This window comes from Enhydra lutris, unplaced genomic scaffold (genome assembly GCF_002288905.1).
Source record: "Enhydra lutris kenyoni isolate GAN:26980312 unplaced genomic scaffold, ASM228890v2 scaffoldscaffold23, whole genome shotgun sequence".
In the NCBI taxonomy this organism is placed as follows: domain Eukaryota; kingdom Metazoa; phylum Chordata; class Mammalia; order Carnivora; family Mustelidae; genus Enhydra; species Enhydra lutris.
This window is the reverse complement of record NW_019154107.1, coordinates 28,539,839-28,674,923: the sequence shown is the minus strand read 5'-3', so window position 1 is coordinate 28,674,923 and position 135,085 is coordinate 28,539,839. Positions and strand designations below refer to the sequence as shown.

The 135,085-nt window shown below is 52.4% G+C and overlaps 11 protein-coding genes and 1 pseudogene across 29 annotated transcripts in view; 8 read left to right on the top strand and 4 right to left on the bottom strand.

Annotated features, from left to right (window-relative positions):
- The window catches only part of LOC111150448 (GRIP1 associated protein 1), a 23,776-nt gene extending 22,711 nt beyond the window's left edge, over positions 1 to 1,065 (top strand). For both annotated transcript variants that reach the window (XM_022507916.1, XM_022507915.1), the window contains one exon: positions 500 to 1,065. In XM_022507916.1, the coding sequence (XP_022363624.1) occupies positions 500 to 592 (93 nt within the window). In that variant the 3' untranslated portion in view covers positions 593 to 1,065. The remainder of the gene's footprint in view (positions 1 to 499) is intronic.
- Positions 1,066 to 3,482: 2,417 nt separating this feature from the next.
- Positions 3,483 to 10,757, top strand: LOC111150488 (potassium voltage-gated channel subfamily D member 1). Its single transcript, XM_022507959.1, has 6 exons — positions 3,483 to 5,434; positions 7,112 to 7,274; positions 7,377 to 7,460; positions 7,554 to 7,652; positions 7,932 to 8,182; positions 9,327 to 10,757. The coding sequence occupies exons 1-6, from the start codon at positions 4,314 to 4,316 to the stop codon at positions 9,550 to 9,552; spliced, it is 1,944 nt and encodes a 647-aa protein (XP_022363667.1). The 5' UTR covers positions 3,483 to 4,313; the 3' UTR covers positions 9,553 to 10,757.
- Positions 10,758 to 13,685: 2,928 nt separating this feature from the next.
- LOC111150454 (OTU deubiquitinase 5) lies at positions 13,686 to 42,330 on the top strand. Of its 4 annotated transcripts, none has more exons than XM_022507925.1 (9): positions 13,686 to 14,984; positions 24,917 to 25,007; positions 33,715 to 33,779; positions 33,866 to 34,022; positions 34,121 to 34,269; positions 38,873 to 39,076; positions 40,548 to 40,749; positions 40,841 to 40,954; positions 41,255 to 42,330. In XM_022507925.1, exons 1-9 carry the CDS (start codon positions 14,391 to 14,393, stop codon positions 41,377 to 41,379), a joined length of 1,701 nt encoding a protein of 566 aa, XP_022363633.1. In that variant the 5' UTR covers positions 13,686 to 14,390; the 3' UTR covers positions 41,380 to 42,330. The 4 variants fall into 4 exon arrangements, with proteins under 4 accessions (XP_022363633.1, XP_022363634.1, XP_022363630.1 ...); XM_022507926.1 differs by having other exon boundaries at positions 24,914 to 25,007; positions 33,866 to 34,037; positions 41,258 to 42,330; XM_022507922.1 differs by having other exon boundaries at positions 13,687 to 14,984; positions 24,914 to 25,007.
- Positions 42,331 to 45,386: 3,056 nt separating this feature from the next.
- On the top strand, positions 45,387 to 50,349 carry LOC111150449 (Pim-2 proto-oncogene, serine/threonine kinase). The gene is made up of 6 exons (XM_022507918.1): positions 45,387 to 45,541; positions 45,675 to 45,784; positions 46,533 to 46,583; positions 48,506 to 48,878; positions 49,350 to 49,526; positions 49,622 to 50,349. The coding sequence occupies exons 1-6, from the start codon at positions 45,481 to 45,483 to the stop codon at positions 49,783 to 49,785; spliced, it is 936 nt and encodes a 311-aa protein (XP_022363626.1). The 5' UTR covers positions 45,387 to 45,480; the 3' UTR covers positions 49,786 to 50,349.
- Positions 50,350 to 51,848: 1,499 nt separating this feature from the next.
- Positions 51,849 to 60,965, top strand: LOC111150428 (solute carrier family 35 member A2). 5 transcript variants are annotated; one of them, XM_022507883.1, is made up of 5 exons: positions 52,093 to 52,183; positions 53,744 to 53,926; positions 57,528 to 57,679; positions 58,595 to 59,325; positions 60,657 to 60,965. In XM_022507883.1, exons 1-5 carry the CDS (start codon positions 52,093 to 52,095, stop codon positions 60,682 to 60,684), a joined length of 1,185 nt encoding a protein of 394 aa, XP_022363591.1. In that variant the 3' UTR covers positions 60,685 to 60,965. The 5 variants fall into 5 exon arrangements, with proteins under 5 accessions (XP_022363595.1, XP_022363591.1, XP_022363592.1 ...); XM_022507884.1 differs by lacking the exon at positions 60,657 to 60,965 and adding an exon at positions 53,675 to 53,680 and having other exon boundaries at positions 52,093 to 52,210; positions 58,595 to 60,446; XM_022507887.1 differs by lacking the exons at positions 52,093 to 52,183; positions 60,657 to 60,965 and adding an exon at positions 51,849 to 51,867 and having other exon boundaries at positions 59,185 to 60,446.
- A 68-nt stretch (positions 60,966 to 61,033) lies between these two features.
- On the bottom strand, positions 61,034 to 65,347 carry LOC111150420 (polyglutamine binding protein 1). Of its 7 annotated transcripts, none has more exons than XM_022507855.1 (7): positions 65,206 to 65,347; positions 64,644 to 64,728; positions 62,770 to 62,881; positions 62,190 to 62,302; positions 61,729 to 61,992; positions 61,436 to 61,499; positions 61,034 to 61,254 (listed from the first exon to the last, which is right to left on the bottom strand). In XM_022507855.1, the coding sequence occupies exons 2-7, from the start codon at positions 64,708 to 64,710 to the stop codon at positions 61,098 to 61,100; spliced, it is 777 nt and encodes a 258-aa protein (XP_022363563.1). In that variant the 5' UTR covers positions 64,711 to 64,728; positions 65,206 to 65,347; the 3' UTR covers positions 61,034 to 61,097. The 7 variants fall into 7 exon arrangements, with proteins under 7 accessions (XP_022363563.1, XP_022363561.1, XP_022363562.1 ...); XM_022507853.1 differs by having other exon boundaries at positions 65,226 to 65,339; XM_022507854.1 differs by lacking the exon at positions 65,206 to 65,347 and adding an exon at positions 64,901 to 65,193.
- A 148-nt stretch (positions 65,348 to 65,495) lies between these two features.
- Positions 65,496 to 69,113, top strand: LOC111150435 (translocase of inner mitochondrial membrane 17B). 3 transcript variants are annotated; one of them, XM_022507896.1, is made up of 6 exons: positions 65,496 to 65,563; positions 66,433 to 66,532; positions 67,545 to 67,608; positions 68,331 to 68,459; positions 68,548 to 68,658; positions 68,739 to 69,113. In XM_022507896.1, exons 1-6 carry the CDS (start codon positions 65,538 to 65,540, stop codon positions 68,825 to 68,827), a joined length of 519 nt encoding a protein of 172 aa, XP_022363604.1. In that variant the 5' UTR covers positions 65,496 to 65,537; the 3' UTR covers positions 68,828 to 69,113. The 3 variants fall into 3 exon arrangements, with proteins under 3 accessions (XP_022363604.1, XP_022363602.1, XP_022363603.1); XM_022507894.1 differs by having other exon boundaries at positions 65,506 to 65,563; positions 68,331 to 68,658; positions 68,739 to 68,830; XM_022507895.1 differs by lacking the exon at positions 65,496 to 65,563 and adding an exon at positions 65,779 to 65,961 and having other exon boundaries at positions 68,331 to 68,658; positions 68,739 to 68,830.
- A 17,559-nt stretch (positions 69,114 to 86,672) lies between these two features.
- Positions 86,673 to 92,737, top strand: LOC111150523 (proprotein convertase subtilisin/kexin type 1 inhibitor). The gene is made up of 3 exons (XM_022508015.1): positions 86,673 to 86,845; positions 91,581 to 92,053; positions 92,374 to 92,737. Exons 1-3 carry the CDS (start codon positions 86,732 to 86,734, stop codon positions 92,567 to 92,569), a joined length of 783 nt encoding a protein of 260 aa, XP_022363723.1. The 5' UTR covers positions 86,673 to 86,731; the 3' UTR covers positions 92,570 to 92,737.
- Positions 92,738 to 93,667: 930 nt separating this feature from the next.
- Positions 93,668 to 94,404, bottom strand: LOC111150599 (ES cell expressed Ras). The gene has a single exon (XM_022508106.1). The coding sequence runs from the start codon at positions 94,402 to 94,404 to the stop codon at positions 93,703 to 93,705; it is 702 nt and encodes a 233-aa protein (XP_022363814.1). The 3' UTR covers positions 93,668 to 93,702.
- A 4,047-nt stretch (positions 94,405 to 98,451) lies between these two features.
- LOC111150520 (histone deacetylase 6) lies at positions 98,452 to 118,625 on the bottom strand. Of its 3 annotated transcripts, none has more exons than XM_022508011.1 (29): positions 118,518 to 118,625; positions 117,293 to 117,415; positions 117,072 to 117,200; positions 116,843 to 116,931; positions 114,802 to 114,886; positions 114,661 to 114,701; positions 113,872 to 113,968; positions 113,628 to 113,725; positions 112,350 to 112,454; positions 112,142 to 112,210; positions 106,732 to 106,858; positions 106,571 to 106,636; positions 106,419 to 106,478; positions 106,244 to 106,333; positions 105,801 to 105,907; positions 105,650 to 105,717; positions 105,241 to 105,406; positions 105,012 to 105,140; positions 104,724 to 104,892; positions 104,322 to 104,455; positions 103,680 to 103,748; positions 103,383 to 103,575; positions 102,075 to 102,224; positions 100,371 to 100,545; positions 99,750 to 100,258; positions 99,546 to 99,665; positions 99,265 to 99,411; positions 99,040 to 99,168; positions 98,452 to 98,859 (listed from the first exon to the last, which is right to left on the bottom strand). In XM_022508011.1, the coding sequence occupies exons 2-29, from the start codon at positions 117,383 to 117,385 to the stop codon at positions 98,791 to 98,793; spliced, it is 3,483 nt and encodes a 1,160-aa protein (XP_022363719.1). In that variant the 5' UTR covers positions 117,386 to 117,415; positions 118,518 to 118,625; the 3' UTR covers positions 98,452 to 98,790. The 3 variants fall into 3 exon arrangements, with proteins under 3 accessions (XP_022363719.1, XP_022363721.1, XP_022363720.1); XM_022508013.1 differs by having other exon boundaries at positions 117,072 to 117,197; positions 118,518 to 118,546; XM_022508012.1 differs by lacking the exon at positions 118,518 to 118,625 and adding an exon at positions 117,849 to 117,886.
- Positions 118,626 to 125,413: 6,788 nt separating this feature from the next.
- On the bottom strand, positions 125,414 to 128,292 carry LOC111150553 (GATA binding protein 1). Its single transcript, XM_022508043.1, has 5 exons — positions 128,073 to 128,292; positions 127,255 to 127,632; positions 127,007 to 127,152; positions 126,308 to 126,433; positions 125,414 to 125,927 (listed from the first exon to the last, which is right to left on the bottom strand). The coding sequence occupies exons 1-5, from the start codon at positions 128,290 to 128,292 to the stop codon at positions 125,553 to 125,555; spliced, it is 1,245 nt and encodes a 414-aa protein (XP_022363751.1). The 3' UTR covers positions 125,414 to 125,552.
- Positions 128,293 to 132,675: 4,383 nt separating this feature from the next.
- LOC111150478 overlaps positions 132,676 to 135,085 on the top strand; it is an 8,442-nt pseudogene continuing 6,032 nt past the window's right edge.

Below are 135,085 nucleotides of genomic sequence, written 5' to 3'. Positions count from 1 at the left end.
GTTGTCCTCCATCCATCCTCTGAACTGTCCCTTAGCCCACCCGTTTGCCTACCATGGATCACCCCATACATCTTCTTGCCCATCCTGCCCTCCCCAAATATTTCCCCCATTTCTGAGGGAGTCAGAAAGGATGTAGACCCAGCCCCTGCCTCTGAGAAGGGAGCTCACCGTTTAGTAGAGAAGCCAGTGGCAAGGGAAAGGTGGTTTCCTCCGGCTGTACCACACCAGTGGGCGATCTGTGATTTGCTCCCATATCTGTATCCCTGGGTCCCCCTCCCCGGGGAGGCTCCCTACCCCCGTCCACCACCACCCCTGACACACACATCTTTTCCAAGCCCAGCCCACCGCTGGGGCTCTGAGCCTCTCCAAATACCTTCCCGTGCCAGGCTAGACATAGAAGGGCTTTGATTAATGAGGTGGGAAGGAGGACATCCCAGGTTTGCTGAGGGAGCTTCCCTGGCTCTTTGCCCGGGCCCCTGACGGCTCATTTGTTTCTTAGGACATCGAAGTTCTCTCCCAGGAGATTGTGCGGCTCAGCAAGGAGTGCGTGGGGTCACCTGACCCAGACCTAGAACCAGGAGAAGCCAGCTAAAGACCTGCAGGCTGCAGCTGCTCCCTCCCCTCCCCCCTCCCAGGACAACTTGCCCTTGGGCTCTGGTGGGAAAATGGGGCCAAAATCAAATAGGTTGGGAGACTGCACATTAAAGGGGCTGGAGGCCTGATGGTTGGTGTTAGTGACCCTGTTTTAGGGCAAAAGCCCTCGGGGAGTGGGGATCCTGAGGGGAGGGGCAGGGATTTCTCATCTTTCTTGGCCCTGGCTCCCAGAGGCCTTTGCCTTCACCTCTGCATGAGCTCTCCCTCCCCAGAGACCAACTCTTTTTTATTTTATTTTATTTTTTAATTTATGTCTGGAAGCCTGGCTACTCTGCATTTGGGATCGGGGATGTTTGGGTGGGGAGCGGTCCTTGTTAGCGTTCTAGCAACGTGTGTGTGTGTGTGTGCGCGCGCGCGCGTGTGTGTAAAGGCTGCAGCCAAAATACCATCTGGCCAGACGGGCCCACCCACTGACTGTCTACTCTCATTCTTTCCAACCCGGAGGGATGTGCCGGGGATGGGGAGGTCACACCATTGGAATGGGGAGGGAAGTCTGTGGCTTCAGTCCTACTCTCCTTCCCCACCCTTCCCCAACTGTTGCCCAGTTACCGTGGGCCTGCCCCTCCACCAGAGTGACCCAGAAATATCTACCAGATATGTATGTGGGTGGGTGTGAGGGGGGCATGGGTGTGGGTGAGAGTGGGCTGATGAGAGGATAGGTAAGTGGTTAGATGGACCGGTGGATAAGTAAGTGGAAGGTTGCATGGATCAATGACAGGGGAGGTTGGGAAATACACGGGCAGAGGGATGAATAGGTGATCAGATGAATAAATGGGTAGATGGATAGATCGGGGATGTAAGTGGACAGATGGATGGCCAGGGGAATGGATGGATGGGTAAGGAAGGGTGAAGAGTAGGTAAGTAAGTGATGGGCAGGGCTATGGATGGACAGGTGGATGGGTGCCGGAGGTACTTAAGCATAGGGTGGCAAATAGGTGGATGGGGTGAATATGCAAATGGGTGAGCGAGCAAGTGGATGGAGGGATGGGTAGAGCACTGGGTTGTGTGGGTGGGAGAACGGATGGGGAGCTGCATGGTGGACGGGTGGAGGGATGGAGAAACGGACAAATCAGGAGCATGATTAGTGAGCGAACTGAGGCTTACATGGGTGGGTAGATTGGTTGAAAGGGGAAAGTTGGTCCCCCCTTAGTGCTCGCACCACACCTTTATTAAAAATGAGGCTTCCCCTGTACACAGTGCCCAGTGCTGTCCCTTCTCACATCACTCCATTTAATGCTCCCCATGACACTATCAAGTTGGGGTAACTCCATCAGACAACCGAGGATACAACCCAAGGCACTTGCTAAAGGACACAGCAAGTCAGTAGCAAAGCTGGGGTTCGAACTCATCTGTGGGCCGAGGCACTCGGTACCCAGTGCTCTGTGCCACCAGGGAGCAGAGTCCTCTAGAGGAGGAGGTGTGAACTAAGGCTGCTGAATGCAGAAGGATGAGGCAGGCTGCCCCTCAGAGTGGGGACCCCCAGGGAGACAACGTGGTATGCCTGTCCCCAACCTGGGTTGCCCCCATCCACACCCCCCTTACCCCCTATTTCACGTCTGAAACCAGGATGGTGCTCCAGTCCCACAACAGTCTTGATCGGACCTGGGCTCTAAACCATGCACCCACCCCCCAGAACATTTTTGGGGGCCTGGCCATCTAGAGAAATGCCCCCCCAACCCGTCCCTCCATCCACCCTCTTCAGCCCTTCTCCAGCATGGGGGCAGGGAGGGGACACAGCGCTGCATCATTCCACATGGCACTGGGCTCTGGGGCCATTAACGGACGACTCCCCATCGATCGGATCTGCTAAGTGCTGCTGATTCAGACGGGTGGGGGTGGGGGCCCCTGGGGGCAGAGGGGGTAGGAGCTGGGCAGGAAGAGGGGGGAGTCCAGGAAGGAGGTGGGGAGAACTGGCAGAGCTCCCTGCCACCCCCATTTTCCAGATGACGCGACTGAGGCCCAACCAGCTTTGTAGGAGGCGGAGTCTCCCCAGGGTCCCTCTCAGGCTGTCCTAGGGGAGGGGGCTCTGGGAGCTACGAGGCCCCTCCCTGCCTCTCTCTGTAGCTCCCGGCAAGCTCAGAGGGGCGGGGAGAGAGAGCCAGAGGAGGAGGAGAACTCAGGCAGCTCTGCAGAGGGGGGCAGGAGCTCCGGTGTTTGGTACCCCCAGCCCCAACGCTGTGGCCGCTGCTGCAGCGGGGACACAGGTGAGGACGGCCATTTGGGGAGGAGGAGGGGGCCACCCACAGCGCTGTCCTTGTCCTTCCCTGGTCCAGCCCCCACTCCCTAGCCCATCCTGGGATAGTCCCCAGGGCTTCTGCTGGACCTCGTCCTTCCAGGGACCCAGCCCCCTCCCCCTGCCTGTCTGCACTGCCTTCTCTCCCGGGCCTGGCTGTGGCTGCTTCTCCTCTTCTGCCGCCGCTGCTTCCACTGCCCAGCACACACCGCCAGCCCCTCGGGGTGTGGTTTCCCCAGACCAGCCCCTAACGGTGGGACACAGTTTCGCCCCGGCCTCCCCTGTCTGCACACCCGCCCCTCCGCAAGGCCCGCCAACCTCCCCCTCCCCTGAGACACACCCAGCTCCCTTTAACATCCCACCCCGCCCTCCGGCCCATTTTGGAGGGACCCCCTCCTCTTATCTTAGTCTTTATCCAGCCTCTGGGTGCTCTGGGGCTGTGCCCAACTTCCAGTTGAGTCCCAAGGGGCTTCCTCAGGCCCCTTTCCTCCCCCCAGGAACTCCTGAGAGGGTGGACCAGACTTTCTTAGCAGCACCCCATACCCCTCGCTCCCAGACACCTCTCAGGCTCTGAAAAATAACCTAGCCCCATATCTAACCCTTCAGATGCCCTACTCCCTTCTCCAGTCCCTCTAGGGGGCCCCACCTGGCCTGCCTTCCCCAGAACTCCTGTAGAGTGTAGACACCCCCCCTCAGGCTATTCTTGGCTGCTCTAGGCACTCCCAAGACACCTCGCAGCCTCTTTACAACCTTCTGGTTCTATAGCCACCTCTTCCGTGCACGAACCCATTTCCTGGATCCATGAGGGAGCTCCAGTCCCCTAATCTTTTCCCCAGAAGTCTTGAAGGTGCAGACGACCCACCTCAGTTTTCTCGGCCCCTCTAGAACACCCCCCCCCGCACCCGGACACTCTTAGCCTCTTTTAAACACCTCTGGTCCCATTTCCACTTCTCTGGATGCCCCAGCCCCTTCTCCACACCCACTAAGGGGTCCCAGCCCCATCTTCCCTCAGAACTCTTGAGAGTGTGGGCAACTCTCCAATGTTTCTTGCCCCCTAGACACCCCATACATCTCCCAGGCCATGCTGACCCCTCCAGAGCCCTATCAGTTGCTCTAAACACTCCCTAGGCTCCTTCTTGGCCCCTCCAGGCGCCCTTTTTCTGCTCCTTTCCATGTCCCCTGGCTCCTCCTTGGTTGGTCCCTCAAGACATCCCCCAAGTCCCCCCTGGATCCTCTAAATGCCCTCCAAGGCCCTACCCGTCTCTCTAGTTCCTCCTGGTTCCTCTCGGCCTCTGTAGACACCCCCAGTTTGCTTGTGCGAGTGGCCCAGGGCCTCTCCAAGCCCCCAGCATCCTGGAGACAGCCACACTCTCCTAAAGGCCACCCTCCCCCGCCCCGAGTCTCCGTGGGCCTGGGGCGTGGCAGGATGGCGGCCGGCGTGGCCACGTGGCTGCCCTTCGCGAGGGCCGCTGCGGTGGGCTGGTTGCCCCTGGCCCAGCAGCCCCTGCCTCCTGCGCCCGGGGTGAAGGCGTCTCGAGGGGATGAGGTTCTGGTGGTGAACGTGAGTGGCCGGCGCTTCGAGACCTGGAAGAACACTCTGGACCGCTACCCAGACACCCTGCTAGGCAGTTCGGAGAAGGAATTCTTCTATGACGCGGACTCGGGCGAGTACTTCTTCGATCGCGACCCCGACATGTTCCGGCACGTGCTGAACTTCTACCGCACGGGCCGCCTGCACTGCCCGCGGCAGGAGTGCATCCAGGCCTTCGACGAAGAGCTGGCTTTCTACGGTCTGGTGCCGGAGCTCGTGGGCGACTGCTGCCTCGAAGAGTACCGGGACCGCAAGAAGGAGAACGCCGAGCGCCTGGCGGAGGACGAGGAGGCGGAGCAGGCGGGCGATGGCCCTGCCCTGCCTGCCGGCAGCTCCTTGCGGCAGCGGCTCTGGCGGGCCTTCGAGAACCCGCACACGAGCACGGCGGCCCTCGTCTTCTACTACGTGACAGGCTTCTTCATCGCCGTGTCGGTCATCGCCAACGTGGTGGAGACCATCCCGTGCCGCGGCCCCGCGCGGCGGCCCCCGAGGGAGCAGCCCTGCGGCGACCGCTTCCCCCTAGCCTTTTTCTGCATGGACACGGCCTGCGTGCTCATATTCACGGGCGAGTACCTCCTGCGGCTCTTCGCCGCCCCCAGCCGGTGCCGCTTCCTGCGGAGTGTGATGAGCCTTATCGACGTGGTGGCCATCCTGCCCTACTACATCGGGCTTTTCGTGCCCAAGAACGAGGATGTCTCGGGCGCCTTTGTCACCCTGCGTGTATTCCGGGTGTTCCGCATCTTCAAGTTCTCCAGGCACTCGCAGGGCTTGCGGATTCTGGGCTACACACTCAAGAGCTGTGCCTCTGAGCTGGGCTTTCTCCTCTTTTCCCTTACCATGGCCATCATCATCTTCGCCACGGTCATGTTTTATGCTGAGAAGGGCACAAACAAGACCAACTTCACTAGCATCCCTGCGGCCTTCTGGTATACCATTGTCACCATGACCACCCTCGGGTGAGTGCAGACCCGGTGTTGGGAGCTGCCCGATCAGTTACACTCACCTTTCTCTGTAAGAGTAAGATCTCTTTTTTCTCGATTTGCGCTTCTGCCTGCTCTTCTCTGAAAACAAAGGGAGTTGGACTAATCTCCAAATCCCTTGCAGGTCTGACAATGCCTTCACTGTCCAGGTCAGGAGACTTGGGTTCCAAAGATTGTCTTAGCTGCACTCTTTCTGTTGACCTTGTTCTCTTTGGGCCTGTTTACCCCCTGTGGCAAATGAGAAATGTTGATCCCTTCGTCATCTAGAGGGGATTCTGTGACCTCACGGTTGTGAAAGTTCTCTGAAAGTTTCTGGTGTAGGATACCTAGGTACTGGCGTTCTACCACCTCCTTTTTCCCACCTTGAGGACCCATGTCTCTCAAACCTCCAGAATCATCTGCCGTATGGGGTCCTACCTCTGTGACATTGTGATTCCTTGATGTTCTCCAGGTTGAGATATTTTCAGCATTATTTTTTTAGTGTCAATCCTTGAGAGGGAACAAGTTGGGATAAAGGCATCAGACAGAATCACCAAACTCATGTTGTTCTTAAAGACATTGTTTAGGGCACATACCATGCTCCTTCTCTAAATTTCCATTGCTGGAATTAGGTGTACAGTTGCTTGGGATCTGTTGAATGGGTGAAGTGGGCTCGCTGGGGTTTTAGCAGAGCTACAGAGAAATGGCTTTCGGGTTTCTAAGGAGTAGAAATTAATTCTGGTTGGAGGTTCAGAATTGGATTGACATACAAATACTGAGCCCTGAGAGTGGGTTGGAACTGGGTTCTTGAGTGCCTTTTACCCTAATGAGTCCTCACAGCAACCCTGAGAGGGTGGACAGCTGCCTGTGTCTCATAGTTGAGGACACAGTCTGAGATGACACATCACAGACCAGAAATGGCCAAGTTGGAGAGACTTTTAAATGAGTCAAAGAAATAAGGAACGGCCATCCTTGGGGGGGAGGGGGACAAGGACTGAGAGAAGGCCTAGAGGCTGGGACTGCAGAGGGGAGGGGATCTCACTGGTCCCCTGTTCAGAACAAAAGTATGCTGGGCGATCTCGAGCAAGTCAGCTGTGGAACCTCCCTAAGCTTGGGTCCCCCCCACCCCGACCCCGTGACACAAGTGGGTAAGATTGGCATTGCTCCATCCCCAGGGAAGAGGAGATGGCATGAAGAAAAGGGAGGAGGGAGTTTCAAGGCTCCCCCTATTTTTTCATGGGAGGAGAGTTTCAAGGCTTCTTCTGGGGTAATAAGAAGGGGTCCTACCTAGAGAAGGTAAGACAGATGGAAGCAAAACCAACAGAGCACTGCTCCCAGGACTCAGCTTGGACTTTCTCCCCAGGAGACTATATTTACTGCCTCTGACTTCCTCCTTCTCTCCTCTGTTTGGTATTAATAGATTTCCAGCTGACTCAGATGTGCAACTCAGATGGGGGCAGCAGATGGTAGGGGCCAAGGGCCAATTTCTCCCTTGACCCCCACCAGTGGCCAGAGAGGTCTTTCCCCACATTTTGCAGAGCGGGAAATTGAGGCTCAGAGAGTTTCAGTGCCCGGCCAGGGTCGCAGAGTGTGTTGGGCTGGATGGGATGGTGTGGAAGACTGAGGGGTGTGTGGGCACTCTTCTTAACCTCGGCTTCCCTCCCCTGGCCCCAGCTATGGAGACATGGTGCCCAGCACCATTGCTGGCAAGATTTTCGGATCCATCTGCTCCCTCAGCGGTGTCCTGGTCATTGCGCTGCCTGTGCCGGTCATCGTGTCCAACTTCAGCCGCATCTACCACCAGAACCAGCGTGCTGACAAGCGCCGAGCGCAGCAGGTAACAGCCTCTTCCCTCAGAGTACCTCCTGCTCCCCGTGCCCCAAGCCAGTCTGCTCTTGTGTCTACCCACCTGACCCTTTGTCTCCTCCCTTCTCTGTAGAAGGTGCGCTTGGCAAGGATCCGGTTGGCAAAGAGTGGTACCACCAATGCCTTCCTACAGTACAAGCAGAACGGAGGCCTTGAGGTGGGGAGGGGCCTGCCTTGGGGTTGGGTGGCGGGGGAGAAGTGGCGGGAGGAGGAAGGTTCTGACCTCGTCCCTCTGCTCCGTCCACCCCAGGACAGCAGCAGTGGGGAGGAACAGGCGTTGTGTGTCCGGAACCGTTCTGCTTTCGAGCAACAACATCACCACCTCCTTCACTGTCTAGAGAAGACAACGGTGAGGCCTAAAGGCGGGGTGGGGGGGGGGCGACAGAAGGAGGGGCCTTCCTCCGCAGCCCAGCCAGTTCCCTCCCTGGGATAGGAGGCTCACTACTGATTGTGGAAATCCCACAGGGCTTCCTGGAAGAGGCCCCAGTACAGCTGAGCCTTGAAGGGTGGGCAGAGGAAGGGAAGCAAGAGATACTTCCAGAAAGGAGGGAGTGGCCTCAGCAAAGGCCGAGGGCTGGGGTCAGTTCCTGTGTGCTGCCTCGTGACCGTGCCTCCCTTCTGCCCACAGTGCCATGAGTTCACAGATGAGCTAACCTTCAGTGAGGCTCTGGGCGCTGTCTCGCTGGGGGGCCGCACCAGCCGCAGCACCTCCGTGTCCTCCCAGGCAGTGGGGCCTGGCAGCCTGCTGTCCTCCTGCTGTCCCCGCAGGGCCAAGCGCCGTGCCATTCGCCTTGCCAACTCCACGGCCTCAGTCAGTCGTGGCAGCATGCAGGAGCTGGACACATTGGCAGGGCTGCGGAGAAGCCCTGCCCCTCAGAGGTAAGCACCCCCACCTGCTGGCTACCCCTAGGGGAAGCTCAGAGCTGAGACTGGGTGGTGGGGTGTGCGGGGGATGGCGGTCTGAGATGTCCTGACTTCTGGCCCAGCAAGCCAAGCTCAAGCCCGGACTTCTCTATGTGGGGAACTTGGGCTTCTCTTGCCTGGAAGTTGTTCTTCATTGGTTCTTTCAGCCAACATTTATTGAGCACCTACTATATGCCAGGCACACTTTCAGGCACTTTGGAGTTCACTGTAGGAGTTTACAAGTTGAGTTCATTTCAGACAGCAAAGTAAACAGACAGAGCTCCTTGACATTCTGGAATTTATATTCTAGTGGGATGAGACCGTTAATAAACAAGCACGTACACAATAAGGTGTGTTAAGTACCAAGAAGAAAAATAAACTGGGGATGGGGGACAGGGTGTAGAATGGGGTATGGAGAAGCTTTGCTGAGGTGACACCGGAAGAAGATGAGGGAGGGAGCAAACAGCCTGTGCAAAGGCCCTGAGGCAAGAATGGATCTGCGTGTTAGAGACACAGCCAAGAAGCTCCTGTGAGTAGAGTGGAGTGAGTGAGGGGGAGAGTTGTGGGAAGCCAAATCAGAAAGGAACAGGACCAGGTCATGTAACTCTTACACTGATCGTTATGAGGGTCTGGCATCGTAAGGAGTAACCATGATGGAGAACATTCTGGTATGTATGCTCCTTATGTATGTATGCTCCGGGCACTATGTGGAATACTCTGTAGCACTTTTTATCTCATTTAATCTCCACGGTGACCCTATGAGGTAAGAAATACTGGTATTTCTATGCGTGCTCATTATGTTCTGGGCTGAGCACTTTATAGCACTTCTTATCTCATTTAATCTCCGCAAGGACCCTACGAGGTAGGCAACTCTGTTATTCCCATGCTACAGATGAAAGAGAGAAGAGGGATTTAGAGGGGCCAAGGTAAGACTGGGATTTCAACCCAGGACCACCTGACCCCAGAGCCCTCACTGGGCACCACCATAATGGGGGGATGGAGGCGAAGCATTTAGAACAGAGCCAGAGACCCAACAGGCACTCAATACATGTCACGATTGCTGTAGCAAGTATTAAGAGCACCTTTTAAGAAGCTTCCACCTCCCCACCCTTATGCACAGCCGCTCAAGCCTCAATGCCAAGCCCCACGACAGCCTTGACCTGAACTGCGACAGCCGGGACTTCGTGGCTGCCATCATCAGTATCCCTACCCCTCCTGCCAACACCCCAGATGAGAGCCAACCTTCCTCCCCTGGTGGTGGCGGTGGGGCCAGCAGCACCCTCAGGAACTCCAGCCTGGGCACCCCTTGCCTCCTCCCGGAGACTGTCAAGATCTCTTCCCTGTGAGCGGTGGGTCCGCCTGTCCAGAGGGCCCTCTCAATTCTTGGGGACTCCTTTCCAAAGCCATATTTTTGGGAGGCAGGGAGGGACAGGCCTGGGGACCCCTTCTGCCCCTCCTCCCCCCACTGAGAACTATGCAATGCAGTTTGATGGAACGGCTCACCTGATGGGGAAGCAGCCAGGGAAGGGGAAACTTTCCCCACCCCCGACAGTTTGTCCTGGGGGCTGCTGAAGTGCTGGGCTTCCTCAGGCCCCCCAGCCTCCTTGCCCCAGCACACCGGGGCTGGCCTCTCTCCCCTCGCTGGCCTCCTGCATGCTCCTCCTGTTGGGCCCCTGGGACTCCCACCTGACATCTCAGCTCTGGCCTGAGAAAGAGAGATGAGGTTCCCTCTTCTCTCTGGCTGGGCTGTGGAGGTTTGGGGGTTCAGAGAATAGAACCTTCACCTTGGAGCTGGCCTCTAGGAGTTTTCCCCACCCTCCACTGAGCCCAACAGCTCCCTGATTCTGAAGCTTGGAATGCAACCACAGGCTTCCTGGGCTGTGGCCTCAGCAGTGACCTGCCACCCCCCACCTTGGCTCAGGGGTCAGGCTGCCTCTCCCAATACACACAGAGAGCACAAACACCACTCCCCTTTCCTGGCTGCTGGAAATGGGTCCCTGCAACCCCGTCCTGTGCTGGGCCCCCAGCAAACTCTAGCAATAGCAGCTGCTGCTGTGATGTTATGCAAAGGCTCTGCCCAGGCTGCTGCAGTATTTAGATCTGCCCTAACCAGGGGGGCCACCTCCAACCCCTCCGTCCCCTTCTCCCTGGTTTGCTTCCCTCTTGGGTTGGGCTGGAGTCTGGACTGGCTGAGATAAGAGCCTAGCAGTCAGTGAGAGCTGGGCTGTGTTTGGAGATCATAGATGATTCCAAGTTCTTGGGCAGGAGTCCAGAAGTGTTGGGGATGGGGCCTGGGTTGTTCCTAAACTCTGAGAGTTGTAGGGGGCAGGAGGAACTTCTTGATCTCTTCCTCCTCCTCCCCCGCAAAGCCTTTTCACATATTCCTCTCTCTTTTCCCTCTTGGGTCACCTTCCAGAACTCTGTGTCTGCTCTCAGGCTGAAATCTGGCATCATCTCAGGTTCCCTGTCCCCAGCACTGTCCCCGTGGAGCTGGTGGCTGACAAAGATGTAGTTTCCATCAGTCAATAAAACCTGAGAGGAGAGACGAGGATGAGTACCTCCTGGCTCTGTGAATTTGGAGGCTGGGTCGGGCTGGGGGGGGGGGGGGTGGAATGTACACTGGTTTCAATTCCTTTCAACCGGAGAAGGGCAGGTTGCGGTCTAGGTTCTGGGAGGTCAGTGGTTGGTGACATGTTCTGGAAGATGGGGAATCTAGGAGGAATTAAAGAGGGTGGTTTGAAGAGCTGAATCTACAGCCAGTGAGGCAGGCCAGGAAGCCCTGAGATATGCCCCTAGGACTCATCTGCTCCAGCTCTCTTACTCACAGGTGGGGAAACTGAGACCCAAAGCAGCACACACTTGGTCAGAGGAGACTTAAACCCCAGGCTTCCTGGCAGCCAATGGCTCTGAACTGATTCCTAATTAAAAGCATCTCTCAGGGGCACCTGGCTGGCTCAGTCAGTAGAACATGCAGCTCTTGATCTCGGGTTCCTAAGTTCAAGCCCCACATCGGGCCTAGAGCTTACTTAAAAAAAAAAAAAAAGAATTCAATATTTTAAAAGAAGAAGAAGAAAGAAAGCATCTGTCAAGTTTGGCAGCTCACCCTTCCTTGTGGACATCCCCTGCACTGTCTCTGCTGGGCTACTGGATACACTTGGCTAGTGTGTGACTGAGCTTTGTGGAGCACCAAGAAGACAGACCTTGGATTGGGGTTGACCTGGGTTCCAAGCCCCGGGTGAGAGAGTCACTTCAACCTTCTCTTGCCTCAGGTTGCTAATCTGTAAAATAATAACCATTTATTCACCAAATATTTATTAACTGCATACCATGTGCTAGCCCTAGGGATACAAAGATGGGCAACGTAGACATCGTCTATGATTGACAGAGGTGAGCATGGAGGGCCGACAATTAAGCAATTACAGTCTAGTGTTGTGGAACTAAGATTGATGGGATTGCAGAAGCATGCAGATGGCAGGAGGACCTAATCCAGCCAACACCCAAAGAATGAGGTGGATTTAGCCAGGGAAAAGGATAAAAGTTTCAGGCAGACAGGAGAGCATGTGCTATGACCTGGAGGTTAGGGGGCAAGCTCGGGGCCTTCGGAGAACTGAAATTAGTTTGGTTCAGCTGGGGAGGAGAGTGTGAGGCTATGGTGAGAGTAGGGATGTGGAGATAGGCCAGATCACAAAAAAGCCTTTGAAGCTATGATACAGATTTTGGACTTTATCCTAAGGATAACGGGGACTTCTGAAGGCTTGTAGACAGGAGAGTCATCATGAGGTTTGCATTTCAGAAGGATTGCTCTGCCTGTGGACAGTGGATTCTAGAGAAACAGTCCTGGCGGGAGGAAGGGTGGTGAGGAGGCTCTTGTGGTAGTCCACTTGGTGAGTGATGGTGGCTTGGACCATGTAGTGGTGGTAAGAGTTGGAGAGTTAAGAGGTTTGAGAGGTGGAATTGACAGGACTTGGGATTGACAGGCATGTGGGAGTTGAGGAAGAGGGAGCAGACAAGGTTGACTCCCAGGTTCTGGCTTGGGCAAAGGCTGAGTGGGGGGCACTCACTGTCAAAAGGAACATCAAAGCTGTTAGCACAGAGTGCCAGGCACAGAGAAAGTACTTCGTGAAGATTAGCTACAATGATTATCCTAAATTCAATTTTAGACATGTAATGCTGGACATATCTAGTAGGAAATAGAGGTCAAGTGAGAGGATCATGAGAAGATTCAATATGGTAATATGCCTAGGCATTTGGCATAGTGCCCTGAACACAGTAGGCCCAGGAAACTTGAGTCCTGTCTCATGAAGTCTTCAGAGCAGAAAACACAACATGCCATTTGTAACTGACACCCTTCAAGGAAGAACTTCAACCAAGGTCAGCATCTGAAGGAACAAGGTTAGATGGCACTCAGAAGAGCTTTCTAATCATCTTTCAGTCAACATGTATGACTTGACTCCCAAGACCGGCAGCAAGCCCTCACCTCTCAAAACAACTTCTTGGTTCATAAACCTATCTGAACGCCATAACTATTCCCTGAGGTAGTCTGGGCAGGCATTATCATTCCTATTTTCCACGGGTAACCTCAAATTTAAGACACAGTGACTCGCCCAAGATCATAGAATTGGTAACGGTCCATCAGGGTCTGGAACTGAGGTCTTCCTGACTCCAAACCCTGGGATCCTTTTCCTTGCACTGCCATTCAAACTAACTTATTAAGCACTTACTATGTGCCAGGCACAGCACTATACCCTTTGCAGGCATTAATCACTGATCCTTAAATCATAATTACCATTCTCATGTTACAGAGGATTAGAAATTGTAGATAGGGGCGCCTGGCTGGCTTAGTCCTAAGAGCATGGGACTCGATCTCGGGGGTTGTGAGTTCAAGCTCCACTCTGGCTGGGTACAGCAATTACTAGAAAAATAAATAAATTCTTTTGAAAAATTGCGGATGGGGTGGATGTTAAATGACTTGCCAAAGAGCCCTCAGACAGAAGGGGCAGAGCTACGATTAGCTTGTAGCTCTCCAACTGTTCAGTACCAGGGATTTTACCAACCCCCTTGCAAAGCACTAACTGGTGACAGCGCTGGTTCATAAACTTTTGCTCAATCCAGGTAAACTCAGTTGCTGAGGGGGGGCGGGGGCGTCGGAAAGGCGTGTTGCGCTTGCGCACTAGCCACAGGGGCGGGCAGGTCAACGCGAGGGCGAGAGCACTGCGGAGCCAAAGAAGGCGTGTCTGCTTCCCAAACACCCAAGGTCCCCACGGTGCACTTCTGCCCCAGGGTTGGCCGGCCCAAAGTGAGTGACAACTCCTCTTAACCAGTCACCGCAGAACTCGGCCTGTTACCAGGGTGAAGTGGCGCCCGCCTCCCCACTAGACGTGGATTTGCAGGTGGGTGGGACCGGAACTGACGCTTCAGGGGAGGGCTATGCTCTGGGAGTGTTGATATTTTCCAGTCAGTCCGGCTGACTGCGGCCAAGTTGGAAGTCTGGCGGCGAGGCGCTTTTAAAATTGTCGTGCACGGGGCTGGCTACGCTGTCCTGTACTAGTACTCCGCCCACGAGTCAGAACCTCGGGGAGAGAAGAACGCGACGGGGCGGACGAGAATAAAGGCAAGGAACGAGAACGCCGACTTTGACTGAAATCTGAGACAGAGAGCACGGGAGGGCGATCGCTCGCATCTGATTGGTCCGTGGGCGTCATCGAGGACCCACGCAGCTGCTTCGATTGGTTGGTGCCCGCGATTGTTGTGGCGGCGGCGAAGATTTTGCCCACGTACTTCCGAACGAAAGGCGGGGCCGTGCCCTGGCGCGCTTGCGCAGCGCCCAGGGGCCCCACCCGGTAGTTCAAGAACCTGCGAGGGGGCGGGGCGAAGAGGTGCTTGTTTTGGTTCTGTTTCTTTTGAAGCAGCAGGCCGGAAGGAGCGAGTGTAGCAATAAACTTGTTGGACTTGGAGAGAAGACTACGACAGACCCGCTGCGGTGCCTTCATCTAGGACTTAACATCCGGGTTCTCCTGCCGCGTGACCCGCGCGCCACCGACCGTTCTCGAACCCGTGCTACAATCTCTTTATCCGGGTCCCGCCGATCCCATCGTGCTTCGCGCACCACAGTAGCCCCCTCATCCGGGTTCTCTCCCAGCGTGCCCCGCGCCGGGTTTGCTGGGGGGTACTTGGCGGTGCCGCCATGACTATTCTCCCCAAAAAGAAGCCGCCGCCTCCCGACGCCGACCCCGCCAACGAACCGCCGCCGCCCGGGCCGCTGCCCCCGGCGCCGCGCCGCGGCGGGGGTGTGGGCGTGGGCGGCGGCGGCACGGGTGTGGGGGGTGGCGACCGCGACCGTGACTCGGGCGTCGTGGGGGCCCGTCCTCGGGCCTCGCCACCGCCTCAGGGCCCGCTACCGGGGCCTCCGGGAGCGCTTCACCGCTGGGCGCTGGCCGTGCCGCCTGGCGCCGTGGCGGGTCCGCGGCCACAGCAGGCCTCTCCTCCTCCTTGCGGGGGCCCTGTTGGTCCCGGCGGCGGCCCAGGTGACGCGCTGGGTGCAGCCGCGGCGGGTGTGGGCGCGGCGGGTGTGGTGGTGGGCGTGGGCGGAGCCGTAGGCGTTGGCGGTTGCTGCTCCGGGCCGGGCCATAGCAAGCGGCGGCGTCAAGCCCCCGGGGTCGGAGCGGTTGGAGGGGGCAGTCCAGAGCGTGAGGAGGTCGGCGCAGGTTATAACAGTGAAGACGAGTATGAGGCGGCTGCAGCTCGCATCGAGGCTATGGACCCCGCAACCGTTGAGCAGGTATGGGCTGGGGTAACAGGTGAGTGGGTATGGCGGGTGGGATTCCCCAGCCTGGGTAGGGACTCCAGGAAGGCTGTTTGAGACCGTCTCAAGGGACCTACGTCTTCTCCCGGATTCTGGCATTCTCTGGTGGTGGGGGCCAGAGGCACACTCTTCCCCACCCCCCTCCAAGGACTTGGGGGTTAGAGTCCCCAAATAAGATGGCGGACTTAAGGATTGAGTCTGTGGTCTCTTCTGGGACCGACCCAGAGCCATCATTCGGGCCCTGAGACCTCATCATGTAGGACCATTAGGTGGGATTGCCTCCCGAGAGGGGAGTCTTATGATTCCAAGGGACCTTGGTTTGTGTTCCGTGCCTTGAGATTTCCTTTCCTCTGGGATAAAGGTCTAAGACTCCTCCTCCAGGGAGCACAGGTAAGGTGGAGACCTCAGGGGAATTTTGAGCGTTCCTGAGTTACCCAAATCCTTTTCAGGGGTCTGATACCATCTGTACAGGACAACCACCCCGCCCCCCACCTGGTTCCTTCTCAGAGGGACACAGCCCAGGACCACCCAGCAGTGGAGTCTGAGACTTTCTTAAGGGTGTTAAGCCTGCCTTCAAGGGCCCAAGACTCCCTCTTCTAGAATCAAGAGCCTGATACATAATGTGTGTATATATTTATATATATCCTATTTAGAGAAGGGGATCTTCTGAGTTTTTCTCCAGGGAGATAAGATTTCTTTCAGGGAGAAAAGATTCTCTTCCCTTTGAGGACGAGAGCCAAAACTAACACTCAGGGACCAGAAACTACTAAGGTCCATGAGATTCGTCTCTTTTTTAAGTGACAAGGGTCTGTGCTTCCTTTCAGTGGTCAGAGACCTCGTTGGGGCCAAAGAGTCTGAATTTGAATTTCTCTGTAGGAGCTTAAGCTTCTTCTAAGTGATAGGCCTTTAGGTCTTCTCTCCCCCAACCTCCCCAGCCTGAACCTTTCTTCAAGAAAATAAGCCTAACAGTTTTGGGCACTTGAGCCCAGGGTCCCCTGTTTGTGGACAGGGGCTTACAGAGACAGGATCTGAAGACTCTTCTGGAAAAGGGATACCTCCCACATAGAGGTTCCAGGCAAGATGAGGTCTTTAGAGGTCCTTTCTCATCAGGGATTGGTATCTGAGTGTTCACCTTGGTGGGGTCTCAGACACCTCCCAATACACACAAACACAGGGATATGAGAAGGAGTGAAACACACCTTGGGTACATAACAGGCCCTTTTCTCCCTCCAACAGGGATCCGAGCACCCCCTACCTCAAGATCCTGAGCTTCTACTTTTTTTTTTAAGATTTTATTTATTTATTTGAGAGAGAGAACATGAGCTGGGATGGGGGGTGGCAGAGGAGCAGAGGGTGAGAGAGGTAGATTCTGCTGAGCAGGGAGCCTGATGTGGGCCTCATCTCAGGATTCCAGGAAAACAACCTGAGCCTAAGGCAGATGCTTGACTGAGCCACCCAGGTGCCTTGGGCTTGAGTTTCTTGTCAAGGATGTAAGATCCCTGCTTCGGGAACTGTAGCCTTTTACCACTCTTCAGGGAACGTGGGCAGGATGGAGTCCCAGAGATGGAGCCTGTGCCCTCCCCATGGATCTAAGTCTGCCTTCAGGGCCTGAGACCCATTGCACAGGACACTTGAGCTTGCCCTCAAGGATGAGACCCATACATACCTCAGTGACTGGTGTGTCTTTTAGAAATGAGGTCTGGGCTTCCTTCTCAAGGAATTTAAGGTACTCCTCAGGAACAGAAAGACTTCTTCCACCTTAGGCTCCAAGTCCCTAGGGAATAGGGTCTTGGGTCTCCCCCTAAGAGTTTAAACTTTCTCTTTGGTGTGTGAGACAATTCAGCCCACCTTAGAATCTGAGACCTGAGTCTGGCCTGAGAGTTCTAATTGTCACCTCACTTCAGGTAGCATATATATACCCCAGTCATAGGGACCTTTTAGGGACATAAGATACTTTTCCTTGGGGACTTGAGCCTCAGACCACTCATGAACTAAATCCTGAGAACTACCCACTACCCTTGGGACATGGGTAGGATGGGATTCTGAGGAAGAGTCTGAGCCTCTTAAGCTTCTCAGGGACAAGAGATCATCTTAGGGAGGGGCTTGAGGTCCCCCTTGGGTATGAGACTCTCCACCACCCTGCAACCAGGCAATCCTTTCTCACCAGTGAGGTAGACATGAGGTCTTCTCCAGTGTGTCCTGAGGCCGCCCGCATTGAACAGAAAGACCTGGGTGCTCTTCATAGTCATAAGAACCCCTTACCTGAGCTCCCTGAGGCCAGGACGAGGGTCTCCCTACTTTCTATGAGAAGGTTGCCAGGTACTGGGGATGTGGTAGCTGAGGCCTCCCCAGAAGAACTAGGAGATACTCTGAGTCTCTCCCTGACCCAGCTCTGTTTGCTTCTCATTTCCAGGATCACGGAAATGTTTTGAGCTTCCTGAATTGCTTTCATCAAGCTTTGTTCTCATCAGAGACATCCCCACTCCAGGGAAATTCTCTACCCATATTTTTCTTCCCCTTGGTTCAGATAAATCTTTCTGTACTTTGCAGGGGCTAGGGCCTTTTCTTGAGCACCCTGTCCTTTCTCCCTTTCTACCCTTGAGTACTACAGGTAGAATCAATTTTCTGGACCCACAGGGTCAGGGCCAGGAATTGTTTCTCTTCCTGGTTGGGGGGAGTCTGCCTTTTCTCCACAGAAATGGGAGTGCTACGTCCCTGGTCCCAAGGGCGTAAGGTAAGAAAGCTGTGTGCTTCCATGGTGACTAGAAAGACCTCTCCTTACCCCCCTTTCACATCACCTAGACTCCCTCCTTCATACTTGTTTCCATAAGAACATGGAAGTGAAGGTCTGTGGCTGCATGATGTCTTCCCAATGAAAGAGGAAAGGCTTTACTGTCCTCACACTTCTTGGGACAAAAGGAGAATAAGATGCTTCTCTCTGTCTCACCTCCTCCAACTTGGGACTTTTGGGGGGATGAGAAGAGGGAAGATTCTTCCTGCTGCTCCAGTCTTGGTCCTGAACTGTCACCTGGGGCATTTGTAGCCTTGGAGGCCCATTAGATCTCCTGGGAAAGAATGGAGTTGTTGAGAGGAAGTGCAGATGGTGAATCCGTGTTCTGACTACTCAGACTTCCTGTTCAGTCAGATGCTGTGATTACTATAGGACTTTAGGAGCCCTTTTGGCACCCTGGGGTCCTGGTGCTGGGGAGGTGGTAGTATCAAGGGTTTCTTTCTCCAGGCATGGCTGCCTTACTGAATCAACCCCGTGAAAAGAGTGGCTTGTACGTCTCCTGAGCTTGAGGACCTCACAGAGCGTTTTCAGCGGGGGATGTGCATGCTCCAGTGGTGGGAGAAGCTGGACCTGGCACTGTAGCCAGGGTACCTAGGTTCCCAGGGTTCCCTCTCTGGCTCTGCTGGAGCTTTGCTGGAGCTTTGCTGGATGAACTGGAATAGCTAGGGCTATGTTCTCCGGGTCTCCGTTTCCTCATTGGTCTGGTAAGGAGCCGGTGAAGTGTTGTCTAGCTTTGGGATTTTAGGGAACTCAGGCCAAAGCCCTCTGGACCTGGAGGTGACAGAACAGTGGGTGTCTTCTGAGGAAAATCTGGATTCCTCTCTCTCTCTTTCTCTCCCTTGCCCCTTTCTTCCCTCCCTGCCATCCAAGCTTAGTGGGCAGGACAGGTGTCTGTTGAGTGTGAGGCTCAGGGTTAGCAGACAGTGATTTTTATGTCCAGCTGTGTTATGGTGAATAAGCTTGGGGGTTGCCTGTCAGGGGGCCTACTGGATGGTGTGGAGGTAGTGTGGAAGAAGTTTGGGCTTTGGAGCTGGGCGGGCCTGAGTTCAAACCCCAGGATCTCCTGCTTGGCTGTTTTATGCTTTAGGCAAACATTCAGCTTCTTTTTCTCCAAAAGGCCACCCATGCCCAGGGTTATTGAGTTATGAATACCAGACCTGGCCCACCTCAGAGTGTGGCTGATTCTTTTCTTGCATTTGCCCCAGGATCTTCTGGTTCTTCCTGGAATCCTTTTAGCAGCCGAGCTTTGGCATCTAGGAACCTGCTGATTCGTTTGGCGGGGAGACAGTCTGGCAGGAAGTAGTACCCGGGCTGTCAGGGTTGGAGTCCTATATCTTCAGGCACTTCCCCTATCTGGGCCTCAGTTTCTCCAGTCTTTTTTTTTTAAGATTTTATTCATTTATTTGACAGACAGAAATCACAAGTAGGCAGAGAGGCAGGCAGAGAGAGAGGAAGGGAAGCAGGCTCCCCGCTGAACAGAGAGCCAGACGTGGGGCTCGATCCCAGGACCCCGGGATCATGACCTGGGCCAAAGGCAGAGGCTTAACCCACCAAGCCATCCAGGTGCCCCCAGTTTCTCCAGTCTTAAAATGGGTGATAGGAGGGAGCTTGGACTCCTTTCTCAGAAGCTAGTTGTCATCTCTTCTTAATTCCCTGCTCCACATTCCTCTTACCCATTTTGAAAGTGGTGAGGCCCTTTGGCTTGTTGGGGGTATGCTGCAAAGTTTCAAGCAGTGTTTGGCTTTTTTCTCCCCTGCTAGTGCTATAGGCCCTTGGATTTGTTTAATTTTAACAGCTTTCTTGAGGTATCATTCACACACCATAGAAGTCACCAATTTAAAGTGTACAGTTAAGTAGCTTCTAGTGTATTCACAGAGTTGTGCACCTACCGCCATGATCAATTTTAGAACATTTTTTATCACTTGCCAAGCAACCCTGCACCGTCACTCTCCTCTAGTCCCATCATCCCCTCCCAGCCCCCAGCAACTACTAATCTACTTTTCGTCTTGATTGATTTGTCTATTCTGAGCGGTTCATATTAAATGGAATCGTACAGTCTGCAGTTCTTTGTATCTGGCTTCACTTGGCATATTCTTTAATAGCCTCCCATGTTGTAACATGCGTCAGTACGTCGTTTCTTGTTGTTGCAAAATAATAGAATCTTCGTTTTTTAAAAAACCCACCTCCTCTCCCCTCTCCCCCTCAGTGGCCCGGCAGTAGGCCCGGGGGCCTTGCTCTTCTCCCATTCCTTTGCCCTGGAGAGCTTGTGTTGCTCCTTAGCAGTGCGCCTGTTTTTCATTGGATGGGTTGCCTGTGTTTTGCCCATGGAGCTGAGCCAGTGTTCCTGGGAGTTTTGAGCGGGAGAGGGGGTGGTCTTGGCATCCAGCTTGCTGGGACAGAGCTGTGAAGGCCAGAATATTAAACACCTCTTGGCCCTGGGCTCTGAGAAGACATCTACCCGAGAGCTGCTATTCCTGCTGCCATCTTCCCCTGCCCCCTCCCCTTTCAGTGGCAGCTCATTCATTGATAGGCAGGGTCAGTAGCTTCCCAGACTCAGAGGGGAAATTCCAGGCCCCTGCTGCCTTCATTCTCATCCTCTCCCTGGGGGGATGCTACAGAGGTGGATTCTGTGGGACTGGAACCACGCCATATTGCCTCATGGCTCCCACCAGGGAGGGCTTCAAGGGGGGTTTGTGTTCGTTTCCTGTGGCTGCTGTGACAAATTACCACAAACTGAGTGGTCTAGAACAACAAATTTATTCTCTCTCAGTGCTGGAAGCCAGAAGTCCAAAATCAGTTTCAGTAGGCCAAAGTCAAGGTATTGGCAGGGCTGCACTTGCTGCAGGGGCTCTAGGGAGAATCCAGTACTCTTTCAGCTTCTGTAGGCTGCTGACTTCCCTTGGCTTGTGGCCGCATCACTCCATCCTCTGCCTGTTTTCACACCATCTTCCCTGGTCATGTGTAGTCTCTTCTGTGTCAGGACTTCATCTGCTGTTCTAAGGACGCTTGTGATTGCATTTAGGTCCTCCTCAGATACTCCCGAGATATTCTCCCCATCTCAAGATCCTAATTTAAATCACACAGCTGAAGACCCTTGTTCCTTACTACGTAGCATTTACAGGTTTCAGGAATTAGGGCCTGATATCTTTGGGTGGTCGTCATTAGGCCTCCTACAGGAGTGTTCTTGTTTCCCTCCAAGGGAGAAGAAGAGAACCTATTAAGTACTTTCCTACTGGGCAAAGTCCTGTAACATTTGAGTCTTTCCAGTTACCCTATTACTGGGAAGCTTGTTATCCCATTTCATAGATTGGAAAACTGTGGTTTTCAGAGTGGTTCATCACATGACTGATAATTGGTGGAGCTGCTCTGGAATGTAAGTCAGTTGGGTCCCGCAGTCCGCTTCAACTTCTCTTGGGCTTTCGGACCAGTAGGTTGCAGAGTCTTGCACCTGGGATCCCCTGATGTCAGAGAGCTTTGCCCAGCTCCTTTGTGGAGGCTCAGGAATGTTGAGGGACTCACCCATAGGCCCAGCAGTGGGCTCATAAGATTCACGGTCTGGACTTGACTTTCTCAGGCCAGAGTATTGATGCACCTTAAACTTAACCAATGGAAGGGTTAGCCCCCATCCCTCTCTCCCACCGGTCTTTTCTTCCTGGATCACTTTCCTAAACAACTCCCAAGTCGGCCCCTTTCCCAGAGGCTCCTGTCCAGCCAGGGGAAGGAGGAGTCTAAGCTAGAGGCTTCTGGGACTCTAAGCTCTTCCTGGAGCCCAGGACCATGGCCTCCCTACTTTCTCTCCCCAAAGGGAGAGGCAGGGTTTCAGCCAGACCCAAAGCCCTTAAGGCTGCTGGTGCCAAAGCCAGTGGGAGGATCATGGTTTGGCCTCTAGATCTAGGCCCAGACTGCCCCAGAACCAAAGCCCTACTTGCGTAAAGGGTATACTTGGCCTCCTTCATTTTTAAGGACAAACCACGACTTTCCCAGGATGGGCTGCCAGGTATGTCTCCATGTTGTGGCTCGTGAGGGCCTCCCCTATTGCCTCTATAGTAGGCTCTCCTGGTGCCCAAACCCCAGCTCTTTTTGCCTTTGTCAAATGAGGATAATGCTCACTGCCACCTGGGCTGTGGTAAGAACAATTAAATGAAGTCACCTTTTGCATCAGGCACCTGGCACAGGGCAGGCATTTGGCTAATAGGAGTTCATCTTTCTTCCTGGCCCCACCCTTCTTGCCTGCATAGTCCTACCCAGGACTTTAGTTGTGCCCGACTCACTGCTGAGCCTCGGGCATCCCTGGTGCTTTGTGGTAGAAGTGATTTTTTAAAATTAATTTATTTAGGTAATCTCTACACCCACCATGGGGCTTGAACTCACCACCCCAAGATCGAGAGTCTCATACTTCTCTGAGCCAGCCAGGTGCCCCCAGAAGTGATTTCTTGTTAACTTAGAGTTAACAAGCATTTCTGGAGGTCTTCATGTTTTAATCCTTCTGTCGGGTGGCACCTCTTCTCTGGGGCCTGCCTTCATGATTGGTTAGGACCCTTCCTGGGTGTTTCATAGCACCGTGTTCAGCTCTTTGACTGCCCTGCTCACACTTGTGTATGGTCATTCCCTGTCTCCCCATCCCCCCCGCCAGCAGTTTGTGAGCTTATGGAGGGTAGAAACCAAGTCAGATTCATTTCTCTGTCCTCGTTGCCAGGCTTACTACATTCAGGGTCTGATTTGGCAGCTACTGGTAGACCCTTGTTGGAGGAGTAAGTAGGAACCCCCTCTCCTCCTCTTTGATCCCCTTCCCCCTCAATCTCCTTTTCCCCTGCACTCGAGGGCAGGAGGTTACTATGTGCCCTTCTTTGGAACTTCTCTTTCTGCCCAGTGTGGGCCTGTAGTCATAGTTGCAGCTTCCCTGCTGGTGACCCTTGGCTGGGGCAGGTACCATGGTGTTGGGAGATGGCTGTCCCTGCAGGGCAGGGATGGACTGGGGGAAACTGGCTGAAGTGTGCTAGTCCACAGCCTCTGGGGTGGGAGAGGCACATGCTGGAGAGTTCTGCACAAACAAGAGTCTCCATGCTGTCCATGGAAGCCCATTAAGGGCTTCCAGGTGCCTTTGTCATCTCTGGCAAGCCAGCCACACCTCCCTAATGGTGGGGCTGCTGGGCATTCCTTCATCACCCCCCTCTTCACTCCCTTCTGTCCAGCCACTCCCATGGGACTTGCTGAGAGCCTCTCAGTTGTACGTGGTCTCTGTGCCAGTCTTGCCCCTTCTGTGGCTGAGGACCTGTTATTTACCAAGCCTTTTCAGGCCTTGAAGCTCCTTTGAGCTTCTTGACAGCTCTGTCAGGTAGATAACGTATCTTGTCGTTTGATAGGAAACTGAGGCTTGGAGAGTGCTGGTAGTCTGTCTGAAATCACACAGCAAGTGAATGACAGGGCTGGGTATTGAAAAACACTGTTTTGGTATTGGAATGCAGAGCCTCTGAACCTTGTACTTCCTACTTTGCTGGGATTTTCGCACACCTGAGCTGGGGAAATGTGGCCTGCAGAGAAGTGATCCCCTCTGTCTAGTCAGAGTTAGCCCGGATCTTCTAAATCCCTGGGCAGGTTGTGTCCCAAAGGAGCAGGTTTGGGATTCCTGGTCCTTAGCCTAGATGCTCTTGAAGGCTGGCTTCTTGTGGCCAGCAGAGGGCGTGAAAGGCCTGGGAAAGGTCTGCTGCTTCTGGTTTTGTTTTGAAATGGAAAACATGTTTTCAGTGACAAGTCGACATCATTTCTTTTAATCGACTTAATTTTTTAGAGCAGTTTGAGGCTCACAGCAAAACTGAACAAGAGTTCCCACAAACCCCCTGCACTCACATGTGCATAGTCTCCCCCATTATTAACACCCCCCGACCAGAGTGGTGCATTTGTTGCAGTCAGTGACCATGTAGGACACATCATAATCACCCAGAGCCCACAGTTCACAGTAGGGTTCGCTCTTGGCGTTGTACGTTCTGTGGATTTGGACAAATGTATAATGACACGTAACCATCGTTAAGGTACCATACAGAGTAGTTTCACTGGCCTAAACGTCCTCTTTTCTGCCTATTCGTCTCGCCATTATTTTTTTAAGTCTGAAGATACACACGTACGGGCTCGCTGAACCTGAACCTTTGGGGTCAGATGTGCTTTGGAATTTTAGGGAAATTTCAGAGTTTAGAAAAATCACCTGGTGTGTATACTATGTGTTATGTGACACCTCTGGTGGGGTCAGTGGTAGTACCTCATAACCAAACTGCTGACTGTTTCTGCGTGGAAGTGTTTGAACATTCACCTCCAAGTGGGAGAAATAGGTTCTCGCCGGCTCAGGTCAGGTTAGGATGGCAGATGAGTTAGAGGAAGACTTTGGTTTTCAAAGCTTTTTGAGTTTTGGAGTTTTGGACAAGGGATTGCATGCTTCTCATGAGAAAGGTGAGATAAAAATCACCTGTAATACCAGCTTTTAGGGATATTTTGTTGTATGGTCTTTGCAACTTTCATGTGTTTGTATGCGCATAGACATATATGTGAAATATGTTCAGTTATAAGTGAGATCATACAGTGTGTGCATTTTTCCTTATGCGATATATCTTGACATTCCCTAGCTATATGTAGGGCTTGGGATCTAGGCTGTAGCCAGTTACTCCCTCCTCAACATCTTCCCTACCTTAAGTGGTTAGAGGGTCCCCAGGTGAACTGGTGAAACTCCTTGAGATAGAGCAAGGTCCATCCCCACCTCCCCACCCCACTCCACCTCCCCACCCCACGCCACCTCATACCACCCTGCCTCCGGGTACTTGCCAGGTCTGGGCTGCTCACTTCCTGTAGGTGCCCACTGTTGGAGTCCCAACATGGTCAGCAGGGGCAGTCAGAAAACAGATGAGACCCCTCTGGAATCAAGTCTTCTGCTTACACAATGACTAGTTCCCTAAAAGAAAGGGTCTCCTCCTCCTCCACATGCATGGAGTGTCAATCAGGGCTAGGGACTTGACCCTGCCCAGTGTCCTCTCAACCAGTTAGCTGGGCCCTTCGGGAACTGGAGGGCAGGGCCCTGGGGTGGGGGTACAGGCCTTTCCTGTTGTTGACCCCCACCTTTTCCCTCCAGCAGGAGCACTGGTTTGAAAAGGCCCTGAGAGACAAGAAGGGCTTCATCATCAAGCAGATGAAGGAGGACGGCGCCTGTCTCTTCCGGGCTGTAGGTGAGTCTGTGTCTCAGCCTTCAAGGGCCTAGGGCTGCCCCTGAGCTGTTTCTAGTGTTTAGGAGTAACCCCTGAGACGGGGTTGGGGCTTGAGTGTACTGGTATTTCAGGGACTCCAGACCCCAGCTTCAAGTCAGTATCTGGCCTCTACCCTTTGGTCATGAGGCAGTGCAGTGATGTGAAAGTGATAATAATAACAATAATGGTGATAAAAAATAATGTTACTTAGGGACGGATTGCATTGTCAGACACTAAAGGAAACCCTTTTTTATTCTTTTCCAAGCTAGGTAGGTGTAGGGACTACTGTGGTTTCCATTTGTCAGAAGAGGAAAGCAGCTTAGAGCAGGGAAGTGACTTGCCCAGTGTCAGAGTAGAGTTGGGAGTCCCTGGGTTGGGTTAGTCCATGCCCCCTGTTCTTAAACACAGCACAGTGCTGTCACCCTGAGGTCATAGAATTTTTAAAAACTTACAGAAAGGTAGAATAGTGAATGCTCATGTACCCATCATTCATCTTCAAAGTAGTCATCAACACATGGCCAGCCTTGTTCATCACTACCCTGCCCACTCATTTTCACTCTCCTGAAACAAGTATTTTTAAAGCAAAACCCTAATGTTGGATCATTTCATTTGTAAGTATTCATGTATGTTTCTCTGACAGATAAGGATTTTTTCTTTCCTAACATAATCCAAGCGTCATTATCCTACCTAACAACATTCATAATTCCTTAATAACATCTAGTATCCAGTCTGAGTGACATCTTTGAGGTCGCTCTGCCTCTGAATCTGTGACCCAGCAGGCAGCCCTAAAGCCTTGTGCTAGTGTCCAGGGGAATTTGTGCATGTGATCTGACCCTTCCATAGGGTCTGTACTGTCTACCAGGGAAAAGGGCCCTCTGATAGGAACCTCGAAGTAGGAGTCAGAAGCCCTGTCTTCTAGTTCGGGCTGTGATTCAAAAACTCCCATTTTCCCATCTGTTAAATAGTATTGATTCTGAAGGGCTCCTTGAGTCCTTAGAGGGTCTGCTATTTTCTCACTGTGTAGCTAGCCCCATGTCTACTGGTGGCCTGGACCAACTCCACTTCTGACTGTGCCACTGATTCTTGGTCTGAACTTGGCCAGGCAGCTGTTCTCCTGAGCCTGTTTCTGAGGCCATAACAGAAGGCCAAAGACCCAGAGTTGTAATGGTTACATGAGATCACTTACAGTAAATGCCTTTGGTGCCTGACACTTGGTAGACCTTCAGGGAACAGTAGCATTGGTGAAGCCTGAATGCTGTTTTCAGTGGTGTCTAAGAGCCACAAATGTTTGTTAAATAAGTAGAAAAAGTTTAGGTGGATTGATTGCTTACCTCTCCATTCTACCAAGTGGAAGAAGCTCAGGCAGTGGACTCTGGTGGGCTGGGAAAATCCCGCCCTTTCTAGCCCTGTGGTGCAAGCTTGTGTTCTTCCCGGGATGTTTTCTAGAGAAAGAGCTGGGTGTGGGGCATCTTGGACCAAAGGAAGGCAAAGAAAGAATAGTTCAGGGCCTGTGAGGTGCTGCCCTGTGCTGAAGCCTCAGGCTAGATGTGGGGCAAACGGGGCTACTGGTAGAGTGAGTGTAAGAGAATGCATTTGGGCACCTTGGTCTCAGGCGACCTTTGAGGCAGATGTTGGGGCCGATAAGGACCTGGCTTGTGTAGTAACCCATATTAACAGCAACATTCATGTGTGTCCATCTGGCTGACCTCTCCAGACACCCTCTGACACCTCCCCCCTCAACAAGGGCCTTCCAGTAAAGAGCCTGAGCTTACAGGAAGAGCTGACCGCGGCAGGTTGAAGGCCTTTCCCTATCAGCACTATGGCTACCCATTTCCCCCAGCTGGGCTGCCCTTGGCTTTTCTCTGTAAAACCTCAGAAGCCCCATGGCCACTCCCTGGAAGTACGTGGCCCCTGGGTCTCTAGGCCTAATCTGGAGGTTTCCCTGGGGCAGAGTGCACAGGATATGTACCTGGGAACGGGACTCTGTCCTTGGGCTTTCTGCTGCCCTTCTGCTTCCAGCCTAGCTTGTGTAGTTACCCTGAGCTCTGGTGAGAAGGCCTACAGGTTCTAGTTCCTGCCACGCATGGCATGGTGGAAGGAACACAAACTGAAGGCTGGAGTTGGAGGGGGGATTGCACACATAGAGGCCACAATGTTGTTCCTTGACCCTGACTGTTTGCTGGCATTCAGCTGGGTGCTTCAGATTCATCTGCAAAATTGGAATCGTTATCCTGTAAGACAAGTGAGAAGATTGAAACTCAGGAAAGAGAAATGACATGCTTAGGGTCATTAGTGGCAGAGCTGGCATGGGGTCCCAGAGGTATCCAAAGGACATGTTCTTTCTGTGACCTTGGTAAAGCCCTAGCTTTTCAGCTTAGCTGTGGACTGGCTGGGTGACCTCAGGTATATTCCTTGACCTCTCTGGGCCTTACTTCCTCTAAGAGCCTCTACTGTTGGGAATCCTGAGGCAGGTGGCTTTGGGTGTCCCTCGTGGGAACCACTATTCACTGCTCTCTCTCACAATGGCATGTTGGGGACTTGTGAGCATCAGTGAAGGAGTGGAAGTAGGAGCCTGAGTTTCTAGGTATCCTGTGGCCCACCCTGCCCCTGCTAGGCTCAGATAACCTCTTCCTGGAAACATGAGTCTGCCTCTCTCCTGCCCTCCCCCCATAGGACTTTGACTCAGCAAAAACCTCTGGCCCTGGCTCTGTGGGCAAAGTGGAGGCCACACATGCATCTGCACGGGCCATGAAGAAGCAGCTGGGGCTGTACATGTTAGAATGATGGCCCAGAAACATTAGCCTGGACCATCAGTGTTGGGAGGGATGGATCTTTGATTAATTTTGAATGCTTTATAAGTGGGGAAACTGAGGCCTTACGAGAAAGCCAGGACCCTGTTGTCTAGATCACATGGGCAGTATCAGAGTATAAGTGTCTGAGGTTGAACTAGGCCAGAAGGAGAAGATTCCCATGGACTCCCATGTACACCAGTTTCCGTTGGGCTCTTTCTGCCTTGCTTCCTCAGTTTCCCCATGTTTGCTGTGGAAATCCTTGAGTAGAAGAGCGGGCATCTCAGAGACCAGGCTTTCAAGAGGACAGAGTTCTGTCTCCCCACAGTGAGGGTGTCTCCCCCACTGAGAGTGTCTCCCCCACTGAGGGTATGCCATCTGGGGCCAGGGGCCAGGTGCATACCGCAGCTGCTTGACAGGCAGGGGAGGCCTTTTTCCTGGCTCTTCTCCTCAGTGGGGCCAGGATTCCCACTGGGCCAGGAGGCAAGTGGGGAATAGATCAGGTTCCTGTCTCTCCCTGCTGCTGTGTGTACACACATTTGTGTGGTTTGTTTTTAGATTCCCTGCAGACGCCAGACTTCCTTTTCTGTCCTCAGCAGAACTTGCTGTGGCTCTTCTTGCAGGCAGGCAGGCAGCGACCTGGCAGGGAGGCGGTTCCCAGGTGCCTCTAAAGCAAATGGTAGGGCCCTGTACTTAATTAAGCTCCAGGTAGCCCAGGCTTTCCTGTCTTGCTTCTCCATATAACTCTTTGGCAAATAGTGACTATTTTAGGGCACCTGAGGAGGAAGGATTACAGAGGTTTGAGGGACCTTCCCCCCCAGGCAGTAGGGGAAGGAGGTTGAGGCAAGTCTGTTAGAGCTGTTGACTATTCCTCCCTCCCATTAACCCCTTGCAAAGGGTAGGAAGGAGGTGAGGGTCCTTGGTTTATACAGCTTTGCCTCTCATCCAACCTTTAGTCTTGGTTAACAGTAAGGGCAGCTACTTGTCGAATGCAGTAGGTCTCTTTAGTGGTGAGGGTGGGAGGGGTATTTGGCCTCAGGGAACATCTTTTTTTTTTTAAGATTTTATTTATTTATTTGACAGACAGAGATGACAAGTAGGCAGAGAGAGAGGAGGAAGCAGGCTCCCTGCAGAACAGAGAGCCCGATGCAAGGCTCCGATCCCAGGACCCTGGGATCATGACCCAAGCCGAAGGCAGAGGCTTTAACCCACTGAGCCACCCAGGCACCCACATCTTTTTTTTTTTTTTTAAAGATGTTATTTATTGGATGTGAGGGCGATCTGGCTGAGACATCTGTCACCCCACTGATCGCCAGGGTTGATTCGGCTGATCTGGTTGGCTGATCTGGTGTCCCCTTCCTCCCTTACCCGCTCCATGTGCGTCCATCCCAAAGCTGCGTGCTTGGTTGAAGAGGACAACCCTCCCCGATAGAGAAGAGGACCATTCCTTGGTCAGGGGTATACGAATAGCTGCGCTCCCCTGCTAGAACCTCCAAACAAGCTCTCAGGGTCCATTTGTAGGAGAACGTAGGGTAGTCATGCTTCCAAGACTCCAGACATCCAAATGAGGCACTGCACGTGGCAGTCTGACTTTCTTTAAAAAGAAAAAAAAAAGATGATATTTGTCAGAGAGTGTGTGTGTGCGCACGAGGTGGGGGAGTGGCAGGCGGAGGGAGAAGCCGGCTCCCCACTGAGCAAGGAACCCCATGTGGGACTTGATCCCAGGACCCTGGGATCATGACCTGAACCAAAGGTAGACGCTTAACAGACTGAGCCACCTGGACATCCCTCAAAAGGACAGTTTTTTTCATTTTTAAAGATTTTATTTATTTATTCATTTGTTTGTTAGCGCACATGCGCACACAGAAGCAGGGGTTGCGGCAGGCAAAGGGAGAAGCAAGCTTCCCGCTGAGCAAGGAGCACCATGTGGAACTCAGTCCCAGGACCCTGGGATCATGACCTGGAGCAAAGGCAGCTGCTTAATGGACTAAGCCACCCAGGCATTCCCCTTAGGGAACATCTTTGGCAGGATCTGCTGGCTTTGTGTGTGTGTGTGCACATGTGCGTTTCTCTGCTCGTGTCTCAGTGTTTTCAGAGAAAGGACAGACATAGGGTGTGGGGGGAGGTAAGGTTTATGCTGACTTCTCTGTAATTTCTGCCCACTCCTAGGCCTTTCCAGGGTTCCACCTGATTCCTGCTTATGGAAACTGAGGCAGCTGATTCCTGCTTAGGGAAACTGAGGCAGACAGAATCAGGCCTTGCCCTAGGCAGGCGATAGCTGGATTGGGGGTAGTGGTAACATCATCTGGAGCATCAGTGTTTAAAGTTACAAGGTAGTCCTTGGGAGCCTGGCCTTCACCCTTCCTTGGGCCAGCTCTGCCACATTTCTGTACTTCAGTTATCCCTCCTGTGTAAAGTAGGGCTTTGTGGGGTGAAGATGAAATAAGTTGGAATGTGAAAAGGCCTTGGTGGAACCAGTTGGGGTATTGTTCTGAGGATTTCTGAGCCCTCTTTGGGTTGTGGACAGAGGTCAGGTAGTGGGGGGACCCCTTCAGCTGGACTCTGGGAGGGGAGAGCAGGTGCAGATTGCCCACAAGTGCAGCGTCAGCAAGAAGAGGAGTTTCGGTTTCTATCAAAACAAGTTCTCTGAATTCCCCTACCTCTGCAGGTCCATTGGGCCCTTTCCCCCGCTTTGGCCCCCACAGGGAAGTCCAGCCCAGCCCCTAATCCCATATGCCAACCTTCTAGGAGGAGGAGGGCTTTCTGGAGGACAGAGGTGGGGCTTGCAGAGTCAGACAAGCACTGCCTCAATGAGGAGGACTTCCTGTGTTTAAGCCCTGCCCTGGATTGTTATCCCACCTTAGTATCATTGAAAAGATCCTCTCTCCCCCACTGGGAGAGAGATTATTGCTTATTGAGATTATTATTATTGCTCAGTTCCCTTGGTGTTCAGATAGGCACATTTTCTTCCACATTGATGATCCCAAAACTAGCTTATATCTATAATCAATGAGGTGGGTCATGCTGCCCACCCCCAACAAAGGCTGTGATTTAAATATATGTACAGTACCACCTGCCAGTGCATCTTAGGATCGAGGAGAGAAGGGGGTACTTGAGAGGTAGGTAGGTACATAGAGAACGTCATTTAAGGACCCTGTTTTGTGAAACCTATATTATTGATTTGATGTTAATTTGGTTGCTAAAGATTTGCACTATAGACACAGAAGGTAGGCCTGTGGACCTTTGGATTCAGTAAAGGTAAACAGCCAGCCCTGCCTGGGTGAGGAGGGACAGCCTAGACTCCTTGTTCGGGGCGTTCCTCTGGCTGAGGAAGTGCGACAGAAATGAGGAAAAGCTTAGTAAGTGGTTCCGGTGACATTCTGAGTGACTTGGGGATGATTAGCTATCTGAGAGAGTCATTGTCCACTCATGACAAGCAGGAGCCCCTAGGTTCATTTCTTAAACACCTAGTGCATCGTAGGCATTTAGTAAACCCTACCCCTCGTCTAAACAGCCCCCTGTGAAAGAAAGAGTAGTTACTCTCCCCACTTCACTGAAGTCACTGTGGCCCAGAGAGCTTGAAGGCCTTGTCCAGTGCCACACAGCTAGGAGGCAGCAGAGCCTTTCTGCTAGGCAAGAGCCAATGGCAGGGGAATGAGGGGGCCTTTACGAGCTTCCCTCAGCTCCCTTCCCTGTTCCAGTCTCTGCTTTCCTCCATTTTCTTGCATCTGGCATCCAGCTCAGGTAGATCCATCTCCCAGGAAATGCCTGTTGGTTCTTCCGGAGGAACATCTCAGCCATTTCCTCCAGCTTGGCAGGCCAGCCCCTATTTAACCCCTTTGCCGCCATCTCAGTTCCTGTTTACTGCAGCTGCTGGCCGCACTGCATCCTCAGCACCCCAAGCTTGTTCTACATAAATAGCTCTCTGCAGCCACAGTGGGCTCTGTGGTCCTGGCTTCTAAGAAAGGTGGCAGCAGGGGGCCCCCAGCCTCTGCGCAGGGCACGTGACTTGCTGGAAGTGTTGCTGTGGAGGGGGAGGGGATTGTGGCCGCAGAACCCACATCCTTGTTTACATCGGTGAAGGGGCTACCCCTTCCCGCCTTCACAGCTCCCCTCCCCCTCAGGTCTCTGCACCTCCAAGAGGAGGTGAGACAGGCATGGGGCCCATTTTCTATCTCAGAACTGCCCTTTTCTCCTTATCTCACAGAATCCTCCAGGGAGGGAAGGAGAGGGCAGTGAAGGCATTCTTCTGGCCATTCTTCAGAGGTAGACTGGCTGTCACGGAAGACCTTTGCAGTGTTCCTGCTAGACCTGCCCCTGCCCTGGTGCCCCAGGGAGATCCCATCAGAGCAATAGTCATTTGGGGAGACAAAGGGAAATTCCCTCTTCATCTTAGAATGGGTATCAGACGTCCCTTGTCTTCAAGCCCACTTTAATTTCCCAGGGGAAGACTCTGGCTCCTTTAGCCTGTCCATCCACTCAGCAAGCTGGTCCGGATTTCCTGTACTGTATCAGGCCCTGAGCTGGGGGGACTTGGGTGTGACTTGGTCTTGGCCCTCAGTGGGAGTCAGAGCGGTCAGGCAGGGGAAGTTTGCACACACCTTTGTTAAATCTGGTGATAGAAGTGTTCTGGAGAGTGGGAGGGCTGGGGAACTGTATAAAGAATACTTGGGTGTTTGACAAGTAGGCAGCCAAGGAGGATGGAAAGAATGCCCTGAAGAAAAGAGGAAATGGCATGTGTGAAGATCCTTAAGTAAGGCAGGGGGGAACCTGGTTCTTTTTTTTTTTTTTTAAAGATTTTATTTATTTATGAGAGAGAGAGAGAGCGCGCATGAGTGGAGAAAGGTCAGCGGGAGAAACAGACTCCCCGCTGAGCAGGGAGCCCAGTGTGGGACTCGATCCCGGGACTCCAGGATCATGACCTAAGCCGAAGGCAGTTGCTTAACCAGCTGAGCCACCCAGGTGTCCCAGGAGCCTGGTTCTTATTTTGACTGAAACCCTGTGACACCTAGACCACTTGGGCCACAGGCAGGCTGCCTTTCCCCATTTAAGCTTAAGTTATGTTCATATTTGTGTCTCTTCCTAGATTAGGTGCTTCTTGCAGACGGGGCCGGATTTTACTGACCTCTGTCCCCTTCACAGTACCCCACATTTGAAGCCCCACTCTTGGTAGGGGACTATGATTTACTGAGTCTGTCCCAAGCCTAGTGCTGGTAACCTTAGACCCATGATTTCGTTGATCCTACAAGAGGCCTGCCAGGGAGTTAGTTACCTGCTTGTTCCTGTTTTGCACGTGAAGCCTGTGAGGCTCAGGACACTTGGGTTGCTTACCTCTGGTCATTTAGCTCACTAGTACCTGGCAGAACTGGGCTTGGAGCCCAGTATTTATGGTTTTTTTCTTATTTATTTATTTATTTTTAACCTACGAAGGCCATGCTGGCTCCCGAGAGTCAGGAAAATTGTATTCTAGAGTTGAATCTGTCAGACTGACTTGCTGGGTGACTTGGTGAAGCCACAGACTGTCTCTCAGCCTTAGCTTCCTCACGTGAATAGTGAAGGGGGAGTGTGGAATTGCTGGTGCTCGAGGCCACTTAGGGGACTTAAAATGTTTGTTGACTTATTTGAGTGGCCAGGCAAGCGCTGGACAAACTTGTCTGCCTGAGAGGCCTGTGGTTGCGTTCCTCTCACCCGTACTCTCCTGTTCTTAGAGACTGTCCCTGCCTGCCTCTTTTTTCCATGATCCCATTCCAGCCCACAAAGCCAAGCACACTCCAGGCCACAGCATAGGAAAAGGAACTTTCTGGCCCCCAGCCCTCCACCCCCAAGGATATTCCAGGACTTTGAACTCTTGTCTGGTGACAGCTCTTGACCCCCGCCTCTCCTTTCTTCTGTCTCCACAGCTGACCAGGTGTATGGAGACCAAGACATGCATGAGGTTGTGCGAAAGCATTGCATGGACTATCTGGTGAGACCTCGCGGAGGCCTCGGGGTGGGGGCAGAGTGGGGACATCCCCTCCCCGCACAGACCTGACCCTCCGATCTATTCTGCAGATGAAGAATGCTGACTACTTCTCCAACTATGTCACAGAGGACTTCACCACCTACATCAACAGGAAGCGGAAAAACAACTGCCATGGCAACCACATTGAGATGCAGGCCATGGCAGAGATGTACAACCGGCCCGTGGAGGTGTACCAGTACAGCACAGGTACGTATGTGGTGGGTAGGTGAGCAGCTGACTGCTCCTGGTCTGAGCCCACCCAGCCCAGCCCACTGTGGATGCTCCTTCCTTCTCTTTCCCTGCAGAACCCATCAACACATTCCATGGGATCCATCAAAACGAGGATGAACCCATCCGCGTCAGCTACCATCGGAATATCCACTACAATTCAGTGGTGAATCCCAACAAGGCCACCATTGGTGTGGGGCTAGGCCTGCCATCATTCAAACCCGGGGTAAGTGGGTCCCCGTGCCCAGGATGGCTGCTAGATAGAGAGGCCAGAAACCTCTTTTGAGGTCTCAGTTCTGCCCTAGCCTACAAAAATGACATGCCCCCTGAGTTGCCCCTGAGCTCTCACCTCTGTAAAACTAGGAAGTTAACCAGAGTGATCTCTCAGGGCTCATTTGGTACTCTCCATTTGTGTGTCTGAGCTGGCTTACCCATCTTTCATGCCTGTTGATTTTGGGATATGAAGGCACATCTGGGCACTGTGAACCTGGGCTTGGTCTGGGTATCTCGGCACCTGCATGGAGCAACCGAAATGCAGCAGTTCTAGACAGCAGTGGTCATAGAGACTTGAAGTGCAGGCCTGGCCCGACTACTTACTGGCTGTGGGACCTCGGGCAGATTATACAAGTAACGTGGGCTGGCCACTCAGCCGATACAGAACATGCCTGACCCTGGGCCTCATGCCTAGTAGGTGCTCACAAGGTGGCAGTACCTTTTCCAGCACATGCTGACAGATTCTCATTCTCTCTCATAAACAGTCATCTTCTGGGGATTTTGCTGTCTTCTGTTCAGGTTTCACTTCCTACAAACAAAGTGCCCCTGCCTCATTTTAGGAAATGCACACCCTAACACCAACCCACCCTCCAACATAGTTTTGTTTTTTTTTTTTAATTTTGTTTGTTTTTTTTTTTTAAAGATTTTGTTTATTTATTTGACAGATCACAAGTAGGCAGAGCAGCAGGCGGGTGGGGGGGGGAAGCAGGCTCCCCACTGAGCAGAGAGTCTGATGCAGGGCTCAATCCCAGGACCCTGAGATCATGACCTAAGCCGAAGGCAGAGGCTTAACCCGCTGAGCCACCCAGGTGCCCCTTAATTTTGTTTTATAAGTAAACTTTTATTAATTTATAACAGAACAGTTTTAGATTTACAGCATTATTGAGTTAGATTATTTTCGTATTCCCCACTGTTACGAACATCAGCATAGAACATTTGTCACAATTAGTAAACCAGTATTGATACATTAACTGAAGACCATGACCTCAGTCATTCCCTAGTGATCTTATCTGTTCCAGAATCCCATCCAGGACACCTTACTACATTTAGTTGTCATGTCTCTTGTCGTGGCTCTTCTTCGTTCTGACAGTTTCTCTGAATTTCCTTGTTTTTATCTTTGATCTGTTTATAGATTCTAGTTTTGCCTTTTCTGGAATGTCATGGAATTGGAATCATAACAGTATGTGGGTTTTTTCAGAGTGGCTTCTTTCACATAACAACACATATTTAGATTTGATATTCACCCATGACTTTTTGTGGTCTGATCACTCGATTCCTTTTTTTTTAAGGTTTTAAGACTTTTTTTAAGTTCTATTTTTTATTTTATTTATTTATTTATTTATTTATTTTCAGCATGACAGTATTCCTTGTTTTTGCACAACACCCAGTGCTCCATGCAATCTGTGCCCTCTCTAATACCCACCACCTGGTTCCCCCAACCTCCCACCCCCCGCCCCTTCAAAACCCTCAGATTGTTTTTCAGAGTCCATAGTATCTCATGGTTCACCTCCCCCATGATCCAGTTTCCCTCAACTCCCTTCTCCTCTCCATCTCCCCTTGTCCTCCATGCTATTTGTTATGCTCCACAAATAAGTGAAACCATATATTTTTTATTTTTTAAAGATTTTATTTATTTGAGAGATAGAGTGAGAGATACCATGAGAGGGGAGAGGGTCAGAGGGAGAAGCAGACTCCCTGCTGAGCGGGGAGTCTGATGGGGGACTCGATCCTGGGACTCTAGGATCATGACCCAAGCCGAAGGCAGTTGTTTAACTAATTGAGCCACCCAGGCACCCAAGATTTTTTTTAAGATTTAAGATTTTTTTTTAAGATTTATGTATTTGAGAGCACTATTGGAGGGGTGGAGGGAGAGGGAGTGGGAGCAAGAATCTCAAGCAGACTCCGCGCTGAGCGCACAGCCCAACCTGGGGTTCGATCTCTCAACTCTGAGATCATGACCTGAGCCAAAATCAAGAGTCGGAAGCTTAACCGACTGTGCCACCCAGGTACCCCACTCACTTCTTTCTCTTTTTTTTTAAGATCATATTTATTCATTTGACAGAGAGCAAGCACAAGCAGGGGGAGGGGCAGAGGGAGAGGGCAAAGCAGGCCCCCCACTGAGCAGGGACCCCAGTGTGGGGCTTGATCCCAGGACCCTGGGATCATGGCCTGAGCTGAAAGCAGATGCTTAACTGACTGAGCCACCCCGGCGCCCCAGCCCTACTCATTTTTCTTTTTTTCTTTTTTTTTTTTTTAATTAAAAAACCTGTGAATGCCTTAAGGAGTTTTTATTTGTTTGTTTGTAGACTTAATTATTTAGAACGGTTTTAAATTTACAAAAAAATTGAGAAGGTAGAGTTCCCATGTGTCCTCCTCCCCCTTGCACAGTTTCATTTTTATTAACATTGGATGACTGTGATACATTTGTTACAATATATGAACCAATAATGATACATTATTATTAACTGAAGTCATCCTGTCTCTTTAGGCTCCCTTGTCTGTGATGGTTTCTCACACTTTGATGTTTTTGATGACCTTGACAGTATTGAGGAGTACTGGTCAGGTATATTGTAGGATGTTTCTCTTTTGAAATTTGTCCGAAGTTTTTCTCATGATTAGACTGGGGTTATGGGTTTTAGGGAGGAAGATCACAGTGGTAAAGTACCAGTCTCTTCACATCATATCAGCGATATGTACTGGGACCATGATTTATGACTGTTGATGTTGACCTCGACCCCTGGCAGAAGTAGTGTTTGCCAGATTTTCTCCATTGTAAAATTACTCTCTCCCCCCATTCCTTTTTCCATACTGTTCTGTTTGAAAGAAGTCATTATGCACAGCCCACACTGTAGAAGCAGAGGTTATGCTCCATCTTCTTAAGGGTAGAGTATCTATGTAAATGATGTAGAATTCATCTACAAGGGAGATTTGTCTCTTGTCCCCCATTTATTTATATCACTATGGACTCAAGGGTATTTCTTTTATATTTTGAGTTATAATCCAGTACTATATTTATTTTGATGCTTACATTGTTCCAGTTTTGGCTGTCAGGAGTGCTCTCAGTTGGTTCCTGCCTCACGTTGACATATCCCCATCATGGTAGTGGTGGGTTGTTTTTTTCTTGTTTGGTTTTGTTTTGTTTTGGTTTGTTTATTGTGTTTCATTTTGCAGCACTTTCTTACTTTCTGGCACTATGAGGTGCTACCAGTTAATCTTGTATATTTCTTGCCCCAGTCCTAGAACCAGCCATTTTCCCAAAGACCTCTGGTTCCTTTTATTGGAATATGTTATTAGAAACCAAGATCTGGGTGCTGACTGAGCTCCTTACTACTGGGGTGTCCTTGCTTCTAGGCCCTTTCAGCTGACAGAGCAAGGAGATAGATCTGTGTATACTAACCCGTGTATACATTTATCTAGAAATATTTCTTATGTAACCATCCGTATCTCTGTGAAGCTACAGTTCTTAGCTGATATCTCCAACTGATAAGGTACCTCATCAGTTTTAATTTGCAATTTTCTGATGGCAAATGGTGTTGAGCATCTTCTCATGTGCTTATTTGCCATCTGTATATCTTCTTTGAGGAAATTGTGTGTTTATAGACTTTTTGCCCATTTCTAAATTGGCTTGTTCTAACATAGAGTTTTACATGCTTTCTGGACTATTATACATAGGTAAAAAATTACATTTTCCATCATAACTTAATGCACACATTGGGTGTAGTATATGTATTTACACTAAAATAATATTAGCGTTTCACTGAGCAATACTTAATGCCTAGAATATGCTCTGGTATTTTTTTATCACTTCGTTTTTTAATTTTTTTTTAAGATTTTTATTTATTTATTTATTTGACATACAGAGATCACAAGTAAGCAGAGAGGCAGGCAGAGGAGGAGAGGGAGAGAAGCAGGCTCCCCGCTGAGCAGAGAGCCCGATGTGGGGCTCGATCCCAGGACCCTGTGATCATGACCTGAGCCAAAGGCAGAGGCTTTAACCCACTGAGCCACCCAGGTGCCCCTACTTCATTTTTTTAAATGCTGTTGTGTCTCTCCACCTGACAAAAAGCACTCTCTTACAATGTCCCACAATTCATAACACCCTTTCCCATGATGATACCATCCCCTTGTCGCCTTAAATGTCCAAATACTCCCTTCACCCTGTGCACACTCAGCTAACTTCTCAGGTGATCTTTTCTCCTTGTCCCATCTGGGCATAGGTGAGGAAGGTCTCAACATTATGAAATGAGTCATCGCTGGATGAGGCATCTTTAAATTCCAGCACCCGGCTGCCCCAGACATAGTACTTCACTCAAGGTGTCTTGGGGTTGGGAGCAGGGCTTCTGAGTATAGGAGTTTGGAATGACAAGTCCCAGTACCGAAGCCAGCCTTCCTCCAATTCTTGAGGAAAAGGCGGCCTGCTTGGGGGTCCTTGTAAGAGTACCTGCTTTCCTGTCTCCTCTTTTCTGGGCCTGTAGGCCTACAATCCTGAGCCAGTTCTGGCTCCTGGCCAGAGTTCAGAGTGTCACCCCACATCCCTGTTCCTCCCTGCCTTGCAGTTTGCAGAGCAGTCCCTGATGAAGAATGCCATAAAAACATCAGAGGAGTCATGGATTGAACAGCAAATGCTGGAAGACAAGAAGCGGGCCACAGACTGGGAGGCCACAAATGAGGCCATTGAGGAGCAGGTGGCTCGAGAATCTTACCTGCAGTGGCTGCGGGATCAGGAGAAACAGGCCCGCCAGGTCCGCGGCCCCAGCCAGGTGAGTCCTCGGCTCAGGTGAGGCCTGGCCAGGAACCCCTTACTTCACATGTTCTGCTCCTGTACAGAAAGAAGAAATTAAGCAGTTTTGACATCTGGAAGAGAAGGAAGCTCTCAGCTCATTCTGTACCACATCTTGGCCTTAGTCTTGGCATTGTGCCTTAGAACTCTCAACACCTTTGTAGAACAAACTCTTAAGGAGTGAGGGAGGCCAGCCACTGGTGGTGACGTGTGGGATTGATGGATAGTTCCAGAGAGAGAAGCTTTTGTTGAATTTCTTTATATGTCAGGCTCTGTGCTGAGGATGTAAAATTAGGTCTGGACTATTCCACTCTCCGTGATCCCCTGTCTACTGAGGCAGACAGATATATCAGTGAGGCCCATGACCCTGGCTGGGAGACCACTGGACATGGGGTCTCTGGTCAGTCTTCGCACAGGAAGATTGGATTTTTAGGGCAGGGATGGGGCAGAGCAGCCAGGCATTTGAAGAATCACAAGGAGTTTAGAGTGGTTGTAGATGTTGGCAAGAGTTGAGTAATTTCTACAACAACTATTAATTGCAGGTCTGTGCCAGACACTGTTCTCAGTGTGTGAGGGTACATTGATGAGCTGGGCAAGCCCAGATCCCTGTCCTTGTGGTGCTTACATTTTTGCAGAGTCGAACAAAAGAAACAGTGAACATAATGAATAGATGAGTTGAGAGGTAGGACAGTTGAAACACGTAGAGCAGAGTGAAGGGAATGAGTACGGCTGAGAGGGAGCTGAGAGTTCACAGGATAAGAGAGTATGTTCAGGGTAGGCCTCAGAGCAGTTGAGATGTGAGCAAAAGCTTGCAGGAGGTGAGGCAGTTAGCTAAGTGCATGGGCCAGGCCAGGCGGAAGGCCAGCCAGAGCAAAGCCCTGAGGGAGAGTGCATCCCTGGTGTGATCTGGGAGTGGCCCAGAGGCCAGTGTGTCTGAGCAGAATGCAGTATTCAGAGGGGGGGTGGTGCCGGATCCAGAAGGGGCTTGTGGGCTGTGCTGAGAACTTTGGCTTTTACTGTGGCTGAGGCAGAAGCCTTTGGGAGGGTGGTGAGCAGAGGAGGGCCAGGATCCCTGTTATTGCTGAGTGCAGCATGGAGTCTAGGGCGTTAGGGGGAGAAGCAGGGAACCGGTGAGGTGCAAGCTACTAGAGAAGTCCCAGTGACGGTGGCTGGCAGTGCTGGCTTGGGAGGAATGAGGAAAGGGCATAGAGTCTGAACGTGTTTTGAAGGTGGAGGTACAGGTTTCCTGCCAGATTGGCTGTAATGATGTGAGGGGGGCATTAAGGAGCTGGCCTTCATCCTGCAGTCTGCTGTGTGACTAGGAATGATGGTGGCCTACGTAGAAACTGTATCACAGCCAGCATGCCAGGAGCGAGCCAGCCCTTTGGGATGGGGCAGAGGAAGCTCACGCCTGGCATCGGTCCTTACCTCCTCCTCCTCCTGCACTGCAGCCCCGGAAAGCCAGTGCCACATGCAGTTCTGCCACAGCAGCAGCCTCCAGTGGCCTGGAGGAGTGGACCAGCCGGTCCCCGCGGCAGCGGAGTTCAGCCTCTTCGCCCGAGCACCCTGAGCTGCACGCCGAGCTGGGCATCAAGCCCCCTTCCCCAGGCACTGTCTTAGCTCTTGCCAAACCTCCTTCACCCTGTGCACCAGGTCAGTGACTTGGTGACAGGGAAGCATGCTGGGGTTAGGAGGTGCTGCCTAGGTTGTGGGCACCCTGCCTCTGACTGTCCCTCTGCCCCAGGTACAAGCAGCCAGTTCTCAGCAGGGGCCGACCGGGCTACTTCCCCCCTCGTGTCCCTCTACCCTGCTCTGGAGTGCCGGGCCCTCATTCAGCAGATGTCCCCCTCTGCCTTTGGTAAGCCTCCTCTATCTAGGGGCCAGGGGCCAGCTGGGAGCTGGGGAGAGATGGAAGAAGCAGCAAGTCCTGAGAGGGGGCTTCTAGAGCCTCTGGCCCTCTCCACAGGAAAAGGGAGTTTTTCAAGCCGAAGTGATGTGTCCAGAGGAGATTTGCGTGGGATTTCATAGGCCCAGGGGAGCCCTCTCTGTAGAGAAAGAGGGGCCTGGATGGGATCTCTCTGGAGCCGGGATCAGCAAAGGCTGAGGAGAAGGTGCGCTGGGAGTGCCCCATCATCCTTTTCCTCTTCGTCTTGCCCAGCAGGTCTGAACGACTGGGATGATGATGAGATCCTAGCATCGGTGCTGGCAGTATCCCAACAGGAATACCTAGACAGTATGAAGAAAAACAAAGTGCACAGAGATCCACCCCCAGACAAGAGTTGATGGAGACCCAGAGACTGGAGACCATCTCCCAACCCCCACCACTCCTGCCCTCCGGTGCCGCCCCACCTTCTTTGGCTTTCTTCCCTCTTGCCTTCTTCCCTTTTTCCCCTCCTTCTGCTCCTCCCCACTTCCCTCTGGCTGGCCCACCCCTGCGCCCCCTCTCATCGCTGCCACCACCACCATCACCCGTCTCTTCGCCAGCTGACGTGCCCTGTTGCCCCCTGCACAGCACCATCCCTGCATTCCACAGGGGACTTGGGCAAGGGTGCCGAAGGTAGGCAAGAGGCACACAGACAAACCAACTGGCAGCCAGGCAGCCCCCGAGGAGAGACATTCAGACAGAGGAAAGTATCCTTGCCCCCCATTCCTTCCAAGATCAGAAATACTTGTCACCCCACCTCCACAATGATACTGGGGAGGTGGAAGGAAGAAGTGGGAATTCCCCTTCCCAGTACCCCAAGAATGTCTGAGCCTTCAATGTTGAATTTTTTCTTTATTAAAATGTACTTTTATCTTATAAACTCAACCAATCCAAAATGATGTAGACAATAGCATTGGCTCTGTGAAGGCGGCATCTCTCTGGTTTGGGAGCAGGCAGGCCACGGGGCACAGAGGGGGCACAAAGATGTGGTTGCCATCTCTAGCCTTCAACTCTGTGGAGGTGGGCAGGGTCTAGAGTACAAGCTGGGGCAGGGGCAGGTGTCCCGTGGGCTTTGGACAATGAGACTCTGGCCTCGCAGCATTCCTACTGCTTCCACACCACTGCCACTGCCACCAGTCTCTGGAATCTTGGGGTGGGGGCACCTTTGAGGATCGAGGCTGCTGCCACCCAGGATTTGAGTGTGGGGAGTAGGAACAGCCTCAGCAGATGGGGCACCCGTGCCCTGCAGGTGTTGACAAGATCCACCATCTGTAATGTCCTTGGCACAATAAAACCAAATGTCAGTTTCCCCTGAGCGCCTCTGTTCTGTGTGGGGCATGGGGTGGGTGGGCCTCTGGGCAGAGGCGGTGATGGCATAGGCCTTGGCTTGATCTCTGAGGGCTGCATGCTCTCCAGTAGGGTATGTCTGTGGGCCCAGTTTGTTCATATTTGATTCATTCTTACTAAACCAACTTCTGGACCTGTTCCCACCAAGAAAACTCCATCTTACTTGCACACGTAGCCTGCCCACCCTGTGTCCTGGGGTGTGGTGGGAGCAGAGAACTAGGAGCTTGAGGGCTGGAACTGAACTTGCAGCTTTTCTGCCTGCCTCCTTCCCTATGTATGTTTGCTCTTTCCTTGTGCTCCTTGATGCGGAAATGCTTTGGGAAGGCACACGATGCTTCGTATCAACATAAGCTCAGTGAAATCAACTGGAGGGGCCTCCCTGGTTTAACTAAGGGATGGTTAAACCCTTTCTTTTTCATGTTCCCAGTCCTCTGACACCCATGCCCCTGCCTTTCCTTGGCGTAAAGCCAAGGCAGAGAAGGATGGCTGACCCCCAGGTCTTGTCAAGAGTGTGTTTTGCTGTGCCTCACTAGCGGGGCCCCTGTGGAAGGATGCATGTCCAGCTCTGCCGCCAAAGGCATGGCTGGCTGGGTGGCCATCTTGTGGGGTGCCTGTGGAATCCACATTGGTCAAGCATGCACATGTTGGAGAGTTGCTTGGGAGCCCACCCTGGCTTTTTATAGTTTTGTGATCTTGGTCAAATCACAGGCTGAGTTTCAGGGGTCCCACCATGTGTATGGTAGGAGTGATTAATGTCTACTACCTCACGTTCTCTCTGGTTGTGAGCATTGAGAGAGAATGCACATGGTCAGCATATAATAATGTCTGATGGCATGGTGCCTGGCATATTCTGAGAGCCCAGAGGTTACCAATTAGTATTTATTTACCTCATTTTGAAGTTTTTACACCATTTACCCCCCTGCCTTCTTGCCACCCTGTCTAATTTCACTGGCTTCTGCCTGGAATTTGCCCTTCCCCATCCTGAGCCCCCAACCTTGTCCTTCAAGATAGGTAGAGTGTCACCTTCTGAGAAGCCCTGTGTGACCTCATCCATATTCTCACCTCTATCCACAGATACATCTTTACTCCTTCCCCAATAACTCCGTGATTCACTTCCTGGGCAAGGGCTGTGATGCCTGACTTAATTTGTGTTATCTCTAATATCTGCACCCTTGCTGGGACCTGGTAGGCTTATAGTAGCCCCCTAATAAATACTGGATGAATGAGGGAGAGTACATGTGTGTATCTGCTTTTTGGGTGTGTGTGTGTGCGTGTGTGTGTGTGTGTGTGTGCGCGTGTGCATGCACGCATTTGGTGAGTTCAAGTCTTCACATGCACCTCGCAATGTCTAGTGTGTGTGATGAGGGCTTGTTTCCAGGTGTGTCAGATGGTGACTGAGTGTGGGACTCTATCTCTGACAGTTTATGTCTGTTTCTGAGACAAGTGCATGTCTGCGTGGGTCTGTGACAGCGCATCTGCAGTTTCTTTCTGATGGGGTGGATGTCCGTTTGTATTCCTGTGACAGGGTCTGGGTATCTATTTCTGGACAGTTTCAGTGACAACACTGCATGTTTGCGGGTGTGTGTCCACGTCTGTTTTTGTGACGCTGCCTATCTATGTGGCTCTGTCGAATAAGTATGTCTGCCTTTGGAGAAGTACTTGTGTGTCTGGAGCATCTGTGTGTCTTCCCGTGACAGACTCAAGGTCTCTCATTTCTGGGACAGTACAAGTCTTCCCCTGACGGTGCATGTCTGATGGTGCCAGTATCTTTGTGACAAGTTCTGGTGGTGTGTCTGACTAGACATTTCTGTGTCATTGTCACATGGCAGCGTCGGTCCATGTGAATCTCTGGAGTGCCTGTCTTTCCTTAACACTGTTTCACTGGGTGTCATTCCGGGACATAACTGGCAGCATGCCTGCCTGATGGTGGATGTCAGGCTCTGTGACAGTAGATGTCTGCATGTGTGTCTAGGACAAGTTTACATGAATGCGTCTGACTATGGGTTTTGTGTATATCACATGGTACTTCTGCGTGTCTTGAATGCATCTCTTTCTCCAGCATGAGGATCGACTATTTTTCCCAAATTTTGTTTTTCCCAAATTTGTGACTGAGGGTATTTTACCACCTGTCTGAGTTCTTTCCGTCCCTGTCTCTACCATCATTCTGGCTCGCTAGCACCCCACCCCCACCCGAGCTCCACTTCCCTCTGCCATTCCAGATTCTAGATGTGCTGACTGGGCTCGCGGCCAGACCTAGCCAGGTCTGTCCAGGTTAAGGGCTCCAAAACACCCCGCAGCCCTCCGCCTCAGGGTGTGGGAACGCTGTCTTTGACCAGCGCGTCTCCTGCGGTAGTAGGGGGGTTTACCCATCCCTGGAAGCTGGACAGGTTCTTCCAGGATTCTTGGCTTCAGTTTTGGGGCAGAGGCCTCTAGCCGCTTAGAGGGCTCTGGTCCTGGGTGAGGAGCACTCTTTGGAGACAAGGTCCTGGGTAGCCACAGGCCCAGATTCTTAGAAGCCCGGCGTGGCATTATCTCCGCGCTAATCTCGAAGCAGCGGCTGCAAACCAACTTCCTAGGAAAGGAGGCGGTGCAGTTATTTTTTTAAGTTTATATCTATATATACACATACACACACATATATAAAAACAACCCCGCGCAACAACCAAAACAAATGCGGTTGCTGCAAAGGGATTCCCAGAACCGGTTTCCTCTTTGCGCGCGCCCCCCACATTTGCATGCAGGCCCGGCCCCCGCGGAAGATCCGGGCATGCATTTGCATAAGGGGGTACTTGAAACGTTGAGGGTGGTATGCAAATTAGGACTGGCTCCTATTGGCTGGGGTACAGCAGGTGCCGCGTCCGGATTGATCAAAGCCAAGTGGGCGGGGCTGTCGCCCGGGGCGACTCTCTCGGGAGGCGCGTGCCCCGGCTCAGTAGCGTTGGGGCTGGCGCGCGCGTCGAATCTTAACGTTGCGCTGTTTTGCGGGCGCTTTTGGGCCATCAGCTTCTTTGCCTTCCACCCTGGCGCCCCCAAGTCCTGGCTCCCCAGCCTCGCTACCCCGGGCATCCACGCCCTGCGGGCTCAGCGGGCTCAATCTGCGCAGCACCACCTCCATGTTGACTAAGCCTCTGCAAGGGCTCCCCGTGGCCCCCGTGACCCCCACGCCGCCGCCAGGTGAGCGAGGCTCCCCTACCGCGACTAGGCCGAGCGGGCTGAAGTGGTTGAGGGCGGTGCGGGGGGAGGGGGAAAGGGTCGCGGCAGGGCTCAGCACGCAGCCACCCTGACTTCCTCGCCTCCGCCTGCGTAGGAGGCAAGGATCGCGAAGCGTTCGAGGCCGAGTACCGACTCGGCCCCCTCCTTGGTAAGGGGGGCTTTGGTACCGTCTTCGCAGGACATCGCGTCACAGACCGACTCCAGGTATCAACCACGAGGGTCTTGGGTGGGTCAGGGGTGGTGTGTGTGCGTGCGTGCGTGCATGCGTGCATGTGTGGTGTGTGTGTGGCGGGTGGGAGTCCCGAGGCTGGGATGCTCATTGACCAGATTGACCAGGGGATGAGCCGACAATGTGTGCGTGGTAGGGTCATGAGGACCAGGATCCGGGTTGGTGGGGGTGCCCGAGCGCGCGCACGTGCGCGCGCTTGTTTGTGTGTGTGGCGATCCAGGTGGGTATGTGGGGGAGAGGGGGTTTCAGGGCAGGGATGCTGGAGGTCCAAGGAGTGAGACTGAGGATTGGGGGGTCGTGAGGACTCTAGACCCAGGGATCCAGGGGATGTGTATCTGTGTGGGAAGGTAGAGAGACCCAGAGCTGAGATTTGGGGGATTTCGAGGGCAGATGTCCAGTGTGGAGTCCTTAGGACGAGGAACCCACTAAAAAATTGGAGGGTCTTGGAGCTGGATGCTAAGATTGAGGGCTTGGGGTATTAGGAAATTAAGAGCCCAGGATCTGGAGTGAGGGGTCCTGAAGCCTGAGAAGAGAGAACCCAGGGCCAAGGATGATGGGAGAGATAAACTCAGTTCTGGGGACTTGGAGAGCAGGGGAGAAGCTCCAGCTCATTTTGGGTTGTGGTGTAGCGAGGTTGGTACCCGAAAGACTAGAGTGAGGGTCAAGATTGGGGGGTGTCAAAGGGTCATCTGGTGGCCCCCTCACCTCAGCCCCCCTCTCCAGGTGGCCATCAAAGTGATCCCCCGGAATCGCGTGCTGGGCTGGTCACCCTTGGTGAGTATCTCTGGAGTCGCTGACCTGGCGACGCCATCTCTGAAGATGGGACTCAGCAACCCCTTGCCTTTCTAGGGCTTGTATGATTCCCTGGGCCCTGTAACGGTGAAGAGAATACTCCAACCAGCCTGTGTTTACTCCCCTCTGGTGACATCCACACCTCCATACAGTTCTGATTCACCCCAGCTCGCTTTGGGCCCTGGATTCTCCCCCTCCAACCCTCCTTTCTCCTCCTCCCTCCAAACACAGGCTCAGGGGCTGCCCGCAGGGCATGCTGGTGGGGAAAGAGGGGCATAGGTCACTGGTTGCCATGGTGACGGTGGCTGCTTCTCTTGGGCCGTTAGAACGCTAACGGACAACAGGGCGGGTCTGGGCAAGTTCTAGGGGTGGGAGCGCCCCCTGGCGGACACTGGGGGAGACTGCGCCTGCGCAGATTGTGGGACCTGGAGGGAGAAGGTGCGCCTGCGCAGTAGCGAAAGTTTCATCACCGTGAGAAAACCTGTCTGCGGCTGTGCTAGTCAGCGTACTGGCCGGGAGAGGGCCCCACCTCAGGCAGGAAGGCTGATTCTGGCTGTTGATTCTGGCTGTCCGTATGCCCTCACCGGGCTTCTGGCGTAGGGCGGCTTTTGTGGCCTAGCACTTACGCCTTTTATTGAGCACTGACTATGTGTCTCAGGTTTTGCTTCATCATCAAAGTTTACTGTGTTCCCAGTCCCACTAAGTACTTGCGTTCAACCCAGCTCTAGATGTTCAATGACAGTGACAAAACATCACATGATAGTATTATTGAGTTCTTACTTTGTTCCTTTGCAATTAATCACTTTTACCTACTTAACAAATGTATATTGAGGACCTACTATGTGCCAGGCACAATTTTAGGCATTTGACAAAATATTACATTTACTGAGAGCTTATTTTTTGCAGGGTTCTTTTCTACTAATTGCTTTTACCTATTTAATAAATAAGTATTAAACCCTACCCTGTTCCTTACCAGGCACTGTTATAGTCAGTGAACAAAACAGACAAACCATTATACAATAATAGTATTTTTGTGAGCTAACTCTGTGCCAGACTGTACTATCAAGTGCTTTCAACTATTTAACAAACATCTATTGAGCGCCCACTGTATGTAAGGCACTGTTCTAATCTCTTCTCATATGCCAGTGAACAAAAGATAGACTATTACATAATAGTGTTCATCAGTTGCTTCTTCAGCAGAAAGCCTTTTTATTTTTTTTTTTAAAGATTTTATTTATTTATTTGACAGAGAGAAATCACAAGTAGGCAGAGAGGCAGGCAGAGAGAGAGGAGGAAGCAGGCTTCGTGTCGAGCAGAAAGCCCGATGCGGGGCTCGAACCCAGGACCTGGGATCATGACCTGAGCCGAAGGCAGCGGCTCAACCCACTGAGCCACCCAGGCGCCCCAGAAAGCCTTTTTAAAAAAACATATTTTGTTTGTTCATTTCAGAGACAGCGTGCATGCACGTGCACACCAGAGTGAGGAGAGGGGCAGAGGGAGAGGGAGAGAGCATTTCAAGCAGACTCTCACTGGGCTGAGCATGGAGCCCGACGTGGGACTCGATCCCATGATCCATGAGATCATGACCTGAGCTGAGCTCAACTGACTGAGCCACCCAGATGCCCCAAGAAGGCCTTTTTTAAAAAAATGACTTTCATTTACTGAAATATTTACTCAGTTCCTATAATGTGCCAGATGTGCATGGGCTTTTGGCTCAAACGACCTTTCTAGTGGCTGTATTTGAGCCCTTAACACAGGGAAACTGAGGCTCAGGGAGGGAAGTGGGCTGCTGAAGGACACAGTCTGGAGGCTGAGGGGCTATGATTTAAGTTCAGGCAAGAAGTCAGCCTCAGAGCTACTGGCTTGATGTCTGTGTTCTCTTTTCTCTCCCCTTCCCCCCACAGTCAGACTCAGCCACATGCCCACTGGAAGTGGCATTGCTATGGAAGGTGGGTGCAGGCGGTGGGCACCCTGGCGTGATCCGCCTGCTTGACTGGTTTGAGACACCAGAAGGCTTCATGCTCGTCCTCGAACGGCCGTTGCCTGCCCAGGATCTCTTTGACTACATCACAGAGCAGGGCCCATTAGGTGAGGGCCGAAGCCGCTGCCTGTTTGCCCAGGTAGTGGCAGCTGTTCGCCACTGCCACGCCCGTGGAGTTGTCCATCGTGACATCAAGGATGAGAACATCCTGATGGATCTCCGCCGGGGCTGTGCCAAACTCATTGATTTTGGCTCCGGTGCCCTGCTTCATGATGAACCCTATACTGATTTTGATGGTAAGTCTTCACTAAATCTTAATGGGGGGGGGTTAATCTTTTATCTTTATGGTCCCTTGATCTTTGACCTCTAGTGCTGGGGTACCCCGTGCTCCTTGATCTATATCACACCTTTATAACGTTCTTGAGTTTTAATATTGGGGGCTCTCAAGCCTTGTCCTCTTCTAAAGTCCATCTAATGACAGTGCCCAGACCTGGTGAGGGATTATATTATTATCCTGAGTGCTCCTTTTCTGTCTGGTAAAGGGATCGTACTCTTACTTTTAAGGGCTTCTATTCTGTTGAGGCCATTCTGCTGTTACCTTAATTGTTCTTTTCCTGATGATGAGACTCTGCTGTTATATTTAAAGAACTCTTCCAGTTAGGGGACCGTGCTCCCGTAGTGTGTTCTCTTAATTCTGGTGAGGGGACCATACTTTCGCAGGGGAGGGGCATTATCGGGGAGTGGTCTAATCTCTGGCTTGTGTGCAGGGACAAGGGTGTACAGCCCCCCCGAGTGGATCTCTCGTCACCAGTATCACGCACTCCCAGCCACTGTCTGGTCACTGGGTATCCTCCTCTATGACATGGTATGTGGGGACATTCCCTTCGAGAGAGACCAGGAGATTCTGGAGGCTGAGCTCCACTTCCCTGCCCATGTGTCCCCAGGTGAGGCCTTCACCAGTCCTAGCTCAGTGGACTCCATCCTTCCCAGGGCCTAGTGTCCCCACCTGACCACTAATCTGTGTGCTTCTGATCCACAGACTGCTGTGCCCTAATCCGCCGGTGCCTGGCCCCCAAACCCTCTGCCCGACCCTCACTGGAGGAGATACTGCTGGACCCCTGGATGCAGACACCAGCTGAGGATGCACCCCTCAATGCCCCCAAGGGGGGGCCCACCCCTTTGGCCTGGTCCCTGCTGCCCTAGTCCTAGCCAGGCCCCCGCTAGTTGGAATAGCCGTCCCATGGCATGCCACAGGGATAGATGGACATCTGTTGACCTGGTTATACAGGTCATTAAAAATCCAGTGTTGTTAGGGTCAGAGATTGGGGATCAGGGGTCAGGAGACATAAACCAAGTCTGCCCACTCCCCATCCCAATTCTGCTAAGGAGCCTTCCTCCCAGAACTTATGGTCTCTTATTCTGGAGGGCGGGGGGAACTTCCTTATTTCTCATTTTGCTAAGGGTGTTTATTTGGTTGAGGTTCCTTCCATTCTGAGCCCCAGGACTCTTATTCTGATGAGTTGTAACCCCTACACTGGCACCTCCTGCTGCCACCACACACACTTAGTTCAAATGCTCTCACTTGGGCAAGGGTGCTTTCCTTCCAATGCCCCAGCAGCTCTTATTTTAGCAAAAGGACCCTTTCCCCTAGCCCAGGGTCCTATATTCAGTCAAGCTGCTTGCCTACCTCAGCCCAGGGTTGCTGATTCTGGGGGAGGTAATGCCCTATTGTTATCCCAGGACTTTTTTTTAATTATTTTTATTATTATTACTATTTTATTTTATTTTTTAATTTTTTTTATTTTTTATTTTTTTTATTTTTTTGGTGAGGGGACCCTACTCTGTTATCCCAAGTGCTCTTATTCTGGTGAGGAGAACCCTACTTCCATGATTTGGGAAATGGGAGATGGACACCACCAGAGTCCGCTAGGATGGGGTGGATGGTTTTTTGGGATGGGGTGGGGGAAGTCAAGTCTAGTTGTTTGTTCTCCTGGGCCCCCCCTCCATCTTTTTTGGATTCTTGCTGCCTCCTTCTGAGCCAGGATTGTCCAGTTGCTGAAATGTAAATACTTATGTATTGGTGGGAGGGGAGCTCCAACTATGTCCTCCTCTTCCTTCTCCCCCTGCCTGGATTATTTAAAAAAGCCATGTGTGGAAACCCACTATTTAATAAATGTTATAGAATCAGAAGTGACTGGCCATTTGTAGATGAAGCAAGGAAGCTCACTATTTGATAAATGTTCTAGACTCAGAAGCGACTGGCTATTTGTAGATGCAGTGAGGCAATTATGAAGCATGTAATGTATACTGAGTCAAGGGGGAGGTGGGCTGGATCGCTCCTCTGCTCTTGGGAGGGCTTCGCCCTGTGGTACTGTCCTAAGGCTGTTTTATGGGTTGGTCTAAGCAGGAACACAAAGAAAAACGGATTTCCCACATTCCAGCTCTTAGGTAGTTCCCAGGATGTGCAGAAGGGCTCCGCTGGATCTACTGTAGACCCTGAAGATGTTTGGGATATGTCCCCAGTCAAAGAGGGCTTGCTCGGCCAGAGAAAACTGCCTCCCCCCAACGCCGGGGGAGGAAATAAAGCGCTTCTCCCGTGGGAGAAAAGGCCTTTCAGGTCACCGGTGAGGGAGGGGCCGGGCATTGACAGAAACTTTCCCAGCCCTTCCATGTTTCCTGATAACATCCAGGGTGTAAGTACCCGTTTTGCCCCTACCTTTTTTCACCTCTCCCTTGCTCTCTTGTTCATCCCTCCTCTCTCATTCTTCACCTCGACGTCCCCGCCCTAACCTTAGCTGTACCCTCTCTTGCTCCGCTTTCAAAAGCTAACCTGAAAGCCTCACCTGGTGGCTTACCTGTCCCCTTCGCACTCCCTTTCCTCCTCAACAGGGGCTCGCTTATCCTCCCTACTCTCAGTCACCCCTCTCCAACACCTCGCTTGTGTGGCCTCAAGTGCTCTGCTCGTTTGCCCGCCTGACCCTCACCTGTCCCGCGCCTTCAGTCTAAATTTCCTCCCAGCCGCCTGCGTACTCTCTAGGGGGCGGGACCTCGCCGGGAGGTGGGCTAAAGAGGAACTTCAGTCCAACCAGGAAGGTACCCAGGAGTTTTGGTGCGGAAAGGGCGGGGTCATCTGTAGAAGCTGCCAATGAAGAGCTGAGATAGAAGAGGCTCAGCTGAGCCAATGAGACAAGGACACACGATGGGCGGGTGATCTAGAAAGCGAGATCAATGAAGTCGAGGGCGGGTCTAGTAACGGGAATGAGCCAATGAGGCTCTGTAGAGACAGCTAGAGGCTGAGTCGGCCGGGTATTGGGTCTGCCCATCCCGACGGAATCTGGGAATCCCGAGGCCGCGGTCTTAGGTTACCACTGTTCAGGAGCGGACGAGAAAAACCACAGCTCTGGCCAGCCCCTCACTCGCCCCGCCCCTACCCCCGAGGCCCGGAAGCGGAAGTGACGGATACGGAAGTGCCCTGCTGTTGCCGAGGGGACGGGCCAGGCAGATGCCAACATGGCAGCGGTTGGGTCTGGCGGTTCTACCGCGGCTGCTGCGCCAGGGGCGGTCTCCGCGGGGGCGTTGGAGCCTGGAACCGCGAGTGTGGGTGAGACAGGCCGTGGCCGAGCAGGCGGTGGCCGGGCGAGAGTCGGGATCACTGGGGGGTCAGGAAGGTTCCTCACTCAAGCGAGAGGGAGCATCCCTTATGGACCCACCTATGTGTGTGTGGTGGGGGGGTGGAGGAGGGAGGACGGAACGGTCCACTGTGAGTGTGTTGGAAGGCGGGGAAGAGACCATTCTGAGGGTAATTGGGGGGGTCCCTTCCGCATATGGAGAATGGAGATCTTTCTGAGACTGGGGGGTTATTGCCTTTGGGGGAGGCTAAGACCACTGAGACCATTTTGAGTTTGTGGGGGGGGGGTCCGTCCTTAGAGAAGGGAGAGAGCATTCTGAGGGTGGGAAAGTTCTTCCTTATAGAATAAAGAGGCTGTTCTGTGGGTGGTGGTTTCTTCCTTATAAAGGGATAGGGGTTATTGTGAATTAGGGTGGGGCGGGTCCTTCCATACCCGACTTAGAGGGTCCGTTTTGAAGATTGGGATGTCCGTTATAAGGAGATGAGACTGTTCTGGTGGGTCCCTTCCTAATGCTGGTAGAGTCCATTGTATATTGGAGTGAGAGGGTCCTTTCTTACATGGCAGAGAAAAGACATTCTGAGGGTGTGGGGCCCTTCTTTATAGCGGGGAGAGTTCATTGTGAGTGTGAGTAGAACAAGGAATGATTCCTTGGCTGGAGGTAGGGAGGGTGCAGTGGTTGGAGGATGACTGGGCCATGTGGAGTATAGGGAAATACTTCCTTATGTCCTCGAGGGAATCACACCATTCTTGGTACAGTAACCATTTATTATATGGGGTCCAGTCCTAGGGGCTGTGGAGGAATTATTTCTTAAGTTTGTGAAACCATTCTGTGTCAGAGGGACTCTGGTGGTCATAGAAGGTAGGAGTTGGAAAGACCATTCTCAGTGTGAGGGGATGGAATAATATCTTAGATGGGAGGAAGACCGTTCTTTAGGGGGTGGACATGCCTTATATAGTGGTCTCATTCCCTGTATTGAGGTATCATTCTTTACATAGGACGACCCCTCATTAAATAGAAGCATCATTTCATATAAATCTGTGGTTTGCTCACCCATATAATGGAATCCTTGTAGCTCGCTCAGAGATCAGAACAACATAGGGATCTGCTGAGGTATTCCACATAAATTCTTTATCCCAGCGATAGGTAGACAGTTAGCACTCAATAAATGTTGAGAATGTGGTTGGTAGTCCGTCTTGGGGTGGAGTTGCTTCTCACACAGAGGAGGGAGAGAGGGGGCCCAGTGTGTTCAGCACCTGCTCCAGCCATTTCCTGATACCTCAGCAAGGATTCCAGGTATGGGCTGGATGGGGCGAGGTCCACTTCCTCCTTTGTGGCTCTTCCTGCCTGTTGAGGCAGCAGAAGTAGATGGGAGTCAGACTCTCCTTGGGTCAGGATAGGGAGGCAGAGAGAGGAAGTGGCAGTGGCTAGGAGGATCCTGGTTGAGAAAGGAGTGAGGGGGAAGGTGGTGGTGTGGCTGTGTCCTAGCAGCTTCTGACCCCTTCTTCCTCCTTGCTCATTGAATTTCCCACAGCTCACCGGCGCCTCAAATACATATCCCTAGCTGTGCTGGTGGTCCAGAATGCCTCCCTCATCCTCAGCATCCGCTACGCCCGCACACTGCCTGGGGACCGCTTCTTTGCCACCACTGCTGTGGTCATGGCCGAAGTGCTCAAAGGTCTCACCTGCCTGCTGCTGCTCTTCGCACAGAAGAGGGGTATGAGCCAGCAACGGGGGCGGTGGTGCTGCACTGGGGTCAGTGGGACTTTGTGTGTGTATGTGTGTACACCCATGCCCACATGGAGGGTTTGCTGGGGGAATATCACTGTATCCCTGTGTCTCAAACCGCCTGTGGAGTATGTAAGTGCAGCTAATCTGCCTTGTCCCTCCAGCCCTACTTTTATACCCCTGATGCCCGGGAAGTTGGTCTGCGTGGACTGTAGGAGTGGTCTGTGCCCATAAGGTAGCAGGGGACCCTTACAGGGTGATTCACTTATTTCCGTTTAACTTTGCATTATGGATCATTTTAAACATATACAAACTTGGAGAGAATAATAAAATAAAATGTCCATGTACCCATCACCCAGATTCATCAGTTGTCCACTCATGGCCCCTCTGCCATTAAACAGCATCAGTGATTACCCACTCACTGTCCATCTCCCTGTCTGCCTACCTACCCACTCCCTGCCTTACTTTACTGCAGTGTGTCCTACACGAAGTATGTAGTATTTTGAAGTAAATCCCCACCCCTACCTTACTGTCTTGAATAAATATTTTGGTACATTAAAAATAACTGCAGTATCTAAAAATCATACATCAAAAAAATGAACCATAAAAGAATCAAATACCCAGTCAAGTGTTCACACACTTATAATGGCTTCTCAAATATCATAAAAATTTTTAAGAATTTGTCTCAGTCAGGTTTATATAAGGTCAGTGTCTTGCAATTGGTTGGTGTCTTCTAGGTTTGTTAACCTCAGGGTTCTCCTCCAGCTCTGTGATGGGCAGTTAATTTCTTTTTTTTTTTTTTAAGATTTTTATTTATTTGACAGAGAGACAGAGAGAGATCACAAGTAGGCAGAGAGACAGGCAGAGAGAGAGGGGAAGCAGGCTCCCCGCCAAGCAGACAGCCCGATGTGGGACTCGGACCCAGGACCCTGAGATCATGACCTGAGCTGAAGGCAGAGGCTTAACCCACTGAGCCACCCAGGTGCCCCTGGGCAGTTAATTTCTTGAAGAGAGCAGGTGGTTTGTCTTAGAGACTTTGGACAGTCTGCAGTTTGCTGCCGGCCTCCTAGTGGTATCATTTAACATATTCCTCTACCTTTTCTGTACTTCCTAGAAATTGAATTTCTATACCAATTTAAACATCTCCCTAAAAGCCTGCTTTAAAACGTTGTCAGTTGTTTCTCTACAAAGGCTGTGCCAGGGCGCCTGGGGGGCTCAGTCAGTTAAGCGTCTGACTCTTGATTTCAGCTCAGGTCATGATCGCAGGGTCTTGAGATCGAGCCCCACATTGGGCTCTGCACTTAGCAATGGGGAATCTGCTTGAGATTTTCTCCCTTTCCCTCTGCCTCTCCCCCGGCTTGTGGGCACGCATGCCCTAATAAGTAAATAAATCTTTACAAAAAATAATTAAAGGCCTTGCCTTTGTAAAGGATACAGATGTCTGTTCCAGCTCTGCTGTCAGTATTTACGATGAAGAAAACATTCTTGCCCACTCACTAGCTCCAGGGCCCTGGGAAGCAGCAGTTTGGGAACCCATCTGTTCTGTCCTTTCTTTCCTTTTTTTTTTTTTTTTTAAAGTGGACGTGTAGCTGAGATACACAGTTAACCATTGAACAACACAGGTTTGAGCTGTGCAGGCCCATTTAGACGCAGGTTTTTGTCTAATAAATACAGTACGGAAAATGTATTTTCCTTAGGATTTTCTTTTCTCTGGCTTACTTTAATGTAAGAATACCATATATGATACATATAACACACAAAATGTTCTATGTTCTCCGTAAGGCTTCCAGCCAGCAGTAGACTATTAGGAGTTAAGCTTGGGGGTTGGGGGCATCAACAATTTATGTGGATTTTTAACTGTCTGGGGGGTTGATGCCCCAGCTCCTGTGCTGGTCACTGGTTAACTGTAATGTTTTCTTAGTTTCAGGTGTACAACATACTGATTCAACAATTCTCTACATTACACAGTGCTCACCATGATAAGTGCACTAACCATCTGTCACCAGACTGAGTTATTACCTTATTATTGGCTGTATTCCCTGTGCTGTACTTTTCATCCCTGTGACTTATTTATTTTTATAACTGGAACTTTGTACCTCGTTACCCCCTTCACCTATTTCGCCCATTTCCCGCTCCCCTCCCCGCCCTCAGCAACTGCCAGTTCTCTAAGAGTATGTGATTCTGTGTCTGTTTTTGTGGTTGTTTGTTTTGTTTTGTTTTGTTTTAGATTCTGCGAGGTGGTGAAATCATTTGTCTTTCTTGGTCTGACTTCCTTCACTTAGCATCATGCCCTGGAGGTCCATCATCTGCTCTGTCCCCTCCCCCACCTTCTGTTCTGTTCTCAGTTGATTCCGAGACACTTCCAAGTGCTCTTTGCGGCAGCCCCTGCTCTGACTGTGTCCTGCCCTCAGGGGGGCTGATATTTGGGATGGGGAGAAGCAAAGAGCTGCAGATTTAAAACCACAGGCCTCCACCTCAGATCTACAATTTCAGCCCCTTGCCCCATGTTGTTGTTGTTGTTGTTTTTTCTCTTGAATCAGTTTTGTGGTAAAACCTGGCCTGACCCCACATGGGGCTGTTTGTGTATCTGTGTTTTTAATTTTTCTCATTTGGTGTGAATGTTTACACAAGTCACCACAGAAATACGAACATGTGTGATTATGGCATGCAGCCCCCTGTATGTGAAGGCTGCGTTATGTGTTACGTGCCAGATTGCCCGTGCTACTTGTCTGACGCCTGGAAAATGCCCAACACCCAAACCCCTGGGCCCCAAGAGTTGGGGTTAAGGAGTTTGAGATGGGTAATTACTCCCGGGACGAAGGCCGGGCAGGGCCACGAGCCGTCAGTGCAAGTTCCCTGTGATAGGCCCGTGCACTGGCTTTCCCCTGCGATAGCCCGGTGCAGTAAGTGGGGTTTTCACAGAGGAGCAACATGCAGCTGAGCCTGAAAAGGTAAACTGTAGAGCTTTGCAGAGGCCTGACTCTCCAGGAGGGTCCTCTCTCTCATGCATCGGTGGGAGCAGGCCCCAGCCAGCCTTGCCTGCTTCTTAGTCCCACTGCCGCTGTTGCCTGTGGCCCAGGTGGCCCAGTCCTTGCGTGTTGGGTGGGCAGAGCAGGAGATGGCTCCTGCCCTCAGGCAGCTCGCAGGCCAGTAAGGAGCTAGGATAAGCATCATAGTTGAGTCTCCAACTTCCCCTCTGATTGGCAGTCTGCCTTCCCACTCCTAAGGCTTCTCCTTCACAAGCTAGTTCCTACTGACAATTTCACTGGCTAGACGGGTATTGAGTGCTTGCCCTCAGTGGGCCTCCTGTCCGGGGAGCTAGGCTGTACACTGAGTGAGGACAGCCTGTGAGCCTCAGCTGCACACAGTCGAGGATGGTGGTTTTGTGTCCTATGAAACTGCTGGCCATGAGGCCTGCTGGAGCGGGGGGTGGGGGGTGCTGCGCTGTGGGGAAACTGAGAGCACAGACCTCATTCGAGCCCTCAGGAAGTCAGAGTATGGTAGGGAGACGCAGGGCCCAGCCCAGTCCTGGCCCGCAGAGGATCTGCAGTGCTCAGGAGGACTGTCCTCCCCCTCCCCGTGCACCCCAGGTAACGTGAAGCACCTCGCGCTCTTCCTCCACGAGGCTGTCCTGGTGCGGTATGTGGACACGCTCAAGCTTGCAGTGCCCTCTCTCATCTACACCTTGCAGAATAACCTCCAGTATGTTGCCATCTCCAACCTGCCAGCTGCCACTTTCCAGGTGAGCTGCATGCCCAGTGTGGCCTCGGAGGAGCCGGCTGGGGTCAGGGAGGTAGGAGGCCGACAGGGGAGGGCTGCAGAGAGCTGGGGCCATGTCGCCTTGGCTCTCCCTCAGTCTCAGTTCTTCATCTGTGAGAACCGGGAATGGGGACGGGAATGCCTCCTCACCAGGTTGCTGGGATGGCTAAAAGAAATAATATCTGGGAAGAGCCCTTGGTTGGCAGTAGGCGGGCTTTTGGCTGTTTCCAAGGAGGCCTTGGAAAACGGTTCAAGAGCCTGGATTCTGGGGCCCAAATCCCACCTCGGCTACTACTTCCCAGCTGTGTGATCTTGGGCAAGTCACTTGACGTCTCTGTGCCCTAGTTTTCTCATCTTCCCATCAGACATTACAATAGCGTCCACCTAATCTGGGAGAGCACTGAACGAATGGATTCACATGCAGTGCCCAGAGGCACAGTAGCACACAGCGGCCACTGTGTCAATGTTTGCCGATGTTATCATTGTGGCTTATTGGCTTGCATCAGCACCTAGTTATCAGCCCCCCACCCCCCGCACCCTCATCAGAGAGCCTGTCACTTGTTCACTCACCTGCCACGTGAGCTGGTTCGCAAACAACAGCTGTACTCCACAGATGGTGATGTCAGGGCCGAGACAGGGCAAGTGCCTTGTTCCTCATCACACAGCCAGAAAATGGGGTTGGGGTGCAGACTTGGGTGTGGCCCGGGACTTCCTTGTGGAGCTGTGGACTTTCCGGGAAGCACGGCGCAGGGCTGTTTAGCGCCCTATCAGTCAGCTCCCAAGGACTGGGTGTCTTTCTGGTCGCCTGCCCTGTCCTATCCCTGCACTGGGCACATTGCGGGATGGGGGTGGGGTGGGGAACAGCCCTTAGCACCTCCCGCATGCATGCCGCACACAGGTGACGTACCAGCTGAAGATCCTGACCACGGCGCTGTTCTCTGTGCTCATGCTGAACCGCAGCCTTTCGCGGCTGCAGTGGGCCTCCCTGCTGCTCCTCTTCACGGGCGTTGCCATTGTCCAGGCACAGCAAGCTGGTGGTGGGGGCCCTCGGCCACTGGACCAGAACCCTGGGGCAGGCCTGGTGGCCGTCGTGGCCTCTTGTCTGTCCTCGGGCTTTGCGGGCGTCTACTTCGAGAAGATCCTCAAGGGCAGCTCGGGCTCTGTGTGGCTGCGAAACTTGCAGCTGGGCCTCTTCGGCACGGCGCTAGGCCTGGTGGGGCTCTGGTGGGCCGAGGGCACTGCTGTGGCCCGCCGCGGCTTCTTCTTTGGCTACACGCCGGCCGTGTGGGGCGTGGTGCTCAACCAGGCCTTTGGCGGGCTGCTGGTGGCTGTTGTCGTCAAGTACGCCGACAACATCCTCAAGGGCTTTGCCACCTCCCTATCCATCTTGCTGTCCACGGTTGCCTCCATCCGCCTCTTCGGCTTCCACGTGGACCCGCTGTTCGCCCTGGGCGCCGGGCTGGTCATCGGTGCTGTCTACCTCTACAGTTTGCCCCGAGGTGCAGCCAAAGCCACCGCCTCTGCCTCCGCCTCCGGGCCCTGCACGCACCAGCAGCCTCCGGGGCAGCCGCCACCACCCAAGCTGTCTTCCCACCATGGAGACCTCAGCACGGAGCCCTTTCTGCCGAAGTCAGTGCTGGTGAAGTGAGGGCTGGTGGCGGTGGGGGGTGACAGGGAGGGGGACTGGGTGGAGGGTGTTGGGCATCTGCAGGGACCTGAGCTGCCACTGGGCCTGGCTCCTCTGGGACTGGAAGAGTTTTCTCCCAGGTCATGGAGACTTCTGGAGGGGCATGGGACGGGGTGGGGCGTCACACGAACCCTTCCTCGCAGACTGGAGGGGGCTTTGAGAGCTGCCTCCTCTGCCCCAGCCAACCCCTTTCGGGGACTGGGTTGACAGTGTTGTCATTCAAGGCCTTTCTTTGCCTGCCTGCCCTCAGCTGGAGGTGTCCTGTCTTCCATGCCTGGGAGAGCCCCTCCTAGCAGCCCCTCCACCTTTGTAAGGACAAATCGGACAAAAATGTTACAGCTCTTTTAGTGATGGATGCCTACCTGTGGGGTTCAGCTTCCTGTAGCTTGAGGCCTTCTTGCCTCCCTCACAGCCGCAGTGGATCATGTTAGCAGTTCGGGTCTTTTTTGTACGTGGCCTTGGGGCAGCTTCCCTGACGGGAGACCCTTGATAATGGGCCTGTCGTGGGCACCCCGGAGAGAGGCAGGGGCCAGAGCTGACACGTGTTGCATCGGCCCATTCCTGGGGAGGGTACAGTGCAATGGGGGCCGTTTGTTTTTTTAGTGGTCTGGGAACTTGTGGTGTAATCAGATAATTAATAATCCAGGGTGCGGGGAGGGGGAAAAGGTCCTTGGAGTGGCTGAATCTCACTGAAATCTAAGACACTGTCAGATGCCGGATGCAGGGTTCTTTTCCGAGACATCCCAAAAGGGAAGCTAAAGCTGCTGACCACAGCTCTGGTAACGCACTGGCCGTATGAGGCGCCCTCGCTCTGGGACAGGGTGAGGGGTCTCCAAATCGCTGAGATGTGGAACCTGCCCCCTGCACTCCCTAAAGCTTATTAACCCCTTAACGGTCTCCCAGGATGTGCGTGCGCGCGCACACGTACACGTGCACACACACACACGGGGGAGATGCCTGGGCTATCTTTGCTCTATGTAAATAGGGTCGTTGGATCTTTATTTTTGATTAAGTTGTTCTGATTTTTTTGGCTTGTTTTCTAAGGAACTGTAATGAACAAATGTCAGGAGACCCAATGCCAAATAAAGATGTTGTATTTATTTAGTCCACGTGTAGCTTTCTGACCCAGGGGATTCACTCTGTCTGCATAGGCTCTGTTACTAACCCCCGGACTACCAGCCCCACCACTGCTACCCTCGCTTGCTCAGGGCACTCGCCTGCTAGCCCACACCAGCTGTCTGTGTTTCTCTCTCCCTCCCCATTCCCACCACAGGTTGCTCACCAAGGTGAAGGGTTCGTAGCCGCTGGGATCGAAGACGCTGGCCTGGCCTTCTCCCCTCTTGCCCTGGCCCAGCCAGGACCAAACTCTGATCAGTATTAGGGGTGGGGGGAGGTAGACACTGAACCCCAGCCTGGTCCCCCCACCCCCACCCCCCACTCCCACGCAGGGGGAGGGACACAACTGAACTCTGGTAATGAGGGCATGGACAGGATCCACCTCAGCCTCCAAGCCCCCTGTCGCCCTCATATCCTTGCCACTCCCGCACTATCTTAGGTGAGTTTTTGCAAATAAAATGTGTTTCACTTCTTGCTGGCCTGGGTTGGGAAGCCTCAAGAGCGCATGGGAAGGAAGCACTCAGGCCTCATGGGCACGATCCATCGAAAAGCTTTATTAAAAATACCGGGGAGCAGTGGGGTGGCGAGTCGGGGAGGTTCAGTCTTGTTGCTTGGTTCGGGAGGCCTCGGCGTTGGCCCGGAGCACAGCCCCTGGGGATGGGTAGGGGCGCTGCTGGAAGAGGGGCCCCGCTGCTGTCGTGTCTGCACCCGTCTTGGCCTCATTCCGCTTGGGGAGTCCTGTTGACCATGTGCCCCTGGTGGGGAGGGGGTTAGGAAATAGGGGTCAGGAGTTGGGAATATGGTATGCAGTGGGCACTCCCCACCCCCAGCTCCAACAACTGACAAATCGGGGAAGGAGACAGGAAAAAAGGAATGGTCATCAGTGCAAGGGACTCATGAGGGAAAGAGAAGGGCTTGTGAGGGCTTTTCCTTTACCGGGGTGCATCCGAGTACGAGCTGGGGTCCATGGGGTCTAACTCTTCATCCTTCCGGCTTGCCGCTGAGGAAACAGGTGGCAGAGTGAGGTTTTCAGTAGAGACACAAGGAGCCCCTGATCACCAACCTCCCCCATCCCAGGGAGAAACCGGGTGCATGGCTGCCGTGGCCCACAGCACCCCATCCCAGGCCCCAGGCTCAGGCACTCGCATGAGCAAAGGGAGGGCCTCTCTTCCATGGCTCGTCCGTGGTGCCTAATCTGCCTCGGGCCCCGGCCCTGCTGTTGAGCTTACCCTTCTTGCTCTTGGGGTAGGGCGCCAGCTCCTCCCTGCGATGATGGCGCCGTTCTTTGCTCTCTTCCCGCTCTGATTTGTCATACCCACGATCCCGATCCCGATCCCTGTCCCGCTCTCTCTCTCTGTCCACTTTGTCATAACCACGCTCCCGGTCTCTGTCTGACTTCTCGTGGCCCCGGTCCGACTTCTCGTGGCCCCGGTCCGACTTCTCGTGGCCTCGGTCTGACTTCTCATGGCCCCGATCCACCTTCTCCTCAGCATCTGGGAACACAAAAGCCTTGAAGTGACCTTTCTCCTCCAATCTCTGGCCCCAGCAGCCTCTGCCTTCAGTAACTGCCCCCGCTCTTGCCTGGGGTTTGGTCTGCCTGTCTCACCTGCCCCTCCCCAGTCCACTGTCATTTACCTGACCCCTCCCTGAGAACTGCAGGACCATGGACTGCTTAGGTCCGCCAACTCACCTGCATTACTTGCCCTGAGCTTCTTGGCAGATTTGGTAACGACGGAGTTGGGGTCATGTGGGGAGAGCCAGGACACGAGGTCTGTGTCCACATTCCAGTAGTAAGGGAGCCCGCTGTGGGGCAGTGGGAAGGAAGCAGGGGAGGGAGAGAGGGAGGGGGAGAGAGGAGGGAAGGAGGGAGTGGAGGAGTGTCAGCACAGGGGTCTTTTTTTTAAGATTTTATTTGATTTTTATTTGACAAGAGATCACAAGTAGGCAGAGAGGCAGTTAGAGAGGGGGAAGCAGGCTCCCTGCTGAGCAGAAAGCCCGAGCGGGGCTCGATCCCAGGATCCCGGGATCATGACCCGAGCCGAAAGCAGAGGCTTTAACCCACTGAGCCACCCAGGCACCCCAGCACAGGGGTCTTATAGCCTCAACTCCTACCCATCTCTTGTAACTGCCCCACATCAGGACCCCAGAGGATGGACCCCCAGACCTCTTCTCTGTGTTTCCCATTTACCCCAAGGCCAGGGACAGCACAGGAAAGGTGAAGTCAGATGTCAGTTCCCCCACCCACCCCCACCCCAGTTCCCCAGGCTCACCAGGAAGGGTCAAACACCTTGTACCAGCTCGGTGGCAGGCCCTCCAACCGGGTGGCCTCATAGTCTACCGGGTCATCATCATAGTCCTCGGCAATGATCTCTTCCTCTGGCTCTGGCAGAATAGCGGGGTGGAGGAAAGCAGTAAGGACTAGAGGGATTCTCATCTTACAGCCAGAGCCTGGAGAGACACTCAAATTCACATGGACCGTGTGTGTGTGTGTGTGTGTGTGTGTGTGTGTGCACGCGCACACACCAGGTCTCACCTTCTGTGGCGAATATCACATTCCAAATCCAAGTGTCTGAAGATCAGGGGATTTGCCAAAAAATGTACCTAAATCTCTTCTGTTTCTGGGTTCAGGTAAAATCTGGGATTTGATGCTGTCACCCACACCTATCTGATTTCAGAATTTAGACAAGGATTCATCATACAAATGTATCCTCCAGTTCCCGAGTTCAGGAAGCATGGGACATCATGCTATCCAAATCTATTTGGATAAAATGAGTTTGAACAGTAACGGATTGTTCTGAAAATATGTCCAAATCTGCTCAGCTCCCAAAGCCTGGAAAATAACGGGTTTCTTTTTTTTTTTTTAAGATTTTATTTATTTATTTGACAGAGAGAGAGAGAGAGATCACAAGTAGGCAGAGAGGCAGGCAGAGAGAGGGGGAAGCAGGCTCACCACTGAGCAGAGAGCCCAATGCGGGGCTCGATCCCAGGACCCTGAGATCATGACCTGAGCCGAAGGCAGAGGCTTAACCCACTGAGCCACCCAGGCGCCCCAAATAACGAGTTTCTGATCTTGTATATTGAGCAGCAAGTCTGGATGGCAGGGGATATATCCCAAACACTGCTCTGGGTCCATTCAGTTCCTAGGCTTGACACATAGCAGGCCTACGGCAGCTGTCAGTTACTATTGGCAAAATAAAAGAGGTGAATGTTGTTAGCTTGGTACGTGACCCTCAGTAGGCCTAGCACAGATTTCAGCTATGGCTGGAACTAACAATGAAATGTACATGTCAGCAGCAGCATACTGTCTGTCACACAATAGGCCCAAAGTAGATGTGAGCTATCATCAACAGTATCGTTAGTAAGATGTATATTCCATCAGCACAGGGCGCCGTACTCAACAGGCTTACAATAATGGTCAGTGATCATTATCAGTATTATTAACCACAAGATCTATGTGTGGCACAGTTGCTTGTAACAGATGGCCTTTATCAGTAAGGTGAAAATAAGATGTACTTCCCAGTGCTTAGCACACTGTACCCAAAAAGATGCCAAAAAAAAAACCCTCAAAAACAAAAAAACCACCACACCAGATGCCAGCTTTTACTATTACTGACAATGAGGTGGAAATCTTAGCACAAGCAGCCCAGGAGGCATACATGATAGATCCTATCATTATTTTCTACTGTTAGCCATAATGCATATGCCAAGCACTTGGGCCCAAAATACATGTCAGCTACGGATACGGTGAACAATAAGTTACAGATCACCAGCATAGTGCCTGGTGGCACCGTTGTAGGTCTAAAATAAGGTAATCATTAGGGTAAAGAACAAAGTATCAGCATCCTGCTACGGTCTACTAGGATACTTTGTAATACCTTCCAACGGATTGCTTGTTGGATTGCACGTGGCACACAACAGAACCCCAAAAAGGCCTGCTGTCAATATTAAGCACTAAATATGCATTCCCCACCCCCACCCCCGCCCGCGGTAGGAATGAATGTCAGGAAGCCATATTGTTAACAATGCCCGCCACCCGACTGATTGGTGCGCAATAGGGTCCATGCTAGGTATGAAGTGGCAGTTATGAACAAAGTGCCTGTCAAGCCTGCCACATGGTAGGCCCATCTGCTTTTAGCTCGCTTACCGGGCTCCAGATGTTTGAGGATGCCTCTCTTGGCCAAGCGGGTCTGCAGCGCAACAGGCAGCGGCATAGTGGACAGCAGACAGACCTAGGGACGGACGGACGGACAGGTACGCGCGCGCACACACACACACACACACACACACACACACACACACACACACACACAAACCGCCAGCTCAAATGAGGATTCAAATCCCGATCCTAAAATCAAGCGCCTCCTCCCAGCATATACTCCATCTGGAACCCCACCTACCTACCTGCACGGATAGCTGGCCGGACGGAACCGACGCACTAAGAGGTGGGAAGATAGGTGCACTGCCACCCAAACTCCCACCGACCCCCGCCTCGAGGCTGGGTGTTCCAGGACCCAGTTCCCCTCCCAGGCCCAGGCTCCGCCCACCGCCGAAGGGGCCAAGCTCAGTTCCAACCCCCTGCGTCCCAGGAATGGGCTCACCCAACGTCCCCCACAGACACCTGGGTGGGAGGAACCAAAGCTCCGGGATGGGGAAGCAGAGCGCAGCACCTCCTCCTGCTGCAAAAGAGGCACCCACCCCAACATTACCAATACAATCCCGAGCGTACTGGAAGGCTGTCAGATGGGCCGGCTTTCTCTTGTAGCTGCTAGGATCACCAGAACCACATGAATGCCTTCTCTGAAAACACAGAATGAGGACCGTCCTCCCCAAGGCTTGAAAGAACTGGGCGACGCTCAGGCTGCCGTACAGATGACGCAAACCCGGGTGGCCAATGAGAGCGCGGCCCTGGCCTGACAAGCGCGAAGCGACCCAATCGCTGGGCTGGAATAGGTGGAGCGCTCAGGCGCCTGTGCGCGTGTGCCGTGGGGGCGTGGCCCGCCGGGGTTTAGTCAGGACTGCGCGGCCGGACGCCGGCGCCATGGAGGAGTACGCGCGGGAGCCTTGGTACGGCGGTGGGCACAGGCCCCGGGACTGTTGCTGCGGCGCCACGGCCAGCTGTGGGAGGCGGGCGGGAGAGGCGCCGGCCACACCGCGCCGCGTCCCAGACTCGGGACATTCTTAGACATTTGTGGTCTCCTTCCGCTTCCCTCCGCTTCGTTCCTCCCACTCGGGCACCGTTAAGAGGGGCCGCCGCCGTGTGCCTGGAGAAGGTGCGGTGCAGGACCAACCACTCCCAAGTTTCCCCTGACTCCGTTTGTCTCCCCAGTCCCTCTTAACGGAACGAGCCATGCTGGTCGAATCCATTCCAGCCCGGGGGTGGTGACGGTTGTCGAGCGGAAATCCCCAGAGTTGCCGTGCGTGGCTTTATCCCGGTCGCTTCAGCGAATGGGGGCGGGGCCCGGGTGAGCCTATGGTGGACGAACTGGGTCCTCCCACCCCCCGCACCGTGTGCTCTTGGTTTTTCCCAGTTGGGGCGGGTTAAAGAGGGAAGAGGGCGGGATTTGGTCGGACGTGTTCATTGTTGGAAACGGGGGTGCAACCCCGTCCTGCTTTAATAACGGTATTAGCGAATGAACACTTTCACATCGCTGATCCAAACGTGCCAACCCCGCCTGTGTCAGTTCGTTTACTGTTCGGTAGTAGGGAAGCAGTTGGCTGATTCCTCGGTTGGCCACGAGGGGAGGGGCGGACAGGGCCAAGACTAATGCTTTTCCCCTTGAACACCATTTGCCGAAATGAGGGGGAAAATAATATTATCTGAAGTGCTGCTTCCTATTGGAGTGACTTGGCTTCTCCCAGTGGGAAAGAGTCCATGCAATATGGCAAGGGGAAGAGGGGCTCACTTAATCCCACCCTCCCCTTCCGGCCTGCAGCCCATGGCGAATTGTGGACGATTGCGGTGGAGCCTTCACTATGGGTGTCATCGGCGGTGGAGTCTTCCAGGCCATCAAGGGCTTCCGCAATGCCCCTGTCGTGAGTCGTGGCCTTCCCTGGGTGGGGCGGGGAACCTGCCCTGCCCATCCCACACGGGATACTGCGCGGAAAACCGCTTGGAGCTGCCGTGACTTACTCATTCTGGTTCCTGCTAGCTTACTATGTGCCAGGCCTGGCTTCAGGATCTGTGGTTTGGGGAGAAATGGCAAACATGGCCCTGTGTCCCTCGCCCCCAGCACCCAACTGGGTTTTCTCTGTGGAAATACTGTGCTATCAAAACGATTCTCATCAAATTCTAAATATATGTGTAAGGCCAGAGAGATTTTCCCCAGAGGCAGATTACTTGGATACAGGGAAGTGCCAGGAGTTTAACTGGCAGAAGGACAGCCTTAAAGTTAAGAAAATGCTTTTAATGTAACCTAATCAATGTTCTTTTCTTTCTCTCTCTCTGCCCACCCTCTTCCAAGATCTTATCAAACGTCATGGCTTTAAATGCCATCCATTTGTCAAGGTCTCTGAAATGTATCTGTCTACTCCCATCCCTCCCCTCAACTCCTGGAACTCTTTCCTGGATCTTTGCCCAGCTTTCCTGTTCTCATCCTCAAGGTCTCAGCACAAACACCCCCTCCTTTAGAGTCCTTTCCTGACCCCTCAGCCGTTATCATTTCTCTTGATGCCATTTCCTCTAGGGTCTGTATTGCTGTGTGAAGCTATCTTGTTGGTCTGTACCTCTGCCGGGCATTTGTCTCTCCCACTGTAATGTGAGCTCGGAGAGGGCAGAGGCTAGGTCTGTCTCATTCATTATCCCTCCATTACAGCATGGTGCCTGGCACTTAGGTGCTAGGGATCATTGAATGAATGAGAACTTCTCAACCCACACCTGAGAACGCCCATGTTAGGGTGCTCACCAGCCTCCGAGTTCCTGGTCCCTGCTCCGTGTCTCTACTTCTGATACCCCTGACCCATCACGTTCCCTCTCTTAAAAGCTACAAACCCTGCGTGCCAGGGGTCTCATCCCTGTTCTGACTCCCCGCCTCCTCACTTTTCCCAGGGAATTCGGCACCGAATGAGAGGTAGTGTCAATGCTGTGAGGATCCGAGCCCCCCAGATTGGAGGTGAGAGGCTTGGAGAGACCTAGGAAATGGGATGCAGAGTTGGCAGTGGTCGTTCCTGTGGTTCTAGACTGCAGATTGGGGGTCCACATTTCCAGTCCCAATTCTGCCTGCAACTTCAGGACAGTGATGTTTCCCCATAATTGAATACAGAGGTGTAGAAGTATGGATTCCAGAGTTTAAATCCAGACCCCGGATCTTCCCTGATGGCATGACTTTGGGTTCGTGGATTCACCTCTCCGAACCTCATCGGTAACATGGGGATGGTGACAGCAGTAACCATCTAAATTAAGACTTCAGAAGTCAAATTAACATATCAGTATCTAGAACAGGTCCTGGCGCACAGCAAGGCCTCAATAAACACTTCAACTATCACACCGTTAACCAGCTTTCATAGCCTCTTTTGGGGTCCCTTAAAGCAAGATCGGAAGTCCAGTTTGGTGTGATGCTTAGAAAGATCAGAGTTCCTCTGTGAAAAGCCACACAGAAGAGAAATCTGTTTGTAAACACTTGTCAAACCCCTACAAAGGTGAGGGGAATGCCGGTGGTGATCAGAGATGGCTTGACAAAGGGGCGCACAGGGAGTATCCCCTAGGAGTTTACTCTCCGCCTTTGTGTCTGGGTTTTTCTCCCCATCCATTGCCAGAACCTTCAGGCCTTGGAAGCCCCCAGACCCAGCGCTGTGGATTTTGGGGCATTCTGATTCAGCCTCTGTCTCCCTACAGGTAGCTTCGCGGTGTGGGGGGGCCTGTTCTCCACCATCGACTGTGGCCTGGTGCGCCTGCGGGGCAAAGAAGACCCCTGGAACTCCATCACCAGCGGAGCACTGACCGGGGCTGTGCTGGCAGCCCGTAGTGAGTGCCCCAGCCCCCGGCCCTCCAGCCCCTTCCGCCTTGTTCTGCCTGCCCTCACCTCTCTCTCCCTGTCTCTTCCCTCTCCCAGGTGGCCCACTGGCCATGGTGGGCTCGGCCATGATGGGGGGCATCCTCTTGGCCCTCATAGAGGGTGTTGGTATCCTCCTTACTCGCTACACGGCCCAGCAGTTTCGCAACGGTGAGTACCCAGCAGATACTGGTCAGGGAGAGGTGCGAAATGCATCGCCTCTCACCCTTAAGTGATTCTTTCCTTTGCAGCACCCCCGTTCCTGGAGGACCCTAGCCAGCTGCCCCCTAAGGAGGGTACACCAGCCCCAGGCTATCCCAGCTATCAGCAGTACCACTGAGGAAGTGACCGCCTGTCACCACCATGGGAGCTCCTCCTCCGTTCCCTCCCCGATGATCTACCTCGAAGGGAGGGCTGGCTCCCAGTTGGCCCTGGGACCCTCCAGAGAGGGCGTTTGCTGTGCTCCCTTGTCCCAGGGTGGGGGGTGGGGCACCCCAGCTGCCCTGAAGGATGGGTCCCCTTCTCTATCAGGGCACCCCAACCCCAAATTCACATGTAACAAGTTCTCACCCCAGCCCCCTTTTCCTGGCGCCCTGATGAGTATTTAAAGCCTGTTTTGAAATGCCTGTGTTTGTACTCCTTGAGCCGCGTGTGAGAGCCCCTTGTTATGACAAGGGGCAGGGCCCTCTTCGGGGACGCAGAAGCCCTACATATTGTAGTCTGCAGAGAGTAAGTGTTTGTGGGATGAATGAGCAGGAGGAGGAATGAATCGAGAAGTGAACAGGTGCATGAGTAAGGGGGTGTGGGGACCAAGTGATGAATCATAGGCAGACGGGAACAGGCTTGGGAAAGAAGTGAGTGAACAGAAGAATTACTGGGGTGGGGAAGGGTGTAGTTTGCACCTTGCACCCCGACCCCTCTCTCCCATGCACCCATTGCCAAGGCTGGGAAATCTGACTGCAGTGAAGTCTGGCTTTCTGAATCCCAGTCACCCCATTTATGAGTGTGATCTCCCTCTCTGTGGCCTCGCCATGGACCTGGGGTGGAAGTAGGGGTCAGAAAGATCCAGCTTTCTTGAGGAAGGTGCCCTCTGTCAGTCTCCCCTTCTGTACCCTGGAGCTACTCCTTGATGATGCTCAGCGTTGCAATTTTCTTAAGAGCAACCATAAAATAACCAGAAAGGAGTTTTCATATTGGGGTGCGGACGTTACAGGAAAGAGATTTTTCTGGAGGGACGTTGGCCCCAAACACTGTCTCTTCCACACAAATCCCTACATATGTGGGGCCAACACTGTCACTGGGGTGTATCACAGGGGACCTAAGAACAGTTTCTTTTAGTGCAAGCCATTACAAAGAGGTGGAGATGTCCTTAGACAAAATTGCTTCCTGGGGGTAAAAGTACAGAGGCCCAGACCTCCCAACAGCCTGGATGCCTCTGTAGGAGCCGAAGTGTCACAGGGCCAGCTTGTGTGCCTTGATGCCAGCCTGCCAGCAGCCACCAGACAAGACTCCAGGGAAGCACAGTCAGGGGTGGGGGGCTGCCGGCACTGTGCGCACTGCTCTTGCAGGGCCCCCACCCGGCCTTGAGCTCAGAGCTCTAGGGGTGTCAGTTTTGGCCCAGGGTCTTCCAGGCGGTCATGCCTTCTAGGCTGCTAACGTGGCAAGATCCTTCACCCCCAGGCCCCCTTCTCTGGGCTCCCCCCCCCCCGCCCATATTTCAGACCCCATATCGCTCCTATGGAACCCCACCAGCTCCTCCCAGCCTTTCCCATTGGCTATGTCACTCGGCTGTGGTCCCCACAGACCTGAATCCGCAGGCCCCGGCCCCCTCCTGTCTTTCCTCCCTGTCCTCTAAGGATCCTGCAAGCGCTTACCTCTTCTATGTCTCAGCTCTGGCTCCTCTGTGTGTGTCATGTGCCTACTGCATCTGCCTGGTCCCTTCCAAATGGGTGGGGCTCCTACAGGTCCCTTCCTGCTGCCCCTACCTGGTCCTCCCCAGCCTCTAGCCCGAACCTCTGCCCAGCTCAGGCCCCATGCCCTCTGTTCCTTAAGGTTCCGCCCCTGTAGGTACACCCAAACATACGGCCTCTCTGCCTCTGGGGCCGTTCACTGTCTCCGGTCCCCAGGAGGCTGTGGGATGCGAGGGGGCCTTCGTGCGGTTTATGGCATCCTTCAGGCCCTTCTGCTCTGGCTCCTCAGGCAGCTGGTGAGGGGACGGGGGTGTGTGCGTGCATATGAATACCAGGGTACCAGCTCAGCAACGTAGGCTTGTAGCTTCGGCGGGGGGTGGGGTGCCAAGCGTCCACGGAGTCCCTGGTCTCCTAGTTGGGCCTGGGGCGTCCGGAGTCACCCAGGTCCCCAGAGCTAGAGCCGGGGCAGCGGAGGATCAGTCAGGTCGTGTCTGGGCCTGCACACAACTTCTTTTTGCCAGAGAAGGAAACGTGGGGTCGACCCCAGACAGTTTCCATCTGGAGGGACTATGGAGACTGGGAGAAGGCAGGAGTGAGACAAACACGGAGAGAAACAACCCGAGAAGAGCTGGAGACAGACGTAGGAAGAGCTGGAGGCAGAGACCTACAAGTGATCTATGGAAAGAGAAACAAGAAGCTGTGTGAGAGTCAGAAATGCAGGTGGTCGGGGGCACATGGGGGGCTCAGTCGGTTAAGCCTCTGCCTTCAGCTCAGGTCATGATCTCAGGGTCCTGGGATTGAGCCTCCTGTGGGGCTCTCTGCTCAGCATGGACTGGGCTTCTCCCTCTCCCTCTGCCCTTCCCCCCACCACTAGTGGTGGTTGCTTTCTCCTGCTCTCTCAGATAGATAGATAAATCTTTTTTCTTTTCTTTTTTTTTTTAAAGATTTTATTTATTTATTTGACAGATAGAGATCACAGGTAGGCAGCGAGACAGGCAGAGAGAGAGGAGGAAGCAGGCTCCCTGCTGAGCAGAGAGCCTGACGCGGGGCTCGATCCCAGGACCCTGGGATCATGACCTGAGCCGAAGGCAGAGGCTTTAACCCACTGAGCTACCCAGGCACTCCCAGATAGATAAATCTTTTTAAAAAGGAAAGGATAATGCAGGTGGGGATGTGGGAAGACCCTCAGCGTCAGATGGAGGTAAACGCAGGGAAGAAGGCCAGCCAGCATAGTAGGTGTGAGCTGGGCTGAAGGGCCCCACAGACAGAGGGCTAGCAGGCTGCCCTTCCCTTACCGTCTGGCTGAGGGGCCTCAGAGAAGCCTGAGCTTCTCAGAGAGGAGCCTGACCCTGCCTCCTTTATCCCTCTGGCTCGCTCTCTCACTCTCATTTCTGATTTCATCCCATCTGCTTCCCACAAGGATTTCATGCCTTTCCCTGGGGTTCTTCCTTCCCCTCTTCTTCCTGGCTTCCCCCATCCCCTGAGCGACAAGTTGGCCTCCATCTGTCTTGATCTGTCTCTCAGCCCTCCTTCCCCATTTCTCTACTAAAGTCCCCCTGGCTGGTGGCTTGCACACTCCCCGTGGCCCCTGGCTTTGTTATCTGTTAATGTCATGGGGCAGGTGGCTGGAGGAAGTATCTGGGGGGCAAGGAAGTTTAGTGAGATGGAAAGAATCTGGGAAGTACAACGGGGTCCAGCCCTGACAACAGGGTGGGGAGTCACTGCCTCAGGCAGAGACCCTGAGATGCTGGGGAGAGAGACATGGGGAGATTAAGACACAGAATAGAAAGAATTGGGACAGAGCCCACAAGAGGGACCAAGACAAAGGGAAGCCAAAGTTTAAGGAGATATCAAAGGAGAAGTAGATGCAGAGAAAGCAGTATCAAAGAGAAAAAAATGGTAGGACAAGTGAAAGGACAGGAAAAGAGAAAATGTGAGAAGGGAGATAGACACAAAAGATTAAGAGAGTGAGCCAGCCAGTGGGGGCAAGGGAGAGAAAGGAGCAGAGAGAGTCAGAACAAAACAAAGAAGTGAGAGAGAGACATGAGAGTGGGACACACATACCCTCTTACCCTGCATCTGGGGCTTGCTGGCCTGGGTGTTCTTTCTTTTTTATGTAAGATTTAATTTATTTGTTTGGGGGAGAGAGAGTGAGGGAGCACAAGCAGGGGAGGGGCAAAAAGGGAGAGGAAGAAGCAGACTGCCTGCTGAGCAGGGAGCCTGACGCAGGACTCTATCCCAGGACCCTTGAATCATGACCTGAGCTGAAGGCAGCCGCTTAACAGACTGAGCCACACAGACACCCCTGTCTGAGTGTTCTTATTTCCTTTGTTTTCTTAGTGGCAGCTGGAGAACAGGGCCTGGCTGGGCAGGGCAGCTCTGCCAGCCCCAGCACCTCAGGTCATCAAAGTGGGTGGGAGGAGCGCAGCATCCCCTGATGATATACTTTTTTTTTTTTTTTTTAAGATTCTGTTTATTTATTTGACCGAGAGAGAGAGAGAGAGAGAGAGAGAGAGAGAGAGAGAGAGAGATCACAAGTAGGCAGAGAGGCAGGCGGAAGCAGGCTCCCTGCTGAGCGGAGAATCTGATGTGGGGCTCCATCCCAGGACCCTGAGATCATGACCTGAGCCGAAGGCAGAGGCCTAACTCACTGAGCCACCCAGGCACCCCCGGATACACTTTTGGACAGCAATGCTGTGCTGTTGTCCCGGGTGGTGTCAAAGAGCTCATTTGGGGCCAACCCCTGCAGCTGGCCAATGGGAGTCATCTCCGGGGAAAATGCAGTGTCCTCAGAATGCCCACAGTGTCCTCAGAATGCCCACAGAAGAGGAACAATGCGCCAATGATCCCTTCTGGGGGGACAGAGGAACCTTCTTTTTGTCACCCTCCTAAGGGGAAATGGAAGGCACCAAGAGGTATGGCTGTGCTGCCTGAAAGTGGCAAAGCGGACATTTGTATCCGTATGTATAGTGCTTAGAGTTGGAGATGTGTGTTGCACCATAATGTCCGACACATCATCGATCAGCACCACAGGTGCCCTTTGAAGCTTTTCACAGGCCAGCGGAACAATTTCTGAGCCCCCGTTGTTAAGGTAATAACTAAGGACTCAAGGAATGACTTGACGGAGAGCAGGCTGGCGGCAATCATGGGCCTTCACCCAGGCGTCTTCTGAGAAGGTCCTGCCCGTTCAGTTTCAGAACGTTCATCAGAGCATGTGCTTTTCTGTATGTGCATCTCACTGAAGAGTTAAATATGAGTTAGAGTCGTGTGGATCAACAAGGGTCATTTTCGAGCCTGCAGTATGACACAGAAGAAGGAAAGCCAAAGACTGCTGTGTAGAGTGCGATATTTGCAGTAAACACATGTGAACAGTATATGCAGTTCATGGGTCCCTGATGAGCTAATGAAAGAATAAAAAGGCGCAAGGGAACAATCAATAAGAAACTCAGTGTTGCGTTCACATCAGAGGGCGAAAGCAGGATAGAGTGGACTAGAGGGGTGCCCAGGTGGCTGAGTTGACCATCTGCCTTCAGCTCTGGTTATGATCCCGGGGTCCTGAGATTGAGGCCCTGTGTCGGGCTCCCTGCTCAGCGGGGAGTCCGTATCTCCCTTTCCCTCTGCCCCTCCCCCTGCTAGTGCTCTCATGTGTTCTGCTCTCTCTCAAATAAATTTTAAAATAAGTAAAAAAAAAAAAAAAAAGAACAGAGTAGAGGGAGCTAACCTAGTAGGTTTCAGCTGGAGCTGAAATATTTTTTCTTTTTTTTTTAAGATTTTATTTATTTATGAGAGAGAGAGAGAGCATGCACACACAGTTGGTGGGTAGGGGCAGAGGGAGAAATAGAAGTAGGCTCCCCTCCAAGCAGGGAGCCCAACGTGGGGCTCCATCCCAGGACCCCGGGATCATGACCTAAGCCAAAGGCAGTCACCTAACTGACCGAGCCACCCTGGTGCCCTGGAATACTTTGTTTCCTAAAGGAAAAAAATTGGGAGCAAATGACAAATGTTGAGAGTTCACAGGTGTCCATTATATTACTATCTTCTGCAGATTGTTGTCCATTTGAAGATATTTCATAATTTAGGAGATGAAAAAAGAATCCTACTTGCATTAAATTGAATATATAGATTAATTTGGGGACCCATTTCTCCAGTGTTGATTCTTCATGCCTGGAACACAACGTCTCTTTCCATTTATTTGGGCCCCTTTTTCTTTTCTTCTGTAAATCGGTAGCGCTCATACTTTTCTTGCTCAAGGTATTCACAGGAAGTTGTATTTTCTTACCATGACGAACAATGTCCTTTTCTATTACATTAAAAAAATTTTAAGTGTCTGTAAAGGAAGGACATTCAGTTTCCATTCAGTCTTGTTTCTGGCCACCTTGCTCACCTTTCTTATTAGGTCTAAAAGTGTTTCAGATGATTTTCTTGGATTTTTAAAAAAAGATTTATTTAGGGGCGCCTGGGTGGCTCAGTGGGTTAGGCCTCTGCCTTCGGCTAGGGTCATGGTCTGGGGGTCCTGGGATTGAGCCCTGCATTGGGCTCTCTGCTCGGCGGGAGCCTGTTTCCTCCAGTCTCTCTGACTGCCTCTCTGCCTACTTGTGATCTCTGTCAAATACATAAATAAAATCATTTTAAAAATTAAAAATAAATAAAAATAGAAATAAATTAAAAAGATTTATTTATTAATTTTAGAGACAGAGCACAAGTCAGAAGGACCGAGTGGGGGAGAGAGAGAGAGAGAATCTCAAGCAGACTCCCTGCTGAGCGCCAAGCCCAACTCAGGGTTCGATCTTATGATCCTGAGATCACAAACTGAGCAGAAACCAAGAGTTGGATGTTCAACCAACTGAGCCACCCAGGCACCCTAGTTCTCTTGGGTTTTTTAAGCAAATAATGTCCTCGGACTTCAGCCAAAGACTACCAGGAACACACTAGTGATTCAACAAAGTTGGGTGTATTAGCTCATTACAACAAGGGGGAATACACACTGTGGAAAATCCTCGGGCATCTCAGTTAAGGAAAGACCTTACAAGATTTGGGTTTGTGTCAGATGTGTTTGTGTCGAATCCCCTGACGTGACAAGGGCTGCACCGTGGCTGTTTAAGGTTCTGAGCAGGGTACATACCAGGTAGTTACCAAAAACAAGATGATGATTAGTCTCATAATAAGTTCATAATAAGTCTTCATAAGGGGTGCCTGGGTGGCTCAGTTGGTTAAGCAGCTGCCTTCAGCTCAGGTCATGATCCCAGCATCCTGGGATCGAGTCCCACATTGGGTTCCTTGCTCTGTGGGGAGCCTGCTTCTCCCTCTGCCTCTGTCTGCCACTCTGCCTGCCTGTACTCTCTCTATCTCTCTGACAAATAAATAAGTAAAATCTTTAAAAAAATAAGTCTTCATAATAATTAGTCTTCATAATAAGCCTCGGAGACCAGGGCCTAAATGACCGGGCCACACTCAGGCCATGGAACCATGTCCCAAAGTCTAACCGGTCTCTAGAGAGCCAGGCGGCTTTTTCTTTTAGTCTCATAAGAAAGTGCTCTAATTCACCTGTAGTATTTCTGTAAGTGCCACAAAGAGTGTTCCCTGAGCATCATCTCCCCATTTCCGTTCCCCTTCACTGGCTGAAAAGAAATCCGAGGTTATGAAATGGTTTGTGACAACTCTGGCTAACGAATTTACATTTAAGTTGGTTAGTTGCACTTCTAGAATACAAGTTGTGGCATGTGTGGCATCTGCTAAGGTCAGAGATGAGTTTGGGACCAGTTTTTCCACAACTATTTTCCCTACCATGGAAAACAGCAGCTGCCATGAAGAAGGAACCAGCTATTTAATTTTTTTTTAAAGATTTTATTCATCCACTTGACAGACAGAGATCACCAGTAGGCAGAGAGGCAGGCAGATAGAGGAGGAGGCAGGCTCCCTGCTGAGCAGAGAGCCCGATGCAGAGCTCGATCCCAGGACCCTGAGATCATGACCTGAGCCGAAGGCAGAGGCTTTAACCCACTGAGCCACCCAGGCGCCCCTATTTAATTTTTTTTAAGATTTTATTTATTTATTTGACAGAGAGAGAGAGGGAGGGCAAGTACAAGCAGGGGGAGCTGCAGGCAGAGGGAGAAGCAGAGTCCCTGCAGAGCAAGGAGCCCGATGCAGGACTTGATCCCAGGACCCTAGGATCATGACCTAAGGGTAAGGCAGACGCTTAACCAACTGAGGTACCTGGGCATCCTGAGCCAGCTGTTTCTGTAGCAATTCCAAGGAGTGTATGCTTGCCTCATTGTTGGGTGTTAAGATATACTAATAGTCAGGATTCATAGTGGAATAGGGGCGCCTGGGTAGCTCAATCGGTTAAGCGTCTGCCTTCCACTTGGGTCATGATCTCTGTGACCTGGGATTGAGACCATCAGACTCCCTGCCCGGTGGCAAGTCTGCTCCCTCTCCCTCTGTGATCTCTCGCTCTCACTCTGTCTCAAATAAATAAATAAAAATCTTTTAAAAAATGCATAGTGGGATAAAAAGAAAAAAAGGGTGCTGTAGAATCAGAAAATTAGTCTTGTCATCTTGGGGAGAAGGTCTGAACCTCTGCAGTCATCGGCTTCCAGAGAATTTCTAAGAATCCTGTTTGATGCCTATTAATGTCTTTTTCAAGAAGTTCAAGGGCAATTTTCCCTTAGATCATGCAGTCTTTGGGTGGATATTTTGAAATTTGTTTATTTTTTAAGTAATCACTACACTCAACATGGAGCTCGAATTCAGGAGATTGAGTTGCTCGCTCCTCCTACTGAGCCAGTCCAGCACCCGTAGGTGGATACTTCGTAAATGCAGCTCAAACCTCTTAGGGAGACATCTGGTGGCATCATAGGAGTCTCTGGCAGTATGAAGTCGCATTGACCTGTAATAGGGTAAAATCTTGTATTGAAAGTGAAATTACGAAACACATGGGGTGGTCTGTTAATAACTCAGAAGTAACTAACCAGAGGTGGTCCCCAGAGGGTTTATATCTTGATGTTATCAAGACTAGTGGCAATACTTTAGTCTCTTAAAGTTTGAGGGTTTCTCAGAAGTGTTTCGACTTTTTAAAAAAGAATTTATTTATTTGTTTGTTTGTTTGAGAGGGAGAGAGAGCACAAGTGGGGGGAGGAGCAAAGGGAGAGGGACAGGCAGACTCCCTGCTGAGCACACAGCCAGACCCTGGGCTCCATCGCAGGATCTTGAGATCATGACCTGAGCCGAAGGCAGATCCTTAACCGAACAAGCCATCCAGGCGTCCCAGAAGTGTGTTGATTTTTCTTTTTAAAGATTTTATTTATTTGAGAGAGAGAGATTGAGAGAGATCACGAGCAGGGGGAAGGGGAGAGAGAGAAGCAGGCTCCCTGCTGAGCAGGGGGCAAGATTTGATGTGGGACTCGATCCCAGCACACTGAGATCATGACCTGAGCTGAAGGCAGATGCTTAACCAACTGAACCACCCAGGCGCCCTGAATTTTTTTGTAATTCCAGCTTAGTTGACATACGCTGTCACATTAGTTTCAGGAACACATAATAATTCATAGTGATTCATCATCTCTATATCCGATGCTCTGCTGACCACTAGTATAGCTACACTGTGTCACCATACAACACCATTACAATACCATCGACTGTGTTCCCTATGCTGTGACTTTCCTCCCCGTGACTGGTTCATTCCATAACTGGAAACCTGTACATCCCACTACCCTTCACCCATTTGTGCCCACTCCCCCCTCCCCTTCCCCTCTGGCAACCATCAGTTTGTTTTCTGTTACTTTTACATTTAGAATTCCACTAAGGGGGTACCTGGGTGGCTCAGTGGGTTAAAGCCTCTGCCTTCGACTCAGGTCATGATCCCAGGGTCCTGGCCCCGCATCAGGCTCTCTGCTCAGCGGGAGTCTGCTTCCCTTCCTCTCTCTCTCTGCCTACTTGTGATCTTTGTCTGTCAAATAAAAAAAATCTTTAAAATAAAATTTAAAAAATTAAAAAAAAATAGAATCCCATTAAGTCTCTACTTTCTCTGAAGCTTATGGATGCTAATGACTGTAGGGTTTGTGAGTAAGTTTTTAGACGACGGTTATTTAAATGAGTGCAATGTGCGCCCCTGTTACTGGAGAGACAAGTTGAGATTCAAATACAAAAGGAAGCAACTTCCCCTCCCCTTACAGCAAAGGCTCTCTGCCAATGAAAATCTCAGTTGGCCTAGAAAATAAACCACAGCCAGAACATGCTCATAACCCATTTGGAGGTGTTCAAAGGGACTTCAAGTCTTGGGTTCCTACCCATGTCCTACCTTTACAGTCTTTGCCATGATTATGTCATTGGAGGTATGACATTCAAGGGGACCACCTCAGCAAGAGCCTTTAAGTTACCCCATCAATGTTGGTTCAGTATCAAGGCCAATTTAGCTCTGCTATTGTGGCTAATACCACGAAGCAGTTTTGCTACCTTCCATTCTTCTTATGGCTATCTGAAGTATGGCAAAAGATATAGAATTGCCATCATTTGTTGTCCATTTTAATAAGGGTTCCTGAGGTGCCTTCAGATGAACATGAAATTATCACTGTAAGGGGCGCCTGGGTGGCTCAGTCAGTTGGGTGTCTGCCTTTGGCTCAGGCCATGATCCCTGGTCCTGGGATGGAGCCCCACATTGGGCTCCCTGCTTGGCAGGGAGTCTGATTCTCCCTCTCCCTCTGCCTGCCACTCACCCTGCATATGTGCACTCTTTGTCTCAAATAAATAGATATATAAAATCTTTTTAAAAAAGAGAAATTAGAGGTGCCTGGGTGGCTCAGTGGGTTAAAGCCTCTGCCTTCAGCTCAGGTCATTATCTCAGGGTCCTGGGATTGAGCCCCACATCTGGCTCTCTGCTCAGCAGAGAGCCTGTTTCCTCCTCTCTCTCTGCCTGCTTCTTTGCCTACTTGTGATCTCTGTCTGTCAAATAAATAAATAAAATCTTTAAAAAAGAGAGAGAAATTATCATCGTAAAAAGCTAGTTATATTCCCTCTACAAGGAGAGGGGAGGAATTTTGGCTGCATGAAAATACAATCTGACATAAACACACTCAAAGGAGAGGCTCCTGGGTGGTGGTTAACCATCTGCCTTTGGCTCAGGTCATAATCCCAGGGTCCTGGGATCGAGTCCCACATCGGGCTCCCTGCTCAGCAGGAAGCCTGCTTCCCCCTCTCTCACCGCCCCCTGCTTGTATTCCCTCTCTCTCTGTCAAATCAATAAATAAAATCTTTTAAAAAAAATACTCAAAAGAGAATTATTGCAGGGGCACCTGGGTGGCTCAGTTGGTTAAAGAATCTGATTCTTGATTTTGCTTCAGGTCGTGATCCTATGGGTCTGGGGATGGAGGGGATTCTCTCCCTCTACCCTTCAACCCTCTCTCAAAAGAGCCAATAAAATAATAAAAAATAAAAGAGGACGCCTGGGTGGGTCAGTCAGTTAAGCATCTGTCTTTGGCTCAGGTCATGATCCCAGAGTTCCAGGTGGGATCAAGTCCCACATTGGGCTCTCTGCTCAGCGGGGAGCCTGCTTCTCTCTCTCCCTCTGCCTGCCTTTCTGCCTGCTTGTGTGCTCGCTCTCTCTCTCTCTCTGTGTCAAATAAATAAATAAAGTCTTTTAAAAAAAAGAAAAGAGATGGGGCACCTAGGTGCCTCAATTGGTTAGGTGGAAGGTGCTTGGTTGCCCTTGGGGTCACGGCCTTGGGGTTCTGGGATGTAGCCCTGCATCAGGCTCCATGCACAGTAGGGAGTCTGCTTGAGGATTCCTTCTCTTTCTCCCTCTTCCTCTGCCCCTCCCCCATGTGCACATTCTCTCTCAAATTAATAAATACATCTTTAAAAAATAAAAAAGGGAGTTATTACAGCTGATTTAAACAATATATTAGGCCTTTGACAATTTTATCAAGGCATAGTATTAAAAAGTCAGCACTCTGGGGCTCCTGGGTGGCTCAATCGGTTCAGTGTCTGCCTTCGGCTCAGGGCATGATCCCAGGGTCCTGGGATCGAGTCCCGCATTGGGCTCCTTGCTCAGCGGGGAACCTGCTTCCCTCTCTCCTCCCTACCTGTGTCTCTTTCGCTGTCACTATCTCTCTCTCTCAAATAAATAAATAAAATCTTTTTTTTTTTTTGAAGATTTTATTTATTCCTTTGACAGAGAGACACAGCGATAGAGGGAACACAAGCAGGGGGAGTGGGAGAGGGAGAAGCAGGCTCCCTGCCGAGCAGGGAGCCCGATGCGGGGCTCGATTCCAGGACCCTGGAATCATGACCTCATCCGAAGGCAGATGCTTAACGACTAAGCCACCCAGGCGCCCAAATAAATAAATAAAATCTTAAAAAAAAAATTCGTCACTCCTTGGAGCACCTGGGTGGCTCAGTCAGGTAGCTGACTCTTGATTTCCACTTGGGCCATAGTCTCAGGGTTGTGGGATCAATCCCAAGGAAGGCTCCACGCTCAGAGGGGAGACTGCTTCTCCTCTTCCTCTGCCCCTCCCCCAACTTGACTACATGTGTGCTCGCGCTCTCTCTCTCTAATAAATAAATAAATAAATCTTTTTTTAAAAAGTTGGGTGGGTCAGTCAGTTAAGTGTCCAACTCAGTTTCAGCTAGGGTGGTGACTTCAGGGTCTTGGGATGGAACCTGCCTCCCCTCCCCCCAGGCTCCGTGCTTGGTGAGGGGTCTGCTTGAGATTCTTTCTCCCTCTCTCTCCCTCCCCCTTTGCTCCCCCCAACGCCCCGCGTGAGATCGTGCATGCGCTCTCTCTTAAATAAATAAAAATAAATAAATAAATAAAATCTTAAACGTCAACACTCCTTAATCCCCAAATACAGAAATGAAGAGAAGGGTGTCTCCTTTGTTAAACAAGATGATCTCTCTCTTAGATAAAGGAAACAAGCCATCTCTTTGTGTGGATTTCTGCCATTATTGCTCTTTTTAAAAAATTGTATAAATTTCCTTTTTTAAGTGGGTGACATGCCCAGTGTGGAGCCCCATGAGGGCTTTGAACTGCCAACCCTGAGATCGAGACCCAGATGCTTAACCCATTGAGCCACCACCCAGATGCCCCCAGATGCCCTTTTTGTTCTAAGGCGGCCCTCAAATGAACAATCTTGTTCATGGCAGAAGTTTCCCAAAGTAGTTACTGCAATTTTGACATTTCTCCGGTGAAATTATGCCAGTTGCGGTTAGATAAACATTTATGTTGACATTCTGCTGAAAAAACATGAAGGACACAGGTGCTTGGCCTGAAAGGCACAGTTTTAGACTGGGAAGATCCCATGAGAATCGCAATGCTCCATAAGCGGAGGGGTGTGTTGTGTAACTGGTGTCTCCAGATTCCCGCTAAAGGCGGTCATGGTGGTGGGCCAGGAATAAAAACCCTCCTGACTGAGCGGATGAAATTAAACAAAGCAATTCTCAGGGACACAAAGACAAGACTGAAGAAGAAATTCATGTATGTTTTGTTTGTTTTATTGCGGTGAAATACACATAACATAAAATGTACTATCTTTACCATTTTAAGTGTACATTTCAGTAAGTGTTAAATACGTTCATAATATTGTGCAACCATCACCACCATCCATCTCCATAGCTCTTTTCATCTGTTTTTTGTTTTTTTTTAAAGATTTTAACAGAGAGAGAGATCACAAGTGGGCCGAAAGGCAGGCAGAGAGAGAGGGGGAAGCAGGCTCCCCGCTGAGCAGAAAACCCGATGTGGGGCTCGATCCCAGGACCCTGAGATTATGACCTGAGCTGAAGGCAGAGACTTAACCCATTGAGCCATCCAGACGCCCCAGCTCTTTTCATCTTATAAAACTGAAACTCCAGGGGTGCCTGGGTGGCTCAGTCGGTTAAGCCTCTGCCTTTGGCTCAGGTCGTGATCACAGGGTCTTAGGATCCCGGTGTGTAGGGCTCCCTGCTCAGTGGGGAGTCTGCTTCTTCCTCTTTCCCTCTCTCTCCCTGTGCACTCCCCCCCAACTCGCGCTGGAGCGTGCTCTCTCTCAAATAAATAAAATCTTTTAAAAAAACCCTGAACCCTGTACTCATTAAACACTAACTCCCTCTTCTCCCCTCCCCCCACAGTCCCTGGTAACCAACGATTCTACTTTCTGTCTCTAAGATTTTGACTCTTCTAAGTACGTCGTGTTAGTAGACTCCTTCAGTATTCCTCTTTTGGGGACTGGCTTATCTCACTTAGCATAATGTCCTCAGTGTTCATCCATGTGGTCACATGTATCAGAATTTCCTTCCTTAAAGGCTGAATAATATTCCATTGTAGGTATATATGATATTTCGTTTATCCACTCATCCACCGACGGACACTTGGCTTCCTTCCGTGTTTACCTGTTGTGAATAGCGCTGCTATGAACACATGTGTACAAACTTCTATTTGAGACTGCTTCTGCATCAGATTTTCTAATGGTGATCCAAGGCTTGTTTGTCCAAAGGATGCTGGTCTGAAGAAACAGGGACTTTTTGGGAATAAATGTCAGGGCTATGCTCTTTCTCTTCCTATAGACTTTTTCCTTTTGTTGTCAAGGAATGCTCAACTATGTAACTAAATATAACACTTACATGTTTCACATACACAATTGGACAGACCACAGAAACAAGTGCTAAAAATCTAGAAAACAATTTTACCAAGTAACACTATGTATCTGATCAGATAACCAAAGTTTGGGGTATCCTCATTCCTAGGAAAACAAACAAAACATCCAATACAGAGGACCTCATTGAAATGTCTATATTTGAGGCTCTGTGAACTTACTCCCAAGCCAAGCATGGGCAGGGAGGTGACTCAATTAGCTGGAGACACAAGGGGTTTCGGATACGTGCACTCTTACTGAGTTGAAGGTCTCAGAACAGGGTAGGGTAGTGAGGATTTCTGCCCAATCTCAGCAAAACCTTCTCCATTTGTGTTAATGCCCATTAGTCAAAGACCATCAGGAACACAGCTGCAGTCAAACCAACCAGGGTTTATTAGCTTGCTAACACGAGGGTCACCACATGCCGTGGAGAACCATGGAGTATCTAAAAGAGGGGTGTTAGAAGAAAGTGATTATGGGATTTGGGCTTGTGTTAGATGGTTTTCGTGGTTTCCAGGCTACAGTCTTGCCCTTATTTTGTTAAATTTGTTTCTAAGTGTTTTTATTCTTTTTGATGGTACTACAAATGGAATTGTTTTCTTTCATTTTGGATGGTTCATAGCTCATGTATAGACATACCATTGAGTTTTCTAATATTGATCTTATATCCTGCAACCTCGCTGGTCTCATCTATTAACTCTAATGTTTGTGTTGTAGATTCCTTAAGATTATCCATGTATAAGGTCACATCACTTGCAAATGAAAATTATTTCATTTCTGCCTTTCCACTCTTCTTGCCCAAGTGCTCTGGCTAGAATGTCAAATAAAAGCGAGAGGAAACATCCCTATCTTTTTTTTTTTTTTAAAGTAAGCTCTACACCTAATATGGGGCTTGAAATCACCACCCCAAGATCAAGAGTCACATGCTGTACTGACTGAATCAGCCAAGTGCCCCTGGAACATCCTTGTCTTGATCCTGATCCACTGTTAAGTATGATGTTAGCCGTGGGCTTTTGTCCTTCATCAGGTTGAAGGTGTTCTCTTCTATTCCTAGTTTGTTGATGATATGTTACTTCTCAGCTTAAAATAACACACAACAGGGGCGCCTGGGTGGCTCAGTGGGTTAAAGCCTCTGCCTTCAGCTCGGGTCATGATCCCAGGGTCCTGGCCCCGCATCGGGCTCTCTGCTCAGCGGGGAGTCTGCTTCCTCTCTCTCTGCCTGCCTCTCTGCCTACTTGTGATCTCTGTCTGTCAAATAAATAGATAAAATCTTAAAAAAAACCCACACACACACAACATTAACTCACAGTTTCTGTGAGTCAGAGGTCAGGACGTGGTTTAACTGGGATTTCTGCTTCAGGCTTCATGAAGCTGAAATGAAGGTGCTGACAAGGGCTGCAGTCTCATATGAGGCCTGATTGGAGAAGGATCAAAATTCACTCTGGCTATTGGCAGAATTCAGTTCCTTGGGGCGCCTGGGTGGCTCAGTCACTGGGCATCTGCCTTTGGCTCTGGTCATGACCCTGGGGTCCTGGGATGGAGCCCCGCATTGGGCTCCCTGCTCAGCAGGGAGCCTGCCTGCTTCTCCCTCTCCCACTCCCCCTGCTTGTGTTCCTTCTCTCGCTGTGTCTCTCTGTGCCAAATAAATAAATAAAATCTTTTTTAAAAAAAGAATTCAGTTCCTTGCAGGTAAAGAACTGGGGGCTTTGATTTCTTGCTGGCTGTCCGCTGTGACCACCTTTGGTTCCTAGAGGCTACCTCTCTTTCTCTCCGCCTGAGGCTAGGGTAACCTAGAGTTTCATTATAGTATATTTACATTATATATTACACCCCCAACCTGGCCTGGGGTCCAGCCACCAGTCTGTGCCTAGTTTAAATGCCCCCCCCACTGGGGGAAAAATGGCCATAACACTTCCAACAAGAACCTTGTAGGACCAAAAACTCCCCTCCCAACTGGTAGGAGAAGTCCCTTAGATGATTGAAAACAACCTCAGTCAGAGACCACCCTGCTGTGACCCGTAACCTATACAACCATAAAAAGAAAAGACATCTCTAACCTGGTGCAGTTGCCACCTCGGGGCCTGCCTACTCTCCATTCTTGAGTGTGCATTGTCCTTAACAAACTGCTTCGTGTTTGCTAACTTCCTTCTGGCTGCCTTTGACTGTGGATCCTCATATAAATCTTTCATGGGGAATCCAAGAACCAACACCTCCATTCACCCAACACAGACTCTCCCGCCCATAACAGTTCCAACCTCATTTCTTTTTTTTTTTTTTTAAGATTTTGTTTATTTGACAGAGAGAGAGAGAGCACACAAGCAGGGGGAGCAGGAGGCAGAGGGAAAGGGAGAAGTGGGCTCCCTGAGGAGCAGGGAGCCTGATGCAGGGCTCGACCCCAGGATCCTCGGATGATGACCTGAGCCGAAGGCAGATGCTTAACCATCTGAGCCACCCAGGCGCCCCACCAACCTCATTTCTGATGTAATTATGTACATGTTATCACATATATCTGGTTACCTTTGGTCATGCACACTTTCAAAAGGGAGGGGATTACACAAGATTGTGGACACCAGGAGACAAGCATCATGGGAGCCACCTTAAACATGTGTTTGTCACCCCATCACTGGGAACATCATCTTCAAGACCATAAAGGGATATGTATAATGATTTTCCTTGTAAAGTTGTTTGTAATACAGAAGAGATGGAGACAGAATCAATGGATTAGATATACTCACAGCAGCATCAAGGTGTCTTTCTTCACTTTGAATTTGTGCCATGTTACCATACTTTGTTTTTTATTTTTTAAAGATTTATTTATTTATTTGAGAGAGAGTGAGAGAGGGAGAGAGAGAGTGAGCACAGAGGGAGAGGTAGAAGAAGATTCACTGTTGAGCAGGGAGCCCAATCTGGGGCTCGATCCCAGGACCCTGAGATCATGACCAGAGCTGAAGGCAGATGCTTAACTGAGCCACCCAGGCACCCCCATAGTTTGTTTTGATTCCTAAATGAAAATATCTTTATGTTGATCTGATTTTAATAGTGATGCATATACATTACATTTTTTTTCAGACAACAGAGAGAAGGGTAAAGGAGAGAGTGATAAACCATTATCTATCTCCCCACCCAGAAATAGCCACTAACATTCCCTCCCCAACATTTTTTGCCCAATGTCTACTCAAATTTTACCAAAGTTTTGTTTCCTTGGATGTGTCATTTTAAGTGGCTTGAGACCCTTTTCTGGAACAATGTGTGGGTAAAATCTATTTATCTATGTATCGATCCTCACCCATAGCAGCGAGGAACTGTTTATCCATGAACAAAGTCATATGTCTCTTCCCCAGGGAGGGAGAGGTGGGGGACCAGATCCCCATTCCACTCCACTGAGTCAATTTTGCCTGCCTGTCTGCTAAGGGACAGCAAAGTCTGTTGCCCCGGTAACTGCCCTCCGACTGCCATGGCAACCGCCATCGAAGGTTCCAGTTTACCACCTTGCCCCTTGGGCATCTCCATGGCGACGGGCAGGATGGAGGGGTTGCTGGATCTCCCGGGCTGCGCCTGCGTAGAGTGGCCGGAGACGGAGGAGGGGTGGGGTGAGGGGAGTGGGGGGTTGGGCAGGGGGAGGACCGGGTTCTCCCGCGCGCGCAGCCGCAGAGCACCGCAGCCTTGCCCGCTCGCCCCAGCGCTGCGCATTTGCCAGCCAGTCCGCCCGTCCGGAGCCCGGCTCGCTGGGGCAGCATGGCGTGGTCGCCGCTGCTCGGCGGGCCGCGGGCCGGGGGCGTCGGCCTTTTGGTGCTGCTGCTGTTGGCCTTACTACGGCCGTCCCCCGCGTTCTGCGCGCGGCCGGTAAAGGTGCGACACCAGTCGGGCACCGGGTGGGGGTGGGCGGGAGGAGGCTGTGGGCGAGGGTCTGTGCTCGGCTGCTGGCCCCTCGTCCTCGCGGGCCCCCGCCTGCTCCCGGACGTGCGGGGAGATCGGCCAGGGGGGTCCGGGGGCCTCCGCCCGTCCGCGTCCAGGCCATGCAGGACTCGGCCTCCGGGTGTGCAGGGCTCCGCTGGCAGCCACGCCCTGCCCACCCTTGGCACCTGGCGCGGGCCGGGCCTCGCTCCGCAGGTCGCTTGTGGCGCTGTCCATGGGACGAGCGCGCATGAAGGAAGGGGGTGTCCGCATAGGTCACTGTGTGTGGGATGCGCTGACTGGGGCGTGAGAATGTGCTGTCTCTGTAAGTGCGTATCCTTTGATGTCAGCGCTTCTGAGCGTCCCTGCAGGGGCGCCGTTGTGGGTCTGGGTGTGCAGTGAGGGTGATGCTGGGGGTCTTCCTGCGTTTGACTTGTCTCAGGGACACTGTTTGTAAATCCTGTGGGGATGGCTAACCTATGGGCGTGTCTGTGTGTGTGTGTGTGTGTGTGTGTGTGTGTGTGTGATTTCGTTCTTTATATGGGAGTGGTCTTTGCCGCCCCATGTGCACATCCCATTTTGGTTCTGTTGGACCAAGCGACTAGGATTTTGTATGGCTGTTCAGGAGGCTGTTTCTCCCTGTCCCTTTATGGAGCTGTGTCATTGTGGGGAGAGGAGCCATGATGTCTCCGGGCTGCATTGTGTCTTTAAGGATGATGTGTGTCCTTGCATCTGGGTAGCTTGGCCATTGTGACCACATGGACAGCCGCGTCTGTGAACGTATGCAGTTCCTTGTGTGTGGCTGTGGCAATGTCAGGTTGTGCGTGTGACATCTCAAGGCTTGCTAGCCCATGGGAGTGTGAGCCCATGGGAGGCTGTGATTGCTGGTGAGTGTGTGATTCTCTAGGGGCTGAGGGTTAGTGGGCGCCTAGGGCACTTGGAGCACAATTTCCTTCAACTTGTCAAGGATGGGGGACTTAAAAAATTATTATATATTTTACATCTGCGATAATATGGTTAACATACATGTATGATGTAAGGAATAATGATAAAATAACCCCTGTGTGTACCCACCACTCAGGTTAAGAAATTGAGCATGACCGATAGTTAGAAGCCCTTGGAGGCCCCTGTGCACAACAACCCACTTGGTCCCTAATCGTTATCCTGTATTTTCTGTTCATTGATTCCTTACTTTTGTTTGTAGCTTATCACATATGTGTGTAGGTCTAAACAATATGTTGTTTAGCCTTTCTTCATAGAAATGGAATCATACCAGGCATCAGGCTCCTTTTAGTCACTAGGGGTCACTAGGAAGTCATCGGGGCATCTGGTAGTCTCAGCCTGCTGTGGAATTCGTTAACTTGTTTTTTTGTTTTTGTTTTTTTTTGTTTTTGCTTTTTTTTTCTTTTTGGCTCTGCATCACCTGTGAGATGCATCCACCATGCACATTTGCACATTGAAGTGCATGGCCGTAATTCATTTATTTTCATTGCTGCCTAATATTTCATTTTCTGAGGATATCATCAGTGTCTGAGTATATCATGATTCATATGTGTTCTCAATATGTCTGTAGACATTTGGGCAGCTTCCAGGCTTTTTCCCCCTCTGGTTCTGTCCACTTCAACGTTGTCACAAATAGTGCCCGATATGATTTTTCACAAACCTGGATCCAGTAGTATATGTACAAAAGCTACCCTGGGTTGTAGCACACCCAGGAGTGGGTCATAGGATTTGTGTAGCTTTTTAGATATTGCTGAACTGTTTTTCAAAGTTATTTTGGCAATTGAATTCCCATCAGCAATGTATGAGAGTTTCTGTTTTTCCCACAGCCATGTCAGCATTGGGTATCACTAGGAGGTTTGAGTTCTTTGGGATGTATGATGCTTAGTATCTCACTGGCACTAAAATTTGCATTTTCCTGATTGCTAATGAGGCTCACTGTTTTCCATGCATTTAGTTACTCGTTTTGTTTCCCTTTTTGTGAAATACTTGGACATCAATTTTCCCTATTTTTAAAATCTAGTTTTCATTCTTTATATAAGTAATCTCTACACCCCACGTGGGTGGGGTTCGAACTCACGACCCCGAGATCAAGAGTCGCAAGCTCTTCTGACAGAGCCAGCCAGGCACCCCTCCTTATTTTTATATTAGCTTGTTTTTCTCTTCGCTTTTAAGGCATTTTTTTGGTATATTGGATACTAGTCCTTTATTGACTATTTGTGTTGCAGACCTCTTCTCCCACTCTGGTTTGACTGTTCATTCTTTTATGGTGTCTTGGGATAAAAAGAAATTCTTCATTTTAATGTAGTCAGATTTATTCATCTTCTCTCTCTTTTTTTAAGATTTTTATTTATTTGACACTCAGAGAGAGAAATCACAAGTAGGCAGAGAGGCAGGCAGAGAGAGGAGGAAGCAGGCTCCCTGTTGAGCAGAAAGCCCGATGTGGGACTTGATCCCAGGACCCTGAGATCAGGACCTGAGAGGAAGGCAGAGGATTAACCCACTGAGCCACCCAGACGCCCTCATCTTCTCTCTCTTTTTTTTTAAAGATTTTATTTATCTGTCAGAGAGACAGAGAGCGCAGCAGGGGAAGCATCAGGCGGAGGGAGAAGCAGGCTCCCCCACTGAACTAGGAGCCCGATGATGCAATGTGGGACTCGATCCCAGGACCTGGGATCATGACCTGAGCCAACTGAGCCATCCAGGTGTCCCTGTTCATCTTTTCCTTTTCATTGCTCCCATGTTTGGGTTATTTGTTGTTCCTGCATGTTGGTTTTTTTTTTTAAGATTTTATTTATTTATTTGACAGAGAGAGAGACAGCAAGAGCAGGAACAAGGAACACAAGCATAGGGAGTGGGAGAGGGAAAGCAGGCTTCCCGCCGAGCAGGAAGCCCGATGTGGGGCTTGGTTGACCTGAGCCCAAGGCAGATGGTTAACCATCTGAGCCACCCAGGCGCCCCCCTGCATGGGTTTTTGAAAGAGCCAGTCCTGTCCCCACTGCTCTGAGTATCCCTTCTGCCATGTAGCAATTGTCAATATCTGTGCATCTGTTCTTAAGTTCTGTTCAATCCTATTACTTCCTTTTGCTGGACTGAATCTGCTGTCTAACTGGCCCATTTAATTTTTTTTTTTTTAAGATTTCACTTTTAAGTCCTCTCTACACCCAGCGTAGGGCTCAATCGCACAACCCAGAAATCAAGAGTCACAGGCTCCACCCACTGAGCCAGCCAGGTGCCCCTTGCCTCCTTCTTTTTGAATTTCACTTAAAACATATTTCTAGGGCACCTGGGTGCTTCAGTTGGTTGGGTGACTGCCTTTGGCTCAGGTCATGATTCCGGAGTCCTGGGATCGAGTCCCCCATTGGGCTCCCAGCTCCATGGGGAGTCTGCTTCTCCCTCTGACCTTCTCCCCTCTCACGTTCTCTCTCACTCTCTCTCTCAAATAGATAAATAAAAATAAAAAAAAATTTTCTAGATGTTTCTTTTTCAAATCTTCATCATGATTTTTGTGGGGTTTTTTTGTTCCTTACTCATACTTTTGATACCGGTTTTTATTTCTTTAAGCTTTTTGAAATTCCTTAAAACTGTCTGGATTGAAAATTAATCATTGGGTAACTTATACTACAGAAAGATTTACACACATACCAAATAATATATGAACAAGGTTACTCATCCCAACATTACAAGAATAGCAAAAGATTGATGGCAGGGTGGGGGCGTGGGGGGGTGGAGTGCCTGGCTGGCTCAGTCAGTAGAGCGCCAGGTTCTTGATGGGGTTGTGAGTTCCAGCCCCCCATGGGGTGTAGAGATTGCTTAAAAGACAAAATCTTTTTAAAAAAGTAATAACAGAAGATTGGAAACACCATAAATGTCCATCAGTCGTCCATCAGTCGAAGACTGGTTAAATAAAATGTGTGCATCCATACAAAAGGGATTCAATGCAGAGGAAAGAAATGAAAACAGAGGGATGGGGGTGCCTGGGTGGCTCAGTGGGTTAAGCCTCTGCCTTCGGCTCAGGTCATGATCTCAGGGTCCTGGGATCGAGCCCCACATCGGGCTTTCTGCTCAGCAGGGAGCCCGTTTCCTCCTCTCTTTCTCCGCCTGCCTCTCTGCCTACTTGTGATCTCTCTCTCTCTGATAAATAAAGAAATAAAAATCTTGAAAAAAAAAACAGAGGGATGGAGAGGGAGGGAATGAGATACGGAGGGAGGGAGGAGAAAGAAAAGGGAGAGAGAAAAGATGCACTGAAAGTACTGATCCAGACAGATTCCCAAATGCAAGGTGCAGAACAGTCTGCTACCCTTTGGGCAAAAGCAGTGAACAATAAGAACCTATAAAATGCAAATATGGTTCTTACAGTCCAGACATCAATATAGAAAAATCTATGGCTATCATAAACACCATCACCCCTCCTATAAAGACACCTGTTCTCCAGCAGCCCTGGGGCAAATCCTGAATCATTGGGAAATCATTGAGGGGTTGGGGAACCAGCGGTCTTTGGTGGTCTTCAGTGTGACTGGACATATTTGGGAGTCTCCAGTGGCCTTAGGGGTGTCTGGGTATATGAGGGGCCCCGGTGCCTTGGGCTGCATCTGGGGATGTTTGAGGTCCACAGGGCTCCCCTGGGTGGCGGCGGGGGTCCCTGGCCTGACAGACGCTGACATCTCCCCCCTCCCACGTCTTCTGGCAGGACCCCCGCGGCCTGGGCGCAGCCGCGTCGCCCATGGCTGAGGCTGGCGCTCCCCGCCGCTTCCGGAGAGCAGCGCCCCGGGGCGAGGCGGCAGGGGCCGTGCAGGAGCTGGCGCGGGCGCTGGCGCACCTGCTGGAGGCCGAAAGGCAGGAGCGGGCGCGGGCCGAGGCGCAGGAGGCCGAGGATCAGCAGGCGCGAGTCCTGGCGCAGCTGCTGCGCGCCTGGAGCTCCCCCCGCACCAACGACCCCGCGCTGGGCCTGGAGGACGACCCCGACGCTCCCGCCGCGCAGCTGGCCCGCGCCCTGCTCCGCGCCCGCCTGGACCCTGCCGCCCTCGCAGCCCAGCTCGTCCCGGCCCCTGCCCCTGCCGCTGCGCTCAGACCCCGGCCCCCTGTCTACGACGACGGTCCCACCGGCCCAGAGGCCGAGGACGCCGGCGACGAGACGCCTGACGTGGACCCGGAGCTGCTGAGGTACCCCGGCAAGGGGTGGGGAGGGGGCGGCACCTGCATCGCGGGGGCGGCGGGAGCTGCGGGGGCCTGCCTCACAGCGTGGCGCCGACACTTAGGCCCTGGGATCCTAGGAAGGAGGGAGAACCTCCAGCCAAGGTGTAGGGTCCGAGGTGTCTGGCTGGGGAGAGTGGGGAACGGCACTGTCCGTCCCGGGGAGGGGCGCTCCGATGCCCGGTTTCTGGGCCCGGTCCCCAGGCAGTATGGAGTTGCAGGGCCGTCTGGGTCCTAGGGCAGAGACGTTGATGTACACGCACATCGCCTTCCTCCCGGCTCTTTTGCAGGTACTTGTTGGGGCGGATCCTCGCGGGGAGCCCGGATCCCGAGGCTGTGGCTGCCCCGCGCCGCCTCCGCCGTGCTGCGGACCAGGATCTGGGCCCAGAGGTGCCCCCTGAGGGCGTGCTGGGGGCCCTGCTGCGGGTGAAGCGCCTGGAGACCCCTTCACCCCAGGCGCCGGTGCGCCGCCTTCTGCCCCCCTGAGCACCGCCCGGATCCTGAGTCCCCTCAGGCCCAGGACCACCCCACCCCAACACCCCAACTGCTCCCCGTCGGTACACTGAGAGCGGCTTACCCCGTCGGCCGCAGTTGCTGCCCTCGAACCCCAAGATCCCCACCTTTGGCCCCAAAATAAATGCGATTTGAAGCAGCTATGTGCTTGTCCAGAGTGGCAGTTTCTGGCTAGGGGTGGGGGTGGGGTCCGGTGGGATGAGTGGTGGTGGTCGCGCTCAGACAAAGGCAGAGGGGCCCCTCCCCCACTCTCTGCCTCTTTTCCTGGGGGAGGCATCCATAAAGACAATGGCAGTAACCACCCAGATCCTGGGCCCCACTCCACAAGGCTCTGAGGACACTTTCAGGGCCTGTAGCAAGTAGCATTTTCCTGGGGCCCATCCTTTTGGGGACCAAGGGACAGCCCTGAGGCATGAGTAGTTTGGGCTGTGCTGGCTGGCCGAGGTATCCACAGGCACCCACGAGCCTTCCTGCTCTGGGGGAAAGGCTACCAGGCAAAAGAGAAGGAGTGGACTGCAGGCCAGGGGTCAGTTACCAACCCCCCCACCCCCCAGGGGGACTCTGCCTCTGAGAAATTCAAACCTGGGCCTCCAGGTCATGAAGAAAGAGTATTTGTCAAGGCAGGGAAATAGGACAAATGTCACCCACTCAATAAGGCTTTCCTTGATCTCCCTGTCATTCTTTATTCCCACACTCGCTTTTACACAGTCTTAAGTTCTATGTACGAGGGCAGGGATTTCTAAGTGCCTTGCTGGCCTCTTTATCCTTTGCACCCAAAGCAGGGCCTGGCACACAGTGGGCTCCCCCCAGCATTTCTTGAATGAAGGAATTCTCACCATTCAAGGAACAGTCTCCCCAGTTTCACTCGCACCCACGTAACACTTGGCACAGAGGCAGCTTTGAAACCTGAGAACACCATTTATTTAATTTGGCTCACAATCTCCGCTCGCCAGTAACCAATATGATACTGCACGTTACCAAATGCCCATCACCAAATGAAAACCTTCCGAACAGAGGGACTCATCTATCCACAGTACACCAACAGTGTCCCACACAGCTAGGTGCTGGGGGTGGGGGAGGGGGAGCACTCTTCACGACCGAGATCTTCAGGCCACAGAACAGCCGCAGCGGCACATGGCCTTCTGGTGCCGGGCCTTATCCCCACTGGGCCCTGCCATGGCCTCCTTTGCCATGGCCTCCCGGACCTTTTGGATCTCCTGGATGAGCAGGGTAAAGGCCTCCTCTACGCCTTGCCGTGTCTTGGCTGAGGTCTCCACGAAGGGGGCCCCCCAGCTCTTCGCAAGGGCTGCCGCAGCGGCCCGAGCATCTCCAGGGCTGCTCACAAGGTCACACTTGTTGCCCACAAGGACGAGGGGCTGGGTGCGGTGAGGGCCCCAGGTGGCTCGCATCTGCTGCAGCTGGGCTAGAGACGAGGGGTCATCCAGGGCGAAGACCCCCAGCACACCATCCCCAATGGCCACGCACTGGTCACGCAGGGCCCTATGAGTGGCCTGCCCCGCTGTGTCCAGCACGTTCAGAATGCAGCCTCCGTGGCCCAGGGCCACCTCCTTCCAGTAGGAATCCTGGATCGTGGGGTCGTGGTCTTCCACAAAGCACTGGTGGTTCAACTGGATGGTGAGCGCGCTCTTGCCCACGCCGCTCGCGCCCACCACAACCGCCTTGTATTCGGGCAGCTGCTTGCCGACACTTTTGGAGGGTGCGCGAGCCCTCTGGCTCTCCTCCTGAGAGCTGAGGTTCCACGTGCCCAGGCCCAGATCAAACATGTTAGGGTTTCTCGGCAGCGCCATTCCTCCGGTGGGCAGCTCAGGGAAGGGAGACAGACAGCAGGCCCTGTGAGGGAAAGAGAAAAGACAAGGGGAAGAGGCGGGGTGGGGGGGGGAGCGGGAGGTTAGGCAAGACCATTGGGGGCAAGGGGTCAGCTGGTGTCATGGAATCAACATTTAATAAGTGCCTAGGTGTGTGCAAATCACCATCTAGTAGGCTGTATACCTTATTTATGTTGATTAATCTCTGTCTATCTCATTCCCTCTATGTGAAGGCACGGGTTTTAGGAGCCCCTTTATTTAGTTGTAATTTCTATACCACAGTTAATCTAGTTCAAGTGCACGATTCAATTTTTTTTTAGCATATTCACACTGTTGTGCAACCATCACCGTAATCTAAGAAAATTTTCTTCACCCAGAAAAGAAAACTCCTGCCCATTAGCAGCCCCTCCTCCTTGGGCGTAGGCTGGTGGGGATTTGGGCCAGTTTTGATTTTGGTTTCCAATCGTATCACTGTTGATCCCCAAGCCCGGCACCGTGTGGGTCACATATTATCTGCCGAGCGACATTCCTGTCCCCAGGGAGTTTGTATTCCAAAAGGTGGAGACAATAAATGAAATAAATGGGCAAATTATGAGGTCGGTTGTTCATTAACATTAGAATTTAGTCTTTCTTACATATTCAGCATGCGGCTATTGAGAGCCCACTGTGTGGTGAGGACAAACAACTGGGGAAAATAGTTAAAATAGTTAGCAAGCCCCTGCCCCCAGGAACGTGACTTGGTGGTCAGGAAGACAGACAACAACAAAGATAAATCAGTAAAATATCCTGTAATAATAGGTGATAAACAGCCCGGAGGTGCTTGGTTCACGTTAGGCCTCTTTATTATTATTTAATTTTCATGCATTATTTCCAGCGTCTTCCGGCATGCCAGGCATTGTGATGGGTGTGGGGAAGGAAGGTGGGAGGTGTGGGGGTGGGGAAGAGGCAGCAAACAAAATAGACTGAAATCCCTGCCCTTGGGAGGATTAGATTCTGGAAGTGAGAAGGAGACAATCAACAAAATAAGCAAGTAAATTATCATGCAGGTAGGAGAGGATGGGCACACAGCAGGTGCTCAATTAGTGCTAGCTATTAATAGCAAATTACCATTAAACTTATTCAATACACAACCTGGTCTCGGTTCTGTGTGGCCTCACGAAATGCATCATAATGGCTGCGACCCCGAATCTCTCTGGAAACCCCGGGGAGAATGGCAGTTTGGGGGGCAGATGGTGGGCTCAAGGCTTCCTTGGGGGTTCTGTTGAATTTGGGAGCTGGAGGTCAGGGTTGGGGGGTGGGGAACGTCCCAGATGGGGGTCCAACTGTAAGGTCCTCAGCCCAAAGAGACTTCTGGCAATAGTTATTAGATGCTCTGGCTTAGAAAGAAGGGGGGCCATGGTGAAGAGAGATAAACTGAGGACAGAGCTGGGGCGGGGGGAATCCTCGAACGCTTCCGGGAACAGAAAGGGAGAAGATGTAGCAGCAAGGACAGACGGAGAGGCTAAGACGAGGGCGGAAGCGCCAAGGAGGCCGCTGCTGTGGTCCAAGGCCCTCCATGGAGAGGTCAGAGTCTAAGGTGGAACTAACCGCCAGGATTTGTTCTAAGAGTCAAAGGCGGCGCCGGGGTTGGGGAGGGGTGAAGGCTAACTCTCGAGTTTGGGGTCCGGGCCACTGGGAATTTGTGGGTGCTCGCGCCTGAGGCCGGGGACACTTGAGACGGGCTCTGCCCCCTTAGCAAAGGGCTTCGGGAACGGAAAGGCGCCACAGGAATGATTTCCCAGGACCCGGGCCTGCAGCAGGGGAGCCGTCTGACGGCCCCGCGACACTTCCCACCACCCAGGAGAGGCTGAGCCATCCCCCACCCAGGCCACGGTGTCGGCACCGAACAGCGAGGCCTTAGCAAGCGAGGTAGCCGTGGCCGTTTACCGGCCGGAGGTCAAACGGCCCGCCAGGGGCCCCACCGACGGCAGCGGGGGTCTCGCCCTCCCCTAGTGACACCGAGCCACTTATTGTGTCCCGGGAGCTATGAGCGTCCCCGTAGGGCCCTTGAGACCCCGTGATCCCTTCCTGGAGCCACCCGGCCCCGGATTCGCCCAGGATCCAGGGGTGCGCGTTGAGGGGAGGCAGGCGCCAGAACGTGAGACCCTACGAACGGACACCCGCGCCGGGCCACACTTCCCTTGATTCAACCGGGGGAGGTGCGCCTGGGGGACACACAGGTTTTCCCCTAAACCTGTCCCCTGTGCTCCTGCCGGCCCAGCTCACCCTGTTCTTTCTAGGGTGCCGGGCCGCCCCAATCCCGAGGCTCGGGCCCGCAGCCCCTGCTTCCCGCGCCCAGGTCTGTCTCCACCGAGGCTCCCGAGCTAGGGGCTGGGGGTGGGTCCTGGCCCCTGAGAATGGGAGGAGGTAGGGGAAGGGCCCCCTTCAAAGCCCACCTCCGTAGCTCCCCCACAGCCCACTGCGGAAAGGCCTCCCCGCTCGGGGCCGGGGGCTGGAGGCCCGGCGGCCTGGCTCACCTCGGTCCTGGGAAAGGCAGGAGCACTTGACCCGAACCCACCGCAGCTGTGACAGGACTGACAGAGGAGGAGATGCTCCCACCCCGCCCCAAACCGCTGGGGGGAGGTGGGAGGCGGGAGGCGGGGGCCGGGAGGGGAGAGGAGAGGGAGAACGCATGCGCAAAGGCGCTCCCAGACCCCTCAGCAGGCACGCCCCCCCCTTCCCCAGGGGTAGGTGCGGAGTCCTGCCCCCGCCAGTAACCAGCAACAGGGCGCAAAGGAGGTAGTCTTGGGGTACACAGAGCCAGTGGTGGGACCTCCCTGTGTACCCCCTGCTGCACCTCTCCCTTACCTTGCCCCCATCCGGGAGGTGATTACGTGTTTTTGGTGTGCGGAGGGTGTAGCAGTTTTGACCTGAGTGGCCAGACTTTGGCATAAGTCTCATGGGGGCCTCAAGTGGAGCCTGGGCTGCCTTAAGCAGGCTTTTTGTAAAGTAGCTTGGGGGAGAGGGTTGTGCCTGTTTCTGGAGGGAAGGAGTTGAGTGGGAGGGTTATGGTGTCAGGGCCGTAGGAACCTGATTTGAGGTGGATGGGTGTCAAGTGCAAACATTTCCCAGACTCCCTTGCAGCTATGGCAGCCATCTGATACAGGTCTGACCAATGAGATGGAAGGCTACGTTTGGGTGCGGGGGGGTGGCATCCAGAATGCTCCTTAAAAGAGTCATGACTGAGGTAGCCACAGCCCCTTCCCCTTCTTCTTGACTGGGGTAGCGCTCTGGTGGGTATCTTGGGTTCATAAGGTGACCATGAAAAAAGTCTAAGAGACCTCAGCCTGAACTGTTCTGAGTTGCCAAAGAAATTCTCATTATATGAGAGAAATAAAACGCCCAAACTCTCCTCCAGTTCCTCACCCCTGGTCAATGATAGGCACTCCTTTCCCCAGGAGGTTCCCCATGACCAGCCAAATCTAAGTATGTGAAACCTAGACCATGCACACCTGAATCAGGACAAAAAGACAGATAGGGAGACTGAGGCCTGGGGGGGGCTACTTCCTGATAGCCGTCTTGCCTTCTCAGCCCAGGGTGTAGCCGGGACTGGCTGTGAGGCTATTTCTAAGGCAGGCACTCATTTGTTCCAGAATTCCACCATTTAATCTACAGTCGAGCCGGTCGAGCTGCCTGCCCGACTGCCAGTCAGTTTTCTGGACACTGGATGGGCAGGGGTTGACCTGATAGAGTCCCATGCCCTCATTCCTTCATTAATCATCAGACCAGGGGTTGGCCAGGGGTGTGGGTTTCTTCACCCACTTAAGATCAAAAGGCTCTCGGGGCGCCTGGGTAGCTCAGTGGGCTAAAGCCTCTGCCTTTGGCTCAGGTCATGATCCCAGGGTCTTGGGATGGAGCCCTGCATCCGGCTCTCTGCTCAGCGGGGAGCCTGCTTCCTCCTCCCTCTCTGCCTGCCTCTCTGCCTACTTGGGATCTCTGTCTGTCAAATAAATAAATAAAATCTTAAAAAAAAAAGATCAAAAGGCTCTCTACAGGTTTTGTAACAGCTTGTTCCTTTATTACAAATGGAACTCTGCCATATATTGTCAGTTCATTCCCCTCCCTCCAAAGTATCAGCTTCATGTTATCAGCCCCCTCTTGGGACCACTGAACTGCCCCCCCTTTCCTTCCAGGGCAGAGTAGATGGGAGTCCCTCAAACAGGCAGTGGGCAGAGGGAGATTTACAACTGATCATCACAGTCCTCTTACAAGTATTTATGCTGAAATTGGCACCCTTGGGGAGGTGAAAAGTATCTTCAGGATGGGATGGAGTGACGCTGCCCTCATCCAGGTCCTCAGAAGACGGAGAAGGGGAGCACATTCTGACATTTAGAGTGAGTGAGGTATGCACTCCCCAAACTTGTTCTGGTGAGCAGCATTCTTCACATCCAGGAGAGCCTGAGGAGGCGAGAGGGGGTGACTTAGAGTGAGAACCCCTGTACCTCAGCCAGGGGGCTCTCCCACACCAGGCCTTGACAACCCTTCTCCTGGAATCTCCGATCGCCCCTTACCCCGGCCCGAAGGTGCGTGTGTGAGGGCGTGTGTGTGCGTGCATTCTCGGGGCTGCCCAGGACCCACCTGGTGGTGGACATAAGCCTCACAGTTGTAACACCAGGTAGACAGGTCGATGTAGCTGAGGACCAGCGGGTGTCCTGAGACTTCATGGTGTTGGAGCATATGGGCACCAACGTAACGGCCACAGTAGACCTGAGATTGGGGACGGAGTGTTGGGGGGGGGTCAGCAGCTGCCAGCAGTCAGCTTGTGGGCTGACCTCCGCCCCACCCCCTTCCGCTGCTGCCTACCTGATAGCAAGACAGACACACCCAGTTCTCCTGGAGGGTTCCACAGTCCCGACAAGGCTGGGTCACGTCCAGGCCCGATTCAGGGACAGGACATACTGCCACCAAATGGGGACACCAGGGCAGCGGTGTCACAGCATAAAGCATGACCTGAAGTGGGTGACGCTGAGTCAGCTAGGAACTCCATCTCCCTGTTATGTGTCTCTATACCACATGCTCCTACCTGGAGGCACGTACGGGCAAGAGGAGGACGCCACGGTCTTCTCCCTGAGCCCTGAGCTCACCTGGTCAGCGTCAGCATGCTCCCCAAAGCTCTGAGTCAGCCCAGAAGCATCCCTGTCCTGACCTCCTGCTGCCTCTCCTAGCAGCCTCTCGTCTTCCGGGATCTGAGAGTCTGCTGCCTCCTGGATGCACAGGGGTAAGAGACGCATCTGAGAGGCCAGGTTCTTGCCCCTTCTTCCCCCCTACCTGGGTGTGGTGGGTCTTACCTGAGCCTCGCTGTTTAGGTCCAAGGTCCTGAGATTCTCCGTCAGCTTACTGGGGGATATTTGGGTTGTCGCTCCTTGTGCAGGGGAGGCTGGAGGAGTCTGGTTGTCAGTACATAAGGCTGGAGGGGTTGGGATCATCTCAGCTCCCCCCACAGCTTCCTCTGAGGGGGTCTGGTCCAGTGTGGCTCCTTCCGTGGCTGCCTCTGAAGGAGTCTGGTCCACCGCAGCCTCTCCTGTGGCTGCCTCTGAGGGGGTCTGGTCTGCGGTGTCTTCCCTGGTGGGAGCCTCCGAGGTTTGGTCCTGGCTGAACTCCACTACAGTGGTCTCCGACTTAGCTTGGTCTGGAGTGGATGCTGCCACGGGTGATGCTGAGGTAGGCTTCCCTGCGTCTGTATCTGGAATATTCCCGTCTGGTGCGGTCATCCCCACACCTGACCCATGGTCGGCTGGCTGGGTCACCTTCTTGGTGATCGATTTAGAACTGGATGGTCCCTCCTTGTCTTCAACCTCTGGAACCATGGGAGGGAGATCCTTGAGTACGGGTGTTCTCCCTCATCCTGCCTCTGATCCCTGCCCTCTCCCAAGCCCCCCAGTGACCCCCCATTGCCCACGCCTGCTCACTCATGACCCGCAAGCTGCGCCAGTATCTGCGATGGATGTGGGTGGTCTCAGTGATGGAGGCCAGGGCCCCTGAGAGTGGGGGCCGCGACAGGGTTAACAGTGGTGGCGGGTCCCCAAGGAGGGAACGGGTGCAGGCAGCCATGGACTCCGAGATAGATGTCAGGTTATAGCCACCCTTTGTTAAGAAAAAGGGGAGGAAAAGGTATGATGGGGGGGTCCTCATGGAATTTGGGAGGCAAGATGTTTTGCCTCCCAATCCCCCTTCGTGGCCCTGCAAGTCTGGCAGATGAGGACAAGTGAGGAGAAGTGCCACCTGTCAGATGGGCAGCACCCACCGTGTGGAGTGGCTGTTGAGTGAGAGAAATTAGGAGGTCAAGTGCAAGGGAATAACTACCACAATTACAGTTAACACTGAGGGTGACATGAGTAACAGCGGACATGCGTGGATCCCTTGCTGGAGGGTGACATGAGTAACAGCAGACATGCGTGGAGCCCTTGCTGTGCGCCAGACCCTGTTGTGAGCGTTTCATGTGTGTCGACTCTCTTCATCTTCACAACCACATGTGCTCTATCCGCACGAGGACCTCCTTGTCTCACACTTTTTAGGAACCCAAGTCTCTGCTCTTTCTACAGATAAAGAAACTGAGGCTCAGGGGCGCCTGGGTGGTTCAGTGGGTTAAAGCCTCTGCCTTCAGCTCGGGTCATGATCCCAGGACCCTGGGATCGAGCCCCACATTAGGCTCTCTGCTCAGCAGGGAGCCTGCTTCCTCCTCTCTCTCTGCCTGCCTCTCTGCCTACTTGTGATCTCTGTGAAATAATAAAGCTTTAAAAAAAAAAGAAACTGAGGCTCTGAGTAGTTAGATCATGCGTCTGAGGCCCTAAGGCTGATGGGAGGCAGTGCTGGGCTTGGGAGCTAGGCCGTGGGATGGAAGAGTTCATGTTCTCCACCACCGCCCTGGCCTCCCACAAGCAGCCCCGGGACCACTGTGGGATCTGAGAGCAGCCAATTAAACTCTGCTGGCAACTGGCCTTATCTGCTCAGGGGTGAAAACAGCAGCACGTAAGGTGGCCGAGAGGGTTTGAGCCGTGTGCGATGACTCATGATGATAAGAAACTACTGAGACAGGCCTACCACATGCCAGGCACCGCTCCATGCGTAGCCAATCCCCTCTTACAGATGAGGAAACTGAGGCACGGGGGGGGTGACAGGGGCACTGAGTGACTTCCAAGAGGTCCATGAGTTTGCTTTGTCTGGGGAGCTTGCTAGAGGTGGCTCAGGTAGTGGAAAAAACTTAGACGCCAGAGTCGGGCTGCTTGGGCTCAAGCCCCGGCTCCGCCATTACTGAGTGTGTGACCTTGGGCAAGTCACTACAGCTCGCTGTGCTCTACAGTTTCCCTGCTCTTGAGAGAGGAAAATGCCAAGGCCGGCAGACTCTACCTTAGCAGGCTGCTTCGTCAAGTAAGTGAATTTATAACACACACGACGTGCTGGGAAGAGCGAATGGCATGTACTCAGCACTCAGGGAAAGCTGTTAAGCCGGTGTTAGGATAAATGCCCGGTACGTGCCAACAGTCCCAGGCGGGGACACTCAAAGCTGAGTTTAGGAAATTGCCTCGAGTGTCTCCGCCAGCCAGCTGAGAGGGCAGGACTTCAAGCCTTCCAAACCACCCCTCCACCGTAGGAAGAGGAACTGAGCAGGTTACCTCAAGGATTAAGATGATGCGGCCGTTGGCAAGGCCCATCAGCAGGTGGGTGAGGTGGGCATAGCCCTCGGGCGACACCTGGCAGCCTCCCAGCGGGTCGCCCCGTGCGGCGTCAAAGCCAGCTGAGACCAGCACCAGTTCCGGGTTAAACTGAGGCAGGGAGAGAAGAGACACATGGGCGTGAGTGCAGAGGCCTGGGTAGCCAGCACGTGAAGGCACCCGAGATGCACACAGACGTAAGTCAGAGAGCTGGACAATTGCAGGCCGGGGGACACAAGACTAGAGCCATGAAGACAGCAAGGGGAGGACATGGAGACAGGATAGACTCAGGGTCGCAGAGACACAGAGACACTGAGACAGATCAACAGAGATGCAAACACACCGAACAGAGACTTGGAGATGTGACACAGAGACATGGAGACATTTCTAGAAATGGACAGATGGGGACATGAAGCAGAGACGGGCAACATAGAGACTTAGATGTCAGGAGCCGGTGACATGGGACATATGTGAATTTATATAAACAGTGCCAAAGGGAGGTGCGTGCACACTTCCATCGCAGAAGGTAACAATGCAAGTGCCACCCAGAAAATGATCACATATCCATATACGATCAGACAGCAGCATACAGACTGAACTGACCTCATGCTCATCACACGCACACAAAATAGTATCTCACAGAGGGGACAGTAAGCCACAGCGACCCCTGCAAAGACACAATCCTACACATGCCATTACCCACAGTCACAACAGTCTCTCTGTCTGTCTGTCTCTTTCTCTCACACACACACACGCAGTGCACACAGTGAAGGCAGTCACCTATAGGCCCCCACGCAGTCAGGCAAGGACAGACGGGTCACTACCCAACACAGACACACACACAGCCACAGCAGACGGCCAGAGAGAGGCCTGTCACGCACACCCTCCCACACGCACAAAGCCACACACCAGCTGTTGCTGAGAGAGCAATGTGTAGTGACAGACGGTGTCCCAGCCGTCAGAGAGAGAAACGGCAGCGGCCAAGAGCCATGTGTGTGGCCTCACACACGTACTCCAACTCCTCCCAGCCTGGCACACGCCATTCCACAGAGCTGGCAGGCATGCGGGGCCGCCTCCCCCATGCCCGAAAGTCCCTGATGGTCGCACACAGAGAGGGCAGCCACGGAGAGCCACTCTGCAGAGGTGGGAATGGGCCAAGGCCATCGCTGAATCACAACCCCCCCACAGGCATCACCACAGCCACCCATGGGACATGTGTGGGCCCGCGGTCACCCACGCAGTCACTGCCACGTACAGCCTGTACTGTACCTCGTAGGCAACAGGGAGCACCAGACGATGCCAAGCAGCCAGGTAGTCGGCGTCGCCCACGCGGGGCCCATTCCACGCCACATTGACAGTGAAGCCAGTGCCCGCAGCCCGGCCCGTCTGGCAGCTGGCACCCTCATCCCCCATGGGGAAGAAGGTGCCGTGATCATAGCGGTGCAGGGAGATGTACAGCACACTGCCGGGAAGGGGGACCGTGGCCAGTTAGTGGCCCCCAGCACCCCTAAGGCTGGCTGCCCCCCTTTCCCGGACCACACCCCGCCACCCGCCCCAGCTCCTCACCTTGGGTCTTCCTCAAATATGTGCTGAGTGCCATTACCGTGATGGACGTCCCAGTCCACTATGAGGATCCTGGGGGAGGGAATGGCTCCTCAGTGACCTGGGACACTGGCCCACCCGGGAGGAGGGCAGGGCCTGGAGCCCTGGGGACTGTCTGTGGGGGCATTTACTGCTGGTGGCAAAACTCTGGGTCCCTGGGGAAAGCAGTGGGTGACAGGTTGGTGGGGCCTATCAGAGGAAGGGTGAAAGCCAGAGCCGGGGTCCTGAGGTCTTCACTGTGGGCCCAAGCAAGTGCTCAGAGCCAGACCCCCTGTCCCCCCATGGGTAAATGTGGGGAGCCAGATACTGGGTATTCTGAAGGAAGCACTGAGGCCCTGGACCCTGAATTCACAACAGCCGTCGGAGGCCAGAAATGAAGGAGCAGGGGGACCCTGGATGTTGATTTATAACTGCCTGGTGCCACAATCTGGGGCTGCTATCTGGGTAAGCACTGTAGGGCTAGATCCTGGGACCTCTTCTGGGGAAGTGCCGAGCAACTGTACTCTTCCGTGTTTCTGGGTAAGTCCTGGGAGGGCTGCCCCAAGGGGCCTGCTGAGTAAGCACTGGGCTGGTAGTGGTGGAGGGGGTGGCCCAGGGAGCTCTCACCGCAGTGCATGCCCACTGATGGCCTGGGCATGGCGAGCAGCCACAGCCACAGAGTTGAAAAAGCAAAAACCACACGCTGCATCCCGCTCAGCATGGTGTCCTGGGGGCCGCACCACAGCAGCACCATTCAAAACCTGGGGGAGGAGCAGGAAGCAAAGACTAGACCACCTGCCCTCATGGCTTTCTCTCCCCTTTATTCTCTCCTTCCGTCCCTGCCACTGCCCCCCCGCTGCTAGGGGCTCCCAGCCCCCATTCCCCCACTGCACTGGCCAGTAAGCAAGGCCTCCCGGGAGCAGGGGTCCTCCTCCCCAGGCCCCTCTGGCCCAGCCCTGCCCTCCCAGAGCCCCCCTCTCCGCCCCCCAACTTTCCCAGATCGTCGCCCCACCCCCACGGGGGAGGTACCTCTCCGGCCAGCACGGCCTCCACCAGGCGGCAGGCGGCGCCAGTGGCCAGCTGCGCACAGGCAAAGGTGCCCGGGCAGATGTAAATGGAGTCGAAGTTGGAGCCTTCGCGGTGCAGCTCCCGGGTTTTCATCTTCGCTGTGGCCCGCAGTCGACCTACGTACTCAGCACTGGAGGCACAGGTGGGGCACAGGGGTCAGGTGCTTCCAGCCCCTCCCCCCGGGGGGTGGTGGCAGGTGTGCCCTGAGGCCCCATCCCACCCCAAGCACAAGAGTTGGGGGGGTTTGACCTGTGGCAGGTGAGCAGTTCTGCGTCTGTGGCGGGACGAGTGGGCAACGTAAGGCAGCGTCCCGCAAGGCCCAGTTCTTCCAAACGGCGCATGATCCGAAAGACTCGCTGAGGCATCTCTGGGTGGTGGCTGGGGAAGGAGGGGGCAGGAACCAGAGGCAGGGCTTAGTGCTTGAGGAAGGGGGAGGTATCTCCCTGTCCACTTAGCCGATGGCCCTCTGACTGCATACTTGTCCCACAAGTTGTAGTGACCCATCATCCGCTGGTCATAAACCAGCCCCGTGCGAGCCTGTAGCACGGGCCACGTTGGGATTGCGAGCGCTGGGAGCTGCCACGGTCCTTCTTCTTCCTTCTCCACGTTCTCTTCCTCCAGAAAGTCCTCCTCCAGGGTCTCAGCTGTAAGGGGAGGCCACATTCACCTTGTTCCCCTATCCTGGATCCCTGGAATACTCTGGAACTCCGTTTACCCCAACGTGAAAGGGGCGGGAGGCGTGAAACCAGGGTCTAGTGTGAGAGAGAAGGCCTGACCTTCCCCACCAAGGGGGGCCCAGGAAAGTCTGAGGAGGGTCTGGAAGAGTCTCTCTCCCAAGGGTTCATTCCATGCTTGACTCCCCACCTGGCCCCCTCCCTGCCTCCTACCTGATCTTACAAGGACCTCCCAGAAGGGCTCCAGGGCTTCCAGAGCACAGTACAGGGACGTCTGGGCACTAGAGGGCAGGGGAGGGGAAATGTGACCAAACTGCCCTGGGCAGCGGGGGTCCCACTTTTCTCCTCCTCCACCAGGGCTCACCTTGGGCAGGGGGCACCAGGAGACTCCAGTATGGGGCAAGGGTCTCCCAGAAGGGTGTGGAGGGAGGCGCTGACGCCCTCAGCCAGGGAACGGAGGTTGTAGCCACCCTGGGAAAGGAGTGTGAGGGGGTGGTCAGGGGAGAACCAGGTGTTACCAGGGAAGAACAGTAATACTACTACTAATGGTGCTGACTACATATCAAGCAATGAGGAATTTGAAGGGGGACTTCCGTTTCAGTCACTGAGCAGTGCTACAAGGCCATCGCCATGATTGTGGCGACTGTTTCACCCAAGGGAAGCAGGAGCACGAGGAAGTTCAGTGACTTGGAGGAGGTTGTCCAGTTAGTGAGTAGAAATGCTGGGACAGGAACTCCTGCCTGACCTGAAAGCTTTGTTCTAATGTCCTCCTGGATCCACGGCTGACACACAACGTGAGTCACTCACCTCCAGAGACAGGATCAGCTTGCCTCCTGCCAGACCCATGAGCAGGTGGGTTAGCTGAGCAAACCCTGCTGGAGTAGCGGCCATCTCACCCTGGGAGGGGGCGGACGTGGAGGATCAGCCTGGCTCCGTACAAACTCCCTTCTGCCCATGTACCACCCCAGGGAGCCCGCCTTACCTTGGGGTCCCCTTGGAGGGCATCAAATCCAGCGGCCACCAGGACCAGCTGGGGCTGGAACTGAGGGGGAAAGGGACTACATGAGGCCACTTGCCCTCACGGCCCAACCCTCAACATCGCTCCTGTCCCAACACACCCCAGACCCCCAGGACCTCAAGGGCGACTGGCAGAAGGAGGTGCAGGAAAGCAGCAATGTAGTCGGCATCTCGCATCCCCACCTGCGGACAGAGAGGCACGATGGGGATGTTCTGCCCTCTGGCTGAAGGGCAGGGGTGGGCCTAACTTCCGGGGCAAAGGAGAGGCCGACACTGACCTGGTTCCAAGGCACATTGATGGTATATCCCTGGCCTCGGCCAAAACCTACGGTGGACCAGTTAGAGGCCTTCAGGTGGGGCCAGAACCGACCCTGCTCGTAGCGGTGGATGGAAAAATAGAGGACGCTGGAGGGAGAAAGGAGAAAAAAAGAGGTGGGGGCCTTGAAGAGTCAATGATCCCAGATGCCCCAAGCCACAGCTCCCAATTTACTCAACCACTCGTTCATTCTCTCATTAATCTCCCCATTAACCCTTTATCTCCTGCATCCATTCATTCTTCTGTTTAGTCACCAACGTCTGCACCTGCCCATTCACAAATTCTCCCATTTATCCATTACTTCCCTCACTCGTTCACCCACTCACTCACTGGCATGCCTCCCTTGGAGAACACTCCTGCCCTCCTCCATGCCAGCTCTGAGACCCTGACAGCTATGGGGTCTGTCCATCCCAGGCCCAGAGGGTTCCTGGCCCTGTGGGGGACTCAAAATCATACCAGCCTGCCCACGTGCCTCCACCACCAAGGTGATGGTGGCAGGATGAATCCTGTGATGTTGGAGGCCCACCAGGGGGCACACAGCTCTTAGCTGGCAGGATCTGGCTAAGGTGGCAAAGAGCAGCAGACCAGGCTGGAGAACTTAGTGCTTCCCCTGAAGGATGTGGGAAGACTCAAAGGTGGGGGGTAAGGGGACCTGTTCCTTCCCTCCAATACCTTACAAGGCACCTCTACTACTTGTATTTTGTAGGTGAGAAACTGCGTACTCAGAGCAGTGAGGACAGATAGATGGAACAGACGCTGAAAAGACATGAAGGTCCATGTTCTGAAAGAAGGCCCAGCAGGGGGATGCCTGGGTGGCTCAGTCGGTTAAGCATCTGCCTAGGGTTCAGGTTATGATCCCATCAGGTTATGATCCCATTAGGTTATGACTCCATCCCTGGGATGGAGTCCCACATTGGGCTCCTTGCTCAGGAGGGGAGCCTGCTTCTCCCTCTGCCTGCTGCTCTCCCTGCTTGTGAATGTGCACGCATGCGCTCTCTCTCAGTCTCTCTCACAAATAAACAAATATATTTGATGGGGGCAGTCAAAATGAATAAACTCTCAACCATCCATTCATCCATCTGTTCATCCACTCCCCATCTCGTTCCAGAAAGAATTAAAAGGCAGCAGTTTTATCTTTTTTTTTCTTTTTTAGGAAAATGCAAGAAATAGTGGTAAGCAATAAATCCAGACCAACTTAGTGACATTTGAATAAATGCTGAAAATGTGGTTGTGAAATCTGATGCAAGTGATATAGAAAGATTTTTAAAATCAAAGAAAAGCATCTTGGAACCCATGTGAAAGCTCTGGTCTTGAGTAGGTGGGAGATGATGGGTTTACTTTTGACTCTGATAAATATCGGTTCTAAACATTTTTTTTTCTTTAGTAAGTTAACTTACCAGTAGAGGAAGAGAAACGCAGAGTAGAACAGAAAGATGACCATCAGGGGAAGAAAGGAATGAAGAAAACATTTGAAGAAGGCCTACCCCATGAGAGTCACCAGAGCCAGTGGAAGAACAAACACCGAAGGAAACTAAGTTTATAAAGCAAAGGTAGGAGGTAATTTTATTTGTTTGAAAGATTTATTTATTTTTATTTTAGAGAGAGAGGGAAAGAGAAGGGCAGAGGAAGAGGGAGAGAGAGAGTCCCAAGCAGGCTCCAAGCCCAGCCCAGAGCCTGAGGATCCTGACACGGGGCTCTATCTCATGACTCTGAGGTCATGACCTGAGCTGAAATCAAGAGTCTGATGCTTAATTAACTGGGCTGCCCAGGTGCCCCAGCACAAAGTTTTAAAATAAGTTCCACTGATTTCCAGGGGAAGAATGGTGCACTGATAGTACAGGTTCACCTCCTTGCTCTCCCACAATCCCAGTCAAAAGACAGTAAGAGGAAGTTTAAACATGCATCATCCCAGAAAGATGGAGAAGGAAAGAAAGGATGTCAGGCAATTAGAAACTTCAATAAATCTCTAGGAAATAGTCTTTGAGGCTCCAGGGGCCCCATGGGACCCTCTCTCATGCTTAGCAGGTGAGGGAGGGTCCCCAAGATGAGCTGAGGTTTCCCTTCTGAGAAATCAAGGGCAGATCCAGGTCAATGCACACAAAATCGATTCTGAATGGCCAATTCACTGAATGACCCATTCACTAGATTTCCTTGTTTCTTTTTACCATTTAGCCTTGGTTTACCTGTTTCTATCATCTTTGTAGTAGTATTTTAAGGCCTGATCAATGTGTCCACCCAGGACCCTGCTGATGGAGTTAAGAGCCCCAGGGATGGAGAGCTAGGAGATTGAAGGGCATGGATAAATGTTTTTTTCCCCCAATTATACATTCTTATTCATAAGAAAGAATATATATATTCATAATTCTTCATATCCGTGCATATCGTCAATAACATATCCGTCAAAGAACACAGTGATAGCTTCCAATGCATTTATTAAAAGAAAAAGAATGATTCATGACGTTAGGGAATTCTTGTTAATTTGCTTAGAGACGATACTATGGTTATGCTTTTTTAATTTTTATTTTTTTTATTTTTATTTTTTCAAAGATTTTATTTATTTACTTGACAGACAGAGATCACAAGTAGGCAGAGAGGCAGGCAGAGAGAGAAGGAAACAGGCTCCCCGTGGAACAGAGAGCCCGATGTGGGGCTTGATCCCAGGACCCTGGGATCATGACCTGAGCCGAAGGCAGAGGCTTTAACCCATTGAGCCACCTAGGCGCCCCTAGATATGCTTTTTTTTAATTTAAAATGTTTCCTCTTTTAGAGAGATGTTCAAGAATATTTACAGAAAAAAATGATACAGTAATCTGGGATTAATTTCAAAATATTATAGAAGGATGGCAGTGATGGGAGGTCCAAATGAAACTAGACTGGCCACTTGAGTTGATAAATGTTGAAGCATTCAAGAAGCCAGAAATGGACAAAATAACACAGGAGCGAGAGACTAATAAAAAAGAGAAAAACAAAACAAAACAAAAAAAATGAAGTATAAAAAAATAAACACTACGGGCACTGCCGTCATTTGAGCATCTAACTCCTGATTTTGGCTCAGGTCATAATCGCAGGGTCATGGAATCGAGCCCGGCATCAGGCTCTGCACTCAGCACAAAGTGGGCTTGAGTTTCTCTCAGCAACCCCCCCACCCCGCTCACTCTCTCTCTTCCTGCCCCAAAATAAATAAACAAATCTTTTTAAAAAAATAAACACTAGAACAATGGAGATGGCCAAAAAGGCCAAAAGCTAGATTTGAAGAAGATAGGTAAAACTAACCAATGTTTGGTGAGGTAGAGGGTTTAAAAAAAAAAAAAAGAGAGATACCATCTCAAGAAGAGATCCCCTGCCTTTTAACTGGCATTTGACAGGACCCCATCTAATGCATGTCATCTCAACATGACAGGTTGAGACCTATCAGTAGACATTTTCTGCCCCCACCCCAGGGAAACATCTTTCAGGAAACAGACTCCTGTGCGCCCCAGCAGAGCTGGCCCAAGACAGCCACATGCCACGGCGCTATATTTGGTATGAATGCCAAGCAAGAACTGCTAGACAGCTGAGGCAAACCGAAGAAAACATCAAGATTTATTACTATTATTATTACTTATTTATCTGACAGAGAGAGAGCACAAGTAGGCAGAGTGACCAGCAGAGGGAGAGGGAGAAGCAGGCTCCCTGCTGAGCAGGAAGCCAGATATGGGGCTCCATCCCAGGACTCTGGGATCATGACCTGAGCCGAAGGCAGATGCTTAACGACTGAGCCACCCAGGCATCCCACACCAAGGAAAACTTGAAGCACTTCTAATGACTCCTCTCTAAAAACAAGCTGAGGAATGAGGGGGCGTAGAAACAGACAGAAGTGCTTTTGGAGATGAAAAGAATGTCTAAATACATAATTCAATGGAAGGTCTTCAAGGTATAGCTGAGGAAATCCCCCAGGACACAGAGCAAAAGGGAGAAGAAAACACGAGAGAATACAACACAAGAGACCAGGCAGAATATGTACAGTAGAATACAGTGGAAGAAAGCATCAAAGAAGAATGTGTCCAGGGACTTAAGAAGGGCCCGAGTCTTCAGAGGTAAAACGTCTAACCACTGCTAAGTGGAATGAAGGGGCCAGGGTGAGAGTTCAGAACACCAGGGATGGAAAGAAGAGACTAAAGAAAACCTTTGGAGAAGGAAACAGATTACTCAGAAAGGAATACAAAGCAGACATCTGTCAGCAACATTGAATGCTGGAAAATAACAAAGCTGTGTCTAGAGAATAGCCAACTCAGATGAAATAATGGGCCGTGGGAACTCAGGATCCACGGGGAACAAAGGGATTCTATGCAGTCGGTTTGACAGAAGGCTGGATCAAACAACTACCTAGTAGTGTCCCTACTGACAAGGACTTGCTCAATTACTTTCTGCAGGAAGGGGAAGCGGGTACCACTTTTCTGGAGGAAGTCTGGTATATGCCACTTAAGGACTCATTGAACATTATATCAAAAACTAACGATGTACTATATGTTGGCTAACTGAATTTAAATTAAAAAAAAAAAAAGCACGTTGACCCCCCCCCGCCACGCAGCAATCCACTATTGGAAAGCCATCCTCTACATATACTCGCAGAAGTGCAAAGTTACATATTTTTAAACTACAGATTATAAAATATATAAAATTATATATTTTCCCCATAGAACTGTCTGTTCTAGCAAAAACGAGAAAACTCCATCAGTGTCCTGGGGCTAAACAACCAGAGGTACAGCCATACAGTGGGACACTGGTGGTTTTTTAGAGGCACTAATGTGGAGAGGTGTCCACGAAGTGCTGTTAAATGGAAAAAGCAAGCTTCCGAAGAACATAGAGAGGATTGTCTCATTAGGCTAGTGTGTTAGTGATAACACTGAATATTCAGATTCTGTCAGAATATAACCTAAACTATCAATTAGTTATTTGGAGGTGATGGGAATTACAGGAGACTCACTGCTTTAGACATTTCTGTATTGTTCAATTTTGTTTAAACAAACACTTTGCAATTGTCCTAATCAGAAAAATAGTCATTTGAAGTTCACTCCAGCTCCAAGGTCAACAGGTGAACAAGATCTCCAAGTACCTGGGGGCTCCTATCTCATCTCTCCCACTTCTCTGTGTGACCTTGTGAGCTGTAAGCCTTGGTTCCCCCATCTGTAAAATGGGGAACCCCAGAGACCCTGTCTCGGAGTGAAATTAAGTGACAATGCAGACATGCAGGGAACAGCACAGAACCCGGTTCAGAGGTGGGCCCAATGAATCTGAATGCCTTCCCTTCCTTCCCGGGCCCCTTCTGGTTGGGCCCATAAAGGCGGGGGGTGGCTGGGAGTCTAGCATCAAAGGTGGCACTTGGAGCATACCTGGGGTCCTGGTCAAAGGCAAACTGTGTTCCTTGACCATGGTGCACGTCCCAGTCCACGATAAGGACCCTGTGAGGAGGATGGGGTGGGGGAGGTGGGTACTATAGAAGAGCGTCAAGGCGCATCCTGGGGGGGGGGGAAGGGCCCAGGCCAGGACACCCTACCCTGCGCCACCCCCATCACACCCGCCCTGTGGCTTGCTGCTGACCTCTGAACGGCGTGCTTCTTTTGAGCGTAGCGGGCAGCCACGGCCACATGGTTGAACATGCAATATCCATCCATAAGACTATGTTGGGCGTGGTGTCCGGGAGGCCTAGGCAGGATACGGGAGGCCACAGATTGTGGGGGGAGATCCTCCTCTACAGAGGCAGACTCTCCCCTGCTCTCCAATTCTAGACCACTAACGTACCCAGTGCCGATGTCTGCCAATCGGCCAGGAACTGAGTAACGGGGACCCCAGACCTCCACCCCTGGTCTACTGCTCTCTACCCAAAGGAAATTTGGTAATGTTCATGGGAGTTATCAATGGATAGTGCTCACTTTGGCAGCACATACACTAAGACTGGAACAAAACAGAGATTAGCATGGCCCCTGCAGAAGGGCAACATGCAAATCCGTGAAGTATTCCACGTTTTTGTCACTATGTGATACAAGTGAAACTAACAGAATGCCGTAGGTTAACTAAATTGGAATTGAAATACAAAAAAAAAAAAAAAAACCAAATAAAGTAAAAATTATCAACACATACAGCCTCACACCCGTCCTGTTCCTGGAGACTCAGCCCACAGCCCATGTTAACAAAAAGGGTGAAATGACAATGTTTCTAAATGGATAATGGTATTTACTGTGACAGGTTTTAGAAATGGCCAGTGACTTGGGGTGGGGGAGACCAAAATGCCCAGTGCTAGGGGGCTGGCTAACTTCCTGTGCTTTCGCACTGTGGCATTCCACGCAGGTCTAAGGTATAAGCATATACCTTTGAGAAAATCTTAACAAGATGTGGACGTGAAAAATGCACGTGTTCACTGCTACTACCACTTGTGGCTAAAAAAAAGGGGCGGGGGAGGCTGTATCATCCGCAATTCACCAGTTCCGGGTTGCCAACAATGCTAAGAGGTACAGTGATTTCACGTGTCAACAAAAAATCAGAGAACACTGCTAAATGATTCTAAGACACCACTGTTTGTAGGATGAATCTGGATTTCAAGATGACCAGATGTGGATCTTAGCATCGATGAAATAGGGCATTTATCCACGAATAGGCACAGAAAGTTTCTGGGAGCACACGTGAGTCATTGGTTACAATGACTACCTCCAGGACAGGAAGCAGGGCTCTGGGGGATAGGGTGGGAGACTTTTTTGGTGCTCCCTTTTTTATCTTTTGATTCTTGACCCTGGGAACATACCACCCATACCAATACATTTTACATTTGAAGGGAGGAATTTTTTTAAATACAAAAAAAAAACAAATGCTAGTAGGTCCTACCTGATGATGGCCATGCCATTCCGGATCTCGTTTCCCAGGACCGCATCCACCAGCCTGAGGACAGAGCCTGAGGCCAGACAGGCACAGGTATATGAGTTCTGAAGAGACAGTGGGGGACAGAGAAGGAGTAAGGGAGAGAGCAGCCCTGTCCACTCCATTACTCCTCCCCAGGATGTGGTGCGCGTGGGGATGGGAAACCCCAGGACTGCCACCACCCTTCTGCTCTCATAGTTCTTATCCATACCGGATGCAGGTAAACTGAGTCATAAGTGTCTGCTAGGATGCGGAGCTCTCCCTCATTCATGTACTGGGTCGTCTCCATCAGATCGATGTATTCTAGGCTGGGGACACAGGAGAGGAGATTCAAGGGCCTGTCTCCTTCCTGGGCCCTCGTCAGGGCACCATCTCTTCCCTATCTGAGCCTTGGTCAAATCAGACCCCCTCAACTGTCAATCTGGTCGGGGGGCGGGGAACAGCTGTGATACAGAACATGTTCCCTGCTTCTTCCCTAGCCAGCCTCATTTCCAGTAATATCCCTTGTCCTGTGCTGTCACCACAATAAATCCTACCCCCAGGCTGTTGGCCACACTGCTGTAGCTGTCTGTACTTTCCCTCAGCTCTCCTCTTCACCTGACTTGCTCTTTCTCAGCTCAGATCGCCCCTCTGCCAAGCTAGCTTGAATCACATCACCCTGGCGTCCTCACTCTGGGTTCCTGAAGCCCCCACTGGGGGACCTCCGAGCACTCTGTCCACACACCCACCCTCTGTTTACACACTAGACTATCATAACAGTAGCCTCTCATGGGCTGATGACATAGCAGGCACCATTCTAAGCACTCAACACATCTCGAACCCTCCCGAGGAACTTCTGTTTGCTAGCTCCCATGTGATAGGCGAGGACCCTGAGATTCAGAGGCTTAGCAACTTGCTCAAGGCCACAAAGCCCATGACATCCCTTCCCAAAGAATCCGGCCTGCCCTGGTTGGCTCAGGGAAGCCTCCTCCCCATCTCTACAAGGCTTGGAAGCCTTCACCTGTGAACCAACATCAGCTCCTCCTTTTCAGCAAAACGAGCCTGGAGAGACACAAGGAATAAAGGGCTCAGGCACTGGCCACACCCAGGCTCTGGCAGCTCCTGCCCACCACCCACCCAGGGTGTCGGCTGGGGGACTCACCTGGAAGGACACGCAGCGGTCCAGAAGGCCCTCCTGGATCAGCTGTTCCTTGATGGCATGGAGCCGCTCAGGGCCTTCAGGGAAGCTGGGTTGACAACACATCCAGACACACACACACAGAGGGACACGGGTGAGCGGCCCCTCTGCTCCTACACATCTTCCCCATCCACCTTTAACAGTTGGTCATGTCAGAGACTTTGGGGTCAACCATGATGACTGTTTGGCTCTGTTCTTGCAATACATCGAGAGCCTGCCCCTCTCCTTATCACCCCCACTGCTGCCACCAGGACCTCTTGCCTGCGATCCTGCCCTCAGCTCCTCACTGGCCTCCCCGCTTCTGCCCCCACTCCCCCAACGGCCCCTTCCTCCACGCAGCAGCCAGGCATTGGCTAAAACCCAAATCGGATCACATCCCTCCTCTACTTAGAACCTCCTTGTGGTTCTCATCGCCAGCAGAGGCAAAGGCCAAGTCCTCCACATGCTCTGAAGGCCTGGAACCACTGGCCCTGATGCCTCTCAGATGCTGTCTTCCAGTGCTCTCCCCTCACTCCCCCTGCTTCTCCTGCACTGGTCTCTCCCTGTTCCTCCATCCAACTGAGTACTTTTCAGCTGGCCCCTCGCCCTGCCTAAAACACTCTTCTCTCAGATGTCTCCATGGCTTACTCCCTCACCTTCCAATCCCTGCTCAAAGATCCGTGAGGCCTTTCCTGACCATCCTATTTAAAACTTATCTCCCCTCCACCACGTTTTCTGCCACTCTCCCTCCTGTGTCGGTGTCTCTCCACAGCACTCACTGGCTGTCTTTCCCTTCTAAAATGCAATGTCCGTGAAGGCAGAGGTCCTGTTTGTCTACTGTGGTGGCCCTAGCTCCTTGGGAGATGGTAGACATGTACTCAATGATGAAGTCTTTTGCCATCACCAGCCTTCTATTGGGATGGGGGATAGACACACGCAAGTGCGGTCACAAACAAATGATGACACGGACTAGGAATGTCTCAGAAAGCAGGTGTGGGGGAAGGGGAGTGGCCAGAGCCCTCTCTGAGAAAGTCTCTTTGAGATGTGAATGTTAACTGCGAGGGGAGAAGGTGGAAACGAGTAAGCAGAATGGCCACGGTAAAGACCCAAGCTGGTTGAGTGCCTAGCCTGGTGGAAGAACGGCAGGGGGACCAGGGTGGGTGAAATGAAGCGAAGCGAGTGACTGGCTGATGAGGTCACCAAGGTGCCGTGGCACCGGATCACGTGGACCCTTAGAGGCCAGAATGAGGAATATGGACTTTACCTTGAGGGCAATGGTGTGCCTTTGAAGGATTTTGAGAAAGAGAACACAACCATAACTAATGGAATGCTCTATGTCAACTATATTTCAGTTGGAAGCTAATTTAAGAAAAAGAAGAGAACATGATCTTGTACCTATTATTATTTTTTTGGCTGCCGTGTGGAGGACAGACAGAGGGATGAGGGTGGAGGCAGGGGGGCCAGGGAAAGGCCTCGGGAAGACTAGGTGAGTGATGGTGGTTGAGTGGAGGCAGTGAGGAGAGGTCAGGTACTGAATATGTTTCCAAAATGGAGCCAAAAGGATTTACTGATGGATTACAAAATGTGTGAGCAAATGGGAGGTATAATTCTCCCACATCTGCATGAATGTCCTTTCTTCAAGGAAGCCTTCTGTGAACCCCAGATGCTAGTCTAGGGTCCTCTATCAAACACTCTTGAATCCCCTGGTCTGAGGTCATCCTTCATTAAACACCTCCTACTGCTGCTGGATGTTTGATGATTTGCTCTCCTAGTCAACTTATCGGCTCCTTGAGAAGGGACTCTGTCTGTCTGGCCCGACCCATCTGTATCACCAACTTCCAGAACACAGTGCATATTCAGTAAGTGTTGGCCAAATGAAAAGAATCTTTTCAAGCCTAAACCTCACCTCTCGAAATCATCTGCTTCCAGTCTCTAGGCTAGCAGAAGAATGGCTTCATTCTTGCTAACGGGCTCTAAATGGGTTTATTTGTGTGGTCAGGGGACAGCCTGGAGAAGGCAGCCTCACCTGTCATCCCAGAGGCAGTGGAATTCATTTAGCTGCTCATCGAACACCAAGCCCGTGCCAGACAGTGTCTTGGCCTCAAGGTTCAGATCCTGCAGGGAAAAAAAAAAGGGAGACACCGATCCGTTCAGGGCCCGAGTCAGAAGGAACACCCCCCACTGTCCAGGAGAGAAAACCTCAGGGTTTTCATTGTCACAGGAGGCTAAATCCATTGAGGCCAGGCCATTCTCACCAGCCCTTGCAGGCCCACGATCAGGTCTTGCTCTGTGGCTTGGGTGAGCTTCTTCATTCTGCCTTTCTTCTTTACCTCTGCCAGACTAGGACTGGAGTGGAGTAAGGCACCCTTCTTAACACCTCGCTTCTGCCAAACAGAGAGAAGGGTCAGATTCCAGTGCATGGCTCACTGCTCCTCCCCGCCCCCCTCCCCGGATCAGGGCAGGTCTGGGGCCTCACCGACGTGACGCTGGAGTCGTGGGGGGGCGAATGGGGGTTATGCCTACTCCTTCGCTGCCTGGTTGTGGTGGTATCCTGGCCGGTGGAGGTCATGGTCGGGGAGACTTCACCCCTGACGCCGTTCTGGGGGGTGGGGTGGAGATGACTACGAACCGGCTGGAGTGCCCTGAGGACCCCACACCCCAGACCCTACCCAGGCCCCGCCCCCTACAGAGTCTCCATCCTTTCTGTTATCCTACTCCCCACCGCCTTCTAAACTCCGCCCCTTTCAAGGCCCTCTCCTTTCACTGGGGTGTCCAGTCCACCTGGTCCCGCCCATTCCATTAGGCTCCACCCCTTTAACACTATTCTTTCCCCTCGAAAAGTCTTGTCCTTTCACGGAGCAATAAATCCCCGGGCTCAGTCCGTCCTAGGGCCGGCCCCCTCTAGCTGATCACCGCCCTTTCCGCTCCCCCAAGTCCCATTGCCAGACTCATTCGTTCCTCCAAGCCTCGCCAAGACCCCACCCCCTCACAAATCTGCCCCTTCCAGCTAATCTCCCAGGATAATCACCCACCCTTTCACTCAGCCAGACCCAGACCCAGCTCCGGCCCCGACTCCACCCTTAACGATCCACTTAACTCCACCCCTTATCGGGCCGGACCTGCACCTTCCACTTGGCCAGATCCCGCCCCTAACGTTTCAACGGGCCCCCGCTCCTCGGGGGACTGCCCCTTTCCTTCCACCAGATCCCACCCCCTGCTCAAACCCTACCCTCAAGCTCCACCAAACCCCTTCAGCCAGTTTCGGGCTGCCTCCCTCCAGTCCCCTCCCCTTTCCCACCCCCGCACTCGACGCCGACCAATCCCCTTAGCGCCACTCAAGGGGCGCACCCCTTTTCTCAAACTCCGCCCCGGGCTCACGCCGCCAAATTCCTGGCGACCTGCGGGACGGCGGGTGCTGGAGGTCCTCTTTTCCATTGGGCCGGTCTCTCTACTGCCCGCCCCGATCCCGCCCACACTGCGTGTCGGGCACAGGGCCGCGCCCCTTGCGCACGCCACACCTCCCGCGCGCTCACAAACGCCAAGTCAGCACGTCAGCGCGCTACGCAGGCCGTGCCGCGCGTGCGTAAAGTGCGCGCCGGCGGTTTGAGGCGGCGTTTGGGCTCAAGCTTGCCCCTCCCCCAACCACTGCCGCTGTAGTCACGGCTTCCGTGGCCGCTGTCCGTCCGTCCTTGTCCAGTCACCTTAGGAGTCCTCCGGACCCGCGCCAGTTGTGCCGCACGAGGACTCAAGAGATCAAGCAAGCAAGCGAGGGAATTAGGAAGGGGAGTCTCCTCTCCTCCCGGCGGCTTCCCGCGCGGCGAGCTGTGATGACGTAGCGTGGGGCGGGCTGGGGACAGGGCCCCGGAGCGGGGTTGACACTGGAGGATGGCTGGTGGTGGCCAAAATGGGAGTGGTGATGATGTTAAGTACTGTGAGGATTTTCTGAGTTAGTATGCACTAAGATGGCCCACAGGAAGCACTCTCTAAATGTTAGCTGCTGCCATTCTGCCGGGGATATGGAGGGTAGGATGGAAGGAGTCTTGGGGGCAAGTAATTGTAATGATAGCAAGTAATATGTGACAGGCATTGTAAGCCACAGTTCTGTGGCTGTTGTTATTATTGTTATTCCTATTATTAAGGCTGCTTCGCAGATAAGGAAACTGAGGCTATGCGACTTAGCCATGTGATCTTAGGGAAGTCACTGAACATCTCTGTGCTTCGGTTTCTTCATCAGGCAAATTATGATAATAGTCCCAAGGGCTGGAGCAGACTCAAAGGGGGAGTTTTACTTGGACTGCAGTTCTCCCTCCAGCCCCCTCCACTGGGTAACCTCTGTCCCCAAACTGTAATAGAAAGCGTGTGCCTGGGAAGTAGGGGGAGTTGTACCCGTGTGCCCTTCCAACTCCCTCACATGCCTTGTCTCCATGTCTAAATGTCAGCCCCGCACGAGGCCGGTTTTCCTTCCTAATCTCCCTCTCTCATTCTTCACCATTTCCTACCGGGCTGTAGGCTGGGGCTGAAAAGATAAGGGGTCTGGGGTTCAGCATCGCTGACTAACAAATAGATTGACAGCCCCGCTGCCCAGTAGCCTGGTCCTATGTCCCTTTCGAAAACTCCAGTTCCACCCTTCTCTTTCCTTCCACTCTTTTCCTACCAGAACATGTTTTTTGTTTTTTTGTTTTTTTGTGTTTTTGTGTTTTTTTTTTTTTTTTGGTCCCAGTGAAAGAGGATCAAGCCCTAAGACTTTTAAGCCTCCATGTGCTCCAAAGAAAATGTGATACGCGCTGAGGAACATTCTGGGGGTTGTGATGCCTGCAGAGTAATAGAGAAAGGAGCCCTTTAAGACCCATGGCCCATTTTTCTTTATAGTCAGAAGACAGATTCCTGAAGAGCAGAGGTCAGTAAACTTGTCTATAAAGGGCCAGATAGTAAATATTTTTGGCTTTGCTGGCCACATAATGGTTTCTGTGGCATGTTCTTTCTTTTCCTTTAAAAACAAAGAAACGGGGGTGGGAGGGCAGCTGCATGGCTCAAGCAGTTAAGCATCTGCCTTCCACTCAGGTGGTGATCTCAGGGTCCTAGGATCAAACCCCACATCAGGCTCCCTGCTCAGTGGAGATCCTGCTTCTCCCTCTCCCTCTGCAGCTCCCCGGGCTTGTGCTCTCTCTTTCTCTGTCAAATAAATAAATAAGTTCTTTTTTAAAAAAGAGTTTATTTATTTGACAGAGACACAGTAAGAGAGGGAACACAAGCAGGGCCAGAGGGAGAAGCACCATGTGGGACTCGATCCTACAACCCTGGCATCATGACCTGAGCCAAGGCAGACACGTAACGACTGAGCCACCCAGGCGCCCCATAAATAAATTCTTTTTTAAAAAAATGAAGAGACCAGCTGAAGTCTGACTTTGGCCTGAAGGCTATAGTTTTCTGATCCTGCTGTAGAGTGTCAGTCTTTGGTTTCCTTTATCTGGCTGGGATTCTCACAGGATTGAGTGCAGAGTTTCCATGCTTCCTGAAGAGAGGTATTCCTTTTGTGTGAGGACTGCGATTCATGGACAGGATCAGGTCACTTTTGGTGTTCTACTGGGTCAGTGTTCCTGGACAGAGTGAGGACAGGGCTTCCTGTAGTTTCTATGCTTTTGTTCCTCTCCTGAACCAAGTAGGGATTTCTATACAGGGCAAGACAGTTGTTTAAGGAGAGCTCCAGACTAGGGGTTCCCAAACAAGTTCAGGATCAGGCTCCTTAGACTGCATTATGAGTTTCCTACAAAGAGATCAGATGATCCAGTTCAGGCTCAGCACAAGTATTTCTCTACAGGTTCAGAGCTATGTTAATGTAGGCAGTAGGTACAGGTGTTCATGTCTAGATTCGATCAAGGAATTGTTTTTTTTTTTAAGATTTTATTTATTTATTTGACAGACAGAGATCACAAGTAGGCAGAGAGGCAGGCAGAGAGAGAGGAGGAAGCAGGCTCCCCATGGAGCAGAGAGCCCGATGCAGGGCTCGATCTGAGGACCCTGGGATCATGACCTGAGCGGAAGGCAGAGGCTTTAACCCACTGAGCCACCCAGGCGCCCCTCCCCCCCCCTTTTTTAAAGATCGAGCTAAATTTTTTAAAAGATCTCATTTATTTATTAGAGCGCATGTGTGAGAGAGAGAGCATGAGTGTGTGTGAGAGGTAGAGGGAGAAGCAGACTCCCTGCTGAGCAGAGAGCATGGGGCTTAATCCCAGGATTCCAGGATTGTGACCTGAGCCAAAGGCAGATGCTTAACCGACTGAGCCACCCAGGCATCCCAATTGGGCTAAATTATGCTAGCTGCTGTAACAAACCCAGAATATTAGACAATTAACAAATAAATGTTTATTTCTTGCTCATATAAAGTCCAATGCGAATATTACTGATCATTCAGAAACCCAGGCAACTTCCACTTTGTGGCTCTGCTGTCCTCTGAATCCTTGGAGTTCACACTATTGAGCTGGTAGATGGGAAAAGAAAGAGAGTTAAGGATTCCATGAGAGATTTTTATGGGCCAGGCTTGGAAGTGGTGTATATCACTTTGCCCATACTGCATTGGTCAGAATTCTGTCACATGTCCACATCTCACTGTAAGGGAGGTCAGAAAAGTGAGTGAGCTCAGGAGAACATAGGTTTGAAAAACCTATAGCAGGGCCTACTACAGGAGTCTACAGACCCCACAGAGCTATCAGTCCCATGTGGCAGCTGCTAGCCACAGTCAGAATAATGGTTCCTGCAAAGGGGGGAAGGTGGGGCTTACAGGACAAGGACAGGGCCAGGGCCAGGGCTGTCAGAGAGAGTCACGTCAGGACATCCTGTTTGGGGTTAAGAGAATGTTTCCAGAAAGCAAGGTTGGGAGTTCCTATAAAGGATCAGGCCAGAGGGGTGCCTGAGTGGCTCAGTCAGTTAAGCATCTGCCTTCCGCTTGGATCATGATCCCGGGGTCCTGGGATCGAACCCTGTGTTGGGCTCCCTGCTCAGCGGAGAGCCTTCTTTCTCTCTCCTTCTGCCATTTGCCCTGCTCATGTTCTTTTGCTCTCTCACTGTCAAATAAATGAATAAAATCTTTTTTTTTTTAAAGGATCAGGCCAGAGATTCCTGCGAGTGGAGTTAAGGATTTCTGTTGAGAGGAAACGGTTTTCTATGGAAAGTCCAGTCAGAGGGTTCTAGTACAGTTGTAGGCAAGGCTGCCTGTAAAGGGTCAGGGCTACGAAGCTAACATGTGGTAAAGATGGAAAGCCCTGTACAGTGTAAGGGTTCCTGTGCCAGGTGAGGCCATAGGTAACTGTATAAAATGAGGTCTAGGCCTAAAGTAGAGGTTCAGGACAGGCATCCATCCCTACCACAAGCTCAGAAAAGGGTTTTCTTTCTTTTTTTTTTTTTTAGGAAAGGGTTGTAAGTTCAAGACTGAGGTTCATGTTACGAATTGGATTACAGTGCCGGGAGTGGGGACGCCTGGCTGGCACAGTTGGTTAAGTGTCCAACTTTTGGTTTCAGCTCAGGTTGTGATCTCAGGGTCCTGGGATAGAGTCCCGCAGTGGGCTCCATGCTCAGCAGGGAGTCTGCTTAAGATTCTTTCTCTCCCTCTGCCCCTCCCCACCACCTCACGCATGAGCTCGCTCGCTCTCTTTCTCTCTCTCTCTCAGCTCAGGTCATGATCTCAGGGTCCTGGGATTGAGCCCTGCTTCGGGCTCTCTGCTCAGCAGGGAGCCTGCTTCCCCCCCCCCCATTCTCTCTGCCTGCCTGTCTGCCTACTTGTGATCTCTGTCTGTCACATAAATAAAATCTTTTAAAAAAAGAGTTGGATCATGGGTTTTGTGGACTCTACAGGTTAGGGTGTGAGATCAGAGATTGTGGTGCAGTGTGACATCAAGGGTCATTATCAACAGTGGAGACAAGAGCTTCTATATTCAATTGGGAGTTCCCAAAGAGGTTGAAGAAAGTTTCTGCAGAGAGAGCTAGGTCAGTGGTTCAGAACTAAATTTTATTGATGCAAGTGTTTCTAAAATGCTATCTGGAGGGCTGAGCTCCAGTACAGTATGAAGACAGAGGTGTCCTGTCCAAAGTCAAGGCACGTTTTCTCTAGAGAGATCAAGACTACCAAAGAGGGTCAGGACAGGTGTTTCTTTCTTTTTTTTAATTTTTATTTTTTAAAGATTTTATTTTTTTATTTGACAGAGCACAAACAGGCGGGGTCAGAGGGAGAGGGAGAAACAGACTCCCTGCTGAGCAGGGAGCCCAATATGGAGCTTTATCCCAGGGCCCTGGGATCATGACTTGAGCCAAAGGCAGCTGCTTAACCGACTGAGCCACCCAGGCGCCCCAGCACAAGTGTTTCTAAAGGGTGGTGAAAGTGCTTCCTTAGAGTGTGAGCTCACAGATTCCTAACTGGCCTGAGTCCAAGGTTCCTGTGCCATGGGAGGACAGGGCTTCCTCCAAAGCAAGGTGAGGGCTGATGCTTCTGTCCAGGGTCAGCATGGGTTTCCTGTTGCTAATTAGACAAAGGGTTCCCTTAGAGTGTCAGGCTAGGGCAGCTGTTCTGGGAGGTAAGAGCTGGGGCTCCTGAGCAAAGGAGGGCCAGGCACATGTCCAGCACAGTTTCTGAGAGGGGTTTCTGTTCCAGATGCGGACAGGGGCTCTTGCAGGTTAAGAGGGCTGGGGTTCTGTGGGATGGCCAGGGAGGCAGGAGGCTTTTACAAAGACCAGGGAAGTTCTGGACAATCCCTGTAATGAACATGGACTGCCATGATTCTGCAGCGGGCCCGCTTGGCCAGTAGCTGAAGGAGAGCTGTCCTGAGGACATCTGCTTACCCCTACTATGTTCAGGACCCGCGGGCCCATGGTCCTTGCTCTGGGGCTCTGGGGGAAAGCCATAAAGAGAAGCAACCCAAAAGCAAATTCAGATGTGAGTGGATTGAGTGATGAGAGCAAGAGCAAGGGTGGGGGGTAGAGAGAGAGGCAGCCCAGTTAAGTGTGAGCAAGACTCACATGGCGGGGAAGTGGTATCCAAAATGCACTCCTTAAACTCTGTGTGGCCAGGCCAAGTAACACCAGTTGTGAGCCTTACTTTTTCATTAGCAAAACAAAAATGTAAAGTGCGTAGTATACTTTCCTTTCCTTGAAGTATTTTTTTTTCCAGGTGTTCATGAACTAAAGCAACTGAAGCTTCCCAACTATTGCCCGATGCACAGTAAATGCTCAGCAAATGGGGCTCCTTGCTATCAGGAGCTGCTGGGTGGTATGGAGACTAAGCCACAGAACCTGGCTTGGCCCCCTGTCTCCAGCTATGTGGCCTCCAGCGAGCGACTTAACCTCTCTGGCTCGGGGTGTCACCTGACTCCACACAGGCTCCTATGTAAGGGTTTTCCATTTTGGAATTTTTTTTTTTTTTCTTAAGTAGGCCCAACATGGGGCTTGAACTCGTGACCCTGAGATCAAGACCTCATTTGAAGAGTCTGAAGCTTAACTGCCTGAGCCACACTGGTGCCCCAGGGTTTTCCATTTTGGAAGAACAGATTCTACTCTGGGGGTGGGGAGCAGCTGGCCCAGGTGAGTAGGTGCGTTGGCGTGGGAGTTGGCATTGTGGGGGGGCTCCCCCCTACCTACGGTGTCTAAATATCACCCCCAGAAGTTATTTTGTCCTCCTGATCTTCCCCTCTCTTTCTCTACCATTTCCCACAGAGCTGCAGGCCGAGCTGGGCCCAAAGAGATAAGCGATGACTGACAGGGAAGGTCCCCCGGACAGCCCTGTGGTCCCACACTGGCCTTCTGACCTTCTGGACAGCTCCCATTCCAGTCCCTCCTTCCCCTCCGCCCCCCTTTCCTCTCCAGCACGTCTTGTGTCCTCTGGAAAGGGGGTCCCTGATGTAGACCCAGCTGAAACTCTGCATGTTGATACTTTCCATGAACAAGTACACACAGAACTGCTCACACCTGACAGCCACTCAAGAGACACTGTGGCCTGGCACACACCACGGGATCTGCACTCCCACACGTGTAGACTTGCAGAGAAATGCTGCCGTTACCCAAGCCCCAGGGCTCACTGGATGTGCAGACCCCCATGGTGCTGCTGATAGACTTCACATGCCCCCACACACAGCCCGCGTTCAACGTTCCAGAAGCATCTGTCTGTCCAGGTCTGTGCCCCATACATAGGCCATCACACCGTCTCAAAGATAACCCCAACGTGGCGTGCGGTCACATGGACACCATCCCATGCATTCCTCCTGCGTGTGCCGCCGCACATGCACTCCACGTCCTCTCCTGTAGTCGCCTGTACCCTGGCTCCCGCTGTTGCCGTGTGTCACGCACCCCGTCTTGCAGAGCCTCACCCCCTCAATCACATGCCGTATCTCACCCTGTGGTATGTGGCTACCCATGCCATCTCGGGCCACTTAGGAGCTGCCACACGTGCTTTCACAAACACTGTTCACAATTGCATGTCACAACCCACAATCGTGAAGTGTCACACAGGCGCCCACACCAGACGCTGTCCTCAGAGACACCCAGACATATGACCTCCCTCCCATCGTTCTTGATTTGGTCCCACACAGACTCACACCTCCACTCTTGGGACTTTGGACTTTGGCGGTTTTATTTTACAAAAGCTTTGAAGGTCCAGTCCAAGGGGTGGCTGGGCCCAGAGGGCTGGGTTGTAGTAACTGCTACTGACACAGGAGAGGGTCCCTGCCCCAGCCCCGAGGCCATGCTCTGTGCCCTCAGGAGCTCAGTGGAGCCACCACAGTGGTGGTGGTGGTGGTGGGAGGAACGGGACCTGCTGGGAAGGAGCCTGTGGGGGAACCTAGCAGGGGTCCCGGGAAAGGCACGAGGTGGCTCACGGGCCCTGACAACACCACAGGGCCCAGGCCTTGGTAGAGATGGGCAGTGCTGGGCGGGCCCAACGTCAAGCCGGAGGCCATCTCCCCACAATTCCCACTCCCGCTGCCCCCGGCCACCACCATGAAACCACTAGCTGGTCCTTCAGCTGCTCCTGTACCTCCCAGACTTGACCCTCGTTTCTTTTTCCCTTTTCCAGATGCCTTGCGGTTTCGAGTCTGGATACCATCCTTCCGCATGGTCAGTGGTCGGTTCACCTGCCAAAAGGGAGGTCCAGGGTGTTTCCCAACTCCACGTCTTTGCCTCTGTGTCTTGACCAGGGAGGCCATCTCCATCCCACCTCGTTAAGCATAGGGAATTATTTCAGGGACTAGGGGAGCATGACCCTGGTATGGTGCAGGGACTGACCTAAGGAATCCCAAGGAGGAAGGAGGAGGGTCAGGAGGTCATGGAAAGGTGTGAAGAGATGAAGGAATGGGAGGAGGGAGGGATGAGGACCAAGGTGGAGGGGAATAGAGAAGGAAGGAGGGAGCAGAAAAGGTGGGGAGAGGGGAGGGTTATGAGGGCAAGTAGATGTGGGGATGCAACAGGAGCAGGGGAGGAGGGAGGCTGGGGTGGGGGATGGGGCAAGACAAACCTGGTGTAGCTTGTAGTAGAGGCCACAGGCATTGCACACAGGGTCCCCGCTAGCATTTCTCCGCCACAGCGTCGTGGTGGTTGTCTGGCAGTTGGTGCACTGGGTACCTGCCCGTTTGCTGACAATCTGGGGGAGAGAAAATGTGAAGATCAGCCCACTGGCGGGAGGGGGGATGCTTAGGGGACCCAAGAGGTCAGGGTTGGGTTGAAGGTAGGGCTTCCGGTGCAGGGTAAGAACAGATATACTTAACAGGACGATGACTGTGGGTTCTGTATGGGACAGGGCTTCCTGGCTAGGGTTGGGGATTTTGGTGTCGGGGGTGATTCCCAATTTTGGCCATACATTGGAATCACCCAGGGAGTTGAAAATGATCTTAAGGCCCAGATGACACCCTAGGCCAATGAAATCAGCACATCTAGGGGAGGGTGCCAGGCCCCTGGTGGTTCAGGTTGTCCTAAGGTGAGTCCCATGTGAACCCAAGGAGGAAAACACTGCTGTCGTGCAGGGACAAGTCAGGGTTCCTGGAAGTAGCCTATGAAGGTAGGTTGAGGATAGGCATTCCTATGCAAAGCTGGGTTCCTGCATGGATGGGGGAGGGGTGGGTTGGGGGATATGGGTTCTCGTAGAGCAGGAGGACAGGGATCCCTGCACAGGTCCAGAACAGTTCCTAGGGAAGGGGAGGCAGGCCTGGGGTCTTACCAGGCGCTTCTTGGGCCGGATGAGGGGCCTGTTCTGCCCATTCATCTTGTGGTAGAGGCCGCAGGCATTGCATAGGTAGTGGCCTGTCCTGTCCCGCCGCCACAGTGGAGTGGCTGTTGCTCCGCAGTTCACACACTCCCTGGCCTCTGATGGGGTGGACAGAGGGGATGAGGAAGCCCAGGCTCAGCTTTGCCTTGGACACCCCCCACCCCGATTTTAACCTCCCTGTCCCTTTGTGGGGACCTCACCACAGGGGGGCAGGGGCAGTGTTCCACGAAGTTTGGGGGAGGAATAGGCCGCTGGATTGAGGGGGCTCCCGGTGGGAGAAAAGAAGGTACTGGAAAAGTCAGGACCCCCGTAGGCACTGCTGGGGACAGGGATGGACGAAGGCAGCGCAGGCCCCAGCGTCAAGAGATCTGGACTTAGCCGTTCTGTCTTTAAGGTCTCCAGGAAGCTGCTGCCGCCTTTCCCATCTGGGTCTTCCGGGGCCTGGGGAGGGGAGTCCTCGCGTGTGGGGCACACGGCTGAGGCAGGGTAGAGCCCCGTCTTGCCATAGGTCCAGCCGGCATACGGTGGGCCCCCTGGGATCCCCTCCATGCAGTTGAGCAGTGGGTACACCTGAAAGACTATTATGGAAGGTGGGTACGGGAAGGAAGGAGGGATCAGTCCAAAGCCATGATGGTGCCCCACAGCTCCGACTGAATGGCCAAGTCTCCAGTCTTCCCACAGGCAACCGGAACAGCTGCTGGCCATCGGGTAATTCCTGGACATCGAGCCCCACGGTCACTTTGGCAGCTGCGGTAACCTCTACCCGTTTCCAAAGGGGCGTTGAGGATGCCCTTTGGGATTCAGACCCCCATGGGTCCCTTGACAACTAGGGCCACCACCACCCACTTCCGACGTTGCTTTCCAATATGGCTATAGCAAGACCGCACATGGGGAGCATTGGCATCAACTGGGGGAAGTTGCCATTTTCAAGATGACCTCTTAGTGGGATTCTGCCCTAGCTAAGGGTCACCCAGACAGCACGGAGCCTGTGCTAAGACAGCCACCTGGACGAGTTTACCTGGGGAGTGCCTGTAGGCTTCAGCATCCCTGTAGTAGGCCAGAGCTGCCGCTGCAGCTGTGGCAGTGCTGGGGGCCGCGGAGGAGCCTGCCGCATCCAATCCCTCGGGCCCAGAGGAGAAAAAGACCGCCGATTCTGGTGGCGAGGATACCAAGGCCGGGTCCACAAACTGGGGCAGGGGCTCGGAGGTCCCCAGGGCCCCTAGGCCAGGGAACTCCATAGGGCCTCGGATGGGACCTGTGAGGACAGGAGGGGTCCTCAGACTCCAAACTCCTTCTCCCCTTCCCTCCTGTCTCCCTCTCATACTCCATTCTCTCAGTCTTCCTAGCCCTATTTTCCTCCCCAGATCTCTCCCCTTCTTCCGCTCCATCATCACCTCCTTCCTTCTGCCCACCCCCCCTTCCTCTCCCTCCCTTTTATTCCCTCTTCTCCCCTCGCGCTTCCCCTTCTTCTCTCTCCCTCCTCCCATCTCTTCTTTTTCCTCCTTCCACAACTCCCCCTCTTTCCCCTCTCCTCTTCCCCCTCTTGCTTCTCTTCCCACTCCTCCCTCCTCTTTGGGCCTCTTATACCCTCATTCTTTCTTTCCCCGGTCCTCCTTCTTTTCTCTACCTCTATCTATTCCCCCTCCTCCTCTCCCTTTTCTTTAATCAGCCACCTCTTCCGCCTTCCCCATTTCTATATCTCTTCCCCTCATTTTCTCTTTCCCTCCTGCCTGTCCACTTCCCTTTCTCCTGTGCTCCTTTTCCTTCATCCTTCTCCTCTCTCTCCCTTTCTGGTCATCTTTTTATCTTCTCATTTTCTCCCCCTCCTCCTCTTCTCTCTGTCTAGAGGAGTCTGGGTGGGATGGGCTAGGGTGCAGAGCCAGAGGCCCCTGAGCCACTTGTCACCCCTGGGACCTTGGGGTTCACCCTCCTGTGCTCCCCAACTTCATCCCTATCTGTTGCATCTTTTAACTTTCTCAGAAACCCATGGTTTCCGGCTTGACTCCTCCCTCCCCCCACCTCCGTTGGGTCTGCAGACAGAGGGCCCCCTCAGTTCCTCCCCACTCCGTGGGGGGGTCAGTACCCCCCACCGCTTATCTCTGCCATCCCCGCCCAACTTTTGAAATCACCCCAAGGCTACTGGCTTCCTCTGAGGAGGGGTACAGGTCTGCCCTGGGGAGGCCTACCATAGTTCTGCTTTCAGGTTCCTTCATTTCCAGCCAGCCCCAGGCCTCAGTTTCCCCATGTGCCAGATAGGAGGTAGTGACAGGGGCCCAGCTAAGACCCGTGAGATGGCGGCTTCATCTTTGCCCCTTTGTCTCTGTCCTTCCCTGTGTGTGTATCTGTGTCCCTGTGTCTCTCTCCTGGCGACACTCTCTCTTCTCCAGCCTGGCCCTCCATATTTCTGTCCCATTGTCTTATGCTACCATGATATGTCTTGTCCTCTCTCTTTCTCTGCTTTAATGAGTGCCTAATTTCCCCCCTCCCTTTCTCTGGCTTTCCATGTCTCTATCTCTGGTTGTCTCTCCATCTTCATCTCCATGTCTTTCACCTCTTTCTGTTTTACTTCTCCCTGCCTCTCCAGTCACGTCTCTGAATGTCTCTGCATCTCTCCCTCTCAGTCTCTTTCTGCTTGTTTGTCTCCTCTCTCTTTCTGCCCTCTGGCTTTATTTCTATGTCTGTCTTACTAGTCCCAATGCTTGGCCATACCCCACTGCACACAGCCCGGGTGAGGAGCCAGAAAACCTACTCTTGCCCCTGACTTGCCCTGTGAATCCGAAGGCCTCAGTTTTCCTGTCCTTGGGGTGGAGTAACAGAGAGAGGGGAGAAGGCCATCTTCACAGCAGACAGAGGCAGCCTACATGAACCACTGTGTGAACACGCTGAAGGTTGGGCTCAGGGTTGGGGCTTGTATGGGTAAAGAGAGGAGCCCATGATTGTGTGGGTAAAGAGAGGTTTCCATGGCTGGGTCCACCACCAGCCTTGTCCAGGCCCCAGGATCTCCACTCATTCTCCCCAGAGTGGGTGTCTTGCCTCCTCCTCTGTTTCCGTCTCTTTCCTCTACGTCTCTCCATGATTTTTTCTATCTGTGAAGCTCTCTCTGCATTCCTTCCTTGCTCTTTTTCTGTTCCTGGGTCTCCTTCACTTTCCTGATATCTCTCTGTTTCTCTTTTCTTTTTCTTCCTGTCTCTTGCTGTGTGTCACTGTCTCTTTTTCTAGCCCCCACCCTGCTCCGTTTCTCCCTTCCTTCTCTGTCTGCCTGTCTCTTTTTCTTTTTGTATCTGTCTCCACTGTCCTTTATCCCCCCTCATCCTCATCTCACCAATCCCCCATGATCTCCCTCCAGTCCCACTGCCCCACATCCCTGCACCTAGCACCTTGGTGGCTCCAGGGCTGCCCACCCCTCCTATGGCAGGGGCCCAGCCCCCCCACCCCCAGTTATCACTCTCTGGACAGAGATAAAGTTTATCTCGAGGCTGGGGGATATGAAAGCTCCTTATCAGCTGCCCTACTAGAGTAAGTGCTGCCCCAACGGGCAGCAGGCAGCAGGCCGGCACCCTCAACTCTCCCAGGGCCCAGCCCCTCACCCCAGGTAACACCCCTCTCCCAGCCCTCAAGGGAGGGTCTCTTGGGACTGACGGAGCTGAGATGTGGGGTGGGGGCAGATGAGTCTTGGGAGGCTTTGAGGTGGAATTTGAGGGTCAGATGGGTGGAGGAGTCAGGGAGAGGTTGGGGGTAGAGCTATAGTGTTTGGGGGGAGTAGATACGGGGTTTGAAGAGCAGAGACAAATTTGAAAGGTCACATTTTGGGATCAGAAATAGGTTGGAAAAGCAGAACACAAGGTTGGAGATCTGAAGTGAAGTTGGAGAGCCAGAGAGAATGTTCAGAAGCTGGAGATGTAGTTCGAGGGTCAGAGATAAATTCTGAGGACCGTGGAAAAGTTTGGGGGTTCTGTGGGCTTTGCTGGAGCAGAGATGGAGTTTAGGGGTCAGAGGTGGGTTTGGACAGGCAGGAGTGTGTCTGATAAAGATGTGTTATGGGAGCAGAGGAGGAATTTGAGGACTGAGATGGAATTGGGGTGGAGAAAGACGGGGCCAGAGGAGATCCAGGGGGCTAGAGACACATTTGGGGGCTGAGATGGGGTTTAGGGAAGGCAGGCATGACGAGGATTCATGTGGTAGAACAGACTTGGGATAGTAGACTTGGTGTTTATAGTGACAGACTTTTTGGTGTGTGGGCAAGGGGCTGGAGGAGAGTAGTGGTTGGGGGGGGTCAGAGTAGTCACAGGGAACAAATAGGGGGCTTGAGAGGCACAGACAGAGATAAGAGGATGAAGCCAGGGTTTAGGGGACTAGAGAATTTAGAGCAGAAACCAGGATGGGGATCAGACAGGGGCTTGGGGAACAGAAATAGGCGTGGGAGAGCAAAAGTGAGTTTTGGGGAGAAATCAGAGACAGAAACAATTCCAGGTGAGTGAAAACCAGATTCAGGGCAGAGCTAGGATTTAGGGGAGAAAAGCATGTTGTAGGGGGCAGGGATGGTGTGGGGAGCAGAGTTAAGTCATCAGAGGAACGGATACCTTGGAAGGAGAGGATGGAAGTCAGGGCAGAAAGAGGTCAGTTTTGGGGGTTGGTTTCTGGAGTAGAGATGGGGGCTGGAAATACAGATGGTCTGGAGGAGCGGTGAAGGGTTTCAGGGGTGGTAGACACTTTGGGGACCAGTGGTGGGTTGGGGAGGCTGGAGCAGGCTGGAGGGGTAGCCTTGAGGTAAGGGACAGCAGGCCTGGGGTTTGCCTTGCTGGGGGCTCTTAGGGGGCTGAGACTGACCTGGGCTGGTTGGTGCAGAGGGTTCGGCCGCTTTGGGGATGTGGCGAGTTCAGTGTGATCCCAGGGGGTGTCCTGGCTGGCCTTGGCCTTTGAGGCTCCCTTCCTCCTTCCCTCCCTCCCTCCCCTCTCCCTCCTCCCTCCTCCCCAGGGAGTGGCTGGTGCCCCAGTGGGTGGGGCGGACCAGAGGAGGGGGCGGGCTCCCTGCTGGTGGGGCACCTCTTGGGCAGTGGGGGCCTTCCTTTGCCCCACCTGCCCACCCCATGGATTCTTGGACCCTGTTCAACTTGGGCTCCCGTGGACTTCAGTGTCCAGCCAAACAAAATGGGCTGAAGCCAAGATAAAATGAAAATAGCAGATATGGTTTTATGACTCCACTAGGTTTTTCAATGAGTGTTTCCAAAGTCCCTCCTGTGTGCTGGGTCAGGCTTGGGCCCTTACGTATGTGAATCTTCCTGGCCAACAGGGAGAGGAGGGATGTGACTACCCATTTTGCAGGCGAGAAGAATGAGACTCACAGAGCTTTGGTGGGATTTGAACTAGAGCCCATGGGAGATCTTGATGACCCAGGCCCAACTTGGAGGCCTGGCCAGGCCAGGGCTGGCGGGCGGCAGGGGCACACTCACTCAGTGCCCCACTGGGGCTTACGCCAGCTCCGGCCTGCCCTGGGGCAGCAGATAAGTCTTATCAGATGGAGGAGACTGTGGCTGTTGGCTCCGCGGTAACAGGCTGTCTTGGGATGGGGGGCGGGGCTGGGGGGGGCACCCAGGGACAGCGGCCTCAACTTGTTGCCCGCCATGCTGCTTTGGAGGCGGGAAACAGGTGGGACCCAGGGTTGGTTTCTCTGCGGGTCCTTGAGGAGCGGGATAGGGTGGGGGAAGGGAAGAAGAACTGAAGGGATCGAGAAGGGAGAGGGGCGGGCGGAGAGCAAGAGGCAGAGACAGAGAGGGATGGGAATGGGGAGACTCGGGAAGAAAAAGGGACACGACTAGAAGGAGGCAGAGAGGGTAAGGAGAGGAGGGAGAGACGGCGAGAGAGACCCAGCGACAAAGATCTATAGAGAGAGGCAAAGAGAATGAGAGGACAGAAGGGGAAAGATAGAGCCCCAGAGTGACAGAGGCCGAGAACACAGGGTGAGAAAACCTGGGAAGGGAGACAGAGACAGACAGAGATTCATGGACAGAGTCTTGGAGGAAGTCCATGAGACCCCAAGTGTCAACCTGGGGTAGGCTCTGGGCCGGTGGTGCTGGGGTGGAGGGGACAGGGCCATATGGGTCCATGTGGACCCATGTGATCTGTGGCTCTCCCCTCAACTGCTGAGAGGGGCCTCCAGAACCCCTGCACCTCAGTCCCCACCTTTCTACCCTGTCCCACCTCCCCCAGAGAGGAACAACAGTGATGGCAGCCAGTGTTTCATGCTGACACCACAGGCCAGGTCTGTCCTGAGCACGTCCTCTGTGTAAAATCAATGGACTCGCCCACGTGAGGTGTCCAACTTGGCTCCCCATAGAGCAGGGCTAAGACCACCCAGTGGTGGTCCAAGGACTCCATAGGATGGAGCACTGTCCTGACCACCCATTCTACAGATGGGGAGACTGAGACCTGCCAAGGGCACAGGACACTGATGGAGCCCTGGGTCAGTGCATCCTGCTCCCCCACCAGCTGCCCAAGAAGGAGCTTCCTGTCATCCTCTTGCCTCCATGGGCCTCGTCCTCATAAGCAAAATGGGAGGTTTGAGGAGGAAAAAGAGCATGGCTATGACTTTGCGTTTATTGACCTCCTGCTGTGTGCAATGTTCTGTGCTGAGCCCTCATAAGTGAGAAGGGGGGGGTCAAAACCTCTATGACTTAAGGGGCAGTGTTTTTGGGACTTCCACTGTGGAGCCAACCCCCCACCCCCGTCGTTCATAGCCTGCCCTAACCACGGAGGGGCTGCATGGCCTTGGTCAAGTTACCAGCCCCCCTTGGACCTCAGTTCCTCATCTGTAGAGATGGGGTAGTAACAGTGGCTACTCTGGAGGGGGATTGGGACAGCTAAATGAGATTTAATCCACTGAGTGATTTTAACTTGCTTGAATCTGAGATCTCATTAAATGTTAAGTATTCTTATTGATTTACTGAGTACCTACTGTATACAAGGGATGATACTTGATCCTTTTTTTTTACTAGCACTACTAATTCTAGTAATAATGCTAATAACATGTGACACCCATACCAATTTTAATTCCTAATCTTAATTCTAATATTGATACTAATCTTAGTGCTAGTAATACTGATGTTAATTCTAAATCTAATCATCATTATTCTAATTCTATCCACAACTGTGCAAATACGAATGCTAATTCTGATACGAATACTTTCCTTTTTTTAGCACTAATATCTTAATAACAATAGCAGCACACAGTTCACTGAGCTACCCCAGGCACTGTGCTAAGTGCTCTCCCTACTTAATTTTATCCCATTCTCACCATGGTGATATAAGTTCACATAATTGCGGGGAGTGGGCTCAGACAAATGAAGATGTCCATGCAAGAGCTTGTGCGCTTGTCTGAGCTCTCACACTGATTTGCTGCATGATTCCTGGGCAGGTCACTCTCTGAGCCTCAGTTTCTTTGCCTGGGTAACGGGTACAATCATAGAACCCACAGCAAACGTTGTTGAGAAGACCACTCGACACAGGTCCTGCCCAGCAAGCCACAGAGGATGAGCTCTGTAGTGGTAACTCTCTTCGTTATTTTTTTATTAGAAACAGCAGTTGCAATATTGGGAGCGAGGTAGGGAAATCTGTTGTCCTCAGGAAGGTCGGGCGGGAGGCATGTCTCAGACAAGAGTTTGGACACTGGACTCAGCCTATTTCTTCGTAACCAGAGCTGAAAAAAGCCTAAGGAAGGGAAGTAAAGGGTGGGGAGTGGGGGCCTCAGAACCCCGGCTCTGTCAAGAGCCAGAAACCCTGAGGCTCTGAGGCCAGGCTCACCCCATTCCCTCCCCCATCCCTGTGGAGGGGGCACAGGCCCAGAAGTCTGCGGCGACAGTTCAGCCAGGAGGGAGGCAGCTGGGAGTGGGCAGATAAGGGAATCAGCAGGGCCAGGCCAGGCTTTGGGAGAGACCCAGGAGGTGGGGGTGGGGTGTCCGGGTCAAGCGTCCCCTCTGTCAGGCCTCCATTTGAGGCTCAGCCCCAACATCCTCTCTTCCTGGAAGGCTCTTCTGA

Coding starts and splice junctions, on each gene's coding strand:
- LOC111150488 (XM_022507959.1), top strand. CDS start 4,314: ATGGCGGCCGGCGTGGCCACGTGGCTGCCCTTCGCGAGGGCCGCTGCG. Junction 7,275..7,376: donor ACAAGCGCCGAGCGCAGCAG/GTAACAGCCTCT, acceptor CCTTCTCTGTAG/AAGGTGCGCTTGGCAAGGAT. Junction 7,461..7,553: donor AGCAGAACGGAGGCCTTGAG/GTGGGGAGGGGC, acceptor CGTCCACCCCAG/GACAGCAGCAGTGGGGAGGA.
- LOC111150454 (XM_022507926.1), top strand. CDS start 14,391: ATGACTATTCTCCCCAAAAAGAAGCCGCCGCCTCCCGACGCCGACCCC. Junction 14,985..24,913: donor ACCCCGCAACCGTTGAGCAG/GTATGGGCTGGG, acceptor TTTTCCCTCCAG/CAGGAGCACTGGTTTGAAAA. Junction 34,038..34,120: donor CACAGGTACGTATGTGGTGG/GTAGGTGAGCAG, acceptor CTTTCCCTGCAG/AACCCATCAACACATTCCAT.
- LOC111150449 (XM_022507918.1), top strand. CDS start 45,481: ATGTTGACTAAGCCTCTGCAAGGGCTCCCCGTGGCCCCCGTGACCCCC. Junction 48,879..49,349: donor ACCCTATACTGATTTTGATG/GTAAGTCTTCAC, acceptor GCTTGTGTGCAG/GGACAAGGGTGTACAGCCCC. Junction 49,527..49,621: donor CCCTGCCCATGTGTCCCCAG/GTGAGGCCTTCA, acceptor TCTGATCCACAG/ACTGCTGTGCCCTAATCCGC.
- LOC111150428 (XM_022507884.1), top strand. CDS start 52,093: ATGGCAGCGGTTGGGTCTGGCGGTTCTACCGCGGCTGCTGCGCCAGGG. Junction 53,927..57,527: donor GCTCTTCGCACAGAAGAGGG/GTATGAGCCAGC, acceptor CGTGCACCCCAG/GTAACGTGAAGCACCTCGCG. Junction 57,680..58,594: donor TGCCAGCTGCCACTTTCCAG/GTGAGCTGCATG, acceptor TGCCGCACACAG/GTGACGTACCAGCTGAAGAT.
- LOC111150420 (XM_022507855.1), bottom strand. CDS start 64,710: ATGCCGCTGCCTGTTGCGCTGCAGACCCGCTTGGCCAAGAGAGGCATC. Junction 62,882..64,643: donor CCTCAAACATCTGGAGCCCG/GTAAGCGAGCTA, acceptor CTATTCTGCCAG/AGCCAGAGGAAGAGATCATT. Junction 61,255..61,435: donor TCGTACTCGGATGCACCCCG/GTAAAGGAAAAG, acceptor CCTCCCCACCAG/GGGCACATGGTCAACAGGAC.
- LOC111150435 (XM_022507894.1), top strand. CDS start 65,538: ATGGAGGAGTACGCGCGGGAGCCTTG. Junction 65,564..66,432: donor GAGTACGCGCGGGAGCCTTG/GTACGGCGGTGG, acceptor TCCGGCCTGCAG/CCCATGGCGAATTGTGGACG. Junction 66,533..67,544: donor GCTTCCGCAATGCCCCTGTC/GTGAGTCGTGGC, acceptor CACTTTTCCCAG/GGAATTCGGCACCGAATGAG.
- LOC111150523 (XM_022508015.1), top strand. CDS start 86,732: ATGGCGTGGTCGCCGCTGCTCGGCGGGCCGCGGGCCGGGGGCGTCGGC. Junction 86,846..91,580: donor TCTGCGCGCGGCCGGTAAAG/GTGCGACACCAG, acceptor GTCTTCTGGCAG/GACCCCCGCGGCCTGGGCGC. Junction 92,054..92,373: donor GTGGACCCGGAGCTGCTGAG/GTACCCCGGCAA, acceptor GCTCTTTTGCAG/GTACTTGTTGGGGCGGATCC.
- LOC111150599 (XM_022508106.1), bottom strand. CDS start 94,404: ATGGCGCTGCCGAGAAACCCTAACATGTTTGATCTGGGCCTGGGCACG.
- LOC111150520 (XM_022508011.1), bottom strand. CDS start 117,385: ATGACCTCCACCGGCCAGGATACCACCACAACCAGGCAGCGAAGGAGT. Junction 114,887..116,842: donor CACTGCCTCTGGGATGACAG/GTGAGGCTGCCT, acceptor TTGTCAACCCAG/CTTCCCTGAAGGCCCTGAGC. Junction 112,211..112,349: donor AAGAAGCACGCCGTTCAGAG/GTCAGCAGCAAG, acceptor TCCTCCTCACAG/GGTCCTTATCGTGGACTGGG.
- LOC111150553 (XM_022508043.1), bottom strand. CDS start 128,292: ATGGAGTTCCCTGGCCTAGGGGCCCTGGGGACCTCCGAGCCCCTGCCC. Junction 126,434..127,006: donor TCCGGCCCAAGAAGCGCCTG/GTAAGACCCCAG, acceptor TCTCTCCCCCAG/ATTGTCAGCAAACGGGCAGG. Junction 125,928..126,307: donor TCTACTACAAGCTACACCAG/GTTTGTCTTGCC, acceptor CCCTTTTGGCAG/GTGAACCGACCACTGACCAT.